This window comes from Simochromis diagramma, unplaced genomic scaffold, assembly GCF_900408965.1.
Source record: "Simochromis diagramma unplaced genomic scaffold, fSimDia1.1 OVJJ01000663.1, whole genome shotgun sequence".
NCBI classification, from domain to species: domain Eukaryota; kingdom Metazoa; phylum Chordata; class Actinopteri; order Cichliformes; family Cichlidae; genus Simochromis; species Simochromis diagramma.
The window spans coordinates 1-118,020 of record NW_024387049.1 but is presented as its reverse complement, the minus strand read 5'-3'; the positions used below and the strand labels follow the sequence as shown (position 1 = coordinate 118,020).

The following is a 118,020-nucleotide window of genomic DNA, read 5'->3' as shown; positions in this document are numbered from 1 at the left end:
GACGGAAGCAAGAAAAGGAATCCAACCATGCTTTGTTAAACACTGACATACAGAGTGCTGCAGGAATGAGTCCTAAAACCCTGAAATAAGTCATTAATGTCCATTTCACTTCCAGGGGTTTGGCTTAGATGCCTAAAATATGGTCTGTGGTTACTTTTATCCTGCATCATTAAATATACAAGTATCACGCTCATGTGTTTTCACATAATCTGGACATGATATTGCTAACAAGTTGCTAAATGAGACAACAGAAGTTGTTGGAGACATTTGTGGTTGTTGTCCTAAAATTATTGGGATTTTCAAATCCAATTAGCATTTTATTTTTTTTGGAGGATGCATTTGAGTTTTATTTTAAACAAAGCTTTTATCTCAGTGTTCCACCATCCTAGACAAAATCCCTGAAACCAGAGAGATGCTACCTTCATGTAAAGTCCTGCAGATGCAGGTTTGGTCTGAATCCAGCAGAGCACCTTTGGGGTGACACTGAACAGGAAATTGGCAGCATGACTGTCTGACTGACACATCTACTGAAGTGATGTGTCAGTCAGCATGGAGCCAGATCTCACTCACAGGAAGGTTTTCAGCATTTTGTGGAAGCTGGGAACAAAAACTGCCCTGTGAGTAAAGGGGGCGGGGTCTAACTAGCAGTAGTTTGCTGCCTCTAATAAACTAGATGAGTGCACATGTTGTATAAAAGATACCGCAAATAGAAACTGGGAGAATTAACCAGTGTGGTATAGCACATTGTAGAGACTATTAACATAAATGCTGCTCATCATTTAGGCACGGGACAAAAGGTGGCTGTAGCCTTTGCTATTTACCTTTAATTCTTCCATTTTTACTTAGATAAGATCAACACATGTTGATGTGACGTAATCAATGGAGTTTTCCAGTGGTCTGTGTGTGTGTGTGTGTGTGCGTGTGTCTGTGTGTGTCTGTGGTCCATCCATGCAATGACTTTATTTTGGCCTGTAAAGGGTCATGAGTGCTCTCTGGTGGTCATTAGAGAAACTGCACCACAGGTCAGGGTGGCGGCCATTTTAGTCTCCGAGGCCTGTTCTGCATGACTTTCTGCAGATGGATCGCCACACCACAGACACGCACAGCATCTCTGAGAGCTGTGTGTGGGGGGAGAGTGTGGCTACACTGTCTGAGTACAGAGCAAAGTGAGAGAGAAGCTCAAGAAATAAAAAGTGGACGTCCTGTAAGTTTTTCACCGAGTCTGGATGCTGATCTAAGAGCTTCTGTATCACGCAAACAGTTTTTCTGTGGTCGGAGTATATGATCAAGTGTGGGAATCCGACCAAGTCTAAAAATTTCATGCTAGTAGCAACAAATAAAAGAAATAATAATAATATTGCAAAAGTGCTGCTGTGATATCAAAGACTTTTTAAAAAATTGAAATAAGTAGCATCAAAGACTGTATATAAAAGATGGATCTAACCCTGTGATGTCACATATTCAATGCTGTAAAGCTAGCTATTTTACCACAGAAGGCTATGGAGATGCCCTCACCTTTGAAGCCAGGGTTTAAAGAGCTTTTCAGTTTCCAGCCACACGGGTCGTTTGCTAGGTAGCTACTTAGCTTCACACACAAAGTCAGCATTTCAGTTGATTTGTGTGTGTTCAATAACAAACAACTGAGAGAAGGATACAGTTAGAGCCTTCGCTGTCCTAAAACTGGCATTACAATTCACAAACAAGGCCTTGAATATGGCTTAAATGTTCTGGTTGAATATGGTGTGTTAGATAAACAAAAGGAAAACTTGTTACACACGCACAATAGCAAGCCAAGGTGGAAAAAGTGTTATCATTCAAGGAAAAGTTGCAGAATCTCCATCAGACCTGTTAGATTTGCTTTTACTTGTCCTCTGAATCTACACTTTGTCCAAGAGGCTTATGTTGCCGCTTCTAAATAACTCTCAAGTGTTGTTTCAGGTCCCTGTCAAAATGATGTATCCTCAAACCAAAATCATTGGTTTTCGTTATGACTTCCAACTTTTGGCAGAGACTAAAAAGGTCCATGGAGAGAGGCTCTAACAGCCTCCGGTACTGTTCAGTATTGTGGCTCAGTCCTTCCTTCAACATGCCAGGCACATTTTTTTTAAGTGCTCTGCTCATTCATCCCTTTGGTGTTTCATGTTTTACTGGCTCCAATTTACATCCTTACTCAAGTAACCTGGATTAAATATTAAAGGTATATTTAGCAGAGTTTGTCCTGCCCCGCAGCAGTACATGACAATAATAAATCTGCTCTGCATGGCTCACTGCCAGACTTAAACATATAGTTTATTTATTAAATTTTTTGGCTGCAAGGACCTGTGCATTTTCAAGATCAACCACTGAAAGGCATAAATCAAAGTCCACTTTACAAGATGTCTTGGTCAGTGTGATTCGACCTTCTCTGTACAGAACGTAGGTTCACAGTGTCCTCAGAGTCTCTTGCCAAGAGTAGAAAATATCTGAGTCCTCATCTTAAAGACTTGGTGGCTGCTTTCCTCAAACACAGAAAACGGAACACAGGGTTTCCTTTTTAAAATATAAAATGTTTTCACATTTACATGTTTTAGCAAAAACTCTTAAAAACCAACACATCGTGCAATGATCTAAAGAAACAAAGTCATTCCCATCTATCAGTCTGGAAACGTTACAAAGCATTTCTAAGGCTTTGGGACTCCAGTGAACCATCCATGAATGGAGGAACCTTGTGCCGTTATATCTGGCATAAAACTAACACAGCATTTCATAACAAGAACATCATACCAAGAGTCAAACACGGCGGTGCTAGTGTGATGGTCTGGAGGTGCTTTGCTGATTCAGGACCTGGACAACTTGCTCTAATTAACAGAACCATGAATTCTGCTCTCTACCAGTAGATCCTGAAGGTAAATGTCTGACCATCAGTTTGTACTCTGTCCTGTTTCATAACCTCAGTGTGTTTGAACTTCAAAGATCCAAAGTACAGAAGCAACTCCAGCCCTAAATCAAAGAAAGAAACAGTAGGAACTTTTTAGAGTGATCTAATCAAAGTTCCAATTTGATTGGATAAAAATTCCTCCAAAGGAAAAAAAACCCTAATAAATCAGAAAAGGGGAAAATACTTTTTCACAAGACTGTGTATAAATAAAGATGAAACATTAAGGGACCTTTATGGTCTCTAACCAGTTACACAGGTTAGAGACCATTGCGCAGCTATTATTGTTGCAACCATTTAGGATCCATCCAGAGGTAGATCCGATCACTACAACTTTTTGCAATTGTTTGCTGAGAGCGAAAAAAGCATTCATTTGAATCTTTCCTAGTCACAAGGTTTCCCATTATCGCTAGTGCAGAGGTTCCCAAAGTGTGGGAACCGCGCCGCGGTATGAAAAAAAGAACGCTTGGACACTGCTAGCATAATGGACAGGTTTTTGACGGGGCTCCCACACAAACGCAAAGCAGGAGATGAAGCATCATCAAATATATTTCCAAACCAACTTCCTTCCAAGCCAAAGACTAGAAAATATGGTGAAGCATATCTTCCCTTTGGTTTCACCTGCACAACTGCCAAGGTAGGTCTCCCCTGCAGAATTGGTTTTCCCTGCATCGGGAGCACGCGCTGGGCTCTCCAAATCATGGACGAACAGTCCACGAAGATTTTTCAGGGGGGCCTAGCAAAAAAAGCTTGGGAACCACTGCTCTAGTGTGACTGAGGCTATAACCACAACACTGAGGAAATCTGGTGGTCTTGTGGCTCTATCTACCCTGATGGGAATATTCTCTTCCGGGATAACAATACTGCATCAACAAAGGTTTGCTAAAATAATTCACATCATTTTCAGTCACCTGATCACAACCCAGCTCTGCCCTCCACCATCATCAAAGCAGCAAATGAGGAAATATCTTTTGAAAGAGTGTTGTTCCATCTCTCCAGTAGACTTCGAGACTCGAGGAATCCATAACAAGGCACACTGCAGCGCCTGACTAGGATATTTATAGTTGGCTTTTCCTTTAACCCTGTGACATAATCTAATTGCAATGCTAGGAAATCAACACATACAATAATTCTGGCATACACTAATAACTACTCATATTTGAATATTTCTAGGGTAGGGTTAGGGAAACTACAAACAATGGCACCGCACACCTTTAATGTACATTTGTTGCAGTTCTCAGTGGTTTCCACTAGTGGGCAAATAAGGTCACATCCATCCATCCATCGCTTCTGCTCATCCTTTTCAGGGTTGCAGAGGACACTGGAGCCTATCCCAGCTGTCTTAGGGCAAGAGGTGGGCTACACCCTGGACAGATCGCCAGTCTGTTGCAGGGTAACACATAGACATAGACAACCATTCGTGCTCACATTCATTCCCACATTCACAACTATGGGCAATTTAGAGTTTCCAATTAACCTAACCCCACTAACTGCATGTCTTTGGGCTGTGGGAGGAAGCCAGAGTTCCCGGAGAGAATCCGTGCAAACATGCAAACTCCACACAGAAATAAGGCTGCTTTTTATACATAGAGTGTCCTAATTCCACTATAATACCATATCTGATCTTTTTTTCCTTCAGACTTTTCTTTATAGTAACACAACACATATATTCGTATTATATATAAGCACATGTAAATGTTTTTTTGTATTATGACCATTCTGGAGCAAAATTAGCCAAAATATTGAAGCAGCGCACTTGAAGAGCTAAGGATGACTTTCACACCATCACCAGTACTCACAGAGCACTGGATCTATACAGTACCTGACAGTAAACACGTCCTCAACATTAGCCAAAAATTGAAGATGCCCTTTCTGACATGTTCTCAATAATGGATAATCTGGTTTAGATGGCCAATAGATGATGCAGGAGGCAGCAGGAATGATTTGCACACAGTGAATCCTCTACATTTGCCTGCACATGGGCGCAGTCGGACATCACGCAGACCTTAAAGTATGGAGCTGGCAAGTTTAAAATGTTTTAATGTTTGTTCAGAACAATTGGGACACGTGCTTCATCTCATGCACAGGGTTCGAGACGACAGTGTATGTTTCTCATGGTGTTTTTTTGTGAAGTCAACAAGTCACAGTCTAGCACTAAGCTGTTTATTTTTGGCGCTGCCTTTCAAATTCTCCACAAAGCCCTCACAAAGCCTGCGTGAGCTGGCTTCTCAGCTCAGCTATCAAGAACTGCTCGTAAGCTCTCCACTTCCATGAAAATTCCTGTTGTACTATGTATTGATGTAAAATGGCTTGCTGGCTTCCTCCTGAATGTTCAGCTGTCCTTGTCTGCAGCTATCATCTGTGACAGCCAGTCACCAATCATCATTTGGCCGCGTCGGAGCTCTTCTCTCCATCCTGTTAAAATCCCTCCAACTGGCTGTTACCTTCCTGCTCTTTAAAGCCCCATTCCCGCCCTCTTGGTATTCCTCTCCAATAAATGTGTATGTCAGTTTCCAATACGTTGTGCCCTTTCTCCAAGGCTTTTACCCTTTTTTCTTCTAAGGTAAATAGGACCCATGGACTGTAAAAGATGGACACAGCTTCCAAAACTGAAAAATAAATGGGGAACTTTGTTTTAATTTAAAAAAAAAAAAAATTGTGTTACATTTAGAGTAAATAGATGATAAAAAAGGGTCTGACAGACCTAACCGAGTTCTTCAGTTTAAGGAAGCAGCTGGCATAAAGTAATCTATGACCCCAAAACACCCTTTCCTGGTAAGATTAGAGTCTCAGTTTTGATCCCCTTGAGTAGAATATGATGTCCAAATGTTCTGTTTGATAAGTTGCTGTCATGTGAGCATACAGGGTCTCTCGGTTCTCAGCCAGAATCACCCCTCGCTCATCGGTCAAAATACCAAGATGAAATATGAGACATGAGGCTTCAAAACAGACCCTTGCTAACCTATAGTGTCTCTATGATTTCTGTATGTCTGCATTCCTCTCTTACACCTCTCATCCCGTTGCTGTTCTTTGTCTCCATCCAAACCATTCTGCCCTGTGATATAATCTCACTTCTGTCTTATCTTACAACCTTCAGTGTGCTTAATCCTCTAAATATGATGTTATCTACACCATCCCCAGCTTTAACCGAGCACTAACCCTAGAAAATCAGAATGTGCCATTTTTGGTATTAATATATTGAATAGAATAGAATAGAATAGAATAGAATAGAATACTTTTATTTGTCAATTTCTTCAAATGTACTTGCCATACAAAGGAATTGAAATTACGTTTCACACTGTCCCAAAAAAATGCGTAGGCATTGACAACAATAAGGTGCAGATGCACAACAAAAACAAAAACAGCCCTAACAATAAGATAATAAATAGTAATATAATAATATAAATAGTGCTAAAAGAATACTAAAATTATATATATAGCAGCAGGTGTGTGCAATTGCAATGCAAGTCAGGAATGTTTTCAGTTCTTGGTTCAGAGAGTGTTTCCTTGTTGGAGAGTGTGGGGGGGTAGAGTCCAATCTGTCTACTATACTTCTGCCAGTCTGGTGATTCTGCTGGCTGGGAGCCGGGAGGGAAGAGAGTTCAGCAGTCTCACAGCCTGGTGGATGAAGCTGTTGGTGAGCCTGGTAGTGCGGGAGCGGAGACTTCTGTATCTCTTTCCAGAGGGCAGGAGGCTGAACAGACAGTGCGCAGGGTGGGTTGCATCGTTGACAATTGTGATGGCTTTGCGGGTGAGGCGAGTGGTGTAAATGTCTTGCAGGGAGGGGAGTGGTACACCAACTATCCTCTCAGCTGTTCTCACAATACGTTGTAGAGCTTTTCTGTTATAGTCAGTGCAGCTACCGCCCCACACAGTGATGCAGCTGGAGAGGATACTTTCAATAGTTCCTCTGTAGAATGTAGTCAGGATGGGTGGTGGAGCACTTGCCCGCTTGAGTTTGCGCAGGAAGTAGAGGCGCTGTTGTGCTTTCTTGGCCAGTGATGCTGTGTTGGTGGTCCAAGAGAGGTCCTCACTGATGTGCACCCCCAGGAACTTGGTGCTGCTCACCCTCTCCACCGCAGCGCCGTCGATGGTCAATGGGGGGTGACAGGTGTGGCCTCTCTGGAAGTTGACAATAATCTCCTTGGTCTTACTGACATTTAGCAGGAGGTTGTTGTCTCTGCACCACGTGGTCAGGAGCTCAACCTCTTTCCTGTAGTGGGTCTCATCGCCCTTGGTGATGAGCCCTACCAGCGTTGTGTCGTCCGCAAACTTCACAAGGTGGTTGGAGCTGTAGGTTGGTGTGCAGTCATGTGTCAACAGGGTGAAGAGCAGAGGACTGAGCACACAGCCTTGTGGAGCCCCCGTGCTCAGGGTGATGCTGTTTGAGACCTTGTTGCCTACACGCACCGCTTGAGGCCTCTGGCTGAGGAAATCCAGCAGCCAGTTGCAGAGGGAGGTGCTGAGGCCCAGTCTGTCCAGTTTACAGATGAGTTGTTGTGGTATTATGGTGTTGAATGCTGAGCTAAAGTCTATGAACAGCATTCTCACATATGAGTCTTTCTTGTCCAGATGAGTTAGGGCTGGGTGGAGGGCAGAGCAGATTGCATCCTCTGTGGATCGTTTCGCTCTGTATGCGAACTGGTGTGGGTCCAGGGTGGGAGGTAGGGTGGATTTGATGTGTGACATGACTAGTCGTTCAAAGCACTTCATAATAATGGGTGTCAGTGCCACGGGGCGGTAGTCATTGAAACAGGCTGGGGATGGTTTCTTTGGCACAGGTATGATGGTGGCAGTCTTGAAGCATGATGGGACAGTGGCTTGCCTCAGGGAGGTGTTAAAGATGTCTGTGAAGACATTCTTCAGCTCCTCTGCGCAGTCTTTCAGCACACTACCAGGGATGTTATCTGGACCCGCTGCTTTCCGGGCGTTGATGGTGATGAGTGTCCTCTTCACGCTGGCAGCAGACAGGCACAGAGGCTGGTCGTGTGAAGGTGGTGGTGTTTTCTGTGGGCGTGTGTTGTTCTGTGCTTCAAATCGTGCAAAGAAGCTGTTCAGGTTGTTGAGCAGAGTGGTGTCGCTCTCACAGCTACGCGCTACAGGCTTGTAGTCTGTAATAGCCTGGATGCCTTGCCATAGGCTTCTTGCATCCTTGCTATCATTGAAGTGGGAGGTTATCTTGTGTGTGTAGTCCTGTTTCGCTTTCCTGATGCCACGGGACAGGTTGGCTCTCGCTGTTCTCAGGCCTATTTCATCCCCAGCTCTGAAGGCCTTGTCTCTGGCCTTCAGCAGCCTGTGGACATCTCCTGTTAGCCATGGCTTCCGGTTGGCTCGAGTTGTGATACTTTTCACCTGTGTTACATCATCAATGCATTTGGTGATGTATGAGCTCACCGTGTCTGTGTACTCCTCGATGTCTATGATGTTATTGTAGGTGGCTGCTTCCTTGAATATGTCCCAATCAGTTGACCCGAAGCAGTCTTGAAGAGCAGAGGTGGCCTCCTGTGGCCACACTCTTACCTCTTTCATAACAGGTTTGATGACCTTCACTCTCTGTCTGTATGCTGGCATTAGCATAACAGTGAGGTGATCAGAGGTGCCGATGTGGGGGAGGGGGATGGCTTTGTATGCTCCTTTTTCCTGTGTGTAGACCAAGTCCAATATGTTGTCTCCCCTTGTTGGAAAATGTACATGCTGATGAAACTTTGGGAGAACAGTTTTAAGATCAGCATGATTAAAGTCTCCTGCGAGGATGATGAAACCGTCTGGGTGTGCTATTTGTTGCTCACTGATGGCCTGATACAGTTCGTTCAGCGCCGCATTTCTATCGCTGTTGTTGCTAGATGGAGGTATATAGGTAGCGACCAACAAGATCGAACTTACCTCCCTGGGCAAATAGAAAGGGCGACACTTCACGATCATGAACTCCGCCAGTGATGAGCAGTGTTTGCGTACTACAGTGGCATCCCGACACCACTCGTCACGGATGTAAACACAGACCTTGTAATTCCCAAGTGAAAAAAGTTTATATTGGCTTTCTCCAAAATACAGAGTTAGGGTAGATTTAGGGTTCCTACGTATGATGGCTTAGACCTTAGAAGGTCAACCATTAACAATGGCTGGTGTGTTAAACCTGGATTGTTTTCAAGCAACAAGGTCAGCAGTGTGTGGTTTTCGCCTATAGGTGGGTTATGGTGTTGGGTGTTAACCCATTCCACAGTAACACGTAACTGTTATCCCATTACATTTTTAAATAACACAGTAATGTAACACATTATTGGACTAAATTGAGCAATCATATCATGAACTCATTACATGAGTTACAAAGGTTCCTAAATTATGTGCACAATGGGCAGGTAGAAGGAAAAAAAACTATCAATTATGACTTCGTCCTGATGTGCACTTGCACTGTAATCCGCTCATTTCAGTTAAGGGAGGAGGAAAATTTAAAAAAAGGTCTACAACTTTTATTTTTATTGCACGAGAGAACAAAACTGCAAAGTGCAAACTGCATTCAGGACAGACACGTGTGTTATACTGCTAACACAACATCAGCTCTTCAGGGGCATCTGCATAGATAGCATGCTATTGCTAACACAAAGCTAGCGAATAGCTAGCTGAGGGGTATAGCTGGGCGGATGAAGAGCCCACCCCAGCAGGTAGAGCCTAGGTTTAGATAGGTAACAAAGGCAGTGATGAGGGTTTTTTCCTATAATCCCTTTAAATTCTCTTTGTCCTGATTTCGTTTTTGTGTTTTGTTGTAGGTTTTGTGTTTAAAGCTAACGCTGTGCCCTCATCAGGATAGGGATTTGTGTCAGCGTGTGGGACTGTAGCCTCAGGTTTATAGTTAATGTGACAATGCATTTCAGGACTTATTATAGAGTAACATGTAAGTAATGTAACCGTTAGTGTCCACAGATTACTTTCTATGATGAGTAATTAAGTACTGTGTTACTTTTAAGAAAAGTAATGAGTAATGTGTGATGTTTTCCTTTTTTTGAATAAGCATCTCACCACTCTCTGCCACATTCCATAGAATGCATAATAATACACAATGAATGTTGTCAGCATACCAACAGACATACAAATAAGAGATATTATGTTACATGTACATGATATTTTTCTTGTGCTCCCATATCTGCCACATTCCAGCACAAAGTGCACCTTGAAAAGTAAGAGTGGTTTCAAGTAGAAAAAAAGGCAACATTGCAGGAAACCCTAACAAAGAAGACGATGAGCAGTTTGGTCTACAAAGTGTCTTTTTCTGCAAGAATATGCATTTTGAGAGCCATGTCGAGATTTACACTGAGCACTTTGAAGCTACAGTAAGTCACGTCTCCTTTAGCTTTCTTTGGTCCTTCATCTTCTCCTAATCAGGGGTAGCAGTCGTTGCCGCTCCTCCTCCTGCATCCTCTCTATTTTCTTCATTTTATAATCCCACTTGGGTATCTGGAGCTGGTTCTGGTTACTGTTCCTTCTGAGTTTTTCTGGTTTGTAGCTTGGAGCTGGGGCCTTGCAGAGCCTCACCTTGGGAACCACTAGGCCCGGCCTCACACTGCTTCTCCTCAGCATATGGAGTGGCAGCAGGCTGGCTCGTCTTATGGCCACTGTGGACGCCGCTGCCATGTTGTTTAGCAGCTGAGGCTGGAGACTGGCCCTCCGATCCTTCTCCCTGGGGATGAGGAGGATCCGTGAGTTCTGGAAAAGTTTCTTGTAGTTGTTTAGCCTCTCTGGGCCCAGGCGCTTCAGCTCCGCCAGACGTTGCCTCTTTAGAATCTCCTGTACCGCGTGACGACGTTTTCCGATGCACGGCGGGCTGCTCGGGCACACCGTGCGGCAAGCTGTGGCGATAAGCGGACTGGACAGTCCCGTGGTGATCCGGACCATGTGTTCAAGGACACCATCTTCCATAGGTTTTACCTTGTTGTTGATGTAAAATCTATAAGGGCAGCAGGAAAGAAGGTTGATCAAACGCTGCTTACAGGTCTTTGGCTCTTGGGCCTGGGCCACCAACTCCTGTAGAAGACCAAATATTTCATTTAAAAAAGAAACATTTAACTTGAAAATTGGATTATATTTTAAATGCGGTGCCTTCAACAGTTGATCCAAAATTAAGAAACGTGTATTAACCTCCAGCAGTGGCCACTCCAGGGAGAAGGAGTCACAGAACTGCTCAGGACAAGGGTTGGACATCAGCCGACTCATCAGGCGGGCTGTTTCATACCGACCGGTGAAGAGCGCCCACTCCTTGGGTGTCATTTTCCGGCCAAAGTCCCGAGCCTGGATATCACCTCCTGTATGGATATGTGTGTGTGTGTGTGGGGGGGGGGGGGGGTGTTTTGAAAATCACAATAATTTTTAGAAATGTTTTCTTTGTTCCCTCGGTGTTGGGGCTTTCATGATCTTTATTGCATTTATATACCTGCCAACATGATCGATCTAACACACTCAGCCCGGCCCTGCATGGCAGCCTTCATCAAAGCTGTGAAACCGTGACAGTTCCTCCTCTCGATGTCCAGACCAGGAAAGTAGTTTAGTAGGTAGTTGGAAATGATGGCGTGACCTGCACAAGAAAAAACACGTTATGAAAGGATTGCATTTGTATATTCCAGCAGCCGCTTTCTCCTTCTTCTTTCTACGATACTTCGATGACATTTTTCTGAAAACACAGTGGACATTAAGTTGCAGTCTCCAGTGGCTGAAACATGAAGCCATTTCTAAAATGTCAAAAGAACTGCGTTTTCTCTAGTGGCCACTTGAGTCTGGCTTCAAAAGTGAGTCGTTCCCCATAGGCTCCAGTGTTGAAACGCCCAACGTCATCAATGAAAATAGCACGTTTACTGCCTGAGAGAAAAATCACTTTCAGTCCAGAGCAAATTTCCTCCTCCATAACAAATGTGCTGAACCTGAATCTTTTTTATAATTCACCTTTCATGACTTTGTTTGGTCTTAAAGTTTGCAGCATGACTGCTATGACAGGTGTGCCAACACAGGCAGGTGCTCCTGCAGGGCCTCACTTCTGCTAATTCCAGTCATTAAATCAGATCTTTTTGTGGTGCTGTTGAAGTTTGTGCTCCTGTTTTGGTGAGTAAAATTATATTTTATTCGTTTATTTATGTGTGTTGCTCCCATACAGTGTATGGCTGCAACTTGTTAACCAGGGTTGCTAGCATTAGCTGATAACATGATTTTATGTGAAAGCATTTTAATTAAAAAAAACAACACTAAAGCTAATCATTCTAACATCTGAATCGTTTCTTTCAGGTTTATTTGAGACAGCACTTTGAAAAGTGTTGCCATGCAGAATCTAAAAATATGTCTATCACATTTGTGTTACACATATTTTTAAAAAATCTTAGTTATGATCTTATTATTTTTAAAACACTTTCATCTTTAATGTCATTACTTTGCGTATCCTTTTCACTTGTTTTTTTTTTTTTTGCAGGATGAAATCACACTAGTGCTACAAACCCCAAATAATGCCAAAACCCATGTCAGATTGGTTAGCACTGAGTCATCAAGCAAAACTGTTTAGTGTGCATTAAGATCAGGATGTAGTAATTATGAATTTTTTTTAAATATATTTTCTTAGAAATCCAGAGCAATTGGCTGCAACATTCCTAAATGAGCAAAACCAGGCTAAGGATGTGAGTGCGATACAGTTTTAGCATTGGGCTGGACATAAATTCATTACTGCCTTGATTCCCAAACTAAGTCTAGAGTTTAGTCTAGAGTTTAGTAAAGGGTCAGGAAGCACTTTTGTGATGGTGCAGTGTGTGGTGGTGGTCGCCTGAGTCGTCTGAGGTGCTGCTGAAGATTTTTGTGTGAAAAAGGATCGATACTTTTTTAATGAAGCAGAAAATGAAGAGCAGCCTACAGCTATTCATCACTGGCCGCAGTGAGCCATTCATCATTGTTAGCAGATAAGAGGCCAGGGCACCATGTCTGATACATGTGGCTGCATCACTATGAAATTACTTATGATGGTACGGATTAATATGAGCAAATAACGGTGATTCTTGCAATGGGAACCACCAGACCCCATTATACAACACAAATCATAATTTGGATCTATTAAAATCGGTGTGACTCATTTCTATGCGGTAGATTTTCTTCCACCGTATAGAGCTGTGCAAAAGTCTTGAGCCACCCCCCATTTCTTTCTGTTTTGCTTCTAAGGAACCAGACGTTCTTGTCACGTTTAAAGTGGTCTCAAGCAATAGTTCTGTCGTCTTTCTGGTGAGTTTTTCTTTGGACTGAAAATCAGCAGCAACAGGTTTTATGGAGAGATGAAGTCAAACTTAAAAATTTGGGTTCAAATCATTGTCAGCATTGTGAACAGAGGAGTAACAGGGAGTGTCTGAAGCTCTGTGATGGTGTGATGGAAGCATTTCAGCCAGTGCTGGTGAGGATCTTGTCAGATTTTGTTTCACTGCACAGTACTATCAGGAAAGTATCTGACTTTCAACAGCTTCATTTTGCAGTGTGACAATCATCCCAAACACGCTTCCAGGCCGTGGATTGGTCTCCCAATGAATAAGCTGCTGAAATCGGCAAGTTACCCTGGAAACAAACTTAAAAGAAACATTTTAAATAAAAGCGGCACGTGATGCCACTCATGCCTTCAGTACGTAATCACCTGCTTCGATTACTATTTCAATTAAATATTTGGCTTTTGAGGGTTTACAGATCTCCATATTAAAAAAATAATAATAATTAAAATGTGTGGAAGGGAGTATTTACATAGTCCATCACTGCATGACTACACAGTGATGAACTGAAGTAAACAGACTTTGTGTGCCTTTAAGCCAAATATAGCTTCTTGTAATTTGCCTTTTGTTTTTGTGATAATGAATCAACACATACTGCATGGACAACCCAAGTTTATAAATTCACCTGATCTCATGCTTTTCATTTAGACACACAAGAAAGCTGCAAATGAAGATGTTGCAGTAAAAAAGGAAACTGAATTTAGTCATGTCCATTAGCTAACTGAAGCACATTTATGATACCTGATGATTTCCTCTAATACACAGTGATGGCCTTTGCAAGTTGCAGTTTGCCCACTACATTTCAGATGCTTGTTGATGTCATGGAGAAATAAAAATGAGCTTTGAAACGTAACTTAATTACAGTCTTCATACCAACACGGATGCACAAAAGATTGTCCCTTTTCTTAATCAGCTCAGCCACTTTATTTGCTTCCTTCTGGAGGTGAGCGTGCTCTTCAAAATTTTTCAGAACGGACAAGAAGTTGTCCTTTGGCGCAGCTTGGCTGGTTTTTCATTCTTCTTTTGTCTTGCTGGCTTCTTTCGACTCTCACATTCTCTCCTGATCAGATCAGCCACCTTGAAGGCTTCGTGTTGGATGTGGGCACACAGGACTTCGTTTACCATGATGGTCCAGAAACGTTCTTCAAAAACTATCTGCTCTATCTGTGGCCCAGATGATTTTTCATCCTCCCAGAATTTTGGGATCCAGTTACCCACTGTGTAAATTTCCATCTTAAGATGGCCGTAGGTGGTCACGTCTTTCAATTTAAACCAAAAGGTTTCATCGGAAAGACTTTCCAACGTATTCTGGGATCTTTGGGCTTCACAGAGTTGCATGTTTTTCTGCATTTGTTGATGGAACATTTGCAAGGTTGGAAGAAAATCACAATTACAGATCAACATTAGCAATCTGTAACATAACTGAAGTCGTGTTTGTGGAGAAAACACAGCTCTGGAGCTGTGACGTCATCACATTCTATAAGATGTATCAATGACATATAGAATGTGATTACCATGGAGGGCTTTTACACACACACACACACACACACACACACACACACACACACACACACACACACACAATCCCGTTCAGCTATCTTAGTGAGGACCTTCATTGACATAATGCTTTCCCTAGCCCCTTACCCTAAACCTAACCATTAAAAATGAATGCCTAACCCTAACACTTACCCTTACCCTAAACCTAAGCATAACCTAATTGTAACCCTGACACCAAAACCACATTTTGAGCCTCAAAAAAGCCTTCAAATTTGTGAGGACCGGTGTGTGTGTTCTCACAAGTGACTGTTGGTTCTCACAAGTATAGTAGAATGCAGATTTCAGGCCTCACAAAGATAGCTTGACAGGAACACACGCGCGCACACACACACACGATGTGATTGCTTCATCTTGTATCAGAACATAGTTAATAAACAATATAAATAGAACCATTAATCCATCAGAAACCATCTATGTCCTTATACCTTATAAACCTAATATTGGCGTTAATTAAAAATATTAATTACCTTTAATTAAGTTACCAGTACTTTTTGTTAAAAAGCTGATCAACTCAGTTTATTTGAGTTGGCTTAAATCAGAAAAATTGAGGAAGCTGGAATGTGACTAAGTACATTTACACTATACTGTACTTAAGTAGTCTGTCTCTGTGTGTTAGCCCTGTGACAGACTGGCGACCTGTCCAGGGTGTACCACGCCTAACAAACAGTGTTTGACAGCTGGGATAGGCTTCAGCGCCCCCCGCGACCCTGAAAAAGGATAAGCGGAAGCAAATAGATGGATGGATGTACTTAAGTAGCATATGAAGCCTGCTTGACTTTTACTTCCCTCTTATGTCCCTCTCTATTGTTCTATCACTATAGTTTAGTTGATTTCACTTTATTAAAGACACACACGAGCAAATAAAATGCATACATGCAAATTACATTCTGGAGTCCTTTACGCTACACATACAACTGTGCATCAGATTGTGAAATATAGCATGACAGGTAGGAACTCCAACACTAACAAACATTTGGCTTGCACTGCTCCACCTTTGCAACTTGAGCATCAGCCTAAATCCATCATATGCTTCAGTGAGTTTCTGCACACTGCTCTCTCTGTAGCTCTTCCACAAAGGAGCAGCGTACATTGGAGTGCAGAGAGAGTCCAGCCTTCACTGGAACACATACCAAACTTACGGCTCAACATATTAGCATGTGCATACATTAAGCGGCATTATGTATTTTATATTTTACTTCATTATCTGACTGTTTATGTTACTGTTGGAGTTTTGTATCTAAAACATACAAATCAGCCACACAGCTTTTTAAATAACATATAGAAGAAACTTGTTATCACATTTTTACTAAACATTGTATGATCTGAGTAACTTTGACTGTTCTTAGAAAAACAAGAACAATTTAAGATATATAAGATGAAATATTTGTTATTATTTCAAGAAAAAAATCATTTGCAAGCTGTCATAACAAGAAACATTCTGTAAAAGAATAACAAGAAAGACCTTAAACGATTAGACTGTTAAATTTCAAAAGTATACTCAGTTTCAAAACCTCTGTTTTTAAAACATGTGTGCAAGTATGGACTGTGGTGGGATTTGATTCAAAGGCCTGGGGGGGGGGGGGGGGGGGGGTTTACCTGCTTGAGCTGCAGTTATAAGAGCGGTGTTCCCCTCGTTGTCCTGCCAGTTAACATCCAGATACGGGCATTGAGAAAGAGCGATGACCACATCCACATAGCCGTTATAGCACGCCACAATCAAGCCAGACTGAAACACAAAAACAAAACGCCTTGACATCCAACGTTTTCTTTTTCTGTGATTTATTTCAGCTCCTAAAACACACACACACACACACAAAGTCATTCTTATTTACAGTGAAGCTTGTTGTTATATTCTCTTTTTATGGCTCTATAAAAATGTTCACCTCCAGGACAAAAAGCAATGTGGTGATTGCCATAAAAAAATAAATCTTACTGGTCTGCCTGCTTACATGTGAATAACAAGGTGGTGTTCTGTTTTGTTTTTGTCACAGTGAGTGGGAACACACTGGTAAAGGTTTCGGGCTGGACAATCTTTTTGCAACAAAGTTGCTTTGAGCAGATTTGCATTTGTTTTAAAAGGTCATTGCTGTTAAATCGTTTAGTGTATCTGGTCAGCAAAGTGGCACACTGCAGGTTCAGTTTGTAGATGACATTAGTGTTAGTGTAGTCAATACTGTGTGTGCGTGCATTCATGCAATGAACATACATTAATTCAATTCAATTCAATTCAATTTTATTTATATAGCGCCAAATCACAACAAAAGTTGCCTCAAGGCGCTTCATAGATAAAGAGAAAAACCCAACAATCATATGACCCCCTATGAGCAAGCACTTTGGCGACAGTGGGAAGGAAAAACTGTGAGGAGGTAAAATTATTGTTATTGTTAAAATTATTAACAAGATAATCGACCTCTGTTGGGGTAGCGTTCAGATAGCTGCTCTGCTCTGTGTTGGTACAGGTCATTGAAGATGATAACAGTGGGTGGATTATATTCTTAAACTTAGTTACAGCGCTTTCAGAAAGACATCTACTTTGATAAAGTCTACTCTCCACTGCTGTGTAATCCATTATTGTAAATGTAAATGTTATCAGGAAATGACCAGACATGAGAGAGGGTTTTCAGGAAACACTGTTAAATGTTCAGTTTCTATGCCATATGTCAAAACAAGATCTAGAGTGTGATTAAAGTGGTGGGTGGGTTCTTTTACATTTTGAGAGAAGCCAATTGAGTCTAATAACAGATTAAATGCCATGTTGAGGCTGTCATTTTTAGCATCTACATGGATGTTAAAATCACCCACAATAATTATTTTATCTGAGCTGAGAACTAAATTAGATATAAAGTCTGAGAAATCAGACAGAAACTCTGTGTAAGGCCCAGGTGGACGATAGATGATAACAAGTAAGACTGGTTTCTGAGTTTTACAGCTGGGGTGGACAAGGCTAAGCATCAGGCTTTCAAATGAATTAAAAGTCTGTCTTGGTCTTTCGTTAATTAATAGGCTGGTGTGAAAAATTGCTGCCACACCGCCCCCTTGGCCTGTGCTTCGAGATTTCTGGTAGTTAGAATGTCTCGTGGGTGTTGATTCATTTAAGCTAACATAATAATCCTGCTGCAACCAGGTTTCTGTAAGGCAGAGTAAATCGATATGTTGATCAATTATTAAGTCATGTACTAACAGAGGAGAGAGACCTAATATTTAACTCATTCACTGCCATTGACGTCTATAGCCGTCAATGGCAGTGAATGAGTCAATGGGTTTAACTCATTCACTGCCAATGGCTGGCAGTGAATGAGTTAATAATCCACATTTCACTGTTTTACTCTTTGGTTCAGATGTGGATATTGTATTGTTCTTTCTTTGTAATTGTTTATGTTTAAGTTGTTTGTTGCTGGTTTTTAGTTTGTTTTTTTGTCTTTTTGGGAACTGACACAGTCTCTATGGAGATGGGTTTTGGGGGGGTAGCAGGAGGACAGAAGCTGCAGAGAGGCGTGTAAGACTGCAACATTAAACCACAATGAATGTCATCTTCCATGACAGCTGTGATAGCACTTCTGAAAGTCCAGGCAAGCAAATAACTCTCGTCTGGATATATTACTTAAAAACTCAAAGATGCTCCTGATTGTAAGGTATGCAGAACACTTGAAGATTCCAGATCACTGATTGCTACATTCCTGTTTCAGTCATTCCAGTCAACTTCATCGCTCCTGAAGTCAAAATCATATAACCGATAACCCTAACCCTACCTCAAGCCTTACCTTTTTTGGAAAAACACATATTTCCTGTGCAGACTTGGTAGAACAACTTTATTTTTAAAAAAAACAAACAAACATAATCTTATTACCTGGGTTTACAGTTATGGTTAGGCTTGGAAGCTTTGACGATGTAGACCTAAACTTAAATGTTACAGACGTGATTACCAAGATACAAATGAGTCCACAGTTTACAGGAAATCCCTCAGCTTACAGCTAAATTGGTATTTTCTTTGTAGTGCTACTTCATTTTATAGGAAAACTTTGTAGATTACGTACATACATTCATTGTGAAATGCATTGATATTCTACAGATAGTTTGTAGATCTGATTTCAATATTTTTGTTTTCTTTTTTAAATCAGTTTGATAGAAAAGGCACTTGCAATATGTAATTACATTTTATTTACAGTGTTAAATATCTGTCCTATCAGCACCAATTAGAAGGGAGTAATCCACAGACACTGACTATATCGAATGGTTCATTTTTAATAATTTGAGATTATTAAAACTGAACTGAGATTTGGACAGCCTAAACAAATCATGTGATCTAATAGAGTTTAGCTGTACTGTTACACCACATGTAATAGTAGTTTGTGTCCAGTCAAGACAACGAGACATTTTGTGCACATCAGTCTTCCCAAATCGTGTAGTACAACAATGAAAAAATATCATACATGTTTTTGCTTTAGAAGAAGCTTTTATTGCTCAACCAGAACTTGATTGCAAGGCAAGTAATGGCAGTTATTCAACTTTAAGACAATAGCAGTGCCATGAAGTTAAACTATTAAGATTGCAACTATTATTTTTGGTGTTGATTATTCACAAAACATGTCCTTGATTATTGGTCTCATTTAAATTTGTTTTTCTCTGATTAACAGTACAAAACCCAAAGAGGTTTAGATTTGCATGATTTTTATTTAAAAATTTAAGGATCTAGAATCAGAATGAGTGATTTTTCCTTGTAAATATGTCTTACCTGTACAAAGAAAAACAAAATCCACTGGTCATTGCTTTCTTTATCCATTTGTAGTGTGCACACATTTTCAGTTTGCTTTTGTTAGAAAATGCCAAAGTTTATGAATTGGGCACGCTGCTGGTAAATGCACAAGAAGACTGAGATGGGTTTTGAGGTTTCTGCTGCAGTCTCTGGACAGTCTGCTTCCAACACAACACATATTAAAGATGACATCCAGTTTGCAGTCATATGCCAATAATTGGGTCTTTTGTGCTTCACAAAGAGTGCAAACAGTTAGTGGGTTGACTCCACAGTGTTGTGATTCCAAGAAGAATTTCCCATAGAGACAGCAGATCTAAAGGGCATTGGGTAATCATTTTTCAAACGGCTGGTAAAAAAGTTTTGGTAAAAAAGCAAGCTGTTGATAGAGATGATGTCAGCCAATTCGATAGCAACACCTCGCTCACTTCCATGACAACACATTCATAATCAAGGCGACCCTAAGGACTTCACATTAATCCAGAACTACTCTCCACTGTGTGTTCCAGCTCAACAGGACATACAGAATCTTCTACCCAGTGTGCAGAAATGTTCAGAAATAAGTTCACTTTCAAATTTATCTTCAGATTAACAATAAAACACAGCTTTCTTAACTTTGTTAAGAACAAAAACGTGCCAAAAGCGCCAAGAACTGTGCTTCCTTTAGTGGTCAACTGCAGCTGGATTCAAAGTGAGCTATCCCATTGACTACCATGTTATAAAATGTCCAACTTTAAAGCATTAATGTGCTGTAAATGTGCCTTTGTGTAACAGCCTGGTACACAAAGAGATTTTTTTTTAACCAACTGGAAACTAGAGTTAGATTTTTGACTCAGACTTTGACTAAAGTCGGCAGCATTGTTGGCAGCTGAAATGGTTCCAGCTGCCAACAATGGCAACTGGAACCATTCCTGCCTGCTGGGCCTCACCTCCTTTGACTGAAGTCACAAAATTATGTGATAAATAACACAATAAACTTCAACACAATAAACTAAAACTGACAAGCACAAGTAGAAAGGACTGTTGAAACTCAATAATTTTAACAATTAGGTTTCTTCTTAATAGAACAAAATAAGCATTACTCTTTTATTTCCACAAGAAAGGCTATTGAAAGCACGTAAGACAAACCATATGGAAAATAAATGTAGCAGATGTTATACTTAAAATAAGTGTCACAAGTGCAGCTGGTCAAATCGCCTACTAGTACTGTAGTTTGTGCAGTAGTAGTTTGTGTCTGTGTAGTTAGGCAGGGTCTTTGCACTAATTAGCCAATATGTGTGTGCAGCTTGCTAAGCAAACGGGTGAAATTAGCACTCCACCTTTTCATCTGAATATGGAAAACAACAACATAGCGGCCTCTATGGTTCTTACCATTTAGCATGTGTTTGTGAATTAGTTGTTCTAAATTCACAGGTGTGTGCGAGCATTGGCCACTAAAACAACAAAGAAAATCAAAGAAACTGAAGTAATTGTGGTGTAAAGTGGAAGTGATTCACTGGAAGTGGGATGTCTAAAAATGACCAAGAGACAGTAACCGGGTTTAAAAAAAGATCCTCACCTCACCTGTAGGTGAGATATTGGCAAGAACTTAAACTAAAAGTCAGACATCTATCAAGAATGAAAAGGTATAAATTTCATGGTTATTTCATGGTTTTAGCAATTCATTAGTAACTAAATTGTTTCAAATATTGTTCATTATTAAGGTGTTATTTGATTAGCTTTAATAAGCTATGAGTAGGGCCAGTTTCTATAGTAAGCCTTTAAAAGGTTGGGCAAGGTTGGCAAGCTGCATTGTGACACAGTAACTGCACTGGCCCATCTGTCACTGAAGGCTTAACCAACTGCTCTGAACCTCCTTTAGGATCTGACCTTCAGTGTCTTACTGGGTTTTAAGAGCTGGACCATGCTCAGCTGACCTGACAGAAAAACCAGATATCAGTGATAGAGCAGGATGATGATAGCATTCTTTTACTCAAAGCAGGCATAAAGGGTGTCATAAGAAAATCACAGGTGTGTAATATTTTGTTTTGCACTTTCAAATTATTTAAATTTAAAATTGCTTGAGGTGTGTAATCTGACACAGTGAATGGTGTGCTTGCATAAATGTTTGTCAAAGTTCTATCATATCTGTATACAACTGAATTATGACCGTAACCTCAGTGCTGCACAGCTGTCACGAGTCATCGCATATCTTGTAAGCATATTCTTATATGTCTTTTTGAAGACTATGTGCTGATAGCCACCCAGGCACTTTTAATAGATGCTTTTTTTTTTTAAATCAAGCAGTCTACCTTAATATGATTTTGTTATTGTTCGTAAAGTTAAGTCGAGACCAAGGTAAGACCTACTGACACATTACATGTACAGAAGCAAAGGTACTTATGAACACAACTGTACTAATGACGTTGAAAGACAGCAGCGCAGTTTTGCATTTGTACTGCTATTAATTTCTTCATAAAAAAACATTATTTATGAATAAAAAGGTGCGTGAGACTTTGTCAAAGACGTTATTCTAATAAATGCACAGATACCAACTCTTCTGTTTCTGTCCGTCTCCTTCACTTCCTCTTCAGTCACTCCTTGTCTGATCATGATCTTGACAATGACGGCATTGTTGTTGCAGCAGGCCTTGAAGAAGGAGATGGGCTCTGGACTGTCAGAGCTAAACGAGTAGCGCATGTGAGAGGTGACTGAATTGTCGAGGGGATAGAAGGAGTCATCTGAGGCAATGCTCTGTGTGTCTGAGCGATCGGGCAAGGTCTCAAAGTCCAACTCTTCAAACTCCTGGTAGATATCATCCTCATCCTCCCAGTAATTTCGAGTGTAATCGATTTCAAGTTCCTCATTATCTGCCTCACTTGATTCCTCGCTCTCATCGTCGTCTTTGCCAGCCTTGGTGATGGACATGACAGGAATATCCATATTGGTTCTATACTCAGTCTTACTAATTCTGACTCCTCCAGCCACTCCATTCTCTTGAACCTTTGAACCTTTACCTTGTTCCTCCGTTATTAGCACCATTTAAATCCTCCTCCGTCCAAAACACTCTTGGAAAATCCTTGTGGGAGCCAGAAGAAGTCTAGGAATTCTCAATTACCTTGGAGTCCATTGGCTCTCTGAATTATGATGATTCCTTCTACCCCCCAGGAAACTCAATCCTGCCAGTTTCCCGACTTCCATCAGTTTTTTGCTGTGTTGGATTTCCCAAACGAACAAGGACAATCCTTTATCACTACTGATAAGTCTTTGTCGGTGCCAAAGAGGTTAGGATTCCCGAAGACTCCAAAACACAGTGTCATCAAAGGCTTGATCGTGTGCATGATCAGTTGCTCTGGGCTGTTAAAGTGATGAAAAAAAGAGTAAAGCAGAATAAAGCATCCTAATCTTTCTCTGATGATATTGTCAAATTTCCATTTTCAAAAAAAGTCAGAGAAAATTATGAAATGCATGAAAGCCACTGCGCTTCTCCGTGTGACTCTTTGCAAAGGCACCACCAGCCCCGTTCATCAGATTGTATGATCATTGCACTGGATATCCAACATGCAGCTTGAATTTTCCAAGTCTCGGTTAGAAGTTAAAGCTGAAGTTGTCTTATTGAAAGCAGAAGAACCAGCGCGGTCGTATTGGTTCAAAACTGACACAACTGAGCAGTTAATCCCGTGTTTGCTCACGGGGGAACACTGGGTTTTCTTTGATGATCGCCAGCAGTGGGATCGGGAGAGAGATTCTGTTGAAGTACTGCGTGGTAATCCAATTAGATTTCTCTCTAGCTCTAGCCATTTGGTTACATTCACCTCCCCAGAAACGTCTTCTGCTTCAACACAATAAACTAAAACTGACAAGCACAAGTAGAAAGGACTGTTGAAACTCAATAATTTTAACAATTAGGCTTCTTCTTAATAGAACAAAATAAGCATTACTCTTTTATTTCCACAAGAAAGGCTATTGAAAGCACGTAAGACAAACCATATGGAAAATAAATGTAGCAGATGTTATACTTAAAATAAGTGTCACAAGTGCAGCTGGTCAAGCTGACGCCATCTCCCCCACCTCTGCTCTCAACGTCTTCTGCACTTAACACTGCCAGCTTAAATTGGATTTCTCAGCCACATGATCTCATTTGTATACAGGGCACTTTGGAAGGACTGGAATCACTCAGGCCTAAGAGAGTTTACGAATGTCACCTTCAACAACAACTAAGCTACAGCCTAGTTTGATACAATACACTTTATTCACATCACCTTGTGATACCAGCATTCCCTGGATAAATACATTATCTCTGACAAAGGACAAAAGTGTATCAAAAATAGCATTACAGGAGGAAAATCTAAACGTCTAGAGGTGGTTGTTAAGTTATAGGCTTGGTTTTGTAAGTCATGTGATCCAAGCCATTTCTATTTTAAAAAATCAGATTTTGAATAAATGGATTTGATTAACTAGATTTTTCAACTTTAATATTTCAACTGACATTAAAAACCTCCCAAAGAGTCAATATGAACTCATTTTGATGAGACTGCTACTTTCGGTTTTGCACCATAATGGCCGTATCATTTTACATGAATGCTAAATAACATGCTAAATAACTATAATAACATTTTGTGCACATATTTCTATGCAGTGTGTTGTAGTAACATTGACCTTCACTACTAACTGTGTTAGCATGGTAAAATTGCACATGATACACCTGTTTACTAAGCATACTGATTAGCATGCATTTTGGTATGGCTGTGAACTTTTTTTAATTTTGTTAATCCAAAACTTTTCTTATCGGCAGTTGTAAGTGGCTGGAAATATCAACGAGTTAACGGCTGAAAAATTGCCATTTAGCTAGCTCTTGTACACTTATAGTAATCTCTTCCACAGCATGTCTTATATCCTGTCTTCCTTCCTTCTCCCCAACCAGTCGCAGCAGATGGCCCTGCCCCTCCCTGAGCCTGGTTCTGCTGGAGGTTTCTTCCTTTTAAAAGGGAGTTTTTCCTCCCCTGTTGCCAAAGTGCTTGCTCATAGGCGGTCATATAATTGTTGGGTTTTTCTCTGTATGTATTACGCTCTACCTTACAATATAAAGCGCTGTATAAATAAAATTGAATTGAACTGAATTGAATTGATAAATAAAGGAATAAACACAAAATTATACCACACAGTGAAACGTCTTTTGTTAAATTTTGTTTATTTGTTCCCATTACCAGTTTGTAGATCAGTATACTTGGTTACAATCTGGACATCTGTATCAGACAGCTTGGGATTAAGTCCACGTAGTCCAATCTTTGCCAAGTAGGTTACAGTACCTCAGGCAGGTAACATTATTAGCTATTATTAGGATAAAGTTTAGGCAGCTGAAATTCTATCAGGCACAGGAACATTAATCTGTAGCTGTTAAATCCATCTGTTAATGGTTTTAATTTCCAATGAGCATAATACTTTTTTCTCCAAGTCTGAAATTATTGTTATGCAAAGTAGAAATCTGTCAGAGAAACCTTACACTTGTTTTCTGCCTGAAGTCTGAAGGTTTTACAATAGAGCAGAAAAGGAAATGTTTTTTTTGACAGTGCTAATCTCTTCTGAGCCACAGCCGCTTACTCCATGATTTAATCGGCATGAAAACGTTGAGCCCATTGTGCTTGTTAAAAAATGAAGCACAGGTTGGGAAAATCAGATTTAGCTTGACAGCAGAGATCAGGTTTCCACTGCATATGCTCCTAATCTGTATTTGGGCTACCTGTTAAGACTGTGCATTAGCACAAAGGTAATTGGATTTGGCAGAAATAACCCCATATCCTATTTTGTAGCAGTTTTTTTTTTCCTTAGACATCATTCCAGTTTGGAATTAGACTGTTCTGAACCGCTGACACTCACGTATGTGATTGATGTTGTTTTAATTATGAAATAAATTTATGTGAATAAATATTTAGAACACCTGCATGTTTCCACAAAGTAGCACCATGAAACGTGCAGGGGTACTCATATAACATGACTTAGCCACCCCTCTGATTGGAACAAGGGTTTCTTCAGCAATGAGTCTTCGTACCAAAATATGAATTCTAACATAACATTACCACATGGGAGGCCACAAGCCTGTATACTCCTAGTGCCCAGATAAATGGGGAGGGTTGTGTTAGGGAGGGCATCTGGCACAAAATCTTTGCCAAACCAAACATGCGGATGAAGAAGAATGAGATTTCCATACCAGATCGGTTGGGGCTCGGGTTAACGATCATCACTAGAGTGCCGGTGGAAACTGTTGGCCAAAGACAAAGGAAGAGGGGAGGTGAAGGTGTGTTTGGAAGCAACACGAGAGAAGGAAAAGCAGGAGTGAGGAGGTGATTGTGGGGCCTGGTTCTGCCAGAAGTTTTAACTGTTAAAAGTTTTTCCTTCCCATTGTCACCAAGTCTCATCTGATTGTTGGGGTTTTTCTCTGGATAGTTGTAAGGCTCTTTAAAATGCAATTTAAAGTGCCTTGAGTTGGCACTAAAAAAAAATCTAAATGAAATTGTTTTTTTCCAGTGCCTTTAACATCATCCAATCACTTTTGCTGAATGAGAAGCTCCTCGGGATCAGTGACAGCACTTCAGCTGTCTCCTGTTTCCCAAGGCTGAAACCATCATTGGTCAGAATTTGGATGCGTTCAAGTCTTTGAGGGGCAGGAGGTCACTGAACAAACTGCTCTCCATCATGGACAACCCATCTCTCCCACTCTACACTACTGAGGCAGCAGAGCTCACTGCCATAAAGAACCCTTCAGGAAATCACTCCTACTGTTCTCCAAGAAAGTGTACAGTAACTCTTCCATCTGCGACGGGTGAAGACACCTGTTAGGTATCAGATTCACCCCTTGACCCCTGTGATCTCTAGAACTCAAACACATCCCGGCCTGTCTGGGCCTGTTGGCAGTGCGACAAGTTTAACACCTATTGGAAAAAGAGGTTAAGTGTCTTTAAGGACTTCACATGTAGCTTGGGTCCCAGACTAAACATTTGTTTAAAGGAGACATTGGCCACAACTTGAAGAAACAGCAATCTTGAGGAATCTTTTCAAGCATTTATTATGTTTCATATGACTGAACCAACAATCAGAGCTTTAAGTATACATCTTTATGTTACAGTACATGCCACTGCCTTTTTCCACATATAAAAATAGAAATAATTTCTTCTAAAAATTCAACACTAAAATTCAAAGTGTCCAGCTCAGTTGAAAGACTAAAAAGGTCACTTTATAGCATCATATATTTATATAAGTTGAGCACTCCACACAGCAGTAGGACTACAGCTAAAGTAGCACTAAAGTTGATGTCATTCACAATCGATAGAAAAGCAGTTTGTACTCATTACACTAATAATTCAGTGTGTTGGGGAAAACCTATGATTTAAGTAAAAGCCACTGTATACAGCCAGTTAGATACGGACACATTTCAGTCTCATTGGGGCTAAAATAAATGGAGCTAGCATGACTGTGTTACAGTGGATTCTGAAATGATTGTAAAGTGTGGTACAAGGTGCAAAACATTAAAACATTTGCATAAAAAAATATAAGTAGTTACCAAATCAAGTCGCTTAAAATAAAATTCGTTTTATGTTCTCATTAGTAACAAAAATGATTCAGAAAATAGCCGGAGCTCGTTTCACTCAGTGAAAATAAATCTTTTCTAAAACCCAATTGTCTGCTTTCGTTCTGGATCTACACATAGGACACATCACAACTCTGTCATGTGAAAGGAGAAATGCTGGGCAGCATAGCAAACAATGTGGTCACACAAGTAAGACAGTGGGAGGACAAATCTCAGACAATGACTTTTCCACATGCACAGTGAGTATAGCTATTTGTAGAAAGTGAAATGTGACTCTGGGGAAACGATTCTTCACATTTAGGCCACATGTTACATGAGAATACCTCCTACAGTCTTCAGACGTCACTGCACTTAGTCAACACATATAGTGATCTAAGAAAATCCAAGGAGATTACATGGAACATGTTGGCTTTTTCATAAAAGTCACTTTTGTGACTTGTTCCAGTTTGTGAAACTGAAAAATTGTACAATTAATTTATTAATCAGTCATTAACTACAGGTGCAGTGGGTGGCGTCTGTTGCCATTTGACTTAAAGCTAACAGTTTCACTACTCTGACTTTACTGTGGTATCAATGTTCTCATGAAACCAGCCCATCAAAGAATGTTCAACTACTCCTTAAAATTGTAAAATTGCAAACTAGTTTCACAGATACAAAAATCAGCATCATGCAGGTGTCATTCAAACTTCTCATTTCTATTTAAGACAGTTTCTTTGTATCTGTAAACCAGCATAAGTACTGCAGTCTGCTCATTTCATGCATGCCAATGCTAAGTATGCAGGACACAAGAACAACCACAGGTGAATGTTAGTGTTACATAATCGAGGATGAGCCACCTTCTTCCAGCTTCCTGCTATTCAAGGCTTATTTTCAATTAACAGTGATTATTCTCTGCACTCTCATGTAAGAAATTCAGTTTCTCCCTCTGAAATCACCTTAAGGACCTGTGAGCAGGTGAAGACATGAATGTGGGTCAGTTTCAGCTCATTTGTTCTCTCCTCTTCTGCCAGAGAAGCTAGCATATTTATCATGTTCCGGGGGGGGGGGGAAAAAAAAAAAAAAAAAAAAAAAAAAAAGGGGAAAAAAAACAACAACAAAAAAAAAAAAAAACCCCAAACCCCTCTTTTACTTCACCACAAACTGCTCTACTTAATGTTAACTATGCAACAGTAACACCTTGAAGTCCTAATAATATTTAGTAGCAGCTAAGCTAAAAACTACTTTGCAGGTAGGTTAACTCATTTTAAATCAGGGATGCAGAAAACTCTCAGCTCCATCAATGCTCGTCTCAGTAACCTAAAAGATTTGGTACCCTACACCCTCAGTTGTGCTGTGAAGACTTTTCCGTAAACAAACGACACTGTCTTTAACCAAATGTCTCACTCCGCGGTACATTAACCAACAGGAGCACAATTGTAGGGACACTGCAGTGATGGGGCAAAAAAACCCCAAAAAAACAAAACCCTAAGAATCTATGGATACACCATCAGCAATTCCTGCTTTGCAGGTCCTGCAGTGACAGTCAGTTGGGCAAGCTGCACCAGTCTCTCAGTGGAGACACGAAACACATCAGACAACGCAACGAGCCCATTTCCATCTACCCTACAAATATAGACAAAAGTTTAATGTGAAGCCAGCATTAGGGTGTTACTTGTAACTAAATTGATTTGATGTGCTACGTCTTGACCTGACTGAGCTTAGCAAGTCACAGCAATTACATGATTAATCAGAGCAAGTAAATCAGGAAGTAAATAAAGCACCGACACAAGCTGGCTCTGTGTGAGGGGTGCTTGAGTTTTCCAGTTCAGTTCATTAGTCATGTTTCTTATTTTATACAGCTGAGTTTCAGGTTAGAGATGACAGAGCTGGCAGTGCTGCTAATCAGCTACTCACACTAAGTCCCTCTAAGAGTGATTTACTAAAAACAAACATTAAAAAAAAAACAAAAAAAACAAGTCAGTCCAAATTAAGCTGGGAAGAACATTTTGCCTCCAGTTATGTCCCACTTCTCTGCTGAAACCTTTTCCAATCAGACTGCAGGGTCTGTAAATGTAAAAAAGCCCAGTCCAGGGATTTAGCATAAAGAAATGCAGTCACGTCACTTGCAAAGCAGCCGGTGGCAGCCATAGTGTAAACAGTTTGCCTGTGTGTTATCCTCTGCTCATCGATGGAGGCATTTGCAGAAATGAGCTCAACCACCTGCTGTGCTCCCGTGCTGTTTGGGTGTGAAAAACCTTTAAAATTTAATGGAGAGAGCTGAAAACTCATTTGTTCTGTGCTGTGACTTTTTCCTATTCTCAGGTTTAGACCCTCTCCTTTGTAGAAGGTGAATTTGCTTCATTTTAAAAACCAGACTGTTTGTTTTTGGAGGCATGGGCCTGTAAGTTTGGACATCAAACCACAGGAGCCCGTCCTTGGCGAGTGTGGCCATAAAGAAATGCAATTTTCATTTTTTCCTAATTCTCAAAGGGTCATCTACCAGCTCACTCAAGAAATATACAAGACTAAAAATATATGAACGCACACATCTAATAAAAACCACTAAAAAAAGAAAAAAAAAAATACAATCGCATTGCTACGTCATTCATGTCTCTCCTCATCACTGACTACTTCATTCTGATAAAGGGAGGTGAGGAAAACTTGTTGATGCACACAGGAACAGAGAGGGATTCTTGTTGTGGTTATGTACAGGTCTAAACAAATTGACCCAGACACTACTTTACAACATTCACTCAAAGGGAAGCACAGTCTGAGGTAAAAAAAATCTGACTTCAACACAAGGCCTTTTAAAAACAAGTGAAATACAAATGAAAACTTCAGCTGCGTTGGACATGAACGTTTACCAGGATGGACAGTTGACGAGTTTCAGTCACTCTGACAGCTTCTGCAGGTTTGGTGATCAGGATCCGTCTGCCTTCCCTCTCTAACCTGTCCCTGTGACTGCGGTGTGTGGGGCCGAATTAAAGGACTCGGCTGCACTGTTTACAGGCTGCGTTTGAAGCAGACAGCCGAGCAGGAAGAAAACAAAAGAGGTTTCATCACAATACGTTGATGGTGGCTACTGGTGATGGGCTAGTGTGAGTATGCTCCACCGATCCCACAGCACGGTTCAGTCTATGAGGAGGTGCTGTAGGAGGACACGCTCCTGCCCGCCTTACGTTCATAGTTCACCAGTCGCTGTCCAACCAGGTACCTGCAGGAGGGATGGAAACAGTTAGCTTATTTGTTAGCTTTGCAAACAATTTAAAGCGCAGCATGGAAGGGCACACCACTGACTAGCTAAGATCTTTCCTCGTATTCCCACTGCAGAGCTACAACTGCACTAACACGCTAGTAGGGACAACCCTGGAAGCCGTGCAGACATTTTACACTGTTTAATTTTATGTTGAAATATTTTAGGCAAAAAAAAAAAAAAAAAAAAAAAAAAAAAAAAAAAAAAATGAACCACTATAAAAAAAAAAATATTTTTTTTTTTTCATGGCGACTTTGACTTGAAGACCAACGGCCTCCATTTGTGGTTCGTGTAAGACTGTTTGCAGACAGGTGGCATGCAGAACAGCGGAAATCTGCTCACAACAAAAGCGATCACAGGGAGGTTTTATGTGCAGTCCTGTGAGACCGATTTCATCTAACGACAGCAAGCAATGTCCCACGACCACTTGCCAATGTTCATTTTTCTGTAGTAAACAGTGGTTGCTATGGTTACCAGTGGTAACCAGTCTCCAAGCCAATGTAACTGAGGCCTTAAAAGTTGTCTTCTTGGAAAATAAACTTCTGTGTCGCTCACACCTCCCTACTCTCTCCTTCAGAATTACTGATCAGCTTTACTGATCAGAGCGTGAATACGCATCAATGAATTCAAACATGACCCTGACCAAACCTTTTTCCTGTCAATATTTGACAAACATAAATGGAATCGTGTTTCCACACCAAGGTTCCGCTACTGGATTTTCTCTGAATCCTACTAGAACACCGAGTCCCCCCCGTGTGTATAAAAAAAAAAAAAAAAAAAAAGTATCACCACTACTCACTTGTCATTTTTGATGTGTTCGTAGAGGCGTTTGAACTGTCGTATCTGAAACGACAGGATGGCCAATAGGATGAAGACCATGAGCAGGAACGGATAGATTCTCCTCTCCACAAGTGTCTGCATCTCTGGCTGTACTCCTACATACAGAGAGAGAGAGAGAACAAGCAGTGAAACAGGAGCTGCTGTTTGGGTCGTCTTCAGGAATTGATGGGCTATAACAGAGAGGGTGAGGTAAGTGCCAGAGAGCAAGTCACTTAACATTTGTCAAGAGTAAACATTGAGGAAAGCCTAAACCAATCAGCTGCTTAGAGAACAGCTAACAGTTTATTCCCAGGAGAGGACTGGGAATTCTTAATTGACAGGTTGTTTAAATGCATGTGTTGTCTGTGTGAACATCAGAAATCCCTGTTTAAACCACAGCTACCTTTTAATAGGCTTTGCATAAAAAGCAGATTTTAAATGCACCCTGTCTAAATTAGTGAGGCTCTGCCGGTACCCTGGCCTCTGTGCCTGAATTTTGATCAGTTTCTAATTTAATCAACAACCAACAACATTCATTTTCATTCTCGAAGTTGCAGAGTCTCAGTCTGCTCTAAATTTTCAGTATCAGCAAAAGTTGTGTTATAGGCAGAGGCCTTAAAGAAAGAAGAGTTAGAAGGGCTCATTTTAGACTAGAGGATGAACTGAGGGGCTACACTAAAGCTGTCCCTCTGATGACCTTTATTTAACTTCTGAGTACATCTTGAACTGTGAATCATCTAAAGCTACTCTAGCGGAGTCCAAGAATGAGTATAATAGGTCTACTTTATGGATCACTGCTATTTCAAATGCTATTATATCTAGGGGAAATGACAGTTCATTACTAATAATCATAAAATAATAATTATGTTTAAGTTACACAATTTGGCCATAAGTTCATTTTCTTGTATTACAGAGAATTATAAGAAATACCACATAATGTAAACATAAACAAAGAAACCTGTTCATCTGTACTGCACAGACTGACTGTAAAGGTTTTGGCTGTTCCCTTTAGAAGCCCCCACTCTGCTTCCATCTACCCAGCATCCTCATCTGTCACACCAACCCTCTGTAGTTAAGGTGGAATCCTTAACTACATCCATGACACTTATGAGTTCTTCCTGTATTCCTTCGTCTAGTACAGGCGTGGGGGAACTACAGGCCTCAAGGGCCGGTGTCCTTCAGGTTTTAGATGTGTCCTTGATCCAACACATCTGATTTAAATGGCTAAATGACCTCCTCAACATGTCTTGAAGTTCTCCAGAAACCAGGTAATGAACTAATCATTTGATTCAGGTGTGTTGACCCAGGGTGATATCTAAAACCTGCAGGACATCGGCCCTCGAGGCCTGGAGTTTGACACCCCCTGTTACAGCAGGTCTCCCTTTCACTCTTCCTGCCATCCTTCTGTCACAAATCACCCCTCATATTCGTCTGCACCCTCTCCACCCTGCCTGCAGTGTTCTGCACCGTCCATTGCTTTGTATTGACTTCAGTTATTCTGAAATCTTCTACCTTCACATTTTCACCTTCTATGCATTTTGTACCTCTCTCCCTCCACCTGTTCCCTACTCTCAGTACAGATCGCAATGTTGTCTGCAAAAATAGTCCCTCAAATCTACCACTGAATTGCTGTCCTCATGTACTGCACCACCCTGATGCACTCCCACAGTTCCTCTCTTGGCACCTTATCATATGCTTTCTCTGGATGCACAAAGACACAGTGTAACTTCTGACCTTCTCTGTACTTCTCCAGCAACACTTTCAAAGCAAACAGCACACCTGTAATGCTCTTTCTCAGCATGAAGCCATACTCCTGCTTCTTAACCCAGCTTCAGCATCTCTTTCCCACAGCCTCACGGTGTGGCTTATCAACTTGATTCCTCTTTAGTTACTACAGTTGTGCACATCAGCCTTGTTCTTGAAAACAAAACAAAACAAAACAAAAAATCAGGACAAGTCTCCATTCTTCAGGGTTCCTCTCACTCTCCAAGATTGTGTTTGTTTTTTTTAAATAAACCCTCCAGTGGTTTTGGTGTCCCTCTCCTTGTACTCTTTCCATCTGCATCCCGAATTATCCTGACCTACTGCTTGATCGATCTAGCTTGCTCCCTTTGACTAGCCAGTCGATACAAGTGCTTTTCTCTTTCCTTAGTGTCCAGCTTGACATAACTCACTATAAGCCTTTTCCTGTGTCACCTCATTCTCAATGCAATGCTCCTGTTTACTTTCTTCAATTACCTGAGTTTCACACTTTATTCATCACAAACCACTTCCTTTGAACACATTTGTGTAGTAGATTCTCACCACACACACCATCTTGCAGTCTCCCAACACAGTTGATATTAAAATCTTAGATGAGGGAGTATAATTCCCCCCCCCCCCCATTAGGCCATCTCCTATTCCAATTACAGAAGGAAAACTTTACCAGAAACATGAATACACCAGAAATCAGTCCTCTAACCACTAAAAAGTGATCTTTGTTGTGTACACTAAGGTACAAGAATATCTATACATCCCTGAAAGACAGACATTTCAAGCAACATACCTAACAGTGGTGTAACACCTTTAGAAACTGTGTAGGGCAAACAGAGACACAGCAGCAACACACAGATGACTGGGGCAGCCAGCCTACGCACAATGAAATGGAGGTCAATATTTCTGATGCCGTTAGCATACACCTGCAGGAAGGAAGGAGGGAGAGAGGGAGATTAGTTCCTTCATTCCAGTGTGAGAAAACAGGATTTTATCAGTTTGATGATACTGACATTTTTGCACATTTCTCATCTGCATTGTTTAAGTGTTTATTCGTTATTTTGACTGCAACTTTGAAGAATGCAAGACTGACCTGCTCAATAACTGTTTTAAGCCACCATTGAGGGCCCATCAGTGTTATAGCAGCGATGATTTTAGCATGAAGCACACCCAACGCCCAGTCCTGTCACACAAAGAATCAGTACATAACCAGGACACAAAGACACCATCGCAAAATATCATCACGTGAATGCTTCTAATGTTGACATGCCAACATCCTCAAAACGGACACAAGGTGTTGATTTGTTGCTGTGATTAGATCAATTCATTTAACATCAAAAGCAGCATTAACAAGAAAATAAAATGGTTGAGAAGAATAAAAATAATGCAGTGACTAAATCCAAGAAGTAACAATTTAGTTCACCATTTAGAAATTTATTCACATTTTCTTAGGTAAGTGTTCCTACCTGCCAGGGGTAGAAGAGAGGCGTCTGGTCTAGTGGCACTCTGAGAGGAGCAACAATGACCAGCTCAAACAGCAGACCCAACAGCAGAGGAATTACCGCAGCTAACAGCAGGGCTACCACCACCGTCTTAAGGATCTGTTCCCATCAGGACATCACACCCAATCCATAAATCAGAATACAACTTGCCACAAAACAGCTGAGAAATGATATATTTGCAGTCGGTGGGACAGAAATCCACATTACCATGAGCGTCCACTCGTGGACTTTGAGCATGATGACTGTCCGTCCCTGTGGCATCCAAGACAGCAACACCGTGGCAGCTCGAATGGACAGCCAGCAGACATATAGACCGCTGGCTGCTGTGTACAGCTCATGAACCATGGCGCTGCCCATCCAGAAGGACATCAACCAACGACCCACGAACACTGAGAGAAAAGGAGGAGAAGGTGGAGGGGGGGAAAAAGAAAATGACTAGCTCAAAACTAGGGCCAGGAGACATCATGTACACCAGCGGTTTCCAACCCCCGGGCCTCGGACCGGTACCGGTCCGTGAGTCGTTTGGTACCGGGCCGCGAGAGTTGAGGCTCAGGTGTGAAATGTATGGTTTTCAGGGTTTTTAAATCTGTTTTCAGCGTTATTTTGCTATCATTTACTCGGTTTTCCTGGGTCTTTTCACGTGTGTTATGAATAAACCTTTTTTTCGGTAACGGTACTAGTTTTATTTTGTTGTATTTATCCGCGACACCTTAAAGGCCAGTCCATGAAAATATTGTTGGGCATAAACCGGTCCATGGCGCAAAAAAGGTTGGGGACCGCTGATGTACACGAGATAATTTGCCTGCTTGCGTCTTACCTGGCAGTGTGAGGCAGATCAGACTTGCTAATAACAGTGTGACACACATGAAGACAACCAACAGAATGATCTGAACAAGAGGAAACACAAAACGGTTAACATTCAATATGAGCAGAGGCTTCAAAAGTGACAGGACTCTTGCGATGAGCACCCACCTTCATGGGGAAGTTGATGGGCCGGTGGTACGGCTGGAAACCAACGGGGCCACCCTGCTGCAGAATGGCCTGATGGGCAGCGTGAAGCCCTTCCCCGAGGCCCGGGATCCGGTTGTTGTTAACGCGACCAGGATGGTTATTTTGTTGGTTGTCATCTTCTTCATGGTCTCCCAGCAGGTAGGAGTGAAGATCACTGTGGGAGAGCCATTTGAGCAAATGCAGTCTTTTATTACAGTGTATGAGACTGAAGACAAAAACTAACACACACCGTGGTCTCTTTGTATGTCTCGTTGTTTCATTTCTCCAAATTACCACAGCCAAAGGTCATCATAAAAAGTCAAATTGGTGCTTAAATGCTTCAGATTTAAATTGGCAGTGTGTGCGAGTGTGTGCATCTCCAGCCTACAGCACATATCCAGCTGTGAATGTCCAGGCGTGGATGAGGCGCTTGAGCCACTGGCGAGTGTGGCCCTGCTCCAACAGTGCTGGCAGAACCACCTGAAGCAGCAGCAGCTCCAACGACAGCTCACTGACTGGGGCGTCACTGCAGAGGAAGAACACAAACCAAACTCGTTTCACTTCACAATGTACACATCACGACCTTTGAGCAGTTCATTTTCTACAGATTTCCCATTTCCACAGTTTAAGTGCTTTAAAGACAAAGATAATGTGTATTTTAAATTATGTCAAGCGCTAGATCCCAAATCATGTTCTTGAAAATGTAACTGGATTATACGGTTTCTTTAATATAGTTAATCAAAATAGGAACTGCAGTTATAACTAAACTCTGCAGTTTTCATCACAGACGTCTAACATAACATCAAAACTAGACACTGCTCCTCAATTCAGACCGACTCATTATCGTATCCATTATGATTAGACTACAGTCATTAAGATCATCACAGTACATTTTAAACGATGACCTGGATGACTGAGAACCTTCACAGACATTTAAACAATGACATTTATCAGATCAAAAGCGTTATTGTAATAACATTTAGCTGTTAGAATATTTGGTATGCAGAACAGAACATGGTTGACTGACTGCAAGTAGCACCCAGGGGTCTTTTTACAGTGACTTAGGAAAAAAAACAAAAACAAACGTAAACTCTGCAGTTTGGGGTCATCAATAGTTTTCAGAGTTTCAAATGTTTACTCTGTACCTATAAAGCATGACATTGTAGGGAAGAAAGTTTGGGAACAGCAGCTTGATGATTCTTATAGGAAGCCAAAGCATCAGGAGAACAATGGAGCCAAACACCACCTGAAAATGTGTACACACACACACAGATATACATATGTAAGTCAACAACACCGTTAAATCATCAAATTTCAGAATGGATGATGGATCATTTAACAAAAAAAAGAAGAAAAAAGAAAAAGAAAAAAGGGCATTCAAGTGTGCACAAATGTCTTATGAGAAAACATCTTATGACAGTTTGATTGCAGGGTCAGTTCAACCAAACATTAGGAGTGTTGAGATTAATGGATACAGTAAACAGATTTAAAAGTCAGGCATTCAACAGACTACACTTTAAACTCAAAAATAATGTCAAACTCTGAATCTCAGTTCCTGTGAGTCTCTTACTAATTTGTACAATTCCTACACAGAGAGAAATGTCAGGACTACTGTGTACAACACTGCCTGACATGTTTACACGACATTAGCAGCTTACAAAATGTGCTCCGATAACTAAGTGCCTGCAACGCCAAACACTTTCCTAATATTTTAACAAGTTGATGTGTGCTAACAGTAAAAGAAGAGCAGCTCTCTATAAATGAAGTCATGTTGTGTGTCATAACCAGGTGTATGTGTCTATACACATTCATTAAAAGTGTCATTAGAATTAATATGATGCTGTAGTAAGCAATGCCCGGTCTGTGTCATCTCAGTAAAAAGATTATTCTCTTTGAGGTAAAGCCAAGAAGTATGCCACAGCTTCATCGCTGCATTAGTTATGCTTTTCTGGAATAAACCTGTATGTGAAATAGTGGAAATAATCAACCTTGTATCGTTTTTTTTTTTTTTTTTTTTTTAAATTGCTACACTTCCTAAACCCTGAAAGGTTTGAAAACTTTGAATGGCTGGTTTATTTGTGCAGATCAAGAGAATATTTATTTCCATAAATGCAACGGAAATAAATCCAAATTTAATTTGCTCAAAGCACTGAGAAAAGAAACAATCTGCTAACTTGAATGAATTAGTCTGACAGGAATTGGGCCGAAATTGATCTAAAGAGCTGAACTGAATGCATCTGTGTGTGCATCAGAGCTGTGGCAGTAAAGAAAAGTGAATATTCAAAAACAGATGGAGAGAGACAGAGTTGCTTCTGATAAGTACAATGTCAACTGACAGAATAGACATGGGTTAAAAATAACACCTCTGAACACACAGATTACATGGGAAAAATAACCAACATCAGAGGGGTGACGTTAAAAGCAAAAGAACATATTGTCCAACAAACAAGAGTCCACTCAACTTCACAGTATTAAGATGGCAGGGAGGCAGAAATCTCAAAAACTTAAAAAAAAAAATGTACAAAGCACATTGTTTACATTTCCCTACAGCAAATATTTATCTAGCCATTCCTATGCTTGTATATGCGCTCATACACATTTCTTCTTTTTTCAGAGACTAAATGTAAATCTGATTATTGTTCAATTCAATTTAAATAGCGCCAAATCACAACAACAGTCGCCTCAAGGCGCTTTATATTATAAAGCAGACCCTACAATAATACAGAGAAAAACCCAAGAATCATATGACCTGCTATAAGCAAGCACTTTGGCGACTTTGGGAAGGAAAAACTCCCTTTTAACAGGAAGAAACCTCCAGCAGAACCAGGCTCAGGAGGGGTGGGGCCATCTGCTGCGATTGGTTGGTGTTCAGTCACGCTTCAGGTTAAACGTAAACTGGAGAATGTTTGACTGACCACAGAGAGTATGAACCTCCGCAGGTGTCTATAGATGGGCAGGTGGATCATCTCTTGGACTGGGTTAAAGTCTGGATCGTTCAGGTTCCTCAAGAACCACAGCACACCTGGCCGGAGCACCTGCACACAGCATGAGGGAAATCTCTAATTTTTTCAGAAAACATTGTTTGAGAGTTTTCCATGTCACTGTCCGTAACAACCCACTTGCCTCTCTGAGCAAAAGGATGAAGGAGGCAAAGTAGAAGACGTAGACCATACCGACCAGCCAGTGGAGGAACATGGTGGTGCCAGGAGCAGAGTCAAAGCTCTGCTCCCTGTCCTTCAGAGTGGCATCAAACATCTCCTTCAATAGATGAAGACAAAGGTGTTTAAAATGTGACCAGCTATAAAGCAGTTTTTAGGAATTGTAGCATTCTGAGCATTTCATAATTTAACATTGTTTTTCCTTCTTGATCAAGTTGCTGCACATGCCGTCATTGTGATGCAATCAGTGTGTTTGGCTAGTCATTAAAAGCCAGCATGCGACTGTATCAACAGGATGAGCTGAGCTAACTCTGCATGTTTGTCTTACCAGTGAACAAATGTCGAGCCACCAGCCGCAAATAAGTGGGAACAAGCCTATCTCCATGGCAACCAGTAAGGACACCTGCAACATAGAAAACACTTGCAATTTAGCTTCCGTTTACAAGTAATCATAATTTCACTAATTATTGTTTCAGCTGAAAGCTTTGCTATTTAGACAAACAGAAAACAAAAACCAACACAGAGTGCTGCAGCGCTCTATTTTACCTTGACAACAATGTAGCAGACACCCAGCAGGCGTCTGGACCTCTGGAACTTCACTAATGAAGCCAGGGCCTAAAAGAGGGGCAGTTAAGGACTCACAGAAAGTTTGACAACCTGCACTTCTTAATCAGCACTATGAAACAAAGCCTCATCTGAGATACAAACAGCTTCAAGCTAAAGATGATCAATAGTTTCTCTTAAGGTTTTTTAGGACTGTGCTTAAAAGATGGCCTTAAGACCAAAAACCTCTCCAGATATTCACAGAAGTCCTACTGTAGCTAAATGATACCCCCCACTTTGTGACATTTTAGGTCGCATATATCCAAAAATATACAACGTTCATCAGGATTTGTAGTTACCCTATAGTATGTAGAAGTTAGATTATATTCATGTTATAGGACAATACATTTGAGGATTTAAATAAGTGGATAAGTTAAGAACTTATAGCAAAAATATTTAATAAAAACTGGACAAATTGTCCTTGTAGCAAACATTACCAAGTGATAAATCAACTACACTCTTAGTGTGTAAGATTCAAATACTTGTATTAGGTCAAGGATACATGGCAGACAATAAGGACTCCAGCCAGGAGGATGTACCCCAGTATGGTGGTGATAAGGCCGTGAAAGTGTGAGGCTTTGAGCTACAACCAAACACAAGAAATTCCATTAGTGTAGGTCAAACTCATGGTACAGTACAGTGTTCTAAGTGTACACGTGTGTCCTAAGCACTTACATAGTCTTCAAAACCAAGTCCAACCACTGAGAAGTGACCAATGTGATATGGGCAAAATGCTAGAGGGAAATACAGAGGGTGTATTAGAAGTGAACCCATGACTCTCTCATAATGTACTCATCATAATCACATTACTCAAACATACTGGGACTCACCAAAGACCAGAATGAAGAGTGTGTTGAGAGACACCACCCAAAACACATGTTCCTATAGAGGACACACAACAGAACTCCAGCTTTCACTTTATGAAAAAGTTTATTTTGAAATTCAGTTAAACTATTATTTCAAACTTTTAAAAGCAACTGCTACAGATCAAGTCAGCTCCATCATCCTGAACACCTTCCAACAAGATCAGGTGGCTACGCATTATTCTGTATTATTTTTAGTGATTTTAAAGGCTTTAAAGTGGTTTGAAAAACAAACAATGAATCAATCATTAATCTACACTGAATGACTAATTTTGGCAGAGAACATTTTAAACAGTGCATAAAATAGTGTCAGAAATGTAAATATGAAAGAAAGATGTAGAATTACCAAGAAAACTAGGGAACCATCCAGCCCCAGCATCTGGAACATAGTACAAAGTACTCGTTAGAGTCACCATTTAACACATGAATTCAGGTAGGGGTGCAACGATACACAAAATTCACGGTTCGGTTCGATACTTTGGTGTCACGGTTCGATATTTTTTCCAATACAAAACAATGTTCATACCTTTTTAATTTGTCATTTATTAAATTTATAAATATATATTTTAACTCAAAACTACAGTTGGTAAATTTAATGTTGCTGAAACAAAGTAATAAAAAATAAATCTATCAGATCGAGAAATCACTCATCTTTGGAAAAGAGAGTTTATTACAGAGAAATGGCTCTTTCCAAAATAAAAGCTATACTATACGCTTCTTCTGGGCTATATTCTCAGCAGCATATTAAACATATCAGGTCCCCATAAGGAGAATCACGTGCTAACGGCTGTCTAAATGACTCGGGTAAAGTTTGTAGCATGCGTGCTTGTTGTTTTTGTCTGCTTCCACTTGTCTTTGCACTAGGATGATGTCAGCGTAAATGCGCAGTCATATTCATTGCGTTCCCACTAGTGCTGTCAGCGTTAATCTCGTTAAAATGACACTAACGCCATACCGCGGCAAATCTCCATTAACGAGTTATCGCGGACCACAAAGTGGGTGGGGGCTGGATGGCATCACCACGTTAACGAGCTAACTCACTAGTTCCCACCAATGTAATTGAGCATTGCGTGGCACATCCGACATACTCTTTTACTTTTGTCCATGACGCGCTTACCATCAGGGTCATACTTCACATGAAAACCAAAATAGTTCCAAACGATGGATCTGAATGAGGGTGGGGGAGGTTCAATTTCGGGTAGCGTTGAGGCAGTTGCCATGTTGCAACGAGCTTAATTTATGTCTTGCTAGCTTGCGCTGCGCTCAGTGGATCTGCGCTCGACAGTGCAGCCGAGGCGGAGTAGTCGAACACAGATCCACTGAGCGCTCAACGCAGACAGCATCGTCAGAAGAAAAGTTGATAAAATAAATAAAAAATTTTGTATTGTTCGATACATATGGGTACCAAACCGAAAGCACTGTATCGAATGGTTCAATATTGATACGAGTATTGCTGCACCCCTAAACTCCAAAAAAAATGTTTTGTTTTTTATTTATATATACATACACACACAAAATAAATATATATATATATATATATATATATATATATATATATATATATATATATATATATATATATATATATATATATACACACACACACACATACATATATACACACACACATACACACACACATATTTTTTTTATTTTTTTTTGGGGTGCAACGATACACAAAATTCACGGTTCGGTACTTTGGTGTCACGGTTCGATATTTTTTCGATACAAAAAAAATGTTCATGCCTTTTTTAATTTGTCATTTATTAAAATTATAAATATATATTTTAACTCAAAGGTACAGTTTTTAAATTTAACCCTAACCCTTGTGCGTGTTTTTTATTTTGACAGCGAATGCGCACCTGCGGACCACTTATGTGCAGCCCTGGTTATTTAGCTCGTCATATTGCAGCCACAGAAATTATTTTGTCCATGAAACCATAAAGCTGCTCTTTCTTTTTGCCTTATAGTCTGATTTGTCATAACTTCTCCGTTTTGTGGTAAGCTTTTCTTTGGCTGTCACTTCTTCACCCTGACCTGTCTTATTTGGCTCAGCAGAACTAAAATATATATGCTGCTGGTTTTACACACGCACTCACGTAAGCTCAGCGATTCTCTGCGCGATCAACCTCTCACATGTTTAAGCTTGCTGCGGGAGATTTCACTTGTCATGTTTGCATAGTAAGCTAACGATTAATAAGACGATGTCAGAGGAATTGGTGCACAAACTATCATCACTCACAGATCAGTGCTGTCGCTCTCTATACACAGTTCACACAATTGCAAAGTGAAAGCAAAAAACAAGTGCAAATTCAAACGCGACTTCAATATGTCACATATTGACAGTGGCTCACCGATGCCAATGACATAATTACCCAGCTACATTTCTGAAAGAATGCAAAAGCATTGACATATATTTTTCCTACAATAGCCCGACGGGCAGGGAAGAGATAGATTTTGGTAGCCTGACTGAAAAAAATCGCTAGCTCCAGGACGTCGGGCTAGCGATATTGCAAGCCCTGTATCTGATTGAGGAATCACTCATCTTTGGAAAAGAGAGTTTATTACAGAGAAATGTCTCTTTCCAAAATAAAAGCTATACTATCCGCTTCTTCTGGGCTATATTCTCAGCAGCATAAGGAGAGTCATGTGCTAACAGCTGTCTAAATAACTCGGCTAAAGTTAGTAGCATGCTTGTTATTTTTGTCTTTGCACTAGGATGATGTCGGCGTAAATGTGCAGTCATATTCGTTGTGTTCCCACTAGTGCTTTCAGGTTAATCTCGTTGAAATGACCTTAACGCCACAACACGGCAAATCTCCGTTAACGAGCTACCGCCGATCGCCCCGTGCATGGGGCTAGACGGCCAACACGTTAACGAGCTAACTGCGCTAACACACTAGTTCCCACCCATGTAATTGAGCATTGCATGGCACATCCAACATACTGTTTTACTTTAGTCCATGACTCGCTTACCTTCAGGGTCATACGTCACATGAAAACCAAAATAATTCCAAACGCCAGATCTGAATGTTGCAAGTAGAGCTTAACTTCTGTCTCGCTAGCTTGCCCTGCGCTCTTCCTTCTGACTATGCTGTCTGTGTTGAGCGCTCAGTGGATCTGCGCTCGACAGTGCAGCCGAGGCGGAGTAGTCGAACGCAGATTCACTGAGCGCTCAACACAGACGGCATCGTCAGAAGGAAAATTGATAAAATAAATTACAAATGTTGTATTGTTCGATACATATGCGTACCGAAAGCACTGTATCGAACGGTTCAATATCGATACGAATATCGTTGCACCCCTAATAAAAAATTTTTTATATATATATATATATATATATATATATACACACACATACATATATACACACACACACACACACACATATATGTATATATATGTGTATATACACATATACACACACACACACACACACACATATATATACATACATACACATAATAACAACAATAATAATCTAAAACTAAAACAGTCCTTAACAGGTGTAGTTTCATTCACGTGGCTTTACAGAGCAGAAAAGAGAAGAAAAATAGATTCCTACCCTCTCCCAGGTCAGCTCCTCTGCTGCACGGTCCCACTCCAGTGCATTCCAGTTCAAATCTTCTGCAAAGGAGAACACAGACCAGAGAAACACTAAGAAACAACAACAGCAGCAGCAGCAGTGAACCCTCTTTCTTCCCTTATTAAACAAGTACATAGTACTGAAGGGCTGGACTTTATCTTTAAAGTCATACCCAGACGCTTTTGGAAACCCCTCCAGTGTGCATGTGTAGTGTGCATGTGTAGTAAAGGTAGTCCAGACACATCATGTATTAAAAATATGATTAAGATAAAAAGGTGGCTACGAGGCACTCAGGATACTGAACAGAATTCAGCTGGAGAAGTAGTAAAAGTGCCGACTTGTCCTCAAAGAGCAAACATGCAGCTGAAAAAGGAAACAGCCAATCATGTTGTTTCTCTGACACACATGTACAGTAGAGGTTGGCACATCAAGTCCCCATTGTAGTTAACATGTAAACAAATACATTTTTTAAAACTTTCCTAGTTTACTGTAACTCTAATGCAAATTAGCTTTGCATTTATTCAGTGCAGAGATGCTGAATTTGCTGACACCCTCGATTTAGTGGTTACTGAAGCTGTGAGGATCAGTATCAGAAGTATAACCTGCAAAGAAAAAACAAAACAGAAACCCATTTTGAAGCTTTAGGGCAAAGACAAATATCTAAAGCTGGTTTTATTAGATCTAGCCTGCGGCTTTTATGTCCCTGTGACCACAAAAATCAATACTGAGGCTCTCTCCATTTATTTAGATAAGAGCTTACAAAAAACAACAACAATAAAACAAACAAAAAAAAAAAAAAAAAAAACCCAAACCCAAAGGCCTTCCAAGGACTTTGTAAGACTTAGTACACGTTGTGCTGAAGGCTTTTCAAACATTACTGATTCAAAGCCACAAACGTCCAGAACCACTCATCTGTCAAGAAATAGTAACGGTGCCACAGCAGAACAGCAAGTGTTTAAAACAAACACATTAAAGATAACGTTCCGAAAAATGCTCGCCTACCTTGTCCTCCATCATTGGCATCGGCAGCATCTTCCTCCCTCCCTTCATCATCCTCTTCTTCCTCGTCATCATCCTCCCCTTCATCATCATCATCGTCTTCATCATCATCATCCAGTTCTGCCTCATCATGGTTGCCAGCTACATGCACGTTAGCAGGTGCCAGCCCATCTGGACCAAGCCCTGCAGGATTCTGGGCAGCTTCAGCATCTGCAGGATCCTGAGCATTGGCTGCAGCGTTACCGCCCACACCCTGTGAATATAATGAAAGACATGACAGTTCATTAATAAAACCTGCTAAAAGTTAATAAAGTAATTTTGTGCTTATGTAAGCTCAGTATTTGAAAAACAGAAAGTATTTTAATCAAACTCCTGTCTTGGGGTCACTATGGAGTTTATATCCACATTGTCCAGATGTGACCACTAATGTTTGGGATGCAAAATGTAATTCATCACTCCATCGTTATCACATTAAATATTCACAGGGAGCTTTGAACATCATTAACGGGCTGCTGTGTTAGAATGAGACACATGTACAACCCGAAAACACAACACCTCTGGCCAAATCTGTCTGCTGCTGTCAGAGATTATAAAATGTATGATTTTAACTAGAAACTGTTTTGAGCATTAACTAGCAAACTTTTACAGATATGAGTCTGTTGCTATGCCAACCATGTCAGAGTAAGGTAAACTGTAGCAGGAAGCTAACAGAATTTAGGAAGTCTTTATCAGCCCCACTCTTGCTCCGATTTAAAGAGGATGAAAAAATAAATTAAAACAAAAACAAACAAAACTAACCTGATTAGCTGGTGCAGGGCCGTTGGGCTGATTAGGAACCAGTGGGGGTTGATTTTGCTCTAACCACTGAGGAGCGCCTCCATGCACAATCTGCTCTCTGAGCCACACCAGGCTGATGAAGGCACATAGTGTGCATGTGACCACAAAACAGCCTTGGAGGCAGTCAGCAAGCAGGTTTTGCCTGTGAGAAGGAGACATGGCATCAATTTTCAAAAAACATTCAGATTATTTAAGTAACACTATTTCTGCCACTAATGAGATTTTGCAACCATTACAAAGAAACATTTGACCGTCACTGACGAGATATTGTGTTGTTGGGATTTTGGAGGACTGCAGAGCAGAATGTTTGCATTGGACAAAACCAGTTCCACATTTGCTGTCTGTTCATGGACATGTAGATGGACACATTTGGAGGATGAAAATTACACACAAGTTTGAAAACAAGCAAAGATGCAGCACTGTGAACAGAGAGGAAAAGAGCAGCACTGCACCACACAGCAGAGCTAATTAGCATGCACGCTACAAAGCAGAGAAAATGTCAGCGCCCACGAAGAGGTCATCACAAGCCAAAATAGGATTTTGGCTTGTGATGGCGCTTGGACCAACTGAGACTGATTTAGGGGATTTAGTGGAAAATATATTGAGGTTCAGAATCTGCACCTTAAAAATGTTGTTGACATCATTTAACGACTGAATCTTTGAATTTTAACAGACTGTCAGCAGCCTGCATTTAAAGAGCGACTTTATGAATGAGGAAAAGAAATAAAGTGTAAATCAGCTGGTTCTGGTGCAGTGGGAGGGAAGGAGTCTGAGATAAACTCAGTAGTAACAGTCTTTCTGGAACAGAAATTTATAGTTTCCCATGATCTCTGGGTTATTCAGAGTTGCTAGTGACAGTAGTTCAGCTTGATTGAGAGACAAAGGAGAAATAAAAGAAAAGGGTACGTTTTATGAACAACATTCAGGTCAAACTAATCCAAATGACGAAATGTGAAACATGCCATGCATTCTTCTGATAGGGCTGTGAGGAACATGAGAAGAACACAAAATAAATAAAAAGTGTTGGGACGCACCGATTTAAACACCAACACTGTGCAAGCCATAAAGAAAACAAAGTACACGACAGAACAAACGCAGCTTGACTTTGTGAGAGAGGAGGCACAAAACCAAAAGCAGACACTTACGTTGAAAGCATATCTAATGGCAGGGTAAGGAGAGAGCTCACAGAGCCGGTAAATAAACACTTGTAGATACGACCTGTTGGGAAACACAGAATGAAAGCAAAATTGACGGGGAAAAAAAAAAAAATAAATTTAAAAAAAAAAAAACTAAAAAAAAAAAAAAAAACCACACACAAAACCCCCAACATGGCGATCACTTCTCAACTAGTTTATAACTAAAACCAAACTGCTTCAAATTTGTACATTTATGGTGTTACATTTCACGCTGTGCTGAACTGAAACATCTAATTAGAGCACATGTGATTTATTTATGCTAGTCAAACATTAGCCCCTTTGGGTCCAGAGAACTATTTGTTTTCAAACATCTTTTTTTTTTTTTTTTTTTAAAACTATACTAAACTGGTTGTAAGTTTAGTCAATTAACCAATTCAAATGTTTTACCTCCACTTAAAACATAAAATTTCCCCAAATCTTTGTTTCACATTTGATACTGTGGTTTCATATGCAAACACTGGGAAGTGTGTTAGGACATGTTCAGGTGATGGAAAGCTTAATACATTTTTTAAATCCTCTTATGTTTAGAGTAAAATTATTATTTAAATATACTGACAAATAATGAAAGTAATCGTTAGTTGCAATTCCAAGATGTGGCTTACATGCTGTGAGCGGTACCACACCTAGCCAGGCAAAGGCCACCAGTGTGTAGTGGAACCAGTATCTGATGGCTGTTCCAATACTGGTGACCAGCCCTGCAAAGATGTCCTGCACAGGCAGGCGAGATGGCATGTCTGGAGAATAGACTGATGAGAAGGGCAATACAGAAATAAATTGTCAGACAATAATTGGGCATTTGAAGGCACTAACAACAAATGAATGCGGTCTTAAGACATTGAATGATTTGATAAAAACAACTTACTTGGTGTAAATGCAAACCTGTGTTTGCATAATTCACAGTATTCTTTTCTACTGTGTTTCAGCCACTGCAGTAAGCTGTGAAAACAAAATGAAACAGTGAATTTACCCATGTCTCACAGAGAATTGCACAAGAATCTTCCTCGGTAGTCTCTGAACATGTCCAGTGGTATCAAGGAACAAGATGTTAGCACACATCCTTAAGTCCTTAAGCAAGGTGGGTCCTCTGTGGATCACATTTGTTTTTCCAGCAAATCCTACATTAATTAACCTTGGTAAGATTGCGATCTGGGGAATTCTGAGACCAAGTCAACACACTGAAACCTTTTTTTCATACTTTTAAAGCATTCCTGAAAAACTGTTGCAGTATGGCAGGGCAAATTACCCCTTTTGAAAGAGGCAGCTCTAGATTTATTTATTTATTTTTAAATAGATGACCAAAGCAACATCCACATGAAAGGCAGATCTTACAGCATCACAGTGAGACTACCCCCCTCCAAAAAAGACAAGGTCTGCAGGATAAATCCAACTGTTTGCAAATGTAATTGGAAATTCACATCTAGTAATTTCTGTGGACTGCACAACCACGTGCACTTCCATGTGACCAAAAACCAAAACCTGCAAGCCATGAAAAGCAAGCGAAAAGAGAAAACCATAAAGTTTGTACATGAACATCTTGCTCACTCGCATACCATTCCTGATGGATGAACTTGATGCTGCCGGTGCAAACACAAGGGTGGTAAAGGGGCTTGTCCTGGGTCCCCTCTGACCGACATACCCGGCAGATATCGGCTGTACAAAAGGCACACAGTGATAAGAATCTGCATAGCTAAAGACAGTCTGGCAGTGCTTTTTTTGTTTGTTTGTTTAAAAAAAACAAAAAAAAAAAAACACAACAACACACCCCACCAAACATATACTGAGCCACACTAATAAACACATGTGAGCCGTAATACAAAACTACTAATACCTTTCTACAAAACGCTAACAGTGTACATGTGTCAGGACTGAGTCTGTGCATTGGATTCGTATTTAAAGTGACTGTAACAGTATAGGTCAGACTAGGGCAAACTGTAAATCCTTGGATTATCAGTGTCACTGCATGACAAAAATAAAATGACTATAATTAGCCCAAGAAGTAGGAGCATGACACGAGTTAGGATACCACCCTTAGCTATATATATTTATGGTATATCCTTCAGATATATGCTACTGACTAAAAACAATTTCATTCTCGCTCAGGGAAAATATAATGGGCTTGTTTTCTGGAAGTCCAAATATACTATAAAATGCAGGCTTTTGGAGTATGTCGAGAGCATTCGTCATAATAACAATTTCTCTTTAGTTGAACTCGCAAAGTTGTGAATGAGCCTTGTCAAATGGTAGCCTAAATGCGCTAACCTGCCGACCTTACCAACGTACCGCTAGCTTATTATGTCATACTGTTCGGTACGCTCCCATAACGGTTTCAATGGCTCAACTTACTAAAGGTTAACTCATAATTAGATAATTTTTCGTGTGGCTTCACTGTGAATTAGACTCCCTCTACAATTTCTACGTTGTAACCACTATCCAGTGCCCATGTAATGCGTTCCAGGATTTCTGGCTCCACATAGACCTGACAGCTTATAGGATGTAAGCTAATGCCAGCTAGCTGGCTGGCTAACGCTAATTGGCTAGCGGTTTCTCTACTTCTGGAGAACCTTTGCCGAAGTTTAAGACAACGGAGTCGTGGTCGTTGCTACCAACAACAGTTAAGGGCCGGTTAGGTCACATGCAAAGTCAGCATGAATGACTTTACCATTTAGCGCTAATAATTAAGGTAATCAAGTTTGGGCATTAGCTACCTTCCTCAGCGGTGTCCATCTTGGCTGGCTGCTAAAGCAGCCCTGCTCCACAGCAGTCCGGATTTAAGCAGTCCGTGCAGCAGCGATGACTGCCGGCTATCTAGATGTAAACATTTCTAGGAAGACTTTTTATTTCAGTGTCCTGTTAAGTTTGACGTCATCATGCGTTTCAAATTAAATTCAGCTTGTTTTACTTCATGGCTCATCAGCTAGCGGTACACAAAACAACAAGTGTTAATGTGATAGTTTCACCACTAGATGGCAGCTTCCCAGTTTCCCAGTTGTGCAGCTTCCTCCTAGGACTCTGGTATAATCCCCGCAACTTGCACTGAAATTTATGGGCAACGTTATACAACAATAAACAGTAATACTCAATCATCATTTTTTATTGTCATTTCACATGGTCACAGATTTCAAATGTACAGCACTGACCGTTTCCTTTTTTCCTGTTTTTGTAGTTTTAAATGTTAAGAGATATATGTAACTATTTCCAGTTACAGTTAGTTTTATCAAAATTTTTACAAAAGTTTTTAAAATAATCTGAGAGTAGAATGGTGTTCTAGACTTGATTTTCTTATGTTACAGGTGTGATTTAAATGTCTTTGCATCATACACCCATACAGTGTCTATGCCCTCCCCCGCAGTACTTTCAGGAATCCACGTAGGGAAGGGGAAGCGACAGGTCACCACCTTGGCTGTGCTAGGCAGCTCACTTGCCAATTTCAGCTCAAGCTTCTCCATCTGAAGAGAAAAGCAGCAAACAAACATAATTAGCATGATGATTTGAACTCCACAAGTTTCTGCATTTTGGTGAGACACAGAGGTACTCACCATCTGAGGGACTCCAAAAATGACAACATTGGAGTATTGAGCAAAGCTGACCTAATAAAGGAAAAAGGAAGTAACATGCTAAATGACTAACTTCATTACAGCAGATGTCTGTAAAACAAAGGTTTGTTTTCAGAAACCACTGACCTTCCACAAGTCTGAGATGTGAAATGAGGTGGAGCGGTAGACTCCCTCCCTCCAGGCCCTGTAGCGAGAGTACCACACCAACCAGGGGTTCAGCTCAAACCCTGACGCACGAAAACCATGTTTGGCTGCTGCAATCACCTGCAAGAAGCAAGGGGAAACAGTACAGCACACATACACACACACACACGTTTGTAAATCATGTTAGATTGGTTGCTACTGAAATTAAAATTTCACCCTTTAAGGCTGTTTGCAAAAACAGTTTCAATTTTTTTTAACCCTCTGGCCTTCATGCGTAGTAACCTTCAAGCCTAACACTGCACTAGCCCTGGATTTTTTTAAGCCTAGCCCAGCTGTCATAAGACCAGGACTATTTCAAAACTGTATAAAGAACAGACGATATCAGGACAACAGTTATGACCTGACCTGAAGCTTAGGACAGGATGGCAAAAGGTGTAAGACACGATCCAAAGCACAAAAGTAAACCAACAACATAACAGTTGTTCAGCCACATGACATCCCAGATACTCATAAACTAAACAGTCTGTAGGGCGGAACTGGTCCCCTGTTCTCCTGAACAGCTACGGGACACACCTGCTGGAGCTTGTAGATGATAAAGCCTTTTGCGATCACTAAGACATGATTGATCAGACATGATTTACGAGCTTTTTTTTTTCTTTCTTTTTTTAAGTTTGATTATATTTTGTTAATCTATAACTGCGCCTTGCATAAAATCATGGTTTCTCTAAAGGCTTTCAATACCTTTTTATTTTTCTTGCAACTATAATTTTATAGTTCTTGAGGGGGCTCAGAGGGCAGAACAGTACTTACTATCCTTCCATCTCCGCTGCCTATGTCCACCAGGGTTCCCGACCTTGCCCTTAACGCCTTGAGGACGTTTTCCACCTGAGTCGTGGTGGCCGGGACAAACGGGAGGCAGACTTTCCTCAGGGCAGGGGCTACAAACGGAGCAGCCACTGCGTACAGAGCAACCAGCGACCCTCCCACTAAACCTGTTACGACGAGCCCAATGCGGCTCCTGCCCTTTCTGTCCCTGTTATCCTCATTAGGCTGTCCCGAGTCCAGTAGGAGCTCCTCTTGTGACATGACGCTAGTTTAACACAACGTCTGCAATCGTTCGCTGAACTCCATGAATGACAGCGGGGACTGTGTTTCAGCTAGCAAGCTCTTACTTATTCGACCTCAAGTTTTCATAAATGAAATTAAATATTGTTCGAACAAATTGCAAGTCTACGTTGTCCTTAGTTACGAAAAAAGAGATTATCATAGTTCAAAGTCCTGCTATTTATATGTTATTGTAACATGTAAGCATTGTAATACACGACCTGTGCAAGGCTATAATCGGCCCGAGTGGATAACAAAGAGGAACTACAAACCGTTCCTCCCCGCTTTCATTCCCATTCAAGCTAGCTTTCATTATGTTTCGAGCGTGGTTAAAAATAAATAAATAAAAAATAACAAATAATAATAAACACCAATTTCCAATTGCAAACTTAAAAGTAACTAGATAATGAATGGTTACATTTCACTGTGGTTATACTTGTATAACTATGCATGTGACAAATATAGAACCTTGAACCTTGAATATATTTTGTGAGATATTTTATGAAAATCACTGATAAACTTTGTGTGAAATGCCAGAATTCTGTGAATAATGTTCTGGTGGATAAACTCTGACATTTTTTTTCAAATGTATATTTAATGTTTTTCATTTGTGATGAACTGACTTTCACACACACACACACACACACACACACACACACACACACACACACACACACACACACACACACACACACACACACACACACACACACAGATTAATATGCTGTGCCATGGTCAAATTCAAGCAGAGGGTAAATATTTAATTCAGTAAATAAACATGAAATAAATCAGCCACAATATGACCTGACATACATGTAAATCGGATGATAAATAACACTTATAATTGCATTTTTCTTGCTTTGGTGTTGTAGGCATGTTCATCCATATAGGAAACACTTCAAACATCAAAACAATTAATGAATTATATTATTTTAAATATGATTTGATCTATGTGACATATTCTAGCCTAGAGTGAAAACATTAAACAAACAAGGAACCTAAAAAGGAAAAAATGGAACTGTGATCCAGCAAAATAGGCCTACTCATCCTTGGAACCATCTCTCATGAATTACATTGACATAGCAGAGTACCATTCAAGATAGCTCCTAAACTCTTTGGTTTTTGGGAATTACTATTAAAAAGACTTTTGGATTGCATTCTTGGAAATTACTTGGAATGTCTGAGAAAAAGGAACTCTACTGACCATATTAGGTAAAAACCTATTTTTTTTTAAAAATTGGCCACCTCTATTTGCAATATTAATTTTTACTGCAATTTCATTTGGGACCTTTTGTTGTTCTTTTAATTAGAAGTCATTAGACAGTGTACGATGGACCGTGTGGTCAAGCCCTGATGGGCCATGGTGGATTGGATGATGGTACATGTGGTGCTGACTGGTGGTGGGACCATCATCCATCATTAAATCCTCCTCCTCCTCTGCCCTGTACCCTCCTGCAGCGTCCTGTGAGTAGCTGTGCTTCATCACCACAATGTTCCGTCGACTCGTCGGCGTGTTGTGATGAGAGAGTCGGGGCGACTGCTGGTTCACCATCACTGGCTGCAACTGGGGCACAAGAGCCCCCCCATCAGGTACAATGGTGGCGTCCCTCACGCTTAAGTTGCTGCGGCTACCGTGGACACTGCCCTGGTGAGAGCCACAGTGGTGGTCACGGATGCATTTGCTTTCGGAGCGTCTCAGCTTGTGGAACTTGTCAAAGTCCTCGGCCAGGGCAGGATCGGTCAGTTCACCAGAGGGGGCACGGCGCAGAGTACAGAGTTCATAGTGAGGAGGTTCAAAACCGGGGTGGAGGAGGGCAGGATCAAAATCATCTCTGTGGATCCAAAGAGGGAAAGAGAGTACATGCACAGACATCCAGACCTACAGTTCCAGAGTACAGACACAATAAATGTTTAGGAATGTGCAACAGAAACTTTGAATGTAGCTACACAGACAATGATAAATGTGTATAAATTCCCATTAATGTGAATAAATTGTAAGATAAAAGTAGAAAGAACAAAATGCCAGCACGTGGTTTTTCAACATGCCTGGCTGCTCATGTGCAATTTGAAACTAAAGGTCTGAAATTCAAGCATTTATACATATGCACATTTCTAAACTGCAGTCAAAAAGCAAAGAAATTGAAAACCAGACAAATCCTTTCACGGACATCATCATTATCATCATACTGTAATGATCGTAACATATCTATATATGTTTATTAGAACTTAATGAAACGTATTGCCTATAATCTGTGAAACGTATCTCTCATGAATGAAATCAAGTCACTTTGAGCCACAAACTGCTGTTACAATTGCTGTTACAAGGTAGGTGCTGCAATCTGTTATTTATCCAGGTAAAATTGTCACTGACAATAAAAATTACTTTTTCAACAGAGATATGGCCAAGATTGCAGCAGAAATTGCAACAAATGTAACATTAGAGTTCTATTAAAAGATATTAAGTTTCAATAAAGGACTGAATTGATTATAATGTAGCAGGCACGTGCAGATGGGGGGGGCTAGAGGGGCTTGAGCACCCGCCCCTTTCCTGATGGGTGCCCAAGGTGCCCTTTTGTTGAGGCAACTTTTTTAAAAAAATATATATATATATTTTTTTTTAATGTGTGTGTGCGTGCGGAGTCCTGTCTGTGCCCCTCAACAATAATATTTAACTATTAATCACAGTTTTGCTAAATAAAAGGATCTGGCTTGCATCAGTCACATGATCACATTTAACCAATGATCGCCCTTGACGGCAGAACGCGCTGGTTACGAGCCGGGAACGAGCTCACAAACAGCACGCGCATTTTTAGCAGTCCGGAGCTGTAGGAGAAACACAAATTAACTCAGAGACACAGACTGATGCGACAAAACCAGTAAGTAGGTGTACAGCGTACACTGTAGTGTATAGCACACAGGAGTATTAGCTTATTACCAGTGTTGGGACCAGTGTTGGGACCAGTGTTGGGACTAACGCGTTATTAAGTAACGCGTTACAGTAACTACGTTATTATTGTGGTAACGAGCACGGTAACTAGTTATTATGCCAAAACCAGGAACGCGTTACTCGTTACTGGGATTTAGATAGGGTCGTTACTCGTTACTTCGTGTGGTGGCTATCGCGGAGTTTCCACAGATTCAGTAACATTAGCAAGTGGTGGAGGCCAGCAGGTGGATGAAGGAAAAGGGACGCAGAAGGAAAAGAGACCCGAGGCGGCCGCTGGTCCAAGTGTGAACTGAACTTCAGGTAAGAAGTTATGACCTGCAGTCTCTCTGGGTCAGATATGAACCAAGTTTAGGTGGAGTTTATTTTCGTTATGCTGACTCTTTCCGTACTGCGTGCTAGCTAGCATGACGGAGTTTCTATACAGCTGGGTGGGTGCTATGAAGTTAATGATGTTGAACTTTATTTTGTTCATAAGTTATTAGAGTTGCCAACCGTCCCGTCTGGTATTCAGAGAAAATATTACGCGTTTCTTATTGAGGTGAAAAGGAACAGTTTGTCCCGTAATTCAGCTACAATGAAAAAGGCACAAAGCTGGAGTTACTCTGTGTCTTTACGCTGCACAGCTGCCTCTTCTTTCATTCTCCCCCTCCCTCTCCCGTTTCTACTTCAATCATGAAAACTGATCAATGATCAGCTGATCGTCTTTTCTCTCTTGTTTGTTTATCGCTCACTTTGCGCCGAAAGAGGAAACCAGCGGATGTCGTGCTAAACAACAGCAGCACGTTTAAGCTTGATCAGCTGTTGTTAGAATTTATTTAATATTAATTTCTAGTATCAGCTGATGTTTGCTGGAGCCACAACTGCAAAAAAGCTGCTGGTCATGATATGGTTTGTGTGGTATATTGCAATAAGCAGCAGCTATTACTACCTCCCACCAGTAGGTGGTACTGTGGTATTGTATGTGATTGAAAGCGAGCTGAGTAAAAAGACCTGACCTCCACCATAGCCTCGTCTCAGTCCTCTGTGCTTGATCTAAAGTTGGCTTTGACCGCAACCCACGTTAAACCAGCAGTTGGAACAACGCTGCATAAAGTTACAACAGTTTGGTTATCTGGTGAGAGGGAAACATGAAGATGAAACCAGGAGATGTCCTTACTGGATCATCAGAGCTGAACAGGTGATGGAAAAACAGGTTTACCTTTTAGGTGACATGAATGAGTTGAAGGGAAGTTATGAACTGTTTCTGAGAGACAAATAACACCAGGATCCTTTTTTAGGTAGCTGACAGCTGGTAACTGTGCAGGTGCGGATCTAGCAAAGTGTTGCCAGAGGGGCAGGTAGGGCATTAACAGGGAAAGGGGGGCACAAAGAAATACTTTTCTTTCTTATTCCCATTTAAAATGTCTAGCTTGTAAAAAATAATTATCTGAATCTTACAACAAACGATTGATAGATTGATGCATATATACCATCAAAACAGTGTACATCACTGTCACAACAGTGTTTATTTTCATTCAAAGGCTTTATGATTTTTCCTATAATGGTGGGCTGGTCTCTAGTCAAAATGCCCAGGACGATTTTTTTGTCCCAGTCCAGCCCTGTATGCAGCTCATCTGCAGTCTGGTGTTACCTACATCTTCCTATTCAGAAGGCAGAATTTCCGAGTTCTGAGTACAATCGAAAGCACTACGACTGCAGTTTTTGTGTTGGATGTAAAAAGCGCACATGACGCTGTGACGTAGGCTAGAATCATGGCAGCAGTCAATGACGGTCCAGGCGTGGGACTTCTTTTGTGGAAATATGCACATTATCTTTTTCTTTCTATTGGTAGGTGGCACAGTGCACTTGTGGCAAGTAAGCAAGCTAGAAGACTGGCAAAGTTATGGAAGAAACACATTAACAAGAGAATTCTGAGTAAAATCAAAGTTACTTTCCCTAGTAACTAGTTACTCTGAAAGTAACGAGTAACTTGAAGTAACTGAGTTACTTTTGATAGAAGTAACTAGTAATGTAACTAAGTTACTAATTTAAAGTAACTTACCCAACACTGCTTATTACGTACACGTTGGTAAGCTGTCTTGTTGCAACTGACAAACTGAAACAAACGAGCGTGCTGTGTGTGCAACAGCGCGACAAACATTACCTGTCCTTTTACTAACTGCACAAGTAGTGCTGGTCATAGCTGCTGGCTACCTGTGTCAGGCTGTCATGGGTCTGTAGCTCTGTCCACCGTTTTAGGGAACATATTTAGTTTTAAAGTATTTAGAAACATATTTAGTTTTAAAGCAAGTTACAGGGCTTTTCCTGCCTTTCTGGAGGGATTATATTTCACTAAAAAACGATCTAATATGCATGTCCACATAATTATGCATTATTATAATTATAATATATTAAAAACACACGCTGTATTTTAAAGAACATACATTAAGAAGCAAATTATATTAGATTTATATTTTAAATAAGACAAAATTTGAATTTTACAGCAGTAAAATTATTGTATCTCTACAGTTTAAAAATGTAATAATCTTTGCCCCTGCACAGAGTGGATAGTGAAACAAATGGAATCATCATAATGACATTATGACCGTGGCTCAGGGGGTTGGAAATCGCATCTGTAACCGGAAAGTCGCCGGTTTGATCCCTGGGCTCTCTGTCCTGGCCGTTGTGTCCTTGGGCAAGACACTTTACCCTACTTGCCTACTGGTGTTGGCCAGAGGGGCCGATGGCGTGATATGGCAGCCTCGCTTCTGTCAGTCTGCCCCAGGGCAGCTGTGGCTACAACTGTAGCTGCCTCCACCAGTGTGTGAATGTGAGAGTGAATGAATAGTGGGATTGTAAAGCGCTTTGGGTGTCTTGAAAAGCGCTATATAAATGCAATCCATTATTATTATTTCATATTTATTACTTCCCCCTCCTCATTGCTTTATTATTGTAGCTCTAGTAATAAAAAAAAAAAAAAAGATTCTGGATCAGCACCATGATGCCCATAGTATATACAGTATTCTGAAGAAGGTCTAAAATGTCACTGTGTGTGCGTGCATGTGTATGTTTTATTTAGATGGATTTTTAATATGAAAACATATTACTCATGATATAACATTGTCCAGACATGGCTGGTAAGGACATGAGGAGGAAACAGTAGGAGCTGTGTGAGGCTACTAAAGGCAGGGCTATAACATTTTTCTGTCATCATTTTATTATAGATTAAGTGCAAGAGTTGTTAGGTGTGGATGATTAGATTATAGTTTATTGTAATAGCAAGTTGTGCCTTGTTCTCAGATAGACAGCAAGTGGAGAGTGATATATGAAATGATGGGATGGAAGGAAGAAGAGAAGCAAAGAGTGAATCACAGGCAGAGCCTAAATTATTTCTCACAGTTTTTGTTGCCTTATGATTCCAAGCGCTGTCACCAATCTTTGCATTTTGTTATTATCTCATGACACTTGTTTAATCAGCTACCATCTCTCCTATGGACTTTTTAATGTCTACAGTCTCAGATCAACACAGCCCTGCCCTCCAGCACTATCCACAGCAACCCCTCAACAGCAACATTGTACCCATCAGGTAAAGCATCGGCTACGTTTGCTTTGCCTTGTTGCCCATATTAGATTCTTGATAAATGTGTGTTGTTGTTATTCAGCCTGGTTCAATGTGCCCCTTTTTAACTTTGAGCACCCGTCCCTTTAAACCTCTCTGCACAGCCCTGTAATGTAGGTACAATAACACAGAGTCATAGAGATAAAGCAGGTTATTTCTTCATTTTATAACCTCTGTGGGAATCCAGCTGACTACAGTTTATTTAAGAATATAGGCAAAGGTGTTATGTGTAGAAAACATATAGAAACATCAGAAATCACTTTCTGGCAGAACACAGGTTTGTGAATTTACACCTAGCACGTAAATTGAGTGTAACATTTGCAAATACATATGCACGTTACATGTACATTTTAACAGCAACCAGAAGGTTTAAGTATGAATAACTGGCAGTTTTTATTTCCTATCTGGCGCGACTTCATAATTCTACACCATTAACTAAGGATGCAAGATGGTCACAACACATGGAAAAGAGTGGGGGAGTCTTCTTTTGGACATTTGGACGCGACCTCTGAAGTACTGTGATTGACAAAAAAGTCAACAATTCCTCAGAGATAAAGTATTGGCTTAACTTTTCAGTCATTTCCAATCTTCATTTTTATGTTTACAATTAAAAGCCCCTGTTATTGATATTAATGTGAGGGTTAAAATGTCTGACCTGTAACAGAATTTTGAAAGTCGTGCCCTTTACTCTTTTACAACTATGTAAATGTGCAGTTTTAAACACTGCTCAAATCAAGCGATTTTGGCTACTGAGTTAAGATAGATCAAGATCTACAAATTGATCAAATCGATAGTTAAAGGTATATCTCAGTCCCAGCAAAGCACACATGAAGCAGCATCAGCATTTATTAGGAACTGCACACTTGCGATTTTGGGCTATATTCTGATGCACACAGGTGTTTTGTTTATTATTTAAAAATCTGTTCTTATAAAAACACATCACACATCTACCAAGACAAAATCTTTGTTTCACGTGTAAATACTTCTGAAATGTTCACTCTGAAAGGAAGTTTTGGATATGTGGAGGTCAAAAAGTACATCTCCAGCTGCCTCCCTCTTCCCGCTCCACCACAACCACCCACACATGCAGGACCTTGGAGTAGGGGTATGTCACCAGGGTGCAGAGGAGGCTACCCCCCCCCCCCGTCCCCTTCTGGCTGCCTCTGCCTCAATTTTATCCCACAACTTAGACATTCACATTACTCACACTCTCATTACACATGCATATAGGATCTTGGGGGTGGGCACGATACACGGAATCCAAAGTACCATCGGGGTGTACACCCCACCCCTGGCGTCGTTGCCCACCTCTCAAGGTTAAATACACGTAGACATTGAGGGCTAGCAGGAGGGACCATGCGCTTACCTGCTGCTCTCTGGCAGGTAGCTCCATGCCCTCCTGGGTTTTAAATGCACCTTAGAACACACATGCATCAACACTACAATGAGCGGGTGGAGGGAGGTTTGGAGTCTTCTCTCACCCCCATTCTCTGCGACCTGCTGGAGCGGGGGGGCTAGGAGGAGGAGTTGGCCGTCCGACTGCGGTCTGGAGTGTGGGGCCTCCCTGCTGCTGCGGAGTCGGGGCGGTCTGCCTCCCCCCCACCGCAGGGAAAAGGGTAACACCACCTGGGTCTGGGTGCAGTTCCCCCTCCAGGGGCAAGGGTACCTAGACCCGGTTTGTAGAGTACGCTTGGGGAGTGTGATCGTGTGTACAGCGTCTCTTTATGTCTGTCTCCACGTTGGTTGAGTGTGGAGTAAGTGCATATGAGAGCATGAGGGTGGGAATGGATGTTTGTATATGTGTGTGCCTGTATTTCTGTGTCTATATGTCAGGTTGGGTGTCAGGCGCCACCTCTCTGGGGACATCTTAGGCCCTCCAAGGTTTGGAGGCCTATCTCCCCCTACCACCACTTCCCCTGCCAGTGGCGGACTCCCTCAGACATCGGTGCGTTGGTGGTTCTTTGTGTCCGGGGATGGGCGTCCAGGTACACACCGGCTCACTCCTTGGTGGCCGCTTATCGGGGCCTGGAGCCTGGGGCTCGCTCGGGCCACTTCGGAGGTGGGGTGCCCCCGGCCTCTCGGCCTGGGGCTCGGTCACTCAGGCACGGCTGGCTGCCGGCGGAGCTCACGGGCGCGTCACTGCAACTCCCCCTGGCTTCTGCTCCGCGGCTGCTGAGTGAGCCCTCATCTGGGACTCTCCTCAGCTCTTTCTGGGACAGTGGCGCGGCTGCCCCTCTGTTGGTCTTCCTTGGTCTCTTGTGTTCTGGGGGCCTCTGGATGTCTGGAGTTTTGATCTCCTCCATACCTGCTTCATGCCCTGGAGGACGGGGCTGTGGCCCCCCCACACCCTCTAGCAGATCATTACATGAAGGAACCTTTTAAAAAAACAAGAGCGTCCATGCTCACAGGTGTACACACGGGTGATCACACCCACAAACTACACCCTTTTTGGCTCCTACCTCAAAGCACACTGTGTTCTGTTGATCTTATGTGCTGCACAATAATGTTTAATATTTAGTATTTACTGTCATATTCCCATATATCATTGTGATGCTGTTTATTCTATTACTCTTGTTCTCTTCTGCTTGTTTTCTTTTTTCTTTCTCAGCAGGTGACCCAGGTGATTGATATATGCATTTTTTATTTTTTTATTTATTTATTTTTTCTGCTCATTCTGTTGGTTTTTTGTTTTTTGCCCTTCTCCCCCGTCCCTCTTCTCAGCTGTTTCTCTTTCCCTCTTTCTTTCTCCCCTTCTTTCCCCCAGTCAAGTCTGTCCCGTATTCAGTAAGTGAAATAAATAATAAACAATAAAAGGTGTATCAAATGGACCATTACGGCAAGGCTGGGATGGTCAATTTGGTAAAGTAAATCCGTTGGGCATCTTTCTTTGCCTTTAGACAACAATTCTGATGGCAAAAGAGCCAAACGGGACAGGCAAAAAAAAAAAAAAAAAAGTACAGAGAAAGCTAATATTACCAAAAAATACCCGCGTACGTGAACAGAGCCTTGATGTCTACAAAGTTCTATAGTTCTGAATGTTTTGGTTTATTTAACCACTAAAGTCTTTAATTCCCCTTGTTCTCTTTTTGACAATACTACTAAATAACAATTTACCGAGACTTTACCTGCGGATGATGTATTTCTTGCGAGGCTGTTTGACCTGGATGATGACAGAGATGATGAGCAGGATGACGACCAGACCACAGGTTACTCCAATGATAGTGAGGTTAGTGTTATCTAGCGTATCCAGGATGCTCGGTTTCCTCGTCTCTGGTTGAGGGGATGATACAGACAGAAATCACAGGCGTGTTTTGTGAAAACAGCATGTGGCTGGTGGTTGGAATTTCAACATACCTTTGCAGTGATTCTCATCCCATGGGTAAACACAGTTCTGGATGCCATTGCACACCAGAGTGTGATTTATGCACATGTTGCTATGGCAAAAGAAAGTGTCTCTCTCACACGGAGCTGAAACAAGACAGGCAGGAAAGATACGGCTGTAGCAATATGTTCTTCTTCAAAGTCAGACTTTAACTATACTCACTTTTGGCTCCATTTCTGCCTAAACAGGCAACATTAGCTATGGGCTTGCTAAGGAACAGCACCACTCCTTTCCCTAGAAGCCAACAGCCAACACAGATAGCGTTCTGCTAGCTGCTCCTCCCTGAGCCTCGTTCTGCCAGAGGTTTCTTCCTGTTAAACAGGAGTTTTTCCTTCCCACTGTTACCAAGTGCTTGCTCACTGGCAGATGATGTATAGATGTATATCAGTGGTTCTTAACCTGGGTTCGATCGAACCCTAGGGGTTCGGTGAGTCGGTCTCAGGGGTTCGGCAGAGCCTCCGCCATGACATGCATGGCTCATTTTGTGCACCAGTAAAAAAATCACATTTTATTTTTCACTAAAGAGGGGTTCAGTGAATGCGAATATGAAGCTGGTGGGGTTCGGTACCTCCAACAAGGTTAAGAACCACTGATGTATATACTTCATAAACTGTTGCAATCCCCTGAACACTTGTTATCTAAATTCTACTCATTATTTAACATTTTCCAATAAATCTTGATCTTTAAAAGAAACAAATCTCAGGCAGACAGATTTACTCACGTTCATGGAAGGTTGTAAAGAGGATTTTGAATCTGCTCTTCCTGCTGCCCTCGTCTGCCCACAGTCTCACCACCCCCACAGAGGTAACCAGCATGACATCGTTGGCCACAGTGGAGCAGAACTTATTCTTTAAGTGCTCAACGGAACTGCTGCCATCATAGATGCCAACAAAGTTACGCTTACACTCATTGGAGTTATGCATCTCATACTCAAGAAAACGCATGTAGATCTGTGAGGAGACAAAAGGATGAGAAGAAAGAGTGCTGTGAATGGACCAGAGTTTAATAACACTGGGACATCTTTATGTTTTTCTCCTTTCATTATTTTCATGACTTGAAGACCTTCTCTATTTATCACATAAAAATTCCTCGTTGAAATGGCTCAAATATCCAACAGTGACAAAAGAAATGTAGATGTGTAAATACTAACAGCAATACTATTTAACTGGCAAGATATTGTTGACCTGCAGTCATTTATTGAGCTCTGAAAGGCTGACATCTTTGGACGTTTTGAAGATGGTTTTAAAAAATTCTACAGTGTTTGTCTGAAAAGAACCAACTTCAACATCATTAAATGAGAACTGCTACAGCAGTTTCACATCAGTCATTGCTGAGCAGAATACTGTAAAAATGTGATGTTCACATTATCAGAGATGGGCAGTAACGTGTTACAAGTAACGCGTTACTGTAATCTGATTACTTTTTTCAAGTAACGAGTAAAGTAAGGGATTACTATTGCAAAAACGGTAATTAGATTACCGTTACTTTCCCGTAGGAACGCTGCGTTACTGCGTTACTAAAACCGTGATTTTTTTGCAAGAATGTCTCAACACAGTGACGTAAGCGAGTGCGACGTTTGTGACAACAGCTGTCTGCAGATCAACAATGGATCATATATGAGCGTGCAGCGTTTAAAGCTTAGAAGTACTGACCTTACTTTGAGTTTGATTCCATAAAAAGTGACAAAAACATTAGCATCCGTTGTGCGTGGGAAGAAAACTTCTTTTTACTCCGAAAAAACCCCTAAACAAGCTCCGAGTGCGCAACGACGTAATGGGAAATTCACAGAGAAACTCGCGGATTCTTCCACTGACTGCTGCGCCACACCTGCACCAGAGCACACCTCCGCCTGCCTCACTCCTGCTTTACAGGTGAAAATAGAGCAACAGGACTGCTAGTCTTTGATTTTATTTACTTTCTGCTGTGTTTTACTTGCATCTATTTGAAAGACTGAGTGTAAACACAAAAAATATTTTATTTTATGTGCTGGAATGTGCAGAAAATAGGTTTAAATGTTAAACTAATTTCTTCAAGCCAGAGAATGGTGCATATAATTTAATTTTTGCTTGATGCATAAAGTTAAAAGATTAAAACTGATAAAACAAGTTTAAAAAAAAAGAGACTTTTCCATTTGATTACATTTTGTATGATGGATTATGCAGAAAAAGTAGAATTGGGTTGACAGATCTATTGCTTTATTACCTATTCAGGTTGTAAATCGTGTTTTTAAAAGTAACTAAGTAACTAAGTAATTAATTACTTTTGAAAATAAGTAATCAGTAAAGTAACGGGATTACTCTTTTGGGGAAGTAATCAGTAATTCGTTACTGATTACTTTTTTCAAGTAACTTGACCAACACTGCACATTATGTTACAGGTAGAACACCAGCCTACTGTCTCAACAAGCAGACAATCAATCAATTCCAGGTATCTGAAGTTTGTAGTAGAGTCAAATTCCATCTGTGAGTAGCAGAGATTGTTTAAATAAGAAAGAAAGAAATGGCACACAGTATGCAGACCTTGGCTCTCGGTGGAGCCCTGATGTACCATCTGCAGTCCACGGCTTCAGTCTGCTGCGCCTGGCCTTCCTTAGCTATCTGCGTTGAATCTACGTAGCCTTCTGGACCATTCATCTCAAACTCACAAACTGTGGAGAGCAGCAGTTTTACGTAACAGTTAAAGCAATGCTGTTGTAACAATGAGGCCTGTTTCAGTTGTAGAGACAAGTTTTCTGTAGTACTTGATGCTTCATATGAAGATTTATGCAACCTCAAATGCTGCGTAAAATGTAAAATAAAATGGAATCCAGTGGTCTGCAAGCCTCATAAACTATAAATCAAATGCTTAAACTGAGAAAATACAATTTAAGAAAAAAGATCATTTTGAATTTTAATGCCAGCCACATGTCTCAAAAAAGTTGGGCCATGCCATGTTTACTGTTGTGTAGCGTCCACTCTTCTTTTAACAACAGTGTGTTAACGTTGGAAACTGAGGAGACCAGAATGTTGCCTCATCCTTGTCTGATATAGGATTCTAGCTGTACTACAGTGCAGTGCCTTCTTTTTTGTGATTTTCATTCTATGATGTGCAAAATGGTGTAAAGACTGGTGTAAAGTCTGGACTATAGGCAGGCCAGTTCAGTCCAGCAAAGTTACGCTGTTCTAATAGATGCAGTAGGTTTGGTATTGCCTTGGTAAAATGGTGTCTTTTTCCCTGAAAACACACTTTTCAACACTGATGATGCCTTTCTAGTAGATCTGCAAGCCCAGAGAAAATGGCAGTGTTTCTGGATCATATGGCTTCTTCTTTGCATCCTATAGCTCTAACCCGTGTTCATGGACGGCACACTGAACTGTGTTCATTGACAATGACTTCTGGAAGTGTTCCTGAGACCGGGCACTGATTTCCATGATAGAATCATGCTTTTCTTTTTTTTTTTTTTCACGATTTCCAGCCTTGTCCCCTTGTGCACAGAGATTCTTCCAGATTCTCTGAATATTTCGATTCACCCAATTAGCTGTAAAAGGTTTCTTTTTACCACCACTTACTTTTCTAGACCTCGTATTTTTTCAGATATGCTTTTGCCATCAATTTCAAAATGAACTAATATGTTTCATAACGTAAAAGGTTTGTGAGGTTTATGTTTTTATTGACATTTTACATAGCATCCCATCCTTTGTGGAGTTGGGCTTGCCCATGGCAATGTGAAAATGTTAAACAGCACTTTATCTCATCATCTTATTACCTCTCAGAATGTTAAAGACAAGATATCTTTGAATAGATAAATGTGCAAACATTTTTATTTTACATAGGCTAACTATGTGTCACCATGTCACTATGTGTTTCCCCTTTGACAGAAATGGTTCAAAACTGGTTGTGATGTCACAAATTAAGTTTCCAAATTCAAATTTTAGACTCTATTTAAATTTTCACATCTTGTAGCATCGAGTATGAAGGGTTTTCTAGTACTGTTATTAACACAATTCTGAGGAAAATAACATGTATGTGTGGAGCTGTACCTAAGTCAAAAATTTAAATACACCTCATTACATTTTTAGTTTTTTTAAAACTCCAACATTGGTTCTCATGGCAGATTGGGAAACTGATACATTAATTTGGAAAGGTTAAAACTAGCAGTTAAAAACCTCCATTACTGTATGCACATTCCAGTTTCCAGTAATCACTAGTAACACTGCAGTAATGCTAACTTAGGATTTTGTCTCCATATAACATTATAATCATACTTGCTCACAGATTTATGTACTGTGAGCTCAGACTAATGTGTAACAAAGTCACCATGTACAAACGTCTCAGTTATTAAAACATGACACATGTAATGTACTGCAGTTTTCCAGCAACATGAAATCTTTCCTGCAGTATGTAAATTTGATTTAACAACTCGTTTCCTACTTTGATGTTAACACATATCAATTTAATCAAGCACTACACTGACTTTCTGCTTTGTGTCTAATATTATGTTGTATCATGATCACACACAAGTTTAATACTCACATGGTAGAGCTGGCAGTTCCCCAAGCCCTTTAAACTCAGGATCTGAAAGCAGAACATCGGTCTTGTAAGAGGCAAATAAATCTTTATAACATGATGTACTCCACGTATGTGATAAACACATGCATTTAAAATTGTGTACACATAAGGTGTTTAAAGATGCTTGTGTGGCAGATGTTCTGTGGACAATATCCCCAGATGTTTTGTGTCAAGGTGCCAGAGCTGTCATTGCAGAACAAGAAGGCTCACACAACATTTGCAGGTGGTCTTATTGTCGTGGATGATTGGTGTATAATATTTAAATACATTTGCATGTGTTCAGTAAATGCAGTACAGTTGGAAGAAATGTCGAAACATGCAGACGCGTGACAAACTAACCAATACAGGCAATAGCCTGGGTGACTCTGTTTAATCAGTGGGTCCATTTTACTCACATGGTTTTTCGCCACTTGTTCCCTAAAGACGTAAGAGTCACTGCTAATCAGTGTTGGGTAAGTTACTTTAAAATAGTAACTTAGTTACATTACTAGTTACTTCTCTCAAAAGTAACTCAGTTACTTCAAGTTACTCGTTACTTTCAAAGTAACTAGTTACTAGGGAAAGTAACTTTGATTTTACTCAGAATTCTCTTGTTAATGTGTTTCTTCCATAACTTTGCCAGTCTTCTAGCTTGCTTACTTGCCACAAGTGCACTGTGCCACCTACCAATAGAAAGAAAAAGATAATGTTGTGGAGGTATGTAATAATGACAGGAGAGGTCTCTGTGTCTCACTCCAACTTTATTAACTGACTCTCAGAACTTCACATATAGTGAGCGCCAAAATCTCCACCCCAACACTTCCGTTCAACTTGGGTGTGAGTGGAGCCACCTGGTGGTCCGCCACACATACCCCCCCCCTGAACACACAGTTAGGTCTCTATTCAGTCCAGGACCCTGGGTTTAAGCAAACGACCCGAACGACTGAACCTGGGAGGGAGAGAACAGGCAGAGGAAGGTCCATCCTGTGAACGAGGCCGGTGAAGGCGAGCAGGAAAGGCAGGAGGAGGCTCAAACGCCGGTGGTCCGGGGGTAGTCCTGGGGGGAAAACCAGAGTCTGTCAACCCCATCGAAGGAGGGCGGCCACGGCGAGGGGCCTGGGCCGGCACTACATTACTGTCCGGAAGAACATGTGCAGGTTTAAGTCTGTCAACACACACAGTCTCCCTTCGACCCCCAAAATCCAAAACAAAATGTTTCTGGCCCGGTTCAATAACCCTGAATGGGCCGTCATACAGCGGCCGCAGCGGTGTCCTGTGGGCATCGTGCCTGACAAAAACAAACTTAGCAGTCTCTAAAGTCTTTGGAACAAAGGTGTCAGGCACGCAATGGTGCACCGGACCAGGAACCCGAAGCGAGTGCAAAAGCGGGTTGAGAGATAGCACCGATGGATCGAAGCAGGGAGGAGGATTTTCAGGCAAGAATTCTCCAGGCACGCGGAGGGGCTGACCAAACACTAGCTCAGCTGGGGAAGCGCCGAGATCCTCCTTAACCGCAGAGCGCAGCCCAAGCAAAACCCACGGGAGGCGGTCAACCCAAATGCCATCCTTTAAGGAAGCGCGAAAAGCAGCCTTAAGCGACCGGTGGAACCGTTCACACATCCCATTAGCTTGCGGGTTGTATGCGGTTGTGCGGTGGACTTTAGCCCCCAGTCCATCAGCCATGGCCGACCAAAGCTCAGATATGAACTGGGGGCCTCTGTCTGACGTAATGTCCGCGGGTGGGCCGAAACGCGAGACCCAGCTTGACAAAAACGCCTTGGCCACCACTGCTGCGGTAGTGGACGCCAGGGGGACCGCCTCCGGCCACCTGGTGGTCCGGTCAACAACAGTCAAAAGGTGCGTAAAACCTTGTGACTGCGGCAGAGGACCCACCAGATCGACATGCACATGATCGAAACGTTTGCCGGGTATGAAGAACGGCTCCAGGGGCGCCTTGGTGTGTTTATGAACCTTCGCACGCTGGCAGGGAATGCACGCCGACGCCCATTCCTTAACAGATTTGCGAAGGCCTGGCCAAACAAATTTAGAGCTGACCAGTTTAACAGAGGCCCGGACCCCTGGATGAGAGAGAGCATGTACCGAGTCAAAAACTTGACGACGCCAGGAAGCGGGAACCACTGGGCGAGGGCGGCCAGTGGAAACGTCACAGACGAGGAGGGGACCACCGTCCTGCACGGGTCTGTCCTCTAGTATGAGGCCCGTCTGGGTGGATTTAAGCGCGAGGATGTCCGGGTCACCGCTCTGATCGGCAGCCATGGCGGAGTAGTCTATGCCGAGAAAGACTGGAGAAACCAGCGCACGGGACAAACAGTCAGCCACATGATTGGATTTACCAGCCACGTGCCGAATGTCCGTGGTAAACTCAGAAATGGCTGCCAACTGGCGCTGCTGGCGTGCACTCCATGGATCAGAAACCTTGGACATGGCAAACGTCAAGGGTTTGTGGTCCACGTATGCGGTAAAGTGACGACCCTCGAGAAAAAAACCGGAAATGACGAGTCGCCAGGTGGAGCGCCAGTAGCTCCCTGTCAAAAACGCTGTAATTGCGTTCGCTGTCACGTAGCGTACGGCTGAAAAAGGCGAGCGGTTGCCAGACACCCGAGATTCGCTGTTCCAGCACCGCACCCACCGCTATGTCCGACGCATCGGTGGTCAACGCAATCGGCGCTGAGGGGGATGGGTGGGCCAGAAGGGCAGCATTAGCTAACGCTGACTTAGCATCAGAAAACGCTTGGATGCTTTCCGGAAACCAGTCAACGGAGTCATTAGCTTTCTTACCTTTTAATGCCTCATAAAGGGGCTTCAGCAGATGTGGCGCTCTGGGGAGAAAACGGTTGTAAAAATTCACCATCCCCAAAAATTCCTGCAGTGCCTTAACATTCGTGGGACGCGGAAATTCCGAAACAGCTCGGACTTTGTCAGGCAACGGAACCGCGCCCTCGGCGGAAATACGGTGCCCAAGAAAATCGAGAACGGGCAACCCAAACTGGCATTTAGACGGATTAATAATCAGTCCATGCTCCGCCAAACGCTGAAAAACCTGCCGCAGATGGAACATGTGCTGCTCCTTCGAGCTGCTGGCCACCAGTATATCATCAAGATATACAAAAACAAAGGGCAGCCCGCGCAAGACCGAGTCCATCAACCGCTGGAAGGTTTGGGCGGCACCTTTCAGGCCAAACGGCATGGGCAGAAACTCGAAAAGGCCGAAAGGTGTAATTACGGCGGTTTTGGGGACATCCTCCGCGCGCACGGAAACCTGGTGATATCCCCGTACCAAATCGATCTTCGAAAAAACCGAGGTCCCCGCAAGATGAGCGGAAAAATCTTGGATGTGGGGAATGGGATAACGATCGTTCTCTGTGACATTATTAAGACGGCGGAAATCCCCACAAGGTCGCCACCGACCATCAGATTTAGGCACCATGTGTAACGGAGAAGCCCAGGCACTGTTCGAACGCTGCACGATGCCCAGACGCTCCATGGTGGCAAATTCTTCCCGAGCGACAGCCAGTTTGGCAGGGTCGAGGCGGCGCGCGCGCGCGAACACCGGGGGCCCTACTGTAGTTATGTAATGCTCCACCCCATGCTTCGTCACAGTGCTCGAGAAAGTGGGGACAGAGAGTGAGGGAAACTCAGAAAGCAAACACTGAAAAACGTCACCCGAATCTACTGAGTTAGCATGCACCACGGGCTGAGCACCCCGAGTCAAACAGGGTAATGAGGAAAATGACACAGCATCAATTAAACGTCTGTTAGCAACATCAACCAGCAGTCCGTGAGCACAAAGAAAATCAGCGCCTATTATAGGCACAGAGCTAGCAGCAACAACAAAGTTCCACTGAAAGTCACGGTCGTGAAAGCAAACAGTCACCAACCTTTCACCGAAGGTTTTGATGGGAGAGCCATTAGCCGCTGTTAGCAATGGCCCGCAGCCCTCAGCTAGCCTGTCCGAGCCAGCCGGGGGAAGAAGGCCCTTCTGTGAGCCGGAGTCCACCAGGAAACGCCTCCCCGAGCGTGAGTCCTCTAAGAAAAGCAGCCTTTCCTTGTTGCCAGCGGTCGCGGCTGCTACAGAGCGCTGACATGCCCGTTTCCCTGGGTCTGGAAACTGCAAGGCGGGAGACAGCGCCGTGCCTTCGCTCCAAAACGCTGGTGATAAAAACAAAGCCCCTTTCCGCGGTGCCGCCGTGCAGCGATTCCGGCCACTGTGGACGAGTCGGAGGGCCCCTGGAGCATCGGTGAGGGGGCGGGGGAAAACGCTGGTGAGTCCTGAACAATCGCCTGGACGCCGAAAGTCCTGGTAGCCAGGAGGATGCGATCCGCCTCTTCCGCAAGGGAGCGGTAATCCTTCGTGGCCAATAGCGGGGAGTTGGCAAGGCCAGCGCGCACTGGAGCCGGCAGCTGTCGGAGAAAGAGGTGGGTGAAGAGAAATCCTCCGTCATCCGCGCCCAGCAAGGACAGCATGCTCTCCATGAGCTCGAGAGCGGTGCCGTCGCCCAGGCCCGCGAGGGAAAGGAGTTTCTCGGCCCGCTCAGCATCAGAGCGGGCCGGGTCAAGTGAGGCCACCACATGGTGGTATTTAGTATCGTCGGCTGAAACTCCACGAAGAGCAAACTGAGCTTCTACGTGCACGAACCATGAAGGAGGATCGTGAAGCCAAAAATCCGGCAATTTAAGCGCCACAGCAAACGCAGCCATCGGCGGAGGTGAAAGTCCGGTGGCAGCCGATGCTTCCAGGCCGGAGCTGGCTTCGTCGTCGAGCCTTAGCATGTTCGCTACAGGGGTCACCAATGTGGAGGTATGTAATAACGACAGGAGAGGTCTCTGTGTCTCACTCCAACTTTATTAACTGACTCTCAGAACTTCACATATAGTGAGCGCCAAAATCTCCACCCCAACACTTCCGTTCAACTTGGGTGTGAGTGGAGCCACCTGGTGGTCCGCCACAATGTGCATATTTCCACAAAAGAAGTCCCACGCCTGGACCGTCATTGACTGCTGCCATGATTCTAGCCTACGTCACAGCGTCATGTGCGCCTTTTACATCCAACACAAAAACTGCAGTCGTGGTGCTTTCGATTGTACTCAGAACTCGGAAATTCTGCCTTCTGAATAGGAAGATGTAGGTAACACCAGACTGCAGATGAGCTGCATACAGGGCTGGACTGGGACAAAAAAATCGTCCTGGGCATTTTGACTAGAGACCAGCCCACCATTATAGGAAAAATCATAAAGCCTTTGAATGAAAACAAACACTGTTGTGACAGTGATGTACACTGTTTTGATGGTATATATGCATCAATCTATCAATCGTTTGTTGTAAGATTCAGATAATTATTTTTTACAAGCTAGACATTTTAAATGGGAATAAGAAAGAAAAGTATTTCTTTGTGCCCCCCTTTCCCTGTTAATGCCCTACCTGCCCCTCTGGCAACACTTTGCTAGATCCGCACCTGCACAGTTACCAGCTGTCAGCTACCTAAAAAAGGATCCTGGTGTTATTTGTCTCTCAGAAACAGTTCATAACTTCCCTTCAACTCATTCATGTCACCTAAAAGGTAAACCTGTTTTTCCATCACCTGTTCAGCTCTGATGATCCAGTAAGGACATCTCCTGGTTTCATCTTCATGTTTCCCTCTCACCAGATAACCAAACCATATCATGACCAGCAGCTTTTTTACAGCTGTGGCTCCAGCAAACATCAGCTGATACTAGAAATTAATATTAAATAAATTCTAACAACAGCTGATCAAGCTTAAACGTGCTGCTGTTGTTTAGCACGACATCCGCTGGTTTCCTCTTTCGGTGCAAAGTGAGCGATAAACAAACAAGAGAGAAAAGACAATCAGCTGATCATTGATCAGTTTCATGATTGAAGTAGAAACGGGAGAGGGAGGGGGGAGAATGAAAGAAGAGGCAGCTGTGCAGCGTAAAGACACAGAGTAACTCCAGCTTTGTGCCTTTTTCATTGTAGCTGAATTACGGGACAAACTGTTCCTTTTCACCTCAATAAGAAACGCGTAATATTTTCTCTGAATACCAGACGGGACGGTTGGCAACTCTAATAACTTATGAACAAAATAAAGTTCAACATCATTAACTTCATAGCACCCACCCAGCTGTATAGAAACTCCGTCATGAGCTAGCACGCAGTACGGAAAAAGTCAGCATAACGAAAAAAAACTCCACCTAAACTTGGTTCATATCTGACCCAGAGAGACTGCAGGTCATAACTTCTTACCTGAAGTTCAGTTCACACTTGGACCGGCGGCCGCCTCGGGTCTCTTTTCCTTTAGCGTCCCTTTTCCTTCATCCACCTGCTGACCTCCACCACTTGCTAATGTTACTGAATCTGTGGAAACTCCACGATAGCCACCACACGAAGTAACGAGTAACGACCCTATCTAAATCCCAGTAACGAGTAACGCGTTCCTGGTTTTGGCATAATAACTAGTTACCGTGCTCGTTACCACAATAATAACGTAGTTACTGTAACGCGTTACTTAATAACGCGTTAGTCCCAACACTGCTGCTAATGAATGCAAAGTTTTTCTCAGTGATAACCTTTCTCCTAAATTTTTATCTAACATTTCTATCCTTACTGGAGTGATTACTCACAGGATGAAAACACACCCATTCATAGGGCACAAGTGTTCACTGTATGGTGTGATTGATGCAGATGATAATGATGTGAATCATTAGCCATGTCTCAACTGAACATCTAGGGGAGATTTTTTGGCCAGACTGTCCGTTAGACCCTCGACCATCATCGTCAAAAAACCAAATGCAAGAGTGCTGCATCTGTTTAACAGAGTTCCAGAGAATAGGAGAATCATTGGGTGCACATGCTGACAAAAAGGAGCAGCGTAGAACTAAGAAGAGATTAGCAATGATGTGACCATGGACCATGAAATGTTGTTTAATTATGCATCTTGCACTGATCACAGACAAAAATAATTAATAGCAACACAAAGTGGCTACATACCTAGTAAATTGACAACCAAAGGGAGGGAGGAATACCATTGGCTGACAATAGCCAGGATTAGGACAGAAATGTTCCCACCTGTCCACTTCAAATTCAGCTGATTTCATTTCTTTCTATTTTTTTGAACAATAAACTTTGTCTAGTTAATGAAGGCTTACAAAATCTTTATAGAATAAACACCGTGATAGTCCAAAATACAACAGTTTGGTGCTTTTTCAATTCAATTCAATTTTATTTATATAGCGCCAAATCACAACAAAAGTCGCCTCAAGGCGCTTCATAGATACAGAGAAAAACCCAACAATCATATGACCCCCTATGAGCAAGCACTTTGGCGACAGTGGGAAGGAAAAACTTCCTTTTAACAGGAAGAAACCTCCGGCAGAACCAGGCTCAGGGAGGGGCGGGGCCATCTGCTGCGACCGGTTGGGTTGAGAGAAGGAAGACAGGATAAAAGACATGCCGTGGAAGAGAGACAGAGGTTAATAACAGATATGATTCAATGCAGAGTGGTCTATTAACACATAGTGAGTGAGAAAGGTGACTGGAAAGGAAAAACTCAATGCATCATGGGAATCCCCCGGCAGCCTACGTCTATTGCAGCATAACTAAGGGAGGATTCAGGGTCACCTGATCCAGCCCTAACTATATGCTTTAGCAAAAAGGAAAGTTATAAGCCTAATCTTAAAAGTAGAGATAGTGTCTGTCTCCTGAATCCAAACTGAAAGCTGGTTCCACAGAAGAGGGGCCTGAAAACTGAAGGCTCTCCCTCCCATTCTACTTTCAAACACTCTAGGAACAACAAGTAGTTCTGCAGAGCGAGAGCGAAGTGCTCTAATAGGGTGATATGGTACTACAAGGTTGTCAATGGAAAATTGTACTTAGTAGTCAGTATAATCTTTTAATGATATAAGTTTGCATATGGTAGAATACTGCATGTAATCACTTGTGTTTAGAAGTATATAGTTGGTGGCATATTGAAAGAATGTCTCATCCTAGGAGGTCTGTAACATTCCAGGGTGTTCTGGCATTCACCCCCACATCCTAGGAGTATGGGAGAGGTCGTACCTTGTCTTATTGTTTTACGGTAGGATTAACGTAGCTATGTCAGTTTTAGTCTAAGTGCTTTTTTTACATATAGATGAACTGTTTTCATCTATATGTATTCATCAGACCAGCAGGTTAAGGGAAGTTGTTTATGGACACACACACACACACACACACACACACACACACACACACACACACACACATTCCAATGTAAGGAACAACCACCCACTGAAGTATAAATAAAGACTGGGGCAGTCTCTCATTTGCGAATCTTGGAGCCTCACTCTTGGTGTGTGAGCTCAGGAGGCTGCCCTTGCTAGCAAGAAAATCTGTGTTTCTCTTCTCTGATTCTCTACTGAAGAAGTGTTTTAGAATATATCTCTTAACAAAGGTCATTAAGATAAGATGGGCCCTGATTATTTAAGACCTTGTATGTGAGGAGCAGGATTTTGAATTCAATTCTGGATTTAACAGGAAGCCAATGAAGGGAAGCCAAAACAGGAGAAATATGCTCTCTCTTTCTAGTCCCTGTCAGTACTCCTGCTGCAGAATTTTGGATTAACTGAAGGCTTTTCAGCGAGTTTTTTGGACATCCTGATAATAATGAATTACAGTAGTCCAGCCTGAAAGTAATAAATGCATGAACTAGTTTTTCAGCGTCACTCTGAGACAGGATATTTCTAATTTTAGAGATGTTGCGCAAATGGAAGAACGCAGTCTTACATATTTGTTTAATATGTGTGTTGAAGGACATATGTTGGTCAAAGGACTCCAAGGTTCTTCACAGCGTTACTGGAGGCCAAGGTAATGCCATCCAGAGTAAGAATCTGATTAGATACCATATTTCTAAGATTTTCAGGGCCGAGTAATATAACCTCAGTTTTATCTGAATTAAGAAGCAGAAAGTTAGCGGCCATCCAGGTCTTTATGTCTTTAAGACATTCCTGCAGTTTAACTAATTGGTGTGTGTTATCTGGCTTTATGGGTAGATAGAGTTGGGTGTCATCAGCATAGCAGTGAAAATGTATGCAGTGTCTTCTGATGATACTGCCTAAAGGAAGCATGTATAATTTAGACAGAATTGGTCCTAGCACTGAACCCTGTGAAACTCCAAAATTAACCTCAGTGTGTGAAGAGCACTTTCCATTTACATGTACAAATTGGAGTCTATTAGATAGATATGATACAAACCACTGCAGTGCAGTACCTGTAATACCTACAGCATGTTCTAATCGCTCTAATAGGATATTATGGTCAACAGTATCGAATGCTGCACTAAGGTCTAGCAGGACAAGCACAGAGATGAGTCCACTGTCAGAAGCCATAAGAAGATCATTTGTAACCTTCACTAAAGCTGTTTCTGTGCTGTGATGAACTCTGAAACCTGACTGAAACTCTTCAAATAAACCATTCCTCTGCAGATGATCTGTTAGCTGTTTGACAACTACTCTTTCAAGGATTTTTGATATGAAAGGAAGGTTGGAGATTGGCCTATAAATAGCTAAGACTGCTGGGTCTAGAGATGCTTTTTGAGTAAAGGTTTAACTACAGCCACCTTGAAGGCCTGTGGTACATAGCCGATTATTAGAGATAGGTTGATCATATTTAAGATCGAAGAATTAATTAATGGCAGGACTTCTTTGAGCAGTTTTGTAGGAATGGGGTCTAAAAGACACGTTGATGGTTTGGAGGAAGTAATTATTGAAATTAACTCAGAAAGATCAATTGGAGAAAAAGAGTCTAACTTAATATCAATGGTACTAAGAGTAGCTGTAGATAATATTACATCTGTGGGATGATTATTGGTAATTTTTTCTCTAATGATAAAAATTTTATTTGTGAAGAAGTTCATGAAGTCATTACTAGTTAACGTTAAAGGGATGGTTGGCTCAGTAGAGCTCTGACTTTTTGTCAGCCTGGCTACAGTGCTGAAGAGAAACCTGGGGTTGTTCTTATTTTCTTCAATCAGTGACTAATAGTAATGTTCTGGCTTTGTGGAGGGCTTTCTTATAAAGCAACAAACTATTTCTCCAGGCTAAATGATGATCCTCTAAATTTGTGACACGCCATTTCCTCTCCAGATTACGGGTCAACTGCTTTAGGGTACGTGTTTGAGAATTATACCACGGAGTCAGGTACTTCTGATTAGAGACCTTAGTTTTCACAGGAGCTACAGTATCCAGAGTCGTACGTAGTGAGGAGGTAAAATTATTAACAAGATAATCGACCTCTGTTGGAGTAGCGTTCGGATAGCTGCTCTGCTCTATGTTGGTACAGGTCATTGAAGATGATAACAGTGGGTGGATTATATTCTTAAACTTAGTTACAGCGCTTTCAGAAAGACATCTACTGTGATAAAGTCTACTCTCCACCGCTGTGTAATCAATTATTGTAAATGTAAATGTTATCAGGAAATGATCAGACAGGAGAGGGTTTTCAGGAAACACTGTTAAATGTTCAGTTTCTATGCCATATGTTAAAACAAGATCTAGAGTGTGATTAAAGTGGTGGGTGGGTTCTTTTACATTTTGAGAGAAGCCAATTGAGTCTAATAACAGATTAAATGCTAGAGGCTGTCATTTTTAGCATCTACATGGATGTTAAAATCACCCACAATAATTATTTTATCTGAGCTGAGAACTAAATTAGATATAAAGTCTGAGAAATCAGACAGAAACTCTGTGTAAGGCCCAGGTGGACGATAGATGATAACAAGTAAGACTGGTTTCTGAGTTTCACAGCTGGGGTGGACAAGGCTAAGCATCAGGCTTTCAAATGAATTAAAAGTCTGTCTTGGTCTTTCGTTAATTAATAGGCTGGTGTAAAAAATTGCTGCCACACCGCCCCCTCGGCCTGTGCTTTGAGATTTCTGGTAGTTAGAATGTCTCGTGGGTGTTGATTCATTTAAGCTAACATAATCATCCTGCTGCAACCAGGTTTCTGTAAGGCAGAGTAGATCAATTTGTTGATCAATTATTAAGTCATATACTAACAGAGACTTGGAGGAGAGAGACCTAATATTTAATAATTCACATTTCACTGTTTTACTCTTTGGTTCAGATGTGGATACTGTATTGTTCTTTCTTTGTAATTGTTTATGTTTAAGTTGCTTTTTAGTTTATCTAGTTTTTTTCAGTGTTTCTGAGCTGTCATACCTTCATATAGGAAACAGTAAGATGAAATTTTCAAGGCTGAAAAACCGCCAAATCAATTTTACAATCAGTCTAAGTACTTTTAAGTCCCTTTCTATAACCCACTTTGAACATTAATCAACAAAACTGCACCAATTTAACACTCTGAGGTCTAAGTCATTATATGTGCTCAAACTGAACCAAATCCCTCAATCACAAATATCTGTAAAGGGGATCTAAAATAAAGCACTAAATGTGACACAGAACATTTTTAATTTTGTATAGCTTAACAGTAACTTTAACACGTAAATATCTGCAAAGCTTTTGAGTTATTTACGGTTAAATTAGTCCACAACATAGGCATGGTTATTTTGTCAGCTTCAATCTATTTTTATAGTGCAGAACTTATATGCACCATACTGTTAGGATTAAAAGCTGCTACATAGTTTGAATTCCATACTTTGGACACAAGTGGAGACGGAGACTTAGTGAGGCTGCAACGTGCTGGGGCGTCCGTTGGCTCCAGAGCGTTAACGTCTGTGAATCAGTGTGATGCCATATTAACTCTATTTAATCTACATTTCAATACAGGCTCATCTTGGCTATCCTCAATTCCTTCTGTGCCAAAATTATTTTCTACTAAAGTATTATTTTACGCTCAAAAATGTGTTAGTTACAAATGGGTTACTTAAATGTGTTTTAAAGCCCTAAGTGTCAGGATCCTGGATCTTCTGACCCAGAGTTTCTTGTGTCTCAGGGTTTTTGTATTATGATGTATGTTCTAAGTTCTCTTTGTTGCCCCAGTTTATTCTGTAGTCTAGTGTCTTGGTTTGGGTTTCTTGTATTCTGTTTAGTATTTAGTAGCTGCCCTCTGTGCCTCCTTTTTGTTGGTCTCTGTGTTTCTTAGTTGCTCTGTCTCCCCTAGTCAAGTCCGCGTCTGTGTTACATTTCCTGTTTCACTTTGAAGGTCTGTGCCCTATGTGAATGTATTGAGTTTCGCTTCCCTTGGGTCTCGTGTCAGATTTCTCACAGCTGTGTGTGTGTGTTGTTAGATTCTTCCCAGTTTAGGTTTTGTACAGTTTTCTGGTCAGCAATAAAAGCTGCCATTTTGAGTTCAGTTCTGTTTCCAGTGAGTTCGTGTTTGGGTCCAATTCCTGCCTGCACACAGCCGGATCATGACACTGAGATTGTATTTTTTATTTCCTAGACTTAAGCCAACCCTTTGAGCCACTGATATTTAGGGGTCAGATTGATTGTTCATGGCTTGACCCACATATATTTTGTCAGGGCTTAAGTCTCTTCATTTTGTTTTGATTTTTTGACAAATAAAGGTCAACCTCTATTCTGTAATACACGAGATATGTGCACCAATTTTGTCAAGAAAAACAGATTAAACAAAATCTCTGAGCTTCAGTCGTTGGATAAAGTAAGCGCAAAATAACACAGACTAAAAATGACAACGTTAAAGATATACTGCAAAATAAAATAAAAACACGGCTGGCCTAAATTTACGTAATCTATGTGCCAGTTCATTTCCTCTGCCCTTATTTAAACCCACCATCCCCCCTCTACAAAAAGAAACCCTGATGCTCCTCATCAAAAACAGAGAAACACATTTAGCACGAGGAAGGGAGCAGACAGATATTTTGTTCTAAACCTTTGTGCTGATGAATCTACTCGCTAGGTGGATTATAAATTCTGACGTACCAGCTTAGTTGTTGAGGTCAGATTAGACTCCAGCAAAAATAAAACAAACGGCTTATTTTCCAAACATAAATTCTCACTTTTTCCATTATTTTTCCATAACCTTTGGTCAGGGGTTGTGATGTAGGAAGACCAGGTGATGGACACAACTCAGCCTCAAATACACAAGGACTCTCATTAATTCTCTCATGTTTCTAACCTATTTCCTCTCCAAGCTCAGCCAGATTAATCATGTTCATTCCTGTGTGTTTGGGTGTGTTTGTGCGTTTGTGATGCAACAATACCTTACCAGGGGTTTTACGCCTAATGTAAGATGGAAAAAAGGGGAATACAAAGCCTGTTTTATGAAAATTACTTGTATATTCATCTCATTCAGCAAAAATGAGTGAAAACTTTTGCAGAAATATTTATGTGCATATATCTACAGGGAGTGCAGAATTATTAGGCAAATGAGTATTTTGTCCACATCATCCTCTTCATGCATGTTGTCTTACTCCAAGCTGTATAGGCTCGAAAGCCTACTACCAATTAAGCATATTAGGTGATGTGCATCTCTGTAATGAGAAGGGGTGTGGTCTAATGACATCAACACCCTATATCAGGTGTGCATAATTATTAGGCAACGTCCTTTCCTTTGGCAAAATGGGTCAAAAGAAGGACTTGACAGGCTCAGAAAAGTCAAAAATAGTGAGATATCTTGCAGAGGGATGCAGCAGTCTCAAAATTGCAAAGCTTCTGAAGCGTGATCATCGAACAATCAAGCGTTTCATTCAAGATAGCCAACAGGGTCGCCAGAAGCGTGTGGAAAAACCAAGGCGCCAAATAACTGCCCATGAACTGAGAAAAGTCAAGCGTGCAGCTGCCAAGATGCCACTTGCCACCAGTTTGGCCATATTTCAGAGCTGCAACATCACTGGAGTGCCCAAAAGCACAAGGTGTGCAATACTCAGAGACATGGCCAAGGTAAGAAAGGCTGAAAGACTACCACCACTGAACAAGACACACAAGCTGAAACGTCAAGACTGGGCCAAGAAATATCTCAAGACTGATTTTTCTAAGGTTTTATGGACTGATGAAATGAGAGTGAGTCTTGATGGGCCAGATGGATGGGCCCGTGGCTGGATTGGTAAAGGGCAGAGAGCTCCAGTCCGACTCAGACGCCAGCAAGGTGGAGGTGGAGTACTGGTTTGGGCTGGTATCATCAGAGATGAGCTTGTGGGGCCTTTTCGGGTTGAGGATGGAGTCAAGCTCAACTCCCAGTCCTACTGCCAGTTTCTGGAAGACACCTTCTTCAAGCAGTGGTACAGGAAGAAGTCTGCATCCTTCAAGAAAAACATGATTTTCATGCAGGACAATGCTCCATCACACGCGTCCAAGTACTCCACAGCGTGGCTGGCAAGAAAGGGTATAAAAGAAGAAAAACTAATGACATGGCCACCTTGTTCACCTGATCTGAACCCCATTGAGAACCTGTGGTCCATCATCAAATGTGAGATTTACAAGGAGGAGGTATATTAAGATGGACACAGCCACTCTGACATCATCAATTAGTTTACAAAGACTATTGTGAAACATCAGCATTGTGCAGCATTTTTGGCCATCTCTGCTTTAGCTTTTGTTTCTTTCTTTCTTTCTTTCTTTGCTTGTTTTTGTACCACAACTGACCAGATTAAGTCATGAAGGTGAAGTGCTAAGTTATTAGCTAAAGCTTAGTTAGCAAAGCATCCACAGACTGAGTGCAAAAAACAGAGCGACAGAGCTAATCAGCCATTAATAACATACAAATTAATTGCTATATAGTACAATATAAACATGGAAATGTACTGCATGGGCTTTTAGTGAAGCTAACTAGTGTCCATCAATAATTTTATTAACCAAAAACTTGTGCATTATCAATAAATACTTGACCAAAAACCACCTTGTGGCCATAATATGCTTAAATAGAAATGACTCTAGAGTCAGTCTAGAGTGTGCACTCTTGTTAAATATTCTTTGCAAGCTTGGGTGCATAAGGATGAATTTATTCTCTCCTGCCAACCCCGACGGGTGGAATTAGATGGGAGATTAACATTTGGTATTAAGGACTCATTACATTTGATGTAAACACACAGAAAACAGCTTCTCCTGATCTGCTAATAATGCAAAACATCTTCTTAAAGGGACAATATATGTTAGGAGGCTGTTTGGAAAAAAAGTGCTTCAGTGTACAAAATATATATCCAAATCACCCTAATTAGCTGTAAAAACTGAAAGGGCATGTATATTATCTGAAAAATGTGGAATAGCTAATATTGCTAATGACATGCACATTTGGCAAACAAATTGTGGCAAACAATTTTGGAAAAAACAAAGAAAGAAGAAGAAGAACCAGAAGAAGAGAGTCGAAAAGTGGAACATTCCTTTGTGGAATAAAAAGAATTATGTACTGAGACGCAATCAAATTAAAAAAGAAAAAGGAAAGATGGATAGATGACAAACAGACAAAGAGATGCAGATTAGGCTTTGCCCCGTCATTGTAGGTGGCCTATAAAATCTGCAGTTAATAAAGCATCTGTCTCGGACTCCCTTAAGCTGCTGCTGCGGCTCAGCGCTGACAAGCTGTATTCCCCTGAAGACAAGCTTTCATTAACTGTCCTGTGGGAATGACTGCGGGAACAAGCCCTTCTGCGTGCGTGTGTGCACGAGTGCATACGCGTGCGTTTCCCTCCTCGTCTCTTGTTAGCTGCAGCTGGTGTGCCTGCACTGCAAATGGAAATGTGAGCACATTCCCAGCAGCATTCTGCCAGACTACTATTAAAATTGCAACACAATGCAACTTTTTTGACATCGTGCTGTCAATTAGCACGAGGGTGTGGTGTATATTTTTTCGCATCCTTTAATGCAATCTGGGGATATAAAAAAAAGCTTCTGATGAGTTGAACTTGCAATTTAAGTGCACTGAAAAATACAAGCATTGATTTATTTTAACTGCACTCTCAATGATCAGGCAAACAAAAAGGTGGGGGTCAGAAGGGGTAAAAGAGGTGGCTGACTATGCTTTGGGTAGACAACAATGCCAAAGTCACAGCAGTGAAGACTGAGAGCGTGCCAAGGAAAGGAAACACAGGCTTAGAGCTGTGGTGATATTCTGAACAGCCAGCAGCCGCGACAGATGGAGCTACAGCCAGTATGATGTAAGAACAGCAAGATGGCAGAACTCAGGACAAAGTCTGAAAGACACGTTTTCCACTATTTTGTCATGCTCTCCAAAGAGGGTGAGTTCTGTTATAGGTTATTTAGTGAGTCTCCTTATTCACCGTTCGATCAGCTGCATAGAAACTCGCTTCACTTCACTCATCAGTTTCTTATGCTTTTATAAGAAACACACAGAACTACAGGCAAAGGTCAACACTTAGTTTGGATAAAACCAGCCTATTAAAGTGGCTCCAGAGCTAAAAACAGCATGTCTTTTGTCCAGTCTCCCTCATCTCACCCCCAACCAATTGCAGCAGATGGCTCTCTGATAGTGGTGGGCGGATCGATCCAAATATCGATAGTATCGATCCCAAGTCGGGATCGGTATCGGATCGATACTAGCCTGGTTAGATCGATTCTTTACTTTGAGTTCTGCTTGTTTGCTATGCTGTGCTTTTGGCAAAAACGAAACAGCCAGGTCGCTGGACTCGCCGCTCCTGTGTCAGCGGAGAGCAGGCACACTTTGCCCCTCTCTCTTATGTTTCGGTGTTGCGCTGACACGTCACGTGACTTAGACACTTTGGGGGCTATTAAGTTGTTTACATATTAATTATATTTATACCAATTGTTTTTATTGTTGAGAATTTTAATTGTAATTTTTGTATTATAGTTTACCAACAGTATTTGTTTTAATTTGTTTACTGGTTTGCGTGCACTTAAGATTAACAACAACAAAAGAAAGATCACCACCACGGCAGACCCGATGGCATTTTCATTTATTTATTCTTACAATAATCACACGGTTGCTGTAACAGTGCATTCAACGGCTGCAGCTCTCCCGCTGGCAGCCGTACACATCACCACCACCAAACCTGCAGAGGCATCGCAGAACACGCCCTGCCACATACCCCCATCGCCCGCTTCACCCCACCCCGCGAGCAGGCGAGGGAATCGGCTGGACCATCGGTGCCCCATGCCCCGGCCCAGCGATGGAGAAGTGTCCACTCTGGCGATCATACCATGATCGGATATGGGTCGCATAGGGTCAAAAAAATATCGGATTTGATGCGCTTTCGCCTGCAGTGTGAACATAGCCTAAGAGCCATTTCGTTCGCGACCGACCCATCACTAGGTAGTACATCCTAGCGGGAGGGGCTACGAGCTCACATGGCTTGTAGCTGTGCCAGAGAGCAAGCTTGGGTGAGCTAGCGGGGAATATCTTCTTCTGCAGTGGCCTTAAAAAAAGACTATTGTTCGTTCTTCTGCCAGGTAAAAATCTGTTTCGTATGTATATTATAGTGATGGGATTTCTGGCTCTTTTTAAAGAACTCTTTCGGCTCCGAACTGGCTCTTCAGGTTGTTTTGTTGCTTTAATTAATGTATTATTAACAATAATATAAAATTATGCACAAAAGGAATCGCTAGTGTAAAAAAAAGTGGTTTTATATATTTTTTTATATATAAATATATGTGGTGGCCCCTAGAGACAAAGCACGTACAAACTCCAAAAAGCACGTACAAGCTCCAAAAAGCACGTACAAATTCCAAAACACATTAACAAAAAAAACACACAGAGTTAACTGAACTTCCAAAACAGAGCTATCTACATCACTTAAATTAAACAATTGAAAGCATATGTGTATGGTTTGTGTATTTATACACAAGCACTCATATATATTCAAATAATTAAAAAAAAAAAGTTCATTTACCTGTTACTACCACACACCAAATCCGGTCATTGGTACTTGCTGGCTTGTGTAGCGACTAGGTAACAAAAGCTCAACACTGCGCCTAGCATCCTGGAGCACTTCTGTTGTGTTTTGTACGTGTTTTGGAGTTTTTACGTCTTTTGGAGTTTTGTTGTTGTCCCTGGCTCTCTTTCTCTCTCTGTGCTACTGCCAGTGTAACTACCGCCCCTTCCCCGTCTTCCCAGCGCAAAGCACAAGGCTCGCGTGCGGAGTGAAGCGGGAAAAAAGTGCGAGAGAGAGGGTGAGAGAAAGGAAAAAAAAAACAACCCATGGCTTGCGATAAGGAGCCGGCTCACGTCGTTCACGTCAAAGACCCGGCTCAAAGAGCCATTTCGTTCGCGACCGACCCATCACTAGTATATTATACTATTCCATGTGTTATCATCAGTGTTGGTCAAGTTACTTGAAAAAAGTAATCAGCAGTGTTGGGTAAGTTACTTTAAATTAGTAACTTAGTTACATTACTAGTTACTTCTATCAAAAGTAACTCAGTTACTTCAAGTTACTCGTTACTTTCAGAGTAACTAGTTACTAGGGAAAGTAACTTTGGTTTTACTCAGAATTCTCTTGTTAATGTGTTGCTTCCGTAACTGGATACCCAGCAAGCTTGCCAGTCTTCTAGCTTGCTTACTTGCCACAAGTGCACTGTGCCACCTACCAATAGAAAGGAAAAAATAATGTGCACATTTCCACGAGAGAAATCCCACGCCTGATTCTATCCTAGCCTGCTTTTTACATCCAACACAAAAACTGCAGTCGTGGTGCTTTCGATTGTACTCAGAACTCGGAAATTCTGCCTTCTGAATAGGAAGATGTAGGTAACACCAGACTGCAGATGAGCTGCATACAGAGCTGGACTGGGACAAAAAAAATCGTCCCGGGCATTTTGACTAGCCCACCATTATAGGAAAAATCATAAAGCCTTTGAATGAAAATAAACACTGTTGTGACAGTGATGTACACTGTTCTGATGGTATATATGTATCTATCAATTGTTTGTTGCAAGACTCAGATAATTATTTTTTTTTAAAGTGAGACATTTTAAATGAGAATAAGAAAGTATTTCCTTGTGCCCCCCTTTCCCTTTTAATGCCCTACATGGACCCTGGCAACACTTTGCTAGACCCGCCCCTGCACAGTTACCAGCTGTCAGCTACTTAGAAAAGGATCCTGGTGTTAGTTGTCTCTCAGAAACAGTTCATAACTTCCCTTCAACTCATTCATGTCACCTAAAAGGTAAACCTGTTTCTCCATCACAGCTCTGATGATTCAGTAAGGACATCTCCTGGTTTCATCTTCATGTTTCCCTCTCACCACATATCCAAACCATCCTGACCAGCAGCTTTACAGCTGTGGCTCCAGCAAACATCAGCTGATACTAGAAATTAATATTAAATAAATTCTAACAACAGCTGATCAAGCTTAAAAGTGCTGCTGTTGTTTACCGCGACATCTGCTGTTTTCCTCTTTCTGGTGCAAAGTGGGCGATAAATAAACAAGAGAGAAAAGCCGATCAGCTGATCGTTGATCAGTTTCATGATTGAAGTAGCAGCAGGAGAGGGAGGGGCAGAGAATGAAAGAAGAAGAGGCAGCTGTGCAGCAAAGACACAGAATAACTCCAGCTTTGTGTCTTCTTCATTGTAGCTGAATTACGGGACAAACTGTTCCTTTTCACCTCAATAAGAAACGCGTAATATTTTCTCTGAATACGAGACGATTCCGTTTTTTACTGGACGGTTGACAACTCTAATAATTAACCTTGTGAACAAAATAAAGTTCAACATCAGTAACATAGCACCCACCCAGCTGTATAGAAACTCCGTCATGCTAGCTAGCACGCAGTACGAAAAAGTCAGCACAACGAAAATAAACTCCACCTAAACTTGGTTCATATCTGACCCAGATACACTGCAGGTTATATCTTCTTACCTGAAGTTCAGTTCACCTGACACTCTCGGACCAGCGGCTGCTTCGGGTCTCTGCTCTTGCATCCCTTTCCCTTCATCCACCTGCTGGCTTCCACCACTTGCAAATGTTATTGAATCTGTGGAAGCTCCGCGATAGCCACCACACGAAGTAACGAATAACGAGCCCATCTAAATCCCAGTAACGAGTAACGTGTTCCTGGTTTTGGCATAATAACTAGTTACCGTGCTCGTTACCACAATAATAACGTAGTTACTGTAACGCGTTACTTAATAACGCGTTAGTCCCAACACTGGTAATCAGTAACTAATTACTGATTACTTCCCCAAAAGTAATCCCGTTACTTTACTGATTACTTATTTTCAAAAGTAATTAATTACTTAGTTACTTTTTAAAAACGATTTACAACCTGAATAGGTGACAAAGCAATAGATCTTTCAGCCCAATTCTACTTTTTCTGCATAATCCATCATACAAAATGTAATCAAATGGAAAAGTCTCTTTTTTTAAAACTTGTTTTATCCGTTTTAATCTTTTAACTTTATGCATCAAGCAAAAATTAAATTATATGCACCATTCTCTGACTTGAAGAAATTAGTTTAACATTTAAACCTATTTTCTGCACATTCCAGCACATAAAATAGTAACTAATCACTAGTATTTACACTATATTTTTGTGTTTACACTCACTCTTTCAAATAGATGCAAGTAAAACACAGCAGAAAATAAATAAAGTCAAAGACTAGCGGTCCTGTTGCTCTATTTTCACCTGTAAAGCAGGAGTAGGGTAGGCGGAGGTTTACCCTGGTGCACTGGTGTCAAGCCAGCCTCCAATTCCAGCATTGCAGTCAAGCCAGCCTCCACTTTGTTTTACGTTCCCTGTGTATTCAAAGTATTATGGCAAAAGACGTGGAAACCTGATTTCAAAATAAAATATCCTGAAGCATGACTTCTAAACAAAAGCCAACTTCCAGTAAATTAAGAGCACATTCATAAATATCAATTAGTCTTGTTTGCACACTCTAATGTTGGATACAAATGACATACCCTAGTATTCTAGTAGCAACATGTCAATATTAAAGCCATCTCCTTTTGGATTTCAAAGTAAAAGCCCTCTAAATGTTTATTTTTTAACTACTTTTTCAATTAATTCAGAATGGAAAATTCACGTTTCCACAGACTAGTTGCAGTCTATATTGACAGTATACAACCCCATAGTGATACCATGTCAATCCGGTTGTTCAGTCTGACGTCACTAGCCGTGTCTGGACCTAAACTCCGCTGCAGGTCCATATATCAAACGATCACTATGGCATTACTGAGAGTTGAAAAACTGTCTAAAGTCTTTCATCTTTAATAAAATGATCAGCGTTCTGCTCTACCAGGTGTAACAATTGAGTTTAACATCCAGGCATCCATGAAAACGGAATTTATGACATTTAATGGAGTTAGAAGTTAGCAGGGAGTTAGCTCGCTAGCTTCTATCTAAATACAATATAGCATGTCCTGACTGCGGGGTTTTGGAAACAAATTAAAACGTACAGCTCTGTTATCACTTCCAGCATAAATGAAGACAGAAAACTAAACAGCAGTGACGTTTGTAGGGTTACTGAAGTTGGGCTAGCTGGTATATAATGATGTGCTACATGACCGCTAGCGACACAGCTATGTTAGCATAGTATAAACAAGCTAACTTTTTTTCCACTCGATAAAAGTTAACGTGAGTGTTCTCGGTGGTCAGGAACAAATGTAATCGCATGGCAGGATGCTGTAAAAGGACCAAACTTCAGCCAGGAGAACAACTGAGATAATCCATCCACAATACGAGGTTAGTCATTCATATACTGCTGCATGGGCTGGGCTGTAGTTACATCCTAAGGTTTTAAAAACTGAGCTTAAATAAATGATTAGCGGTAATAAAAGCCGAGGGAGGTCAACAGTGATCACTGACTGTTTTAGGAGCTTTTTGAGATTAAATAGAAGAAAATACATAAAATTAAACATGTTAACAACACAAAAGCCATATTAAACGCAGACTACTTTAGACCCGGAAGTAGGATTCCTCACGTCATCACTTAACAATCGGATATCAATCATTCTTATTTTCCCTTTCAAAATAATGACCCTTTCAAATTGACCATATATCGGTGTGCGTTTTCAATGGCTTCAGAAAGCTATAAAATGGAAAATTGCTGTTTCCACAGAATAATTACTATCTATATTGACAGTATTCCATCCCACAGTGATACCAGGTTAATCTCAAGTCATTATGATTTTGCCTTTCAAAATCAGAGCCCTTTCAAATGACACATACGGGAAATAATCCTTCAATGAATTCTGATTTCTCTAAAAAGACAAATTCTTGTTTCCACAGGAGAATTTCAATCTGGGTCAAGAGTATGCAAACCCACAATGATACCATATCAATATCAAGTCAGTCTGATTTTGCCTTCCAAATTAATGGCTTGTTGAAATTGCCCATTTAAGACCTACTCTTTTAACAATTTCAGAATGCTCTAAAAATGAAAATTGCTGTTTCCACAGGATAATTTTACTTTAGATCAACAGTATACAACCCCACAGTGACACCATATCAATATCAAGTCAGTCTGATTTTGCCTTTCAAATTAATGGCCTGTTGAATTTGCCCATTTAAGACCTAACTTTCAGTGGTTTCAGAATGCTCTAAAAAGGAAATTTTCTGTTTCCACAGGGTAATTCCACTTTAGATCAACAGTGTCCAACCCCACAGTGATACCATATCAATATCAAATCAGTCTAATATTGCTTTCCAAAATAAAAGGCTTTTCAAATTGCCCATATATGACCTACCCTTGGAGCGAATTCAAAATGCTCTAAAATGGAAAATTTCTGTTTCCACAGGATAATTCCACTTTAGATCAACAGTATACAACCCCACAGTGATACCATATCAATATCAAGTCATTCTGAGTTTGCCTTCCAAAATAAAAGCCGTTTCAAATTGCCCAGAAGCGCCGGGGGAAACGCGCTGGTATTAGGAACCGACTGAGACAGCAGGCGCATCGCGCACCACTGCCCAGTATCCTACTGGCCAATGTACAATCCATGGAGAACAAGCTCGATGACCTAAGAGCAAGGGTCACCTTCCAACGTGACATGAGGGACTGCAACATTCTGTGCTTCACGGAGACATGGCTGACCCCCACCGTGCCGGACCAGGCCGTAACTCCGTCGGATTCATTCTTTGTGCTCCGCGCGGACAGAACGGCAGAGTCGAACAAAACCAAAGGTGGAGGAGTGTGTTTCAAGGTAAACAGAAAGTGGTGTGATGCCAGGAGCATTTCTACTCTCTCCAGCGGCTGCTCGCCACATCTGGAGTTCCTGAGCATTAAGTGCCGCCCTTTCTATCTGCCCCGTGAGTTCACCTCGGTCATCGCCACGGTGGTCTACATCCCAGCCCAAGCGGACACAGGTATGGCTTTGTCCGAACTACATGATGTGCTGAGCTCGCTTCAAAACAAGGACCCGGGCGCAGCCCTCATTGTAGCAGGAGACTTTAACAAAGCGAACCTCAGACAAGTCATGCCAAACTTTTACCAGCATGTCTTGTGTCCAACGAGGGGGGATCGAATTTTGGATCACTGCTACACGCCATACAAGCAGGGCTACAAAGCTGTCTCACACCCGGCTTTTGGGAAGTCTGACCACAACGCCATCTTCCTCATTCCCCAGTATAAACAAAACATACGGAGGGAAGACGTGACCACGAGGGAGGTAAAACGGTGGACTGCCCAATCAGAAGCTACGCTACAGGACGCACTCAACGACGTCGACTGGGACATGTTCAGAGCATGCGCAGTCGACATCAACGAGTTTACGGAAGTAGCAGTATGCTTCGTCAATATGCTAGCGGAGGAGATTATCCCCACTGCGAGATTCACCACATTCCCAAACCAGAAACCGTGGATGGACAGATCGAGCCGCTCTGCAGTAAACGCCAGGACCGCCTCCTACAACGCGGGTCTCGCCACTGGCAATATGAGCGCCTACAAAGCGGCCTCATACGGCGCGCGGCGCGCGGTGAGAGATGCCAAACGCCGGTACCGGGAACGTGTGGAGTCCCGCTTCCACCAGGGCGACACACGGAGTATGTGGCACGGACTACGCACCATTACGGACTACAAAGCCAGGGACACTGCGCCGATCAACGCCAACTCTGCATTCACCAATGAGCTGAATCAGTTCTACGCCCGTTTCGAGGTTAGCCAGGCGGCTAATGCTATTTACCGCCTGACTACCGAGGACAGTGATGTCATCAGCGAGAGACCGGTGACCAGCATCGCGGAGCATGACGTCCGAGTGGCATTGAGGAGAGTGAACACAAGGAAAGTGGCGGTGCCAGACGGCATCACCGGCCGTCTGCTGCGCTGCTGTGCTGACCAGCTAGCAGGTGTGTTCACTTACATCTTCAATGAGTCCCTGGCGAAGTCTGTGGTCCCCACATGCTTCAAAAGATCCACCATCATCCCTGTGCCCAAGAACAGCAAACCCTCATCCCTGAACGATTACTGGCCAGTTGCACTGACCTCGGTGGTAATGAAGGTGTTTGAGAGGCTGCTGAAGAACATCATCTCCTCCTCCATCCCAGACACCACAGATCCGCTGCAGTTCACCAACAGATCCACAGAGGATGCCATCGCCCACGTCCTACACACCACTCTCAGCCATGTGGACAAGAAACAGGGTAACTATGTGAGAATGCTGTTTGTTGATTACAGTTCAGAGTTTAACACAATAGTGCCCTGCACACTGTTCACAAAGCTCAGGGATCTGGGACTTAACAGCCTTCTGTGTGCATGGGTGTTGGACTTCCTCACTGGCAGAACTCAGGTGGTGAGGGTGGGCAGGTGCTTCTCCAACAGCATCACCATCAACACAGGAGCACCTCAGGGATGTGTCCTCTCGCCACTGCTCTACTCCCTCTACACTTCAGACTGTGTGGCCATCCATGGCTCCAACACCATTGTGAAGTTTGCTGACGACACAGTGGTGTTGGGTGCCATCTCCAACAATGATGAGGCGGCCTACATGGATGAAGTGAAGAATCTGGCATCTTGGTGTCAGGACAACCACCTCCAGCTGAACGTCGGCAAGACCAAGGAGCTGGTGGTGGACTTCAGAAGGGGTCAGCACAGAGACTACAAGCCCATTATCATCAATGGAGCTCCAGTGGAGAGGGTGCAGTCCTTCAAGTATCTTGGTGTCCACATCTCCTCAGACCTGACATGGTCAGCCCACATTCAGGTCCAGACCAAAAAGGCTAGGCAGCGCCTGTATCACCTACGACAACTGAGGAAGTTCAGGGTCTCTCCAAAGATCCTCAGGATTTTCTATACAGGCGCTGTGGAGAGCATCCTCACACAGAACATGACATCGTGATTTGGGAACAGCTGTGTGAAGGACCAAAAAGCTCTCCAGAGAGTGATCCGTACAGCAGAACGCTGCTGCAGGATTGCTCTCCCCCCGCTTCAGGACACCTACACCATGAGATGCCGGACTAGAGCAGCGCAGATACTGAAGGACCCGTCCCATCCTGGCAACAAACTGTTCCAACTTCTGCAATCTGGTAGAAGGTTCCGCATCTTCCGGGCAAGGACAGGGAGACTCAAGAGGAGCTTCTATCCCCAAGCCATCCGGGACCTAAACACACACACCCGCCCTCTCACATCATCTATAATTGACTGAGATAGGACTCTCTTCCAGACACTAAACCAAGGAACAATGTACATTTCAAATTCCTTTAATTTTAAATATGTTTATATTGTCTATCCTGTAAAATAGTCAGATGTCTATTCATATTAATGTACAGAATTCACCTGCTGGCTGCTACTACTGCACATTCACCCAATGTATATACTATATATATATATATATATATATATAATGTTCTTCCTCTACCTCCCCCCCCCCCCCCCCCCCCAATTTGTGCACATGTCGAGGAGCGTGTCAGGTTACATTTCACTGTGTGTTATACTTGTATAACTATGCATGTGACAAATAAAGAACCTTGAACCTTGAACCATATACAACCTACTCTTTTAACGATTTCAGAATGCTCCAAAAATGAAAATTGCTGTTTCCACAGGATAATTTCACTTTAGATCAGCAGTATACAACCCCACAGTGACACCATATCAATATAAAATCAGTCTGATTTTGCCTTCCAAAATAAAACACTTTTCAAATTCACCATATACAACCTACTCTTGGAGCGAATTCAAGATGCTCTAAAATGGAAAATTTCTATTTCCACAGCATAATTTCACTTTAGATCAACAGTATACAACCCCACAGTGACACCATATCAATATCAAATCAGTCTGATTTTGACTTCCAAAATAAAAGCCGTTTCAAATTGCCCATATACAACCTACTCTTTTAACGATTTCAAAATGCTCTAAAAATGAAAATTGCTGTTTCCACGGGATAATTTCACTCAAGATCGACAATGTACACTATCACGGGGATATCAAGTCAATTTCGAGTCGCCTTGATTTTGCCTTTCAAAGTAATGGCCCGTTGAAATTGCCCATGTATGACCCACTCTTTCACTGACTTCAGAATCCCATTAAAAGCAAAGTTGCTGTTTCCACAAGATCATTTCACTCTACATTGACAGTATACAACCCCACAGTTTTATCACGTCAATATCGTAATTATAATTGTTTATTTGGTACTTTTAATAATTAAACGCGGATGCTGTTAACAGGACAATTACTGTTTCCACTAAGTAACTGGAGTTCATGCAAACCATACACAACCTCTACAGTGGTAACATCTCCATCTCAAATCAATCTCGTTTTGCATTTCAGAGTAAAAGCCTTTTGACTTTGTTTATAGGAGCTTGTCTTTCCATAACTTCCGAATGGCATTAAATGGAAAGTTCCAGCTTCCACGAATTAATACCAGTTCATGCCAACACATATCATTGCATATAATCTAACAGTGGAGTTGGTGACCATACTTTTCGGTGACTTCAGAATGCTGTTAAATAGGAAAATCCCTGTTCCCATGGACTAATTTTTCTCTAAATCAATAATATACTCCCTCAAAGTTGTACACTGTGAAAATCAAGTCTTTCTTATTTTGGATTTAAAAATAATTGCCCTGGAAATGTTTTACAAGCTGTTTTGTAATGTCTTTATTTTCTGGGAAAACTGAGGATCAAGGATATTAAAGGGTAAAGGCACTGATATCCAATAACTAATACAATATCAGTGCCTGGAGCTCAAATGTCAGTAAAAAGGCATGACGGATGCGCAGGAATTAATAAAGATCATTACTGGGATTAAGGGGACAGACAACCAGTCAGCAGCCTTAACATACAGTATATGAGGTGTATAAAATTCTCAAAAGGATTCAGTTTGCAGCTCTCCATTTCCTCTTCCACACCAAGCAATGGCCTCCAAACATCACTAAGCCTTTGATTATTTAATCATGTGTTGATCCTTTTCCTTGACTGTATTTTGTGGCTTTAAACCTGACAAACACCCCCAACTTGACTATGACTTCTGGCCTGGTTATGCTACATACAACTTGAGAAACTAGACCAGGGCAAGGAAGGTTACAGGTTATGGTGGTATCAGCCAGTGTTCTCAGGACTAGCCCAGTAAAATCCACAATCTGTTTCTGAAGCCAGACAAGATGCTTGTGTTATGGAACTTATTTTGTCTGGCTCCTGTATTGATGAAGTCAACACCATCACGGTTTAAGAACTATCAGCCAAATGCCATCATGCGAGATGAAAGTGCCAGGGAGCCAAATTCTCATTTATCTGAGACTGCAATTTAAAACATCTACTGACCCACACCAGGGCCAAGTATCTGGTTAGACACCATGTTTCGAAGGCCTTTGGTAATTGTGTTATGTTTGAATTTTGAAGCCGAATATTACAGGTCACCATGGCATTATGATTTTAGTTTAGCTAATTGATTCGTGTGATCTAGCGTCATAGATAAATATATAGATAAAAGATATACAGCAATAGCAATGAACTGGAACAAAATCTGTAGTGTTTCCAAACAATACTGCTTCATGGAAACATGCATAAAATGAAAATGTTGAAAAGGTCCTTAAAAAGAAGTCTAATATTAATTTCTGCAACTGAAGACTTTTATAAATACTGTAGAATCAGTTAGCTTCATCCATCCATTCTCTTCCACTTATACTATCCAGGGTCGTGGGGGGTGCTGGAGCATATCCCAGGGACACGCAGGGTACATATAGCGAGAGGCAAGCTACACCCTGGACAGGTCGCCAGTCTGTTGCAGGGGTAACACACAGAGACAGACAATCATTTGCGCTCACATTCACATTCACACCTATGGGCAGTTTGGATTAATCAATTAATCTATCCCCACAAACTGCATGTCTTTGGACTGAGGAAAATGAAAACCAACGCAAACACGGGGAGAACATGCAAACTTCACACAGAAAGACCCCAGCCTGATGGTGGAATTGAACTGCTGTGAGGCAACAGTGCTAACCAAGCACACGGTAAAGTAAAATTTTTAGCTATTACATTAGCTCTAGTGCATATGATTACAAAGTTAAAATTTGAATATAGAGAAAACAGAGCTGGTTCGACAGAAACAACACAACTTTGTCAGGTTGGGGAACAGCATTTCTGGAACATTACTGAGCAGCATGGGGGCTCTAGAGGGATTGTCCTGGCTCCATTTTTTTTATATTGTATACAGCACACTTCAAATATATATCTTGAGTCTTGCCAAATCCAGAAATACTCAGATGATACTGCCATTGTAACGTCTTTCAGGAATGGACAGGAATCTAAAGACTGGGACCTTTTCTTGCCTTGAGCAACTGGATTCATAAAATTATCTGCAGGCCTTTCAATTCTCATACAAATAGCAGATGAGCTAGGACTTTTTCTCTGTGATCAGAAAAATTATTGTTATTATTCTTTTTGTTCGTAAGGCATTGTCTGGCACCTCTGTTTTTTTTTCATAAAAACTGTTCCCGACTCCACTGTTAGATTATATGCAGTGATATGTGTTGGCATGAACTGGTATTAATTTGTGGTTTCTCTGTGAATTTCCCATTACGTTGTAGCGCACTCAGTGCTTGCTTGGAAGTTTAGGGGTTTTTTTCGCTGTAAAAAGAAGTTTTCTTCCCACGCACAACAGACGCTAATGTTTTTGTCACTTTTTATGGAATCAAACTCAAAATAAGGTCAGTACTTCCACGCTTTAAACGCTGCACGCTCATACTCTCTCCCGCACTCGATATATTATCCATTGTTGATCTGCACACAGCTGTTGTCACGAATGTCGCACTTGCTTACATCACTGTCATGAGACATTCTTGCAAAATAATCACAGTTTTAGTAACGCAGTAACGCAGCGTTCCTACGGGAAAGTAACGGTAATCTAATTACCGTTTTTGCAACAGTAATCCCTTACTCATTACTTGAAAAAAGTAATCGGATTACAGTAACACATTACTGCACATCTCTGGTTATCATGTGTTTGCTATGATGTGATGTGTAGTAATGGTTATTAAGGTGCTAATCGCTAATTGGGGATAAGCTAGCAAGCTCGACAATTAGCCGCCATGCTAAGCAGACGTTGGTATCCAAGTTCATATGTCACTGTGGGGTTACGAGCTCACATGGCTTGTAGCTGTGCCAGAGAGCAAGCTTGGGTGAGCTAGCCTTAAAAAAAGACTATTGTTCGTTCTCCTAACCGGACGCCTCGCTGCTGTGCTGCCTCGCTGCTGTGCTGCCTTACTACTGTGCTGTCTCGCTGGTGCCATTAAAGGACCGGCGGCTGCCATCCATTCATCCATCTGGACCTCGATTATTTGGACCGAAGTACTCACACACACACACCCGCACTCAGTGCCATACACTCTCTTTATTTTGCTGGCCAGCTAACACCATTGTTTTTTGGGGGGGGGTTTTTGCATTCACAAAGACTATCCAAAGACATTTTGGTTATTGTCAAATAGACACTCTCTGATTACGGACTGAGGAGGTTGTGGTGTTACAACCCCAGGACTGAGAAAAAAAGACTCTTTACACCAATATATTCACTTGTCTCCTGGTTAGGAGAAGTGGCTATTGATGGAAATATTTTTTTCTTTTTTCTTCTTCTTGTCTTTGTTTACATTGTATCCCAGAGAAGTTTTAAGTTGTTCAGGTTGAAACATTTGCACTTAGAGTCGGTTAAGTTTCCTTTGATCTATCAGCGTCAAGCTGATGTTTAAGAGGGTAGGTTAAGGACGTATGTGCTCCAGTCCATCAATCCTTTAAAGTGCTGGACACAGATGGTAAATTGCCATCAGACCCTAAATAAATTGTCCTCTGCTGTTATCCATATTGCTTCACTCATTCTTTGGTGAGTAGATGTATTGGTTACATAGGTCTATTAGGTTATGTTGTGGTGATCCTCGGGTTGGGGAATGGGTGTTCCTACTGGAGTGCAAAATTAAAACCAAGATGGACAAGAAAAGTTCAAAGCCATCAGGTGCTCAGCTTAGAAAAAAGAGAAAAGAAGAGGAGGAGAAACAAGTAAAAGATACAGGTAAGCAGATGTGTCATTGGATAATGGCAGGTCATGTATCCTGAAACTATCAGAATCAGAATACTTTATTAACCCCTAAAGAAATGATGTGGGCTACAGTTGCTCCAAGAAGAAATGGTAAAAATAGTAACAGTAACAGACTAAACTCCAAACAATACATTATGTTACAGATTATGTTTTAATATTAATTAGTCATTGTCAATTGTTGACTTGTCCTGTTTTCATTGTATGACAAATTATGATGGCTGTCTGGTAGCTGTTTGCATACTATGCATACTCACTCTCTCTCTCTTCATATGTGTGTGTATGTTTCTCTGGTGAAATTCAGTATGGTTCCGACAACAGTTTTATGTTTGTTATGTTTTATGTACAATCCTTAATATTTATACACACATTTATACACACACATACACATAAAGTTTAATGTGTGTGTGTGTGTGTGTGTGTGTGTGTGTGTGGAGAGAGGGGGTGGGATGTTCGCCCAGGGCGCCAAACAGGCTAGGACCGCCACTGTAAATGATTAATAAAATACATGCAATAAATGATTAATACACTCATCAGTCATCAGACATTATACTCGCAAATTATCCCTGATTTGATTGATTACCTTCCTCAATAAATTAGATTATACAGAACAATCTGCATTTTTCTTTTATTTTTCCTTCCTTTTTTCCAACCATGTTAGCATTCAGTCCCATTTCTATTTAAACATACAAGTAAATGCAATCATATCTGTTTTGTCGATGTCAAGCAACGTTTTAGTCTGTGCTGAACCATTTGCATTTGGCAAACAGTGTCTGTTTGCCAAATGCTGAGTTATATTCTCCACCTAGCTATGCCTTTGACTCCGGGGAAGGTAATGTGCTTCAAATTTATTTAAACATTTTAATGCTTTGTTGATGGAGAACACTTGAGTACATCCTGACCTTAAAACTGAAAGAATGTGCAAGGCAATGCTCAAACTGAAGAGAACTTGTTGGGCTACAGTTTTACAAGGGTTTGTCTCTTTGAGTGACTGATTTAAAAACGATGCTTAATATTAACAATAATTGTTTAGTGTAAAATACAGCTTTTATGAAGACGAAACTTGCTCACGGCTTCATTCACTCACCTTTTGTGAAGTTATACCGTGCTGAGAAACCAATGGCCTCGAGTTCACTATCAGCCACAAATTTGATGTACAAGTACCTCCCACTGGAGCGGACATATGACGGGCTTTCCTGCCCGCAGTAGCGACCAATTATGGGAGAGAAACCAAAGGGACCATCGCGGACTTCAATGTGGTCGAACTTACACTCCCAGGAGGGCTCGATGGAATACTTCTCATCAAAGAACAGGTCGATGCACTGCCGAGGAGAGGCTACAACAGGCCAAGAGGTTGAGAGAAGGTGAAGTTAACAGCAGGAGGAGTGGGAATTGGTACTGTAAGGATGCTAAAAAACAAAACAAGATAAGGTCTCACCTTCTATAATATAGATGCATTCCCTCTCAGGTGGGTATTTCTCAGGGTAATTCGGTGATGTGAAATACCCTCCATCAGGCTTCTTTACCCAGGTCCCACACTCCCCAGCTGGTGTCACACCCGAGTTGTTCTTTACTAGAAGCGGGTACACAGGCAATATAAAGTACACAGTTTACCAAAAGTAGATCACATCCTTGTATCTTTAGTTTTAAAACATCCATATTTTTGTAGCACAAATTGGATTTGTCAAACTTTTCCATCTTTTGAGAAGATACTGCCAGAAACAATGGAAAAAGGTTAAAATAGAAGACTTTCAGCATTACAGGTTATATTCTTATATTAACACTACAAAGCAAATGCAAAGATTATTATTTACTATCTAATTAAAGACTCCCCAGAGAGATGAAGAATCAGGTGGAGCACTTTGATCCAGGAATACACACACCTTTCCCATTTGACTACTTTCAACGGAATCTAATATATAAAATACTTCGGATTAAACATTTCTCCTCAAAAATTATTGTTATAATGTAAGTATGAACCAGGAATTGTGAATGATCATGGTTAAGTTTGTGTGTGGGTTGTCTTTTTTGACAAGTTCTACAAGACTGTGTAGATCATGAGAGATTCTGGAAAAGTAACTGTAGAAACGAATTCTAGAAGCTGAGTTAGCTAATTATTTACTATACTGTGCTACAGTACTTTTTGGCACTATATTGATATTTTATTAGTTTAATATTATCACTGCACTTTTCTCATGATCACAAAATCTAATCTATCATCCATCCATCCATCCATTCGCTTCCACTTATCAGGGTCGCGGGGGGTGCTGGAGCCTATCCCAGCTGTCATAGGGCGAGAGGCGGGGTACACCCTGGACAATTTGGATTATCCTGAGGAAGCCAGAGTACCCGGAGGGAACCCACGCAAACATGGGGAGAACATGCAAACTCCACACAGAAAGACCCCAGCCTGATGGTGGAATTGAACTCAGGACCTTCTTGCTGTACGGCAACAGTGCTAACCACCATGCCACCGTGCTGCCACTCAATCTAATAATTAGTTTTATTATTTCTCATGATAGATTAATATTCATACATTTCACTACATTTTAGGTTAAAACCCAGAGTAGTATTCGAGTATCAGGCCACCTGCCCTCTGCAGCTACATGAATGATATGGCAAGATGTGATAGATTACCTTGAGCTTTTGTTTTAGTAGCTGTGGCACTTGATAGCTCAGGTGAGAGGAGGCTTGCTGCTAAAGCTGACAGGACACAAAAAAGAAGACATTAAAGATGACGTTGTTCGTCGGGAGTTGCTTGTATTTACTTTGAAAAAGCAACAACAGATAACTAAACCAGCATAAACACCGGTTAGACTAGGAGACTGTAAATCGGTGGCTGCTGTTTTTACTTTCTTATAGATAAAAGCTATTTGATATATTTATTTTTTAAATCACATGCACGAACAACAAGGGTCGCTTACTTACTGAACTATGTTCAATAAGTGAACGTTTCAGGGAACTTACCGATTTGCAGCACAAGTTTGTGCAGCATGTCTGTTCCCCGAGGATGTGTAGTTCAGTTTGCTGTTGGTTAAAGTGTCCATCAACCCACCAATTCCTCAGAGAATTCGCCAAATCCGAGAGCTGGCTTGTCCATCTCTCCCGCCGTGCGTCCCCGTCGGCTCAAAAGATTACACTCTCGTCCGCCACCAACCTTCACAATTTTTGCTCCACCTTTAGGCTGCCTTAATCCTCTGAAAAGATACAGCCTCCAGTCATTCACAAGGCTGCGCTGTCCCGAGGCTTGGTGCCTTAATCCAGCCTCCAGTAACGCAGTCAGCGCAGTTATCAATACAGTTCACTGGAATCAATTCAAAAATATTAATAATAGTAAAAATTTTTACTATAACAAAAATGCAGTTGTACCCATTAAATGGTTTCATGTTTAATTGGATGAAATAAAATGTTCAGCACTTATCAAACAGGCAAATTTATGTCTGTTTTCATGAAATCTGAAGCAAAACCCGAAGATATATCCAGTGGCGGTCCTAGCCTGTTTGGCGCCCTGAGCGACCCCCCCCCCCACACACATAAACTTTATGTGTATGTGTGTGTATAAATGTGTGTATAAATATTAAGGATTGTACATAAAACATAACAAACATAAAACTGTTGTCGGAACCATACTGAATTTCACCAGAGAAACATACACACACGCACACATATGAAGAGAGAGAGAGTGAGTATGCATAGTATGCAAACAGCTACCAGACAGCCATCATAATTTGTCATACAATGACAACAGGACAAGTCAACAATTGACAATGACTAATTAATATTAAAACATAATCTGTAACAGAATGTCGAAAAAAACATTGGTGCAAATTATGTCTGTATCATAATGTCTGGTGTTTTCGTGTTTGTTGGTTTGTTTTTATTTTGTTTTATTTGTTTTATTTAGTTGGTTATTAGATGCTGCTCCAGCCAGAGAATCCCCCGCAGCCCCGCCCTCTCCTCCCTGTGCTGCAAGCACCAGGCGCACCTCGCAAACGGAGGGCACCCTTACTCCCAGCAAATGGGCGATAGAAAACCGATCGGTGCCTATGCCATCCCCAGTATCCGCTGGCATGACGTCGGGGCAGCATGAGTACGAGCAAATTTTTTTTTTTCGATGCCCGTGATGCGGCCCCCCACCATGATGCCGCACCAGGCAACCACCTGTGTCGCCCATATCAATAACCGCTACTGTATCTGAGTCTTCTATCAAAAGTTAGAAGACTCTGACTATTACATGCATTTGAATGGAGTTCTCGCCCGAAACAAAGTATAGGTTTTCATTATGTGAATAACTTGTAAATCTTAGCTCAAACAGCTGCAAAACCTGTTGTCTCCAAACGGGGATATTGAATTCTATAAGATAAATCCATAAATATGTGTGTCTGAGCCTTCTATCAAAAGTTACAGCTAACTTCATGAAATTGTACAAAAAGGCTTTATGTCGCCAAGACAGTGCGTTTCTGACTATTACATGCATTTGAATTGAGTTCTCGCCGGAAACAAACTATAGGTTTTCATTTTGTGAATAACTTGAAAGTCTTAGCTCACACAGCTTTAAAACCTGTTTGCCCAGCACGGGGATATTGAATTCTATAAGATAAAGCCATAAGTATGTGTGTCTGAGTCTGTTAGAGAGTTATCTCTGGGATGCTGGGATGATAGCTCCCTCGGGACTTAAACTCCGGTTTAAGTCCTGAGGCACTCACTCTCTCTGGGTTACAGAGAGTGATGTCCAGATATACTTTAATGGAAGTTAACAGCAGCTCAACAGTACAGCAGTAGGCATACTTAATGAATGTGGGAGGGGTGGACAGACGTGTGGTTCTGAATAACAAGAAACAAGGAGAAACTATTTTCACATGTAAATGTAACAATCGTCACTTCCCAACATCATGCCAATATAATGAACTGTAATACAAATAATCAGCTGAATGCTCTGACATAAGAAAGTCCCACAATCCCATTTGAACAGACAGGAAACAAGAATATCTGCATATCTCAGGCCACAGAAAAGACCTAATGCCCCCAAATTAGGAAAGGTCAGCAATTATATGGTCTTCAGTGCCCTCTAGTGGCTAAATAACCCAACTGCGGTGCACAGATCCAACCCGCAACAAATGCTACGGTGGTAAGTCACATGCCTCTACCCATCTCGATAAATCTCCTAGCATAAACCCCCTGTAATTAACGTCAAAGTACAACCCGTGCTATAAGTGGAAATGGACTCGTAGAACTGGAGGGATTTTGACTCACATTTGCACAGGAACGCACACGTCTGTCCACCCGTCCCACATTCGTTAAGTATGCCTACTGCTGTACTGTTGAGCTGCTGTTAACTTCCATTAAAGTATATCCGGACACCACTCTCTGTGCCCCACTCTCTGACCGGAGTTTAAGTCCTGAGGGAGCTATCATCCCAGCATCCTAGAGATAACTCTCTAACAGAGTCTTCTATCAAAACTTACAGCTATTTATATGAAGTTGTACAAAAAGGCTTTATTTCGTAAAGACAGTGCGTTTCCCATGCAGTTGAATGGGGAACTCGCCCGAAACAAAGTATAGGTTTTCATTATGTGAATAACGTGAAAATCTTAGTTCAAACAGCTGCAAAACCTGTTTGCCCAGCACGGGGATATTGAATTCTATAAGATAAAGCCATAAATATGTATTTCTGAGCCTTCTATCAAAAGTTACAGCTATTTATATGAAGTTGTACAAAAACGCTTTCTTTCGCCAAGACAGTGCATTTCTCACTGTTACATGCATTTGAATGGGGAACTCGACCGAAACAAAGTATAGGTTTTCATTATGTGAATAACTTGAAAATCTTAACTCAAACAGCTGCAAAACCTGTTTGCCCAGCACGGGGATATTGAATTCTATAAGATAAAGCCATAAATATGTATTTCTGAGCCTTCTATCAAAAGTTACAGCTATTTATATGAAGTTGTACAAAAAACGCTTTCTTTCGCCAAGACAGTGCGTTTCTCACTATTACATGCATTTGAATGGGGAACTCGCCCGAAACAAAGTATAGGTTTTCATTATGTGAATAACTTGAACATCTTAGCTCAAACAGCTGCAAAACCTGTTTGCCCAGCACGGGATATTGAATTCTATAAGATAAAGCCATAAAGATGTGAGTCTGAGTCTTCTATCAAAAGTTACAGCTATTTATATGAAGTTGTACAAAAACGCTTTATTTCGTCAAGCCAGTGCGTTTCTTTTTTTTCCCCCCAGATATTTTTATTAAAGTTTCTGCATCCACTTTTACAAAAGACAAATTGAACAATATGTCGTTTTCTTTTTGAAGAACATAAAACAATATGAAACATACACTCCCACCTCATAATTATAGGAGTACCAGTGGGTGTACAAAAAGAAAAAAGAAAGGGTCCAGTCTAATAATACGAGTAGCAAACCCTGGAGTACAAGATAACAGTTCCTGAGTGTACAAGAGAGATCTGGAGAGTTTCAAAGCCCACACCCCCACACAGACACAGAAAAAACAAAACACACAAACCAAGAACAAAACAAAACAAAAAAAAACAAAAACAAAACACAAACATAATGAGTGGTCAGCTTAGTTGTAGAGATAAGTCAATTCTGTAAGAGAAAAGAAATATGTATAAAGTAGGTAAGTAAATGCCATCATAAGGCGCAGGCACAATAGAGTCCATATACTTAAACTTAAACATCTTACTTAAACATAAGATAAAATAAAATATAATAAAGTCTGAGCTGGCTAATTGGGAGCGTTGCGAGACCGCAAAGTCTGAACATGGTCAAAAAAGGGTTGCCAGGTCTTAAAAAATTTGGCCATAGACCCACGCAGGGTGAATTTAATCTTTTCGAGTTTGCTAAAATGCCAAGCGTCTCTGATCCAGATTTCCCAGGATGGGGGAGAAGGGGACTTCCAAAATAACAATATTCTGCGTCTTGCCAATAAGGTGAGAAATGCTACCAGATTCGCTTGGGGCGTCGGCAAGGCAACTGTATCAGGAAGAACCCCAAACAAAGCAGTTAAGGGCACAGGTTGGAGGGTTAGCTGGATGATCTTTGATAAAGTCAGAAAAATATTAATCCAGTATTGTTTGAGGGATGGACATGACCAAAACATATGTATTAGAGAGGCAGGTGTTTGATGACAATGGTCGCAATCAGGGCTAAGGTTGGGGTATATTTGAGCTAGTCTGGCTTTAGTCCAGTGTACACGGTGCAAAATCTTACATTGAATCAGCCCGTGTTTGGCACATAATGAGGAGCCATGGACCCGGTAAAGAATTTTATCCCAAGAGTCATCCTGAATCACACACCCCAAATCCTGCTCCCATGCCATTTTAATAGCCGAGGTTGAGGAGTTGCCAAAGGAACATATTCTCCCATACAAACAAGAGATCAGGCCCTGTGATGAAGGGGGAGGCGATAGAAGGTTATCAAAGTCATGATAAGGAGGTCTAGATGGGAACAGTGCGTTTCTGACTATTACATGCATTTGAATGGGGAACTCGCGCAAAACAAAGTATAGGTTTTCATTATGTGAATAACTTGGAAATCTTAGCTCAAACAGCTGCAAAACCTGTTTGCCCAGCACGGGGATATTGAATTCTATAAGATAAAGCCATAAATATGTGTCTCTGAGTCGCCTATCAAAAGTTACAGCTATTTATATGAAGTTGTACAAAAACGCTTTATTTCGTCAAGACAGTGCGTTTCTGACTATTACATGCATTTGAATGGCGAACTCGCCTAAAACAAAGTATAAGTTTTCATTATGTGAATAACTTTAACATCTTAGCTCAAACAACTGCAAAACCTGTTTGCCCAGCACGGGGATATTGAATTGTATAAGATAAAGCCATAAATATTAGGGGTGCAACGATATTCGTATCGATATTGAACCGTTCGATACAGTGCTTTCGGTTCGGTACGCATATGTATCGAACAATACAACATTTGTAATTTATTTTATCAATTTTCCTTCTGACGATGCTGTCTGTGTTGAGCGCTCAGTGAATCTGCGTTCGACTACTCCGCCTAGGCTGCACTGTCGAGCGCAGATCCACTGAGCGCTCAACACAGACAGCATAGTCAGAAGGAAGAGCACAGGGCAAGCTAGCAAGACAGAAGTTAAGCTCTCTTTGCAACATGGACCTCCCCCACTCTCATTCAGATCTGGCGTTTGGAATTATTTTGGTTTTCATGTGACGTATGACCCTGAAGGTAAGCGAGTCATGGACTAAAGTAAAACAGTATGTTGGATGTGCCATGCAATGCTCAATTACATGGGTGGGAACTAGTGTGTTAGCGCAGTTAGCTCGTTAACGTGTTGGCCGTCTAGCCCCACGCACGGGGTGATCGGCGGTAGCTCGTTAACGGAGATTTGCCGTGTTGTGGCGTTAAGGTCATTTCAACGAGATTAACCTGAAAGCACTAGTGGGAACACAACGAATATGACTGCACATTTACGCCGACATCACCCTAGTGCAAAGACAAAAATAACAAGCATGCTACTAACTTTAGCCGAGTCATTTAGACAGCTGTTAGCACATGACTCTCCTTATGCTGCTGAGAATATAGCCCAGAAGAAGCGGATAGTATAGCTTTTATTTTGGAAAGAGACATTTCTCTGTAATAAACTCTCTTTTCCAAAGATGAGTGATTCCTCAATCAGATACAGGGCTTGCAATATCACTAGCCCGACGTCCTGGAGCTAGCGATTTTTTCAGTCGGGCTACCAAAATCTATCTCTTCCCTGCCCGTCGGGCTATTGTAGGAAGGAAAAATATATGTCAATGCTTTTGCATTCTTTCAGAAATGTAGCTGGGTAATTATGTCATTGGCATCGGTGAGCCACTGTCAATATGTGACATATTGAAATCGCGTTTGAATTTGCGCTTGTTTTTTGCTTTCACTTTGCAATCGTGTGGACTGTGTATAGAGAGCAACAGCACTGATCTGTGAGTGATGATAATTTGTGCACCAATTCCTCTGACATCGTCTTATTAATCGTTAGCTTACTATGCAAACATGACAAGTGAAATCTCCCGCAGCTTAAACATGTGAGAGGTTGATCGCGCAGAGAATCGCTGAGCTTATGTGAGTGCGTGTGTAAAACCAGCAGCATATATATTTTAGTTCTGCTGAGCCAAATAAGACAGGTCAGGGTGAAGAAGTGACAGCCAAAGAAAAGCTTACCACAAAACGGAGAAGTTATGACAAATCAGACTATAAGGCAAAAAGAAAGTGCAGCTTTATGGTTTCATGGACAAAATAATTTCTGTGGCTGCAATATGACGAGCTATATAACCAGGGCTGCACATAAGTGGTCCGCAGGTGCGCATTCGCTGTCAAAATAAAAAACACGCACAAGGGTTAGGGTTAAATTTAAAAACTGTACTTTTGAGTTAAAATATATATTTATAATTTTAATAAATGACAAATTAAAAAGGCACGAACATTTTTTTTGTATCGAAAAAATATCGAACCGTGACACCAAAGTATCGAACCGAACCGAACCGTGAATTTTGTGTATCGTTGCACCCCTAATAAATATGTGTGTCTGAGCCTTCTATCAAAAACTACAGCTGTCTTCATGAAGTTGTACAAAAAGGCTTTATTTCGCCAAGACAGTGCGTTTCTGACTATTACATGCATTTGAATGGAGTTCTCGCCCGACACAACGTATAGGTTTTCATTATGTGAATAACTTGAAAATCTTAACTCAAACAGCTGCAAAACCTGTTTGCCCAGCACGGGGATATTGAATTCTATAAGATGAAGCCATAAATATGTGTGTCTGAGCCTTCTATCAAAAACTACAGCTGTCTTCATGAAGTTGTACAAAAACGCTTTCTTTCGCCAAGACAGTGCGTTTCTGACGATTACATGCATTTGAATGGGGAACTCGCCTGAAACAAAGTATAAGTTTTCATTATGTGAATAACTTTAACATCTTAGCTCAAACAACTGCAAAACCTGTTTGCCCAGCACGGGGATATTGAATTCTATAAGATAAAGCCATAAATATGTGTGTCTGAGCCTTCTATCAAAAACTACAGCTGTCTTCATGAAGTTGTACAAAAAGGCTTTATTTCGCCAAGACAGTGCGTTTCTGACTATTACATGCATTTGAATGGGGAACTCGTCCGAAACAAAGTATAGGTTTTCATTATGTGAATAACTTGAAAATCTTAGCTCAAACAGCTGCAAAACCTGTTTGCCCAGCACGGGGATATTGAGTTCTATAAGATAAAGCCATAAATATCTGATCCTGCGTCGTCTATCAAAAATTAAAGCTGTCTTCATGAAGTTGTACAAAAAGGCTTTATTTCGCCAAGACAGTGCGTTTCTGACGATTACATGCATTTGAATGGGGAACTCGCCTGAAACAAAAGTATAGGTTTTCATTATGTGAAGAACTTGAAAATCTTAACTCAAACAGCTGCAAAACCTGTTTGCCCAGCACGGGGATATTGAATTCTATAAGATAAAGCCATAAATATGTATTTCTGAGTCTTCTATCAAAAGTTACAGCTGTCTTCATGAAGTTGTACAAAAACGCTTTATTTCGCCAAGACAGCTGCAAAATTTGTTTCCCCTGCACGGGGGTATTGAGTTCTAGAAGATAAAGCCATAAATATTAGGGGTGCAACGATACACAAAATTCACGGTTCGGTTCGGTTCGATACTTTGGTGTCACGGTTCGATATTTTTTCGATACAAAAAAATGTTCATGCATTTTTAATTTGTCATTTATTAAAATTATAAATATATATTTTAACTCAAAAGTACAGTTTTTAAATTTAACCCTAACCCTTGTGCGTGTTTTTTATTTTGACAGCGAATGCACACCTGCGGACCACTTATGTGCAGCCCTGGTTATTTAGCTCATCATATTGCAGCCACAGAAATTCTTTTGTCCATGAAACCATAAAGCTGCGCTTTCTTTTTGCCTTATAGTCTGATTTGTCATAACTTCTCCGTTTTGTGGTAAGCTTTTCTTTGGCTGTCACTTCTTCACCCTGACCTGTCTTATTTGGCTCAGCAGAACTGAAATGCTTTTACACGCTCACTCACATAAGCTCAGCGATTCTCTGCGCGATCAACCTCTCACATGTTTAAGCTTGCTGCGGGAGATTTCACTTGTCATGTTTGCATAGTAAGCTAACGATTAATAAGACGATGTCAGAGGAATTGGTGCACAAATTATCATCACTCACAGATCAGTGCTGTCGCTCTCTACACACAGTTCGCACGATTGCAAAGTGAAAGCAAAAAAACAAGCGCAAATTCAAACGCGACTTCAATATGTCACATATTGACAGTGGCTCACCGATGCCAATGACATAATTACCCAGCTACATTTCTGAAAGAATGCAAAAGCATTGACATATATTTTTCCTACAATAGCCCGACGGGCAGGGAAGAGATAGATTTTGGTAGCCCGACTGAAAAAATCGCTAGCTCCGGGACGTCGGGCTAGCGATATTGCAAGCCCTGTATCTGATTGAGGAATCACTCATCTTTGGAAAAGAGAGTTTATTACAGAGAAATGTCTCTTTCCAAAATAAAAGCTATACTATCCGCTACTTCTGGGCTATATTCTCAGCAGCATAAGGAGAATCATGTGCTAACAGCTGTCTAAATGACTCGGCTAAAGTTAGTAGCATGCTTGTTGTTTTTGTCTTTGCACTAGGATGATGTCGGCGTAAATGTGCAGTCATATTCGTTGTGTTCCCACTAGTGCTTTCAGGTTAATCTCGTTGAAATGACCTTAACGCCACAACACGGCAAATCTCCGTTAACGAGCTACCGCCGATCGCTCCGTGCATGGGGCTGGGCTAGACGGCAAACACTTTAACGAGCTAACTGCGCTAACACACTAGTTCACACCAATGTAATTGAGCATTGCATGGCACATCCAACATACTGTTTTACTTTAGTCCATGACTCGCTTACCTTCAGGGTCATACGTCACATGAAAACCAAAATAATTCCAAACGCCAGATCTGAATGAGGGTGGGGGCGGTGCCCTGCGCTCTTCCTTCTGACTATGCTGTCTGTGTTGAGCGCTCAGTGGATCTGCGCTCGACAGTGCAGCCGAGGCGGAGTAGTCGAACACAGATTCACTGAGCGCTCAACACAGACAGCATCGTCAGAAGGAAAATTGATAAAATAAATTACAAATGTTGTATTGTTCGATACATATGCGTACCGAACCGAAAGCACTGTATCGAACGGTTCAATATCGATACGAATATCGTTGCACCCCTAATAAATATGTATTTCTGAGTCTTCTATCAAAAGTTACAGCTGTCTTTATGAAGACCATGAAAAACGCTTTATTTCACCACGTTAGTGCGTTTCTCGCTATTACATGCATTTGAATGGGGAACTCGCACGAAACAAAGTATAGGTTTTCATTATGTGAATAACTTGAAAATCTTAGCTCAAACAGCTGCAGAACCTGTTTGCCCTGCACGGGGATATTGAATTCTATAACATAAAGCCATAAATATGTATTTCTGAGTCTTCTATCAAAAGTTACAGCCTTCTTTATGAAGACCGATAAAAAGGCTTTATTTCACCACGTTAGTGCGTTTCTCGCTATTACATGTATTTGAATGGAGTTCTCGCCCGACACAAAGTATAGGTTTTCATTATGTGAATAACTTGTAAATCTTAGCTCAAACAGCTGCAAAACCTGTTTGCCCAGCACGGGGATATTGAATTGTATAAGATAAAGCCATGAATATGTGTGTCTGAGCCTTCTATCAAAAATTACAGCTATTTATATGAAGTTGTACAAAAACGCTTTATTTCGCCAAGACAGTGCGTTTCTAATTATTACATGCATTTGAATGGGGAACTCGCCCGAAACAAAGTATAGGTTTTCATTATGTGAATAACTTTAACATCTTAGCTCAAACAGCTGCAAAACCCGTTTGCCCAGCACGGGGATATTGAATTTACAGCTGTCTTTAAGAAGACCATGAAAAACGCTTTATTTGTAGATAAAGCCATAAATATGTAGGATCAGTTTGTAACTTCCTCCCTCTTCCTTGGAATGCATAAAGGAGTAGGAGCACCACTTCTGTGGCAGCACTGACATGACTGAACTGCAATGTTTGTTGTGTGCTGGCGCAGTAATAAATAGCATGATCACAGCTCTTTCTGTGTTGCAGACTTTATTAAAAAATTCCAACACCCAGACAGCGTTTTCTATCTCCCAGCTGGAGTTTTTTGTTTGTCTGTGACTGGAGAGTCAGATTTTTGTTGAGCTTCACACTTGCAGAGGTAAGTCAGTTTGCAGAGATCCCTCCCACCCTGGCTTTTATGTGCTAGATTTCTTATCTGAAACAGTAATATTTCAGTGACTGCTGCTTATACCACAGGTTAATACACTCTACTGATCCCTGATAGGAGAATCATCAATTTTGCCAGCAAAGAAGCCTAGTGGATGTTTGTTTACAGTCTGATGATGGGACATCATGCTCTGCATCTTTAAAGTTTGTCTCTTGATTATTATTCATACCCAGTAATGTGAAGTATGCTTCATATCTACTATAACTGAACCAACCTGGTGCTCTTCATTTATGGAGGCTGTTGAGTCTGAATGTTGGATGTTGTGTATCTCGTGTTCTCTGGGCTTTGTTGTCCTCAGTCTTTTTGCAGGATCAGAAAACAAAACCAGGAGGCGCGTAAATGTTTCTTCTCCATGATGTTTCTTCAAATGTTTCTTCTGGATGATGATATGACCGTGACACGGGATGCCACCTTTGGTCTTGTGATGAAGCAAAGCTCAGGAAGAAGTGTGATTAAATGGTACCCACATGTTGAGAAGGATGTACAGGGGCACCTGCAGCCAAATCCAAGCTTCAGCTTAGTTGTAGTTGCAGAATGCTATAGGACTGAGACATCTAAGGCATCAAATGTTTGATTAAACGGATGAAAAAGAGAAATTTTTTCCCTATAATTATCACTTCTTAAAATCTGTAGCAACTTCAAGTCTGTCAGCATGCTGAGCATGCTCAGAATGTGACAATATATTTTTGTTCAATATTTAATTTCTTTCAGTTGCAATTGTTAAATGAAAAAAAATATATTCTTATAATTTAGCAAACTAATTTATCAAAAAAAAGTGCATTCTAAAATCCTCTTCAATAAATTGTATGCAAAGAGTCATTCAGGTCACTACAGAACCCAGAGTCTTCATCATTAAATCTCTGGTTGCTTCATTTTTCTATCCTATATCAGATATTTTAAAAGTTAGCTTAGGTAAAGTTCCATTCTCATGGTGAGGCAAAGTGCTTTATGTGTGTGTGTGCGTGTCATGAACGGCTATAAAAGGCCTATAATTAAAGAACAAAGTGGGGTTTGAGTTCGAGTTGCGGCAGACTGTCACTACTTGTAAATGGAACGCAGCCTTCCTACAGCGGACAGCTAATAACAGGAATCAGACGCGGTCCAGCCAAGTCCACAGCAACCACCATAGCAACCGCCTAGCATGACCTTAAAAACATATTCTGTCTTCATAACTATCAAAATCGTGAAATGATTTGCAAAGTGTGAAAGTGTTACAGCTGCAGAGAGCTATGGCGGTATCTTTGGAAGCTGTTTACATAGCTAATAATATACGATATAACTATGGAGACAGTCAGTCACGTGAGCTAGCGGTGCATGTTTACTACATTAAATAAGGTGATTGTGTGCACAGCATCCACACTCTGCAGGGGGTAAAGACAGGCCCTGGTGTGGTGAAGATGGCCTCACAGGAATCACTGTCCCTGGTGTAATGTGGATGGCCTCAGCAAACAACACTGGCCCTGGTGAAATGTCCGTGGTATTGGCCAGCACCACAGGCCCTTCAATATTGTTTTATATTGATATATATTTGCCTTCTGTTGACCATCACCTCAGGTTCACCATTACAGTTTCAGATTACAGATGCACACTGTCTAAATATGAACACATTCAAAAACTCATGTCTCAGAAATAAGCACAGCTGTTCATGTTTGTCATTAGAGTTTTATTTGTAAGAAAATTATGAACTTCATATTGTGCATTAAATAAAAGAACATTTCACAACTCTGAGTCAACAGAAACAGGTAACAGAAATGTCTCTAATGTGTACAGTGTAGTGTAAGCATTAAAAGATCATAAAGGAAAAACGAACATTTATGTGAAACTAATTGTAATAAAAAATGAGCAGGTGCTTTATAGATTTAAAAGAAAGAATCTGAAAACAACACTTTTTTGGTCTAAGTGATCAAAGTAGAAAACAGAACTGATGTTCAAGAACAAACCGTAGCTGCACTAATATTACACATCTCGATCGTTGTACTGAACAGACATGTTGCTTTTAAAACCACATGCAGTGTGTGACCATGACTGTTCACTGAGACCATGAATGCCACTTCGCTGAAGCATTCTTCTTCTTCTTCTTGCCATTAAATTGGAAGCAGAAGCAGCACGAGCTGATTTGATCTACTGAAAGGAAAAAGCAGAACATCTGAGTTGAAACCAGTCAGCTGAAATCATTAAGACAGGAACAAATTCAATGCAGTGTCTCAAGTGGCTTAGCCTGTTACAACTGTTGATACAAGCTAAATACGGTTAACACACAGTGTCAGGGAGCTCCAGTGTGGGAACTAGTGGCTTTAGGTTTGTAGTCATTTAACTTTCATCCATTCATTCATTTAATTCAGGAGGAAGAAATGCCAGGTTGGTGCAGGCTGGTTACATGCATTTGGTCCCATGCTGTCTTTAATTAAATGACTTGGTTCATTTTATGGCTGGGCTGTATGTGGGGTTATATCATGTTATTTGGGCAGGAGTACCTGTCCCCTGTTAGACTCTTCTAGCACATCTGTGGCTGACAGCTTTTTGGTGGCTCTTTTTACCCCACACTGGTTGTGAGTGTGTAAATAGCCCCACTAGTTCTTTTGGGTTGCAGTTAACTAGGGAGGAAGGGGTGGGTATGCCATGATTAGGTGAATAACAATTATATGGGATACATAAATTTCACAATGCATGCATATATCTCTATCAATTAAACCTGGCCTGAGGGCTGCCATTTTTTACATTCAGTTATTTCTCTTAGAAATGTTGGAACTAAATAATGAATGTGTTACAGTTAAAGTGAAACACTGGTCAGTGTAAATGGCTCATGGTCCTGTGAGACCATCTTCACTAGACCAGGGTCTGTGCTGCTTGCTGATGCCATCGAAAATACACCAGGGCCAATGATTCCTGTGAGGCCATCTTCACCAGACCAGGGCCTGTGCTGCTAGCCATCCAAATTACCCAAGGGCCTGTATTGCTGGCCAAAAACAACCACATTTCACCAGGGCCTGTGGTGTTGCTGGATGAGGGCATCCACATTACACCAGGGCCTGTGCTACTCGTTGATACCATTCACATTTCTCCAGGGCTTGTGTTGCTGGCTGATGCGATCCACAGTACACAAGGGCCTGTGCTACTGGCTGATGCCATCCACATTTCACCAGGGCCAGTGCTTCCTGTCAGGCCATCATCACCACACCAGGGCCTGTGGTGCTCGCCAATACCATCCACATTACACCAGGGCCAGTGCTGTTGGCTCAAACCATCCACATTACACCACTGCCAGTGCTTCCTGTGATGCCATCATAACCAAACCAGGACCTGTGGTGCTGGCTGAGGCCATCCACATTACACCAGGGCCTGTGCTACTCGTTGATACCAACCACATTTCACCAGGGCTTGTGTTGCTGGCTGATGCGATCCACATTACACCACTGCCTGTTGTGCTGGTGGCTGAGGACATTCAAATTACACCAGGGCCTGTGGTGCTGGCTAATACCATCCATATTTCACCAGGGCCAGTGTTGTTGGATGAGGCCATCCAAATTACACGAGGGACAGTGCTTCCTGTGAGCCCATCATCACCACACCAGGGCCTGTGGTGCTGGCTGATACCATCCACATTATACAAGGGCCAGTGCTGCTAGCCTTCCACATTACCCAAGGGCCTGTGTTGCTGGCCGAAACCATCCACATTTCACAAGGGCCAGTGGTGTTGCTGGCTGATGCCATTCACAATACTCAAGGGCCTGTGCCACTGGCCGATACCACGGACATTTCACCAGGGCCAGTGTTGTTTGCTGAGGCCATCCACATTACACCAGGGACAGTGATTCCTGTGAGGCCATCTTCACCACACCAGGGCCTGTGCTGCTAGCCATCCAAATTACCCAAGGGCCTGTGTTGCTGGCCGAAAACAACCACATTTCACCAGGGCCTGTGGTGTTGCTAGATGAGGCCATTCACATTACACCAGGGCCTGTGCTACTCATTGATACCAACCACATTTCACCAGGGCTTGTGTTGCTGGCTGATGCGATCCAGAATAGTCAAGGGCCTGTGCTACTGGCTGATGCCATCCACATTACACCAGGGCCAGTGCTTCCTGTCAGGCCATCATCACCACACCAGGGCCTGTGGTGCTGGCCAATACCATCCACATTACACCAGGGCCAGTGTTGTTGGCTCAGGCCATCCACATTACACCACTGCCAGTGCTTCCTGTTATGCCATCATCACATTACACCAGGGCCTGTGGTGCTGGCCAATATAATCCACATTTCACCAGGGCCACTGTTGTTGGCTGAGGACATACACATTACTCAAGGGACAGTGCTTCCTGTGAGGCCATCTTCACCCCACCAAGGCCTCTGCTGCTCGTTGATGCCATCCACATTACACCTGGGCCTGTGGTACTGACCGATTTCATGCACAATTCACCAGGGTGTGTGGTGCTGACCAATACCATCCATATTTCACCAGCGACAGAGTTGTTAGATGACGCCATCCACATTACAACAGGGCCTGTGCTACTGGCTGAGGACATTTACATTTCACCAGGGCCTGTGGTCATGGCTGAGGCCAACTACATTTCATCAGGGCCCGTGGTCATGGCTGAGGACCTTCACATTACACCAGGGCCTGTGGTGCTGGCCAATACCATCCACATTTCACCAGGGCCAGTGTTGGTGGATGAGGCCATTCACGTTACACCAGGGCCTGTGCTGCTAGCCAATACCATCCACATTACACCAGGGCCAATGGTGCTGGCTGAGGCCATCCACATTACACCAGGGCCTGTGCTTCTGGCTGAGGACATTCACATTACACCAGGGCCTGTGGTGCTGGCCAATACCATCCATATTTCACCAGGGCCACTGTTGTTGGCTGAGGCCATACACTTTACACCAGGGACACTGCTTCTTGTGAGGCGATCTTCACCACACCAGGGACTGTACTGTTGGATGAGGCCATCCACATTACACCAGGGCCTGTGCTACTCGATGATACCATTCACATTTCACCAGGGATTGTGTTGCTGGCTGATTCCTTCCAGAAAACGCAAGGGCCTTTACTACTGGCTGAGGATATTCACATTACACCAGGGCCTGTGGTGTTGCTAGATGAGGCCATCCAGACTACTCAAGGGCCTGTGCTACTGGCTGAGGACATTTACATTTCACCAGGGCCTGTGGTCATGGCTGAGGACAACTACATTTCATCAGGGCCCGTGGTCATGGCTGAGGACCTTCACATTACACCAGGGCCTGTGGTGCTGGCCAATACCATCCACATTTCACCAGGGCCAGTGTTGGTGGATGAGGCCATTCACGTTACACCAGGGCCTGTGCTGCTAGCCAATACCATCCACATTACACCAGGGCCAATGGTGCTGGCTGAGGCCATCCACATTACACCAGGGCCTGTGCTTCTGGCTGAGGACATTCACATTACACAAGGGCCTGTGGTGCTGGCCAATACCATCCATATTTCACCAGGGCCACTGTTGTTGGCTGAGGCCATACACTTTAAACCAGGGACACTGCTTCTTGTGAGGCGATCTTCACCACACCAGGGACTGTACTGTTGGATGAGGCCATCCACATTACACCAGGGCCTGTGCTACTCGATGATACCATTCACATTTCACCAGGGATTGTGTTGCCCGCTGATTCCTTCCAGAAAACACAAGGGCCTTTACTACTGGCTGAGGATATTCACATTACACCAGGGCCTGTGGTGTTGCTAGATGAGGCCATCCAGACTACTCAAGGGCCTGTGCTACTGGCTGAGGCCATTCACATTACACCAGGGCCTGTGGTGCTGGCTAATACCATCCACATTTCACCAGGGCCAGTGTTGTTGGATGAGGTCATCCAAATTACACCAGGGACAGTGCTTCCTGTGAGGCCATCATCACCACACCAGGGCCTGTGGTGCTGGCCGATACCATCCACGTTACACAAGGGCCAGTGCTGCTACCCTTCCACATTACCCAAGGGCCTGTGTTGCTGGCCGAAACCATCCACATTTCACAAGAGCCAGTGGTGTTGCTGGCTGATGCCATTCACAATACTCAAGGGCCTGTGCTACTGGCTGATGCCATCTACATTACACCAGGGACAGTGCTTCCTGTGAGGCCATCTTCACCACACCAGGGACTGTGCTGTTGGCTGAAACCATCCACATTACATCAGGGCCATTGGTCCTTGCCGATGTCATCCACATTTCACCAGGGCCAGTGGTGTTGGCTAAGGCCATCCACATTACACCAAGGTCTGTGCTACTGGCTGAGGCCATCCACATTATACCACGGCATGTGCTCCCTGTGAGGCTATCGTCACCACACCAGGGCCTGTATTGCTGGCTTAGGCCATCCACATTTCACCAGGGCTAGTGCTCCCTCTGAGGCCAACTTCACGACAGCAGGGCCTGCGCTGCTGTCTGAGGTCATCTACACTTCACCAGAGCCTGTGTTGCTGGCTGATGTGAACCACATTACACAAGGGCCTGTGCTACTCGTTGATGCCATCCACATTAAACCAGGGCCTGTGGTGCAGGCCGAAACCATCCACATTTCACCAGGGCTTGTGTTGCTGGCTGATACGATCCACAATACACAAGGGCCTGTGCTACTGGCTGATGCCATCCCAATTACACCAGGGCCAGTGGTGTTGGCTGAGGCCATCTACATTTCACCAGGGCCTGGCTGCTGTCTGAGGCCATCCACATTACACCATGGCCTGTGCTTCCTGTGAGGCCATCTTCACCACACCAGGGCCTGTACTGTTGGATGAGGCCATCCACATTACACCAGGGCCTGTTCTACTCGTTGATACCATCCACATTTTACCAGGGCTTGTGTTGCTGGCTGATGCGATCCACAACACAGAAGGGCCATTGGACCTTGCCGATGTCATCCACATTTCACCAGGGCCAGTGGTGTTGGCTAAGGCCATCCACATTTCACCTGGGCCTGGCTGCTGTCTGAGGCCATCCACATTTAACCATGGCCTGGCTGCTGTCTGAGGCCATCCACATTTCACCAGGGCCTGGCTGCTGTCTGAGGCCATCCACATTACACCATGGCCTGTGCTTCCTGTGAGGCCATCTTCTCCACACCAGGGCCTGTACTGTTGGATGAGGCCATCCACATTACACCAGGTACAGTTCTTCGTGTGTGGCAATCATCACCAAACCAGGACCTGTGGTGCTGGACGAGGGCATCCACATTTCACCAGGTCCTGTGCTAGTCGTTGATGCCATCCACATTACATCAGGGCATGTGGTGCTGTTCGACACCATCCACAATACACAAGGGCCTGTGATACTGGCTGACGCCATTCACATTACACCAGGGCCAGTGGTGTTGGCCGAGGACATTCACATTTCACCAGGGCCAGTGTTGTTGGCTCAGGCCATCCACATTACACCACTTCCAGTGCTTCCTGTGTGGCCATCATCACCACAACCAGTCCTGTGGTGCCTGCTGAGGCCATCCACATTACACCAGGGCCTGTGCTACTCGATGCACCATGCAAATTTCACCAGAGCTTGTGTTGCCGGCTGATGCGATCCACAATACACAAGGTCCTGTGCTACTGGCTAAGGCCATTCACATTACACCAGGGTGTGTGGTGCTTACCAATACCATCCATATTTCACAAGGGCCAGTGTTGTTAGATTATGCCATCCACATTACACCAGGTCCTGTGCTGCTGGCTGAGGCCATCCACATTGCACCGGGGCCATGGGGTTGGATGAGGACATTAACAGTACACCAGGGACTGTGTTGCTGGCTGAGGCCATTCACATTGCAGTAGGGCCTGTGTTGCTGGCCGAAAACAACCACATTACACCAGGGCCTGTGCTACTCGTTGATACCATTCACATTTCTCCAGGGCTTGTGTTGCTGGCTGATGCGATCCACAGTACACAAGGGCCTGTGCTGCTAGCCTTCCACATTACCCAAGGGCCTGTGTTGCTGGCCGAAAACAACCACATTTCACCAGGGCCTGTGGTGTTGCTAGATGAGGCCATCCAGAATACTCAAGGGCCTGTGCTACTGGCTGAGGACATTCACATTACACCAGGGCCAGTGGTGTTGGCCAATACCATCCACATTTCACCAGGGCTTGTGTTGCTGGCTGATGACATCCACAACACAGAAGGGCCTGTGATACTGGCTGATGCCATGCACATTACACCAGGGCCAGTGGTGTTGGCTGAGGCCATCCGCATTACACCAGGGACAGTGCTTGCTGTCAGGCCATCATCACATTACACAACGGCCTCTGGTGCTGGCCAATACCATCCACATTACACCAGGGCCAGTGTTGTTGGCTCAGGCCATCCACATTACACCACTGCCAGGGCTTCCTGTGATGCCATCATCACCAAACCAGGGCCTGTGGTGCTGGCTGAGGCCATCCACATTACACCAGGGCCTGTGCTACTCGTTGATACCAACCACAT

General features: G+C 41.9%; 4 protein-coding genes and 3 long non-coding RNA genes across 7 annotated transcripts; 3 read left to right on the top strand and 4 right to left on the bottom strand.

Annotated features, from left to right (window-relative positions):
• Positions 1–9,312: 9,312 nt before the first annotated feature.
• LOC120741793 (ankyrin repeat domain-containing protein 33B-like) lies at positions 9,313–16,498 on the bottom strand. Its single transcript, XM_040044838.1, has 4 exons — positions 16,339–16,498; positions 11,337–11,477; positions 11,045–11,208; positions 9,313–10,930 (listed from the first exon to the last, which is right to left on the bottom strand). The coding sequence occupies exons 1-4, from the start codon at positions 16,496–16,498 to the stop codon at positions 10,274–10,276; spliced, it is 1,122 nt and encodes a 373-aa protein (XP_039900772.1). The 3' UTR covers positions 9,313–10,273.
• Positions 16,499–26,903: 10,405 nt separating this feature from the next.
• Positions 26,904–49,505, bottom strand: LOC120741818 (E3 ubiquitin-protein ligase MARCHF6-like). The gene is made up of 26 exons (XM_040044881.1): positions 49,299–49,505; positions 48,144–48,243; positions 47,456–47,529; positions 47,196–47,339; positions 46,543–46,615; positions 45,359–45,539; positions 44,564–44,813; positions 43,541–43,602; positions 40,322–40,354; positions 39,943–39,994; positions 39,788–39,846; positions 39,615–39,695; positions 39,056–39,124; positions 38,838–38,912; positions 38,475–38,609; positions 38,267–38,386; positions 36,497–36,597; positions 35,740–35,877; positions 35,334–35,526; positions 35,179–35,248; positions 34,569–34,750; positions 34,326–34,460; positions 33,953–34,042; positions 33,653–33,785; positions 31,088–31,223; positions 26,904–30,249 (listed from the first exon to the last, which is right to left on the bottom strand). The coding sequence occupies exons 1-26, from the start codon at positions 49,315–49,317 to the stop codon at positions 30,171–30,173; spliced, it is 2,784 nt and encodes a 927-aa protein (XP_039900815.1). The 5' UTR covers positions 49,318–49,505; the 3' UTR covers positions 26,904–30,170.
• A 161-nt stretch (positions 49,506–49,666) lies between these two features.
• On the bottom strand, positions 49,667–51,657 carry atpsckmt (fATP synthase c subunit lysine N-methyltransferase). The gene is made up of 4 exons (XM_040044883.1): positions 51,102–51,657; positions 50,274–50,411; positions 50,130–50,180; positions 49,667–50,039 (listed from the first exon to the last, which is right to left on the bottom strand). The coding sequence occupies exons 1-4, from the start codon at positions 51,375–51,377 to the stop codon at positions 49,878–49,880; spliced, it is 627 nt and encodes a 208-aa protein (XP_039900817.1). The 5' UTR covers positions 51,378–51,657; the 3' UTR covers positions 49,667–49,877.
• A 429-nt stretch (positions 51,658–52,086) lies between these two features.
• Positions 52,087–99,711, bottom strand: LOC120741819 (neuropilin and tolloid-like protein 1). Its single transcript, XM_040044882.1, has 10 exons — positions 99,166–99,711; positions 98,836–98,901; positions 97,637–97,771; positions 97,286–97,534; positions 65,835–65,876; positions 63,842–63,969; positions 62,044–62,272; positions 61,295–61,408; positions 61,066–61,210; positions 52,087–53,227 (listed from the first exon to the last, which is right to left on the bottom strand). The coding sequence occupies exons 1-10, from the start codon at positions 99,191–99,193 to the stop codon at positions 52,702–52,704; spliced, it is 1,662 nt and encodes a 553-aa protein (XP_039900816.1). The 5' UTR covers positions 99,194–99,711; the 3' UTR covers positions 52,087–52,701.
• Positions 82,911–95,969, top strand: LOC120741821. The gene is made up of 2 exons (XR_005697700.1): positions 82,911–83,183; positions 95,410–95,969. It is a non-coding gene; the product is annotated as an uncharacterized LOC120741821 (long non-coding RNA).
• Positions 99,712–100,420: 709 nt separating the features above from the next.
• On the top strand, positions 100,421–102,417 carry LOC120741868. The gene is made up of 4 exons (XR_005697703.1): positions 100,421–100,471; positions 100,709–100,807; positions 101,013–101,014; positions 102,336–102,417. It is a non-coding gene; the product is annotated as an uncharacterized LOC120741868 (long non-coding RNA).
• Positions 102,418–109,160: 6,743 nt separating this feature from the next.
• Positions 109,161–110,149, top strand: LOC120741879. Its single transcript, XR_005697709.1, has 2 exons — positions 109,161–109,497; positions 109,596–110,149. It is a non-coding gene; the product is annotated as an uncharacterized LOC120741879 (long non-coding RNA).
• The last annotated feature ends 7,871 nt before the right edge of the window (positions 110,150–118,020 follow it).

What these genes read in the sequence shown, in the direction of transcription:
- LOC120741818 (XM_040044881.1), bottom strand. An exon ending in TCTGCTACATTGTTGTCAAG is followed by an intron (nt 38,913 to 39,055) that starts GTAAAATAGAGC and finishes TCTATGTTGCAG; the next exon opens with GTGTCCTTACTGGTTGCCAT. An exon ending in TTAAAACAGTTATTGAGCAG is followed by an intron (nt 33,786 to 33,952) that starts GTCAGTCTTGCA and finishes TCCTTCCTGCAG; the next exon opens with GTGTATGCTAACGGCATCAG.
- LOC120741819 (XM_040044882.1), bottom strand. Translation starts at nt 99,193, where the DNA reads ATGCTGCACAAACTTGTGCTGCAAATCG. An exon ending in TACTAAAACAAAAGCTCAAG is followed by an intron (nt 97,772 to 98,835) that starts GTAATCTATCAC and finishes ACCCGCTTCTAG; the next exon opens with TAAAGAACAACTCGGGTGTG. An exon ending in CTTTACAACCTTCCATGAAC is followed by an intron (nt 61,409 to 62,043) that starts GTGAGTAAATCT and finishes GTCTTGTTTCAG; the next exon opens with CTCCGTGTGAGAGAGACACT.
- LOC120741793 (XM_040044838.1), bottom strand. Translation starts at nt 16,498, where the DNA reads ATGTCAAGGCGTTTTGTTTTTGTGTTTCAGTCTGGCTTGATTGTGGCG. An exon ending in TATAACTGCAGCTCAAGCAG is followed by an intron (nt 11,478 to 16,338) that starts GTAAACCCCCCC and finishes TTTCTTGTGCAG; the next exon opens with GTCACGCCATCATTTCCAAC. An exon ending in TGGAGTGGCCACTGCTGGAG is followed by an intron (nt 10,931 to 11,044) that starts GTTAATACACGT and finishes GGTCTTCTACAG; the next exon opens with GAGTTGGTGGCCCAGGCCCA.
- atpsckmt (XM_040044883.1), bottom strand. Translation starts at nt 51,377, where the DNA reads ATGTCACAAGAGGAGCTCCTACTGGACTCGGGACAGCCTAATGAGGAT. An exon ending in GCAGCGGAGATGGAAGGATA is followed by an intron (nt 50,412 to 51,101) that starts GTAAGTACTGTT and finishes TGCTTCTTGCAG; the next exon opens with GTGATTGCAGCAGCCAAACA. An exon ending in ACATCTCAGACTTGTGGAAG is followed by an intron (nt 50,181 to 50,273) that starts GTCAGTGGTTTC and finishes TTCCTTTATTAG; the next exon opens with GTCAGCTTTGCTCAATACTC.